Below are 132,673 nucleotides of genomic sequence, written 5' to 3'. Positions count from 1 at the left end.
ACTTCGCAACCGTGATGGCATGTATATTACCAGGGTACCTTCCCGCCCACTGATGATGAAACCCAATAGCTTCGAAACGATCGTCTGGGTGGTGATATCCTCTGAAAATAAATAACAGTAGTCTTCTGTACTAGAAATGCGTTATTTATTTGAAGTAGTGCAATACCGCTATCTCGTGAAGGCAACCACAATTAAAACGATGCCTTCTACACTACTTACGTAGTTCAAATTTATGGGTTAACTATGGTGTATTTATACCGATACTATATAGTTAATTACCAAAACCCATAAGAATTGTGCATTTCATTTTCAAATTCAAATGAATATAGTATACAATAATAGTCATGGGGGGGTTGACTATTTGCAGGCTCCGATTGAAGAGCCCTTCTTCCCAAGACCCATTTGGGGAGCGAGGGAATATGGGCTGCAGCCCCGAGCTCAAGTATAACTATATTGCAGTATACTTATATATTCAAGAAATCCAGGGCCGAAAAATTGTTTCAAACCCCGGGTTCCGAGAATGTTTAAGTCGGCTCTCCCTGATGTTCCGGTTTCTAACGGAATTTGAACTCAGAACTCTGCGAACCAGTGGCAAGTGATCAAGCCATCATTCTACACCCCAACTTACAACACTTGCCACTGCTTTTCTTGGGACCGATGCGATCTTAAACTGAAAATTTGTTTACAAAAATGTACAAATGAAATTTAAGAAAAGGGATACAATGCAATGTATTCGTCAAGGATGTTCCAACAATTTGCGCAGCAACATGTAAATTATCTCATAATACATATATATATATTTCGAATTTAATAAATTTATAATGTAAATAAATAAATTAGCATATTTGTAATGTCAATATATTTTTTTTTAATTTCCCATCAACTATTGTGTTACTGGAGTTATTTAGACAGCAACCATTTCGATATCAACAAAAATTGATCCCCTCTACCTTGCATCCAAGGTCGACAACTTATTGCTAAGGGCTGGATCTACTGCAGTCACATTTTACTAAAACGGTTTGAGACCAAATCAAAATCACTGTAGAAAACTTGCAAAAAAACTCGCTACAAGTCAATATACTGTGTTTGCAAACACTATATATTGACTCAGCGCTTATTTGAAGCAACCCTACCCCACCCTATTTATATCAGTTATTGATCGATAATATCTGCATTTCAAAGTTGAAAACAATTTAGTTTTTTTAAATATAAAATTGAACGGAACTATAATAAAAAAAAATTTTAATTGGAGAATTTAGTTAATTACAAAATTTAGTTTAATTACCGCCAAACATAAATTATTCTTATAATAATCTAAATTCCCTGTAAATACAAACGTACCTTTCACAATGGAAACAGGAAAGCTAAATATGGACGAATTCTTTGTGATTTATATTCTTGCCAATAGGGTGATATTCCATCTGTGGTGTACCATATGTTTTTTAACAGCACCTGTGCATTTTATGTACACCATCTCTGGTGCTTCATGTGATATGAAATGTTGATCCAGTTTTTGTTTTGTTTTGTTTTTTTTTAATTACTGGTTTACTTTGATTATTCTAGATACAACGTGTAATTACAAGCAATTATACGCTGCTCATCACTGAAATTGCCCCACCTAGAAAGAACAGACGGATTTGCTTGAAAATCTTCGTTCATAGCTGTGACGTATATGGACATAAGCGATTAGCATATCAAGCCAATAGGCAGAGTCCTAACTGGGTCATGACGGGTGGGGCAGTGGCCACAGGCGTGTGTGACCAGAGCCAGTATTCATCGTAGGCACTGCATGGAGTTAAAAACTTGGAATAACTAAATTTATAAATTTTTTCTTTAAATATGACAATTATTTTTTCTAAGTCAATAAAACTTTTTTTTTTTTATAAACGTATCATCTCATAGTTAGTAATTTAATAATAATTACTTTTTTACAATTTAAATTCGATGAAATTCATCATAACCTTTTCTAATTGGATTTTCACTTTCAAGCGAAAATCAAATGATTAAAAACTTCTCTCACTCACTCAGAACTTTTGCATTATTTTATGTATGCATAAGCGCATTTATTGGGGGAGGGGGGGAGGGGCAGCTGGTATTGGAGTTCAGGGGATCGAAGTGTGAAAAATGTTGGGAGAAAAGAGGAATAAAAAAAATAAAAAGAAGTTATATTGTCACCCAGAAACCAACTCATCTGGCCATTAGCGTGTTCTCTGGTCGATTTGTCTGTTTTGCTGGAAAAAACCGAGTATCCTGGGGGCGAGGAACTTGCTATCCACACTAACTAACTGAGCCACGAAGTTAAAAAAGCCCATAAAAGTATTCTCGTCATTGAAGAGATTCGAACCCATGCCTTTCTCCCAGCTGGAGAGATTATAATCAGTGGGCAACCCGCACGGACTGGGGGAGAATTAACTCATCTGTCCATGTGTAATACGAGTATATCCATAAATTGCACATGTTCTCGGATCGATTTGCCTGTTTTTCTGGACGAAAAGCCCGAGTTTCAGAGGGGCCATTGCTGTCCATTCTCGAGACCAACTAACTCAGCCACAGATTGAAAAAAAGCCATAAAAGTTCCTTGCGTCATTGATAGGATTCGAACCCGGGCCTTTTCCGTCCTGTGGGGAGATGACAGTGATTATAACCACTGTGTTACCCGTGATTTAGATATTAAATCTGCTTTCGATAATGTCTCAATCAATTCCTTGATGACAATACTTGAAAGGCATTTCAGAATACAGGGAGGCTTATTAAAAGTCATCGTTTCCATTCTCAAACAAAGGCATTTGAGAGTAGAACATAGAACCTTCCAATCGAACCACGTCGTCTACAGAGGAGTACCCCAAGGTGGCGTCCTTTCCGCACTATTTTTTGCTGCCGCTTTGGACCCCTTCCTCTCTACGCATCCTGACTGCAGCTCTTACGCAGATGATATAAAACTCTTCATCTCGTCAAAACAAGGTGACAAATCTGAAGCAATCACCGCCCATGCCACTGCCCTAACAGAAGAACTTGACCATTATCTTGAGAATATTGGCCTATCCATAAATCCGACCAAGTCAGCACAAATGTCTTTCACCAACTTGAAGAAGAAGATGAACATAGACATCTACATCAATGGTATTAGAGTCCAAAAGGTTTCTCATCACACTGATCTAGGGCTCACCTGGGATGGAGGCCTGACCTTCCAACAGCACTTCGCCAACACTAAAGCAAAAACTCTGTCAGCAATGTGGGCGATAAGACAGGAACTTACTGGTGTAAACAACCAAAAACTTGCCACTCACTACATACAAACATGTCTTGTTCCGATTCCCATGTATGCCTCGACGATCTGGTCCTCTGCTTCCCTCACTAACATCAAAAAATTCATGGGTATCGAATACTGGATTTTAAGGTGGTTGAACCGTGTTAATGGCCACCCTTTCACCATCTCGAGATCAGTCATGTATGCTAACCTTGGTTGCACCCCTTGGAATCAGTTGCTCATCACAGGAAATCTGCGTAATCTCTGCCAACTCCTCACCGATCGCTTTGATTCTCCAAATGTCCATAATCTTGTTGCAGGCCCTAGGCTTTCCCGCGCCCTTTGCAATAGTGCTTGGAATCCCCTAAGAAGCTCATTACAGAATTTAACTATGCTTAGACGATGTTTTCCGTCAAACATCCTCGAAACGTACAACACCCTGAAGATTGATCCCCACAAGTTCTGTGATGAGAAAGCGTACAGATCTGAGAAGATACAGGACATGTACCATCACATACAACTGTAGAAGTTTCCTAATTATCTCCTTCAGGATGGAATCTCCCATGAACTCTACTTTACTGATGAATTAATTTGTTTTAAATCATTATGTATTTTGTATGTATATGTATTTGCTGTAAATGCATATATTAGGACGCGTATGTTTTTATATGTCTCTATCTTTTGCTTGTGTCATTGTATATATTTATATCTGCTTTATTTGCTCACTTTAGATGTACGATTTCTATGTTTGCTCTCTAACTTATAATGTATAAATGTATATAGGCACCCTCCTAGCTGAAGGCTGTTCAGGGGTGAAGCATATGTAATAAAATGAATAAATAATAATAATAATAATGAAGAGGGTAAAAAAAAAAAAAGAAAAAAATTAAAATTATTATATTCAGATCACCCGTAATTCATTACATAAACCCATATTTTGTATCTGTAAATTGCGTGTGTTCTCTGGTCTATTTGCCTGTTTTTCTGGACGAAAAAACCTTGCTATCTACACATGAGACCGACTAACTCAGCCACGGAGTGAAAAAGCCCATTAAATTCTTCACGTCATCGACGGGATTCGAACTGGAGCCTTTTCCACCCGGTGTGGGGAGGACGGTAACGATACCACTGTGCTATCGCGCAGACTCTGACGAGGGAAGTGAAGTGATAGTGTATTGATGTCTAGCAGCACCAGGGGTTCCCTCATCTCCGCGTTGCTTTCATTGTGAGTGTACCAGTTCCCTAGGAATGCCAGAGATTTAAAAGCGTGTGGACTTTGTATTTGTGTAATGTCGTGTACTGGTCGTTCATCTAGTCGTTTAGCCGCTGGACCCCTGCTGAGGCCCAACGTTGCCTCACTTTCGTCCCGTGGAGGCAGACCAGAAACCCAGTAGACTTAGTTACTCTGACAGGTCCTGCCGCGTAATTTCCTGAGATTTCGGCGGCTATGAATTAAAAAAAAAAAAAAATTAATTTCTTTTTTAACTAATGCCAGCAAATGTTGCCTAGATTGAGGGGCGTTTGTTGGAATCTGGACCAAGGCGCATCGCACCCACTGCACCCCTTCCCTCGCCAAGGACTTAGGGAGTTAGAGCTCGTCCGAAAACATTTAGTTTTATATAACTGCACTGTCATGTGATGATTCTTGAGAAGGCTACCGATGTGCAACATATAAACCCTCCAAGCAAAATTTCTGGATGCACATGTACTCATTTTCCAATCAATATTTAGAAATTTGCTTTTGTTGTTTTAAGTGTTGTTTTTGACACTTGAAATTATTTGCATTCCCCTTAATTTGCTAATTAAGTTATCTAAATGAATTAAGCTCTAACTATGATAATTTTGAAGAGGGAAGAGTAATATCACCGATGTTACTAACACATTTCGTCTCCCATGATCTTTTACGCGAAATGACGTTACCAGCGGCGACGTCACTTATTTATTTTTATTTAAATATGTAAAAAAAAAAATATTAATAAAACTGTGTTTCAATAAGTAAAAAAACTATTAAAAACAGTTATTTTTGTAGAAAATAATGATGACGTCCGTACATATTGTAATACTGTCTTTTCACATGTCTTCTTTGCTGAATCAACTAAAAGTTGTATCCACTGCCCCCGTGGTTCTATGTACATGCTGTTTTGTATTTAACAATGTATGTTTGAGTTTAACAGCTGTATATATCCATTATCAAGTTTTTATTACGGAACACATTGTCCCTCTACACATTGAGAAAAACCATTGAATTTAAATATGCTAAATGCAAGTAGTATATATACTGGTGTGCAAAATTTAAGGAACAGTCAGGTTTTTACCTGTAGATTCTCATAGGAATGGCCTATGGGAAAAGCATACCAAAGGAACCTCATCATTTCAAAGGAACCTTCATCATTTCTATAATTCGCGAGGTACAGAAATGATGAAGGAAATAACACAAAAACTAAACGGTACAGAGGGTCTTTATTCAAAAATGGCAACATAGTACTGGCCGCCATGATATAGATGCATCATTGCCAAAGATGGAACAAAGGGAAAAGGTGGTCCTCAGTAGGAGATATGGCTACCCCTAATGCCGATGTAGGCTTTGCACCACCTGTCCATACTTAGAACAATGTCGTTGATAAGTTCTTGCGGTAACATCGTCCATTACTCTGTCAGCGCCATCATCAGCTGGTGAACATTTTCTGGTGGGTGTGGACGTGCTGCTAGGCGTCTCCCCAGAGCGTCCCATATGTGTTCGATGGGATTTAGATCGAAAAAGGGGCAGGCCAATCCATACGAACAATGTCCTCACTTTTCAAAAGCATATCAATAGCTGCAATGCAATGGGATGTGGCGTTATCATCCATATAACCCCAGGGGATCATATCTAGTGAGCATGGGCTTGGCACACCCAGGGTTCTGAGCTGGATATCATCATTCTTCTCTTTATTGGTGATTCCTCTCTCTCTCTCAGGGTAACTCGGAAATTTTATTTATTTATTATTATTATTTATTTTTTTTTTTTTGGCTGCTGCAGCATAAGCCTTAGGCTTCCTTGCACCATATGGCTAGTAATAACAATACAGTGGATTCCGCTTATTTGGACCATCTGGGAAGCCGTTTATTTGGGACAAACCTCAGCATTTTAAAGTGAATCCGCCCATGTCAATTATCATGAAAATTGTGTCCATTTTAAAGTGCATATTAATCAGTTTACCTTGCACAAACAGATCAACATGATTTATGCCAGTTAAGACTATTGCAAGGTGCGTTCAAATTATAAGGTCTACAGAAATGATACATCCCGCCTTTGAACCTGTACATATTTTTCAAACCTGTTCTTCAAGGCTGTGACGACCGCGGCAAAGCGTTCTTTGGAGGTACGTTCTGCCCCACTGGTAAATGGCAGAAGAAGCCCCATGCCAGCTAAGGAATCTGCCACGAAGAGCATCCTTCCTTGTTGGGAACAACCAAAAGTCAGCAGGTTCAATTGTCAGGGAAACGGAAAATATATTGTTCAAAAAGGATAGGTGGAATAGGTTTGTTGTTTGTTATTTGGTTTTTAGGAGCATTAGCAACTAAGGCCATATTGCTCCGGGAATATGCGGTGATCATTCCCTGATCTTTCCGCATCCCCGTATTTGGTGGTGACGGGATCGAACCCCGGTCTAATCAAGAAGCGTGCGTTACACACTGCTGCTTCTAGGTGGAATAGGACCCGAGTATGTCTACCAGGGGCACAAGTTGATGACATTGTAGAGAAGATATCTTTTAAGGGCCCAAAAGGTGATATCGTTTTACACATTGGCACTAATGACATTAAGTGTAGGAGTTCTGTGGATATACTTAGCAAGTACAGGTCAATGTTGAAAAAAAGTCGCGAGTTAGGGTTGAATGTAAAAGTGTCTGCAATCCTGCCCAGGCACGATAAGAGGGGGTATATGATGAGAGCCTTGTCAATCAATTCAGCCCTGGAGAGATTGTGCAGGGCCCATAGGGTAGAATTTTTCCCAGAGTGGGCTGTGCTTGTTAACAGGAGAGATTGCTTCTACAGGATTGGGATACACTTAAATAGAAAGGGTGCAAGAATATTTGCTGATTCTATCGAGGCAGTATTCTATTACTCTATGAATCCCCCCAAACTGCTAGCTTGGGGGGATTCACAGACTAATAGAGTAATGGTAGCCACAGGCAGAAGTGAAAGAAAGTGATTCTTGCACTGTTTCTATTGGAATGAGCAGCAGCCTGCAAAGCAAGGTACTGGGGATTTCAAGGGCTGCTGGGAGTCATCATGGAACAAGTAAATACATGGGTTGTGTTAGGGTAACTAAGAGTAAGGACAGGTGTATGCAGTGGTGAGCTGTGAATATTTAAACAATGGGCTCGCACTTTTGCCGACTTTTTTCCCCATCCCTTTTTTGGGGATGGGGGGTACCTACCGAGTAAATCTAATCGGTCACGGAATTGACGTCACCAGCGGCGTCTTTTTGGACTTTTTTTAATAGTATGATGTCACAACCATACGACGTCATATAGTGATGCGAAGGATGTTTCACATAAAACCATCTACCACGCGTGCTCGGCAGACGCGCGACTTTTTTATTCTTTTTTTTACAACTAGGGAAATATAATGGATACATTTTTTTTCATGATAAAATTTTAATATTGCGAATAAAAAATAACAAAAATATTTCCCATATTACAAATAACGAATTATCACAAACATTCTAGAATATAAAAACAAATATTACATAAAAAACAAACTGTTCTAGAAAAGGCACACAAAAATCACAGATTACATGAAAAAAATATTGCACAAATATTCAAGAAAATTTTCTTCTAGAAATCGCCATATGAAATTTACTTCTTTATTAATATTGACATAACGATCCGGATCAAATTGAAGCAATGGTTTTCCATTTAGATGTATGGTCATCATACTCTGCAACGCGTTTAATTTTCAGCATTATTCGTTCATTTATTCATTCATTCACACGATATTATTCATTACGCTGAAAGCTCGCTCAGTTTCAGCACTGCTAATCGCAATGGTTTCAAAGATATTTCCGGCTTTCTTAATTGTAAAGGGAATTTCACTCGATTTTAAAAATAAACTGTCTTCGACAAAATCTCTAAAATCATTAATTTTTATTTCATATTTTATCAGAAAACAAATTTCTTATTCGGTTTTCAGTCTTGCCACCGAGACGAAAGTTCTTTTAAATTCCACGATTTCTGGTAGAATATGTTTAAAAAAATTTTCAATGGTATTATTTTCTTTATTTAATTTAAAATCACCCTGTTGCATAAATAACTTATCCTTTAAGGATAAAACAGGTAATTTTACTGTTCTTACTTTCGCTTTTGATTCCTTCAAATTCTTTCCACTTCAACATGCTCTCAATTTTAGCTTCATATTTTCCTTCAGAATTTTTCAAATTACAAATAGCATTGATAGTTCGAATAATTAATTCATCTGCTTTTGCCATAGTGAATCTGTAAAGCTTCTGAAATGTAAGAGAGCTGCAGGATGTCGATCACTGGTGCTAAATGGTTAAGAAATTCCAGATTTAAAAGTCGCTTTAACAATCCCGAATATTTAACTTCTGATTCAAAATGTTTGCACAAGCAAGATAATTCCCTTAACCCACAATTACCATTCGCAAGCTACAAGCTGCTCTTCGTAGCCCGAACACATGACAGATCTTTGTAGTTTCCACATCAAGTTCTTAGCAATCATCCTTAATTCGCGCTAGTTTTTTGGAAATTGGTAATAGTTTTTTTTTTTTTTAATTATTGCCTGTATGCCATTATATTTTAGAACATTTTCTACACAGTGAAAGGCTCGACAAAGTTTCAAAATCTGCCAACATTTCATCTTCGTAAAGTTTATATAATATCTTAGTTGCCTCAATTACCCCCCACCCCCACCCCACGTTGTTACTATCACTAGTTCTTTGAATACTGTGCGAAATATCGTAATCACTCAGATATTCAGCTACTGTGACCATGATAGACAGGAAAAATTTACTGGAAGGCGTGGATCACTCACTTCTCCGAAAAACATACGCCCGTTTGTTGGAGTAAAGGGGAACCACAACACAGGTTGACCAGAGGCTATTGAATTTTCTTAACTGGCTGTGGAAAGGGCATATTGACTAGCGCGACTTCTCGGAATGTGGCTGCATAAGTTTTACGGGCACCACTAACGTTGTGGAACGGTAATCCCTTTCACCCTTATTTCGCGCTTTCTGATTACCTAAAGGCCAGAGGTGAGAACAATGCATACCCAGTTGTCTCTCCTAATCTGTTCGTTACATGAAAATTATTTTCGTTCTACGGAAACTACTGTATTTTAAATGTAATTACCAAGGGGAATTTAAAAAAATTCGGTATAAAAAAGTTGGTTAAACAGGTCCCACTGTAATTAAATCAAAAATTAAGCAATTTTAAAATACATAACCGATCGATTGCACCATTAAAATGCTGGGAATGGGGCCCCGCTCGCCCCACTGTAGTTTCGGCTCTGGATACTCAATAATTGCATTCAACAATGGCTCGCAAATTAAAAAAATAAATAAATAACAATGGGCTCTCGCGAGCCCACTATAGCTCACCACTGGGTGTATGTATACTTGGATGTACACCAATGCTAGGAGTATAGTAAATAAATTTGATGAATTTGAAGTACTGGTCAAGACATCAAAAGCAAATATTGTTGGGATATCAGAGACATGGTGCCACACGGATATAAGCAGTGCAGAATTGGAATTTGGGGAGTACAATGTGCACAGAAAGGATAGATAGGACAGGAAGGGAGAGGGGGTTATGCTGTTAGTTAAGAAACAAAATCTAAGGAAGTGCATCCAATTTACATTGGTGAACAATGCAATGTTCAGTCAGTGTGGTGTGACATAATAAAATAATAAATAAAATAAATTTTCTGTTTTTACTCCGGGACGACCAAACGGTCAGAGGAGTTCACAAGATAGACAGAATACTAGACATAAGCACTGGGAAAGGTAAAATGAGAGTAGGTGTTATTGGCCCAATGACTTTGATGAATACAATGAACAATTATACAGAGAAATAGTGGGCCAGTAAATCAGTGTTTTATAATGGGGGATTTTAACTTCTCAGATATAGACTGAAATTTGTGGATTGGTCACTCACACACTAGCAAGGCTTTTGTGGATTATTGGATGCTTGTTTTCTACAGCAGCATGTTAGAGAGGCAATAAGAGGAAGTAACACTCTTGATCTGATTATCATCAGTGATTACTTCTTAATGCATGATCATTAAGTGGTAAATTCTTAATGCTCACGCATTAAGAATTTACAGATAAAGGAACCACTAGGTGGCCGTGATCACAGCGTATTGATGTGGGATTTACTTAAAGATGCAACTACCATATCAGGGGTAAAAGGAAGGGTTTTTGCTTTTGTAAAGGCAACTTACAGTGGTCTCAGTGATTGTTTAGGTTCTATACAGTGAGACCAACCGTGATGTTGCCAACAGCAAATTCTAAATGGGAAGTAATTTTGGAAGCCACTAGGCTTTTTGGCTTTTTGTTCTGACTAAGAAATACTGCTCTAAGATTAGGCCCAAATGGATGTCAGATGAACTGATGACATTCGTAGCAGAGAAGAAAAATGCATGGGATGCACACAAATTGTCAAGCGACACAAGCCTAAAGGTAGATACAACCTAGTCTGTAATCATGTCACAAAGGAGGTTAGGCAAGTGATGGCAGATTATGAAAAATCTTTGGCAAAGGATGCAAAGAAAAACAGCAGACTTCTTTACTTATACACTGGTGTGAAAAATCTTAAGGACCAACACTATTTCTAAAATTTCTAAAGGTTACAACTACAAAATCTTTATTTAAGGTACTCTTTACTGATGAGAGTAGATTCAGTCTCAGCAGCGATTCTGCACGTCAGGTAATCTGGCGAGAGGTTTGCACATGGTATCACCCTGCAAACATCACCGAAAGGGATCGATATGGCGGTTGAGTTTTTCTTGTCTGGGGAGGCATTATCTTGGATGGACGTACGCAACTCCAGATACTGGAAGGTGGTACTGTAACCGGTGCATGCTACTGTGCTGAGGTAATCCTTCTCCATGTGCGTCTGTTCCGAGGTGCCATTGGCCCCGAGTTCGTGTTTATGGATGATAACGTTACACCCCATCGCACTGCAGCTGTTAATATGCTTTTGGACATTGTTCGTATGGATTGACCTGCCCGTTCCACCAATCTAAATCCCATCAAACACATGGGATGCTCTGGGGAGATGCCTAGCGGCACACCCACCAGAAAATGTTTACCAGCTAAAGATGGCACTGACAGAGGAATGGATGATGTTACCACAAGAACTTATCAACAACATTGTTCTAAGTATGGACAGGCAGTGCAAAGCCTGCATCAACATTAGGGGTGGTCATATCTTCTATTGAGGACCACCTCTTCCCTTTGTTCCACCTTTGGCAGTGATGTATCTGTATCATGACGGCTAATGCTTTGCCATTTTTGAATAAAGTCCCTCTGTACCGTTTTGTTTCTGTTATCATTTCTGTACCTCATAAGGTTCTGTTGGTATGCTTTTCCCATATCCAGGCCACTCCTATGAGAATCTACAGGTGAATACCTGACTGGTCCTTAATTTTAAAACTCTAAAAATAAGTGGATGAATCAGATTGGCTCACTTGATATCTTCTTTATTAGTGAAGCATTGCTTATTTGAGGTAGTGCAATACATGGTAACTCGTGAAGGATTATCACAATTGAAATGTCTTTACACTACGATTGTAGTTTTTGTTTAAAAGCTATCTACAGTGTACCTACACCTATATTTAATAGTATAATTTTAAGCTCATAGTATGATGCCTTGTAGCATTTATATTTATTATAGTATTATTACGTACACCTTCTGGTATCTCTCATAGTGTGCGATTAACAGCTGGGTTGTCATGATTGCAATACCAGGGTACCTGCCCAGCCACCGATGAAAGGCCAACAAGCCTTGAAATGGTGCTGCCTAGCTGAGAATAAGTAACAATAGTCTTGTCTATTAATGAAGCATTACTTATTCAAGGTGGTGCAATACATGGTACCTCGTTGTGAAGGATGATCACAATATGAGATACAATTGAAATGATACCTTTATACAATTGTAGTTTTCATTTAAAAGCTATCTATGGTATATCTACACCTATTTTTCATAGTATAATTTTAAGCTCTTATAGTATTATGCCTTGTTGCATTTATATTTATTATAATTTTAAAGACAACAGAACACATTGCATAAAAAGAAACCTGCACCTCTAAAATTATTGAGAAATATATTCAGCTACACTGTTTCTAACATGCTGGGATGTTAAAAGTCTTTAAAAAATTCACTAATTACAAATATATATGTATATTTATTTAATTGTAGTGGCCTTTTAAAAGGGACAAACTGCATGTTATAATATAGGATTATGGAGGATATTAATTCAGCACTTCAAACAGATTTTAAGGTATATTAGTGTTAGGTACAGTCACAGAAAACATTCTGTTCACTTCAAAGATTGATGCCAAGAACTTGGAATTAAGTTTGGTCTTATATCCAATTTAGAAACAAATACCATTATCCATAGTTCAGCCTAAGTTTCCAAAATCACATAGCAATCATCCAATAGGCAAATCCACTATGCATTTAAAATTTGTGGCACCACCACTATAATTGTTATGAAGCTTACTGGATTCTCATTAGCCAGCAGATGGCATGTATTTAGCAAACCATTCCATTTTCTTCCACACACCACTCAACTTCACTTAGATGAAATACAATTGTTCATGTTTGGCACAGGCTTACTAACAGAGACCACTCACTGACTGATGAGAAGCCAAATGCATAGTGGATTCACCTAGTGTGTGATGCTAAGCAAATTTAAAGGTATTAGGAACCTAAGCTGAACCACGGATAATGGTATTTGTATCCAAGTTGGACATAGGACCAAGCTTACTGCCAAGTTCTTGGTGTCAGTCTCTGAAGAGAACAGAACATCCCCTGTGATCATACCTAATGCAGTAACGTGTTTTAAAATCTGAAGTTGCATGTTCTTAATATTATATTTTTAGTATGGGAAAAAAAAAAAAAAAAAAGTAAAAAATATTGATTTCCCAAGTGGCATCTTAAACATATTAATGAAAGTAGTCATCTAGTAAGTTTAGAAACAAACTACAGCCAGGCCTCACATAACGTGTTTTTCAGTTACCGCTATTTGAAAAAAATTATACCACTTTTCACTTTTCAAATTCCTAGTTAACGCAATCTCGTTTTTTTTTTTTTTTTTTTAATGCGATAGTTGAAACAGATTTGAATCGCATGTTAACCTTACCGCGTGTTGGACGGGCAACAAACAAACGCTTGCCTGCTGCCCGCCTCAGTGTGTTCCATCAACCATTGGAAGAAGACGTGTTACTTGTTTGTCTCCCTCTAATCAAGTCAATGCAGACTTGCATTTAAAAATTTGAATTTTTAAATGAGTCAGATGAAAATGTTACCGCGAAGGAGATAACGGTAAAAGAACTAGATGAAATCTTTCGTATCACAGAGAACCTTAAACAAAAAGGTGTTTGAGGTTCTCTGTGATATTTATTTCACCAGGGGCCCAGAGAAGATTGTTGTCGGCTATTGGAAATTGATTGATGAAAAGAGAAAGTCAACACTGTTCAAATATTTCCGCAACAGTCATTTCTTCGTGTGTTTTATGTCAGAGGTTCCCAAACTTTCTCAGTTCATGGCACCCTTAGTGTCTCAGTAATTTTTTCACGGCGAACATAGACAAAAGAAATACTTAACAGTTCCGTTTATTAAGTAGTTAGGTCCAAACAACTTAATAAGAAATGTTGAAACTGTGAACTACCTTAAGCTAATAGTTTGCATGGTGTCCTGCAGATGTTGAGTATCACTGTGTTTCCCTTGAAAATTTAAAATATTCCGCGGCACACAGTTTGGGAACCACTGTTTTACGCAATAAACATTTAATTCCATAATTATTTTCATTATCTTTTACATTGTGTACAGTTAAAAAGTTATTTAAAAGGTATTTTTAAAATTCTTTATGGACATTCCAGAAGGTCAAGGACCAATTATAATTTTTCCTATTGATTATTATATTTGATTAACGCGTTTCCCTTTTGCGCGATGCGCTCGCGGGACGAATCAATCGCGTTAATCGAGGCCAACCTGTATTACTAAGTGAATGACTGATACCAGATATATCTATAGCATTCCGTCTGTGAAAAAGGGTAAACTTTTCCTAGAGATGCTTCATATGTCATTTCTGCTATGTCAAAATTTTAGGCAATACTGTTTTGAAGCTATTTTCAATTGTTTCCACACTACTGACCAGTATTTCCTCAATCTTCTACTTCTGGTAATGTCCTTTAATTTGCTTTTATGCAAATTAAAAGACATTACCAGAAGACATGACTATTCCTTTACTTCCTTATTAGTCATGATAAGCTTAGGTATATACTGTTAGTTGCAGTCACAATCACCTATAGATGGTCTTCTGAGCAAAATTGGGTTTTCCTTATTTAACAAGATACAGTTATTCTTAACAATGCCGGAATCATTAATTCAAGTCCTGTAGCAAGGACAATTCCTATTTTTGAAAACTAAGCGCACACAGAAATTATTATAAAATTAATTTTGAGTATTTTTTCCGCTTCACTGATGGCTCTGAATAATTTTTATTCAAAATTAGCTTTGGTATCACTGATCTAAGGTATTCCTTGAGCGATGATATGTGTATGTAAATAAACCGTTGTTTGATTATAATAAAGCACTCAAAACCTACATTAGTATTATTATGTTTATTTCTGAATTTTAATGGGGTCAAACATTGTTTTTTTTCTTACCACTTCTTCAGTGACAGCTCTCTTTGCAATATCACTAAAGAAGTAGTAAAAAAATACCACAAAATGTTTGACCCCATTATGGATATATTTCCAATTCAGAAATAAACAAAATAATAACAAGGTTTTGAGTTTTTTATTATCTTCAAATATCATTCATCTGTTTATTAATAATGGGCTATAATTCCTTGGAAAGGACATTTTGTATTCTACAACTTTATTTTTTTTGAACAGAAGTGATGGAATTTGTGTTCATATTTTGAAAACACATAACTTGCTGATTAGGAATACTTCCCTCCCACTACCATTCCAAATTGTTCTACTATTGTCTATCACAGGAAGATGCTTTAGAAATGTTATGATTTTGAAGAAAATTCTCAAACCATGGTGTGATAAAATTTTATTGAAACAAGAAATAGTTAACTTTTTCAGAATTATTTACAATCTGTATAGAGCTAAGCCAAGGCTTCATTCTTTTTTTTTTTTCTCAATTAAATAGTAATTGTATAAAAATAATCAGTTCCTATATATTTGTATAACACATTTAACTCATTCAAATGTAAACTGTATAGTTTGTACATCAAAGGTAACTCTCTTCCTGCATTATAAAATAGTTGCATAAGTCATATTTGACTTCAAAATATAAAAATCATATAACCAACATTTGGCACTTTTTTAAAATATATATACACATACATATCATGAAAAAAAAATTACTACATACCATTTAATCATTAATATCAATATCAAAACTTCCTGAATATTCATAAAATATGAAATGATCTTATTTTGTATACTGGTCTGAAACCTATAAGAAATGAATAAAAATGTTGACATTAATATATCCTTTCAATAAACATTTACATATATTAACAACCATCTAGAATGAGCATGGAATATTGATACACATGTAAAATAAGAATAGTGCAAGATCATTCTTGTGGTCATTAAACTAGTCGTTAAACATAAAAACATAAATCTAGCAAGTCTAGAATAGTATTTCCCAAAGTGTGGTCTGCTGCCCGATAGTGGTCTTTGTGGTGGTGGTGGTGGTGGGGGGGGGGAGTATATCTGTAATTTTTTTAAAATGTTCCTTCCTTAGAAAATATAAAAATAATCACGATCCCTTTATCACATAACATTCATAAACACAGCAAGTCAACATGCATAATAAATGATTTATAAGATTAAAGAGCAAAAATTTATTCCCACCAAGTTTTTTCATGTGTTTATAATTTTGAGCCTGCAATAAAGGTACATAAAATACCACCAGTTTTCCCAGCTACAGAAATTTTGGGACACCCAGATCTAGAAACTAAGTAAAAAAAAAGGCAACTGATACAAAATAAAAACCTTTAGATTTTCATAGATAACAATATAGCTTATTTTTTCAATTTAAAAATGGAAGATATGCCCAAAACATTATTGAACACATGTTTTAAAGAGAATGCACATACATAATTGTAATTACCTACAACACAAAATAATGAACACAGGTTAACATTAAAAGAACCTTCCAGAAATATTTCAGTTTGGCAAGGAAGCAGTAGCTTAGCTACATTATAAACCATAGTGCTAAACTATTTTATTGCTCAGATAAGGCTATATGAAAGTTGTCAAACAAGCTTTTCAACTTTCTCACACTTTGTAATTGAGATAAGAATATAACTAACTAATATATTATATATTAGTTTAATGCATGGAACTTTTTTTTTCTTAAGTTTGCATAAGATATATACATACATACAGCTGAAATCATTGAGGTAAGCTCATTTACCTTAATTACACAGATGATACATTAAGTACTAAGGACTTTCTATATATTTAAAATAAGGAAAATACAAGCAAATTAAAAATAGCAAACTTTGGAATAAAACAAATTCCAAAAACTGCACATCATATAAAGAAGACTGACATTTGAGATATTTTTAGGCTGACAATTAAGTAAGGTGAACCTGAGCCATCACTCAGCTTTATTCTCATAAATTTGAACTAGCTAATTTTTGTCATTTTCTTGTCTAAATGAACAAGCAAGCCACTTATATTGTTTGTTGAACAATCTTACACATTAATTGAAAAATGAAATTAACTGAAAATAAACATTTTTGCAACAAATAAAAAATCCAAGTCTGACTTTACAGTTACAGAGCTACGGTTTTAATAGTAAAAAAAAAAATTAAAAAATAATAAACCTAGTAAAATGTGCGTTCATTCTAGTTACTGTCTCCTTGTTCTTGTTTATTTTTTTATTAAAAAAAAAAAAAACAAACAGTGCTGTACTGTTGAGAATCTGATACATGTATGTGTGACCTTTTCCACTCGATTTGGTACTTAGAACCATCCCTAGAATTTTGTTGGCATAATTTAGAAATGCCCAGTATATATAACAAAACACTTCATAAGTTTTTATCATTATTATATCATATGGTGCAAGGAAGCCTGAGGCTTATGCTGCACCAGCCAAAAAAAAAATTTCTGAACTACCCAGAGAGAGAGAGAGAGAGAGAGAGAGAGAGAGAGAGAGAGAGAGAGAGAGAGAGAAATAAAAGGGAATCACCAAAGAAGAGAAGAATGATGATACCCAGCTCAGGACCCTGGGTGTGCCAAGCCTATACTCACCAGATGTGAGCCCCAGGAGTTAAATATGCCAAAGAAATATGTCAATCCCACTTGGGAAGCACTGGCTATGCAGTTTACTTGTCTGTGTGTATTTTTGACAAACAAACTATTACAACTCTCTGCCATTTACACACATGTATCTCCTTTGCTGTGTCTTATGTATGTTAACATAGTTTTAGTGTTTTGTGACCATTATGACATTTATTTTTGTCTATAAAACCAATTAGAGGATAATGTTAATGATACTATGTTTTAGAATAATTTAAAATATTGCTTATATTACTGAAATTCAAAATGCATGACATTTGTGATCAAGAGGAGATCACCAATTAAAAAAAAAAAAAAAAAAAAAAAACATGCCCAGCCAAGCTCATGTTCCAAGTCATAAAAAATCTGATCTTGCAGATCCAATTCACTGTCTAAGAAAAAAATATTTTATACTCCAGTAAACAGCAATAATATGAAATCCTTTATGTACTATAATATTATAGATTTGACAAAAAAAAAACAATTAAATATTCATCGAAATATTAAAAGTCAATGAAATATAATAAATGTGCCAAGGTAATGTGATAAAAATACAATGTGACCAAATCTCCTCTATAACTACAAATAAAATGGTCCAGGTCAGAAAAACCATATTATGTTGTCATACTAAGCCTAAATTATTCATCAACATCACATGAGTGGCATGGCCAAACTTAATTAAAATAAATAACCAGAAAGTGGCCTTTTCCACTGTTGTCTCTTTCTCCAATGCGGTGAAAAATCTCTCTCCTGGAATTCAGAAGAGCCATAAAGGCAGTTTTTATTTAGAAACTGGGATCAGTTGGGATCAATTTCAGATCCCAAAAATTATGAGAGAGCAGCCCACCTAAACTAGCTAAGAAGAGGGCATGTGCCCTCTTCACATTCAATTAAACATTTCTTGAAGAGAACATGGTAAGAAAAGAAAATGTGATTAAAATAGTACAAAAAATGTAATTGCAACATAGATGAATTTGTATGGACATGAGCATAGTAAATTTGAAATGTTCAGTCAACAGTCAATATGAAAATAATTTGAAGCCAGTATTATAGTTAAAAGAAATGAGAACAAAGGAAGGATTTAGGAAATCAGATATTCTGTAATCATTATAATATCACAAAAACTGTTTTGAATTTTTCTTTGTTGCTTATTATTCTACATAAAAGTGAATATAAAAATCAAAAGGCATAATGTGAAAAAAAAACTGAGAAACTATAAAAATAAAATTACAATATGCAGAATGTTTTGGACTACAAATTAACCAGTCCACTGAAACCAAAAAGGATAATTTTACATCTGTTAACAACCAATATGTCAAAATATAATTTGCATAAACCCAGAGTGAAATAAAAAAAAATTCATGATGAATAATAAAATAACACAATTCTTCAGCAACTTAAAAAAATCTGCTGCTTATCAAGATCAGTAATTATTAGTACATTACAAAATTTTTCACTGCTTAATCATCTAACACACATTCATTAAATAACCTCTCAATTAACATATCTTCTTAAACTACACTTGTGCAATATATCAAATAGGAACCAGAATATTTTATTAATTCATTAATGAAGCAATAATGAGCAAGTGGTTTAGAATATATTATCAGTCTCATTAAAAATTATGTAAGCATTTAGAAGTTCACAGCACATATTTGTAAATGACTCTTACTTGTAGATTTAGTTGACTAGGTCAGACTAGGACTGATTTTATAACTATACATATAAATCTTAAAACATTTTTGAAAGAGTAAAATGTAAAAATGGTATTCTGTTTAAAATATAACTACAGCATATACATGTGTAATGACTAGTGCTATAAGTTTATATATTTATTTATTTTAAATGATATATTCTGAACTATCTAATTATAATTGATAATGCATATCTAATTAGATTTAACCATTCTAAATCATTGTCTGACTATTGTACCTTAATTTGTGACTAAACTGTGAAATACTATTTTATGCATTAATTATTAATGCTCAAATAATATATTAGAATATTAAATAAAATAGTAAATTTTATTTAATCTGACACCCAAAATTAGATAGCAATAATAAAATTTTTAATATAAAGAAAGATTAATGAATCCGTTGCTTTTTATTCTTTATTCATTACAAAATAGGAACTCAAATGGCTATGTAGTATTTTAATTTATACAGCAAATCTCGCACTATATACCTGCTGTTTCTTCAACCCATTATAGCAATACAATAGGACCAGTTACAAGATGGACACAATCACAATAAGAATTTGCAATATTGTGGATAAGAGAGAGTACTATTTACTTTGTTCTTTGCACATTTTCAGCATCTGCTTGAGAGAAATGCATGAATCTTAGAACCCAGAGTCAAAAATAGCCAAATCATTAATTGCTAATTCTCAATAAAAACTGGTTAGGAGGGCTGGGTTCTCCCTAGTCAGTTTACTTAAATTCCATATAATGAATGTGTCCAATCTGTATCACGCAAACAAATATATCAATATGTTTATTCACTGTGAGAAAGAGAGCACATGCAGTGTAAACAATTGTATCATATTTATGTTTATACTGCTATCCAACCTAATGTTAAAATATCAAGATGATAAAAATTCATTTGGAAACATCTTACCATGTGATCTTTCATGATCAGTTAAACTATATGATTTTACAATACCTAGTTATAAAGTTTTACACAGAAAATGACAAAACTTTGCTCTCTTCTTCACCCACAAATATAGGCATTACCTCCTAATGACAAGTCAACAAAATTTTGGTTCAGTTACTAAATGTCAAACTTAAAAACTGCACAGAGAATTATGAAAAATTATCATGTCCAAATTCCTTAAGTTAACGGCATTTAAAAATCTATACCAGAATTGAGATGCACCTGTCACGTCTCATATAAGTTACTAGCATCAACCACAGAAAGCTACTAGATTAGATGCACTTAGAAAAGAAAAAAAAAGTGAGAGAGAAGTAAATTCTCTGGAAGAAATAAGACAGAGATAAAATAATCTATATACATTTTCATTACAAGAAACTGATTTTCTGCACTGTTAACAAATTAACCTTTGAAAATAAATAAGGGCTTCACCCAAGAGAAGCATTTTTGATGACAATAATTTTCCAAAAATACTTCCTAATATGAAAAACAAAATAAAGGTATGAAATACTGTTTATAAGTAATACACTTATAAACAGTACTTCATACCTTTAAGCCACAAAATTTTCCTAATTTGCTAAAATGTTGGTATATAAACAACTATGGATTTTCCATGTGAATTAGCATTATATTACTTTTTTATATGGGCTGTTTTTTTCAGCACAGTTGACAGTATTTTGAGCTTGCTTGCTATTTAGCTATTTTCTAATTTTATAACAATACACCCACTAATTTGTGATTAAATATATGAGAAATAGATGAAAAAGAAAATATTTGTTATAACTCAGTGTTTTTTGGTTACATTATTCAAGAAAGAAGATGATATAATCAAAGACATATAGATAAATATTCATACTAAAAATTTTGATATGATCTATTGCTATACTTGTAACTAAATTTTCATTTGATATTTTTAAGACAAGTTCCAAATTTAAGTAGTAATCTGTTAATATTAACATAAAATGAATGAGGGTAATTACAATTAATGCATGTAAAGTCAACAAAAACTATGTGAGTGAGAAAAAAAAATAACCTGCAGCAGCAGATAATGTTCATGTTGTGGTTTGAAGATTATTGGAAGTCAGCGCTTTGCCTTAAAAAATAAAGTGTTGAACTTGATAAGGGGGGGGGGGGGGAACACAGGTAGGCCAGATGACATTTTCAAGGATTTTCTTCCTTTTTTCTTTAGTAGCAAGTTTCTAAACACTTAAAAACTGTACACAAACAAGCAGTAGAAGCACATAACTGATATTCAACAGACCTGAATGTGTTTCAACTGTGTTTTTGTGTGTACATCACAATATTATAAGTGTTTTGGAACTTGTCAATGAAAAAAAAAAAAAGATTCTTCGAAATAACCTAGCTTTGGATTTTAATTTTACAGCTCTAAGTGCTGGCTTTCACTATCCTTTATGTTTCACAACCATATGACACTTCTTCCATCATGTATGGAATAAAAACTCATATTTTTACCCATGTAATGTTTTGTGTTGATTTTACTTGAATTAATACTGATACTGATTTATCATCAATGTTATGACATTTCTAAAATATATTTGAAAGGTAATTATTAGATTAAATTATACAAAATAAAATGAACAACAATCTGGCTTTATACTGCTTTAATATACATTTAGTAAAATATAAATTTCCATAAACAGATAACATTTACTTTGCTTTCTACACTCACTAAACCCACAAAATTGTCAACATAGCTTTTCTCCTTCCCAGTCTCAGTCCTGTAATTCTGCTAAGATTGTGATTAATTGCAATTAATCCTGCATATCAGAAGAATTGTTCTGATAAAATTATCAGTTTTTCTAGGTACAATTGTGCCATTTGTAAATATCCTCAACCCACCACATGAAGTTCTTAATAAATTCTTAATAAATAAATTCTTTAGATTTTGATATATTATTGTTTCTATATAAGGCCCAACTAGCCAGTTGTCATTAGGGTCGTGTGTATTGTCACTCAAAATAAAAACAAAATAATTATTTTATTAAACTATGAACAAGATTTCCAAATCTTACAAATATTAACCACATACTTTAAGCAAAAGAAGTGATATTACTTATTTAAAACAAAAGACCAGCAATAGGGGTTACCCTGTCTCAATTATAAATTCCACCATAAAATTTGTCTCCAAAAATAAATTCTCCCTTTGCAATAACACTAAGAATATACAACTAACAAAGCAAGACAGAAAAACATTAATAAAAATAGTTTAAGCTGATTTTTCATACAGTTTTGACTTGTTTGGTTAACTAATGAATTTCTTAACATTAATGTTAATATTAGAAAGTTGGAAATTGTTTCAAACTGGTCAAATTAAAATTTAGTTACAAAAATATAGCTTGGGTCATATTAAGTCTTTCAATATGAATATTCCTCCACATTTAGTGAAATATAGTTTTGATTGTTTTCTTCTTTTTTTTTTCAATGTACTTTTGCATATTCATTGGGAGTACATATTAAAATACTAACTTTATAAAATGATTAATCAATATTAAATAACAGACAAATTTAAGATACTGTCAAACTGTGTTGAAAAATATGTAATAAAAATACTATAACTTAGATCTATTACAAACAAGTTTTTCTGAACAGAAAACTTAGGAAGCAGCATGAACATCTTTTAATGTGAGCAGTTCTAAAAGCAGAGATATCATAATTGTGTTTTTTAGATCATATTTACATAAACTGATATTAGTAAATTAATAAGAGGAGTAAACCTCAATATAGTACGTGGAACACTTCCGTATGATACCCTCCAGAAATTAAAACGGAAAAAACGAAAAAATCGACAACTTACCGGTACATTAAAGTAAAATATAAATAATTAAATAATCAATTTAACACAATTCAAAACAATTAAAATTCAAATTAACGCAATTAAAAGAATCTAACGAAAATATTCAAAACGAAAATCGTTTTGAATATTTTCGTTAGATTCTTTTAATTGCGTTAATTTGAATTTTAATTGTTTTGAATTGATTTTGAATTGTGTTAAATTGATTATTTAATTATTTATATTTTACTTTAATGTACCGGTAAGTTGTCGATTTTTTCGTTTTTTCCGTTTTAATTTCTGGAGGGTATCATACGGAAGTGTTCCACGTACTATATTGAGGTTTACTCCTCTTATTAATTTACTAATATTATTATCAACGTAGAACATATTGAGTATTACAGCTCTGATTCATACTATCTAATAAACTGATATTATATATATATTTTTTTAACCAACTTTCTTTTTTAAGTGGCTAATTTTCTTTTACACATCTAAGTAGAACATATCCAGCTCTGGCAACACAGAAAAGAATCAAGTCATTATTTTACAATCTGCATAAAAAGAAGAGAAAATTATGCTTTTGATGCCTAATTTAAATGTTAAATACTGCCACATATCATGTAAGAAATTACCATGTAAGGAGTTTTACTTACCACAATAATTTTCAATCATTTTCAATTTTCAATCATTAGACATATAATATCTAATAAAGTATTATACTACTACATTTTATCTAATTTATTAGTATAAAAATTAATAGCATAATTATACCAAAGCAAAAAAAAACAAAAAAACAAAACACAACAGTTGCAAATATACCAACAGTTAATTACTTATTTTAAATATAAAACTAAATTTTTTTTTTGAAAATGCTTATCACTAATAGTTAAGTCTTTAATAGTACAGATCATTATGGGTTAGCAATTTTCAGTGAAGAATAAACAAGCTAACTTTTCAACTCTTGCCATTCTACGAAAAATAAATTATTATTTTGAAAGTTTATAAATATGCTTGCATAAGCCAGAGTCAAAGGAACGTCCACTTCGCAACCTACAAAGGAGCTTCAGTTTGCAAGATCCTGTACAAGGCTCTGGAAAGTAGTCACTGTTCTTGTGGTAATACCTGTAAAGAATAGAATTAAACAAAAATATTATAGTGATATTATCATTTAACTAATGAGGAATATACTTTTCCTTTTTTGATACCTAAATGAAAGATAATTTGAGGGAAGACTAATTTTAAATACTTACACTGTTTGCATCCTTACAAAAGCTTAACACTACTAGTCCATGTCACCTCTCATTACTATGCCATTTCATTTCAACTATCATTCTTATTTTGCCAGGTATGCCAATGTTTTAGGTATTATGCAAATATTATTGCCTCTAAACCCATACATAAGTCACCTATGTGGAATGAAAACACAAGATCTTTATTTAGCAACAGTGATAGGGGAGCACAACATGGTTACAGGCAGTAATTGTGAAGTTTACTGGAGACCAGCACATAGCATCTTATAACAAATCATATCATACTTGACAGGAAGGAAAACTGGCTTGCTAGCATAACAAAAAAAATAAAAAATAAAAATTTGTAAAGTTAAGGACACTGTTATACCACATTGAAGAGATAGTTGCAAACTGCAATCAGTAATGCTGAATAGGCACCAACTGAGCGAAAATTTAAAATAAAATTAGAAAATTTCAAAAATAAATAAATAAATAAGCAGAAGCCTATGTTCACTCAAGGAAGCAGAGTGGCACAGTCTCCTGCTTAGAGCATGGTACAACTGTTGCTGGAAATAAGCCAGGAAATCCCCACTCCACTTACCTCAATGTGGTATGCAGGTACCCACTAAAGAAACGAAAAAAAAAAAAAAAAAAAAAAAAAATTTAGGGGTGCCACACACTGACTATTTCTTCAAGAGGCATTGGCTCTATGTTTGGGAATACAAATTCCCAAACAGTTGCATTTCTCTCATAGTTCGCTAACAGCAAAAGAACCATGGATGTCCCAACGTGAGAGATCAAGACAAACAAGAGAAGGGAAAATACACCTTACTAATAATAGTTAAGATGTATTTTCTGAAGAAACAGTCACTATAGTTCCTCTAAACCAGTGGTTTTCAACCAGGGTGCCGCAACAACATTCTTAGGGTGCCGTGTAATTTGGGTTTAAGTTACTTAATTATTATTATTTTGAAATTTATATATTTATTTCATTATAAAAGAGTACATTTTAAATGGTACAGTACAATATCCATTGTACCGTATCGTTCTAATTTTGTGGTTATCTATAATTGATCTTTATTTAGTACCTCTATATAAAGAATAAAATTATTATATAGGTATATATTAAAAGATCGAAAACCACTGTGTTAGGTATTTCTTTTGTCCTAGGGGTGCCGTGAAAAAATTACTGGGACACTAAGGGCGCTGTGAACCGAGAAAGGTTGGGAACCTCTGCTCTAAACAGTCATTTTATGGTTTTCTTTTCTTCTTCTTTAGTGGGTGTCTGTATTTGCCCATCAGGTTAAATGGAGTGGAGTTTCCTAGCCTGTTTCTGGCAGCAGTTGCACAATACTTTAATATGCTTCCCTCAATGCACCCAGGCTCCTGTTTATTTATTCATTTATTTATTTTGATATTTTCTGATTTTTATATTTACTCATATGCAGGTTGGCAACTTTTCAGTATTACTGGCTACAGTTTGCAACTATTCCTTCAGTGTAGTATATTATTTGATCACACCAAGGTTTATTTTCAAAATAAACCTTGGTGTGATCAAATATGCCAAAGAGTGAAATTTTTTTTTTTTTTTTTTTTTCACTAAAAATAGAGAATTTTTAGTGAAAAAAAAGAAAGCATTACTTGTTAACAAAGAATTAGCATGAATAAAAATAAAATCCAGAGTCAGCATTTTTAAGGATCTTTTTCATCAGTGATGAGTTATAAATAGTAAGAAATTCAAATGAATTTTTAGCAATTTGGAATTCAAATTGCTTCAGATTTCCATTTTTATTGCTGTTAATGCCAGTTACATTTTTCTATTGACCTTATCCCTATTCCACTCTTTAACTGTCCATAACTCACTACTGATGAAAAAATGAATATTGAAAACACTGACTGGCTAAGGATTTCATTCAGCATCATACCATTCCTCCTTATCAAGTCTGATGCCATTGACAAATTAGGAAAATTTCATAAATTGTCTCCTAACTACGGTGCATTACATTTCTTCTACACTGATGTGGAATAAAAATCTTGTATTTTCACTGAACATAGTTTTGCTGAATGTTACATGCAATAGTGTTAATAGTATATATTCTCTGTACATAAATAAAAAATATATTAGGAATACCTGTAGAACTGCTGAAATAGACTGTCATCATTTTGAAATGATTTTAAAATATCATCCCAGTCAGCTGGCAGAAGAGATGTCATGTTATAGGCTTGTCGTGCTGTATACATTAGTCTCCATACTGGTTTATCTGTAAGGTTAGCTTCTGTTAAGTTCATGTAATATGTTTCATGATCCAGAACAACCTAGGAGGAAAGAAAACTACATAAGAAAATTACTTCAAAACCTATATTTTATCTTTTGAATTTTTTTTTTTTTTTTATCACACATGGCATCAACATGTTAAAAAAATAAATTTACTATTTAAAATATGATATTTATGACCTGCAAAATTATATCAGGATTCTTGCACTCACTGGATAAATACACAACTATAGAACACTCTTTGGCTTTCGAATTTTATTAATCGCTTAGTAACATTAAATACTGAGGGCTCAAACTAAGACAAAGTTTTGCCTATTTAACAAATAACAAAATCATTACTAACCATATAATTGCAATGTATACTCAATGGGTTTTTTCCTCTTTTTTTTTTAATTTCCATATTAAAGGAATAAGAAAAAATGCCTTTTAATGTAAAAATTTATTTTGTTTCTAATCATAAAATTTTATTTTATTATTTTTTTTTGTGTGTGTGACATTTCAGTTCACAAGTAGGTTTCTAGAATCGGTTAAGCACTTTATTTAGCAACAAAAATCTGATTCATCTTTATCTACTACCATATTTACTAAGGAAAGTTTGTTTGTTAAAGACATGAATCTCACTTTTCTTTTATAATCATATGAGAAAATTTAGTTTATTTTATCAACTTTCCTATTGCAAGATTTAGAATCTGTGTATCTGTATACTTCTCACAATGTCAAATAATTCTGAGGTGTCTTCAATTATGTGCTTACAGCCTATTATACAGTAAATTTCATTTCATTATAAAAAGCTACTTTTACCTTTATGGCAATTCAAGTTCTTAAAAAAATCATTAGCTTATCTTTTCTACACCCAAACATGTTACAGAACATTAAGCTAAATAATTGGGAACGAGAGTAGCCTTGTTCAGGCGAAGTTTTTACTGCTCCGGAAATAGAGAAGTTTTTTCTGTTTTATTAGCTTAAATTGACATATTAACTTATTTTCTAGAGTAGCTTTATTGTTGTTGTTATTTTGGTTTTTAGGAGCATTAGCAACTAAGGCCATATTGCTCCGGGATATGCGGTGGTCATTCCCTGACCTTTCCGCATCCTCCATATTTGGTGGTGACGGGCTCGAACCCCGGTGTAATCAAGAAGCGTGTGCTACGCACTGCTGCTCCTTCCCACCTGGCTACAGAGGCGCCTAGAGTAGCTTTATATTCCTAGTTACAATACTTAGTTTAAAGTTTAACTTACATAGAGATTTTGTAGGTTATTACTTAGTATCGGTAAGGGTATCCACAATCCACGTGTTACAAGTTTTGCAGCTCTGCTGAACGAGAAGTTTTTTTAGCCATATTTAGTCACTTTATTGACCAATTGTTATATTAAATTATTTTCTATAAGTAGCTTATAGACCTAGTCAAGATCCTTGGTTTATTCTGAATTGAGACAGCAAGATTTTGGAAGTTAATTAATACTTAAGTGTCCGTAGATTTACTGTTCGTAACTTGCCGCTATTGTTATACGATACGTTATATCCCAAATGAGATAGCGTTAGCTTAGTATAGTGTAGTATATTATATAATATTGTCAATTAATCAGTAAAATATATTAATCTTGTTAAACTTCGTTGTCAATTAAATTGTACTTTTTAATTAAATACATATAACGACTTAGATTTTACAAACATAACATAATTAATTAATACATAACTTGATACGGAAGTTATATAAATGGAACTCGTAGATAATACTCGATACTGAAAAATATATATAGTGTTATAACTGTGTTGGGATACGTTTAGGGTTATAATTTTGTACTGAAATTGAAATTTTATTGAAATTAAATCGAAATCATGACTCAGACCACAGCAGCAAAGCAAAAGGCTCAAGCTAATGGGAGTGCTCTGGCTCAGGGGAGAACTGAGGGGGGGCAGTTGCCCTCTGAATCACAGCCTTTTAAAATGCAGTGCTTGCTTGATGTTTGGGGAGCAATCAGGTACGGGACATGATATTGCCATGGGGGATGTCTTTGTGTGTACAAGTAAGGAGTGTAAGGAAATCAGGCGACAACTCAGCGTTTTGGGCCTATATGAGAACTTGAAGGACAGGGTGGATTCCCTCGAAGGATCTAAACTGAGGGGGCCCATCAAGCTCTCAGTTGCCCACATCAACGACAGAGCTTGCACTTGATCATCATGCAACACAGCAGAAACCCCCAAGGCAGAATGCGCTGGTCCCACAGGAACTAGTAGTTGTTGATGACTCTATTGTCAGGGAAACGGGGAACATGCTTTGTAAAAAAGGATAGGTGGAACAGGACAGGGTACGTCTGCCAGGGGCAAAGGCTGATGAAGTTGTAGAGCGGTTATCATCTTTTAAGGGCACAAAAGATGATATTGTTGTAAACGTTGGCACTAATGATATTAAGAGTAGGAGACCAGCGGAATTACTTAACAAGTGCAGGTCACCGTTGAAAAAAAAGCCGTGAATTAGGGTTGAATTTGAAAGTATCTTCAATTCTGCCCAGACACAATAGGAGGGAGTATATGACGAGAGCCTTGTCAATCAATTCAGCCCTGGAAAGATTGTGCAAGGCTCAAGGGGTAGAATTTTTTTCAGCCTGGTTTGTACTTGTTAACAGGAGAGACTGCTTCTACAGGGATGGGATACACTTAAATAGAAAGGGTGCAAGAATATTTGCTGATGCTATCAAGGCAATGTTAGGTAGGTCGGAAAACTGCTAGCTAGGGATACAAGGACTAATAGATTAACAGTAGCCACTGGAAGAGGTGAAAGTGATTCTTGCACTGCTTCTACTGGAACGAGCAGGAGCCTGGAAAACAAGATGCAGGGTATCTCAGAGACTGCTGGGAGTCATTGCGGTACAAGTAAACACATGGGTTGTGTTAGGGTAGCTAAGAATAGGAACAGGTGCATGTATAATTGAGTGTACACCAATGCTAGGAGTTTGGTAAATAAATTTGATGAATTTGAAGTATTGTTCAAAACATCAATGGCAGATATCGTTGGGATATCAGAGACGTGGTGTCACACAGATATAAGGAATGTAGAACTGGAATTTGGGAATACAATGTGTACAGAAAGGATAGACAGGATAGGAAGGGAGGAGGGGTTATGCTATTAGTTAAGAAACACACAAAATCTATGGAAGTGAAGCCAGTCAACATCGCTGGACAGTGCAGCGTTGAGTCAGTTTGGTGTGACATAAGCATTGGGAGATCAAAATTGAGAATAGGAGTGTGCAATAGGCCTAATGACTCACATGAGTATAATAAGAAGCTGTACACGGAAATAGAGTGGGCCAGTAAATCAGAGAGTCTTATAATGGGGAATTTAATTTCCCAGATACTGACTGTAATTTGTGGGTTGGTCACTCACACACTAGCAAGGCTTTTGTAGATTTATTGGATGACTGTTTTCTACATCAGCATATTTGGGAGGCAACTAGAGGGAGTAATATTCTTGATCTGATTATCAGTAGTGATTCTTCATGCATCAAGAATCTGCAGATAAAGGAACCACCTAGGTGGCAGTGATCACAGTGTGCTGAAGTGGGATTTACTCAAAGAGGTAACTACAATCAAGGGTAAAGGGAAGGGTTTTTGCTTTCATAAAGGCGACTACGATGGTCTGACACAGTATTTAAATTCTATACAATGGGACCAAACGATGATGTTACCAACAGCAAATTCAAAATGGGAAGCACTGTTTTTTTGTTTTTTTTTTTCAGGAGCATTAGCAACTATGGCCATATTGCTCCGGGATATGCGGTGGTCATTCACTGACCTTTCCGCATCCTCCGTATTTGGTGGTGACGGGCTCGAACCCCGGTCTAATCAAGAAGCGTGTGCTACGCACTGCTGCTGCTCCTTCCCACCTGGCTACGGAGGCGCTCAAAATGGGAAGCATTCAAAGAATTTATCTTGGAAGCTACTAGGCTTTACATACCAACTAAGAAATATTGTTCAAGGTTTAGGCCTAAATGGATGTCAGATGAACTAATGAGACATATTGCAGAGAAAAAAATGCATGGGATACATATAAATTAATGGGTGACATGGAAGCCTATGATAGATATAAGCTGGTCTGTAACCAAGTCACAAAGGAGATTAGGCAGGCAAAGGCAGATTATGAGAAATCCTTGGCAAAGGATGCAAAGAAAAACAGAAAAGAGTTCTTTACTTATGTAAACTCTAGAAGGAAAAGGATGAATCAGATTGGTCCACTGGATATTGATGTTTCAACAGTTGATGATCCTGCTCAGGTAGCTAACAAACTAAATGAATATTTTGCATCTACATTTATTCAGTGAGGGGAATGCCAGAGGTGAAGTAAACTCTGGCAGTGAGCTAGATGATTTTGTAATAACTGAGAGGAAAATGGAGGAGAAATTGTTGAGGATAAACATAAAAAAGGCACCTGGAGTGGATGGGATCTATCCAATTATATTAAAGGAGGCAGCAAAGGAAGTAAGCAAACCCCTAGCCATAATTATGAGAGCTTCTTTGGACTCAGGGGAGATACCATAGACTGGAGATGTGCAAATATGACCCCAATTCACAAAGGAGGATCAAAGGCTGACACAAGTAATTATAGACCTGTGAGTTTAACTTCTGTTCCAGGAAAATTAATGGAGGCACTGGTTAAAGAAGCACTGCAGGATCATCTAGACAAGACTTCAGTTATAACTTGGACACAGCATGGTTTTGTTAAGGGAGTCTTGCCTGACCAATTTCATTGGATACTATGATGCAGTCACAAAAGAACTGGATGCAGGGAATAACTTTGATATTATATATTTGGATCTTAGAAAGGCTTTTGATACTGTTACACATGGAAGACTGCTGCACAAATTTGGGCAGTGTGGCATTGGAGGCAAATTGCTGATCTGGATAAAGGGATGGTTGAAGGGGAGAAGACAGAGAGTGGTAATCAATGGACACTGCTCATCATGGACTAAATGTTATTAGTGGAGTCCCTCAGGGTTCAGTGTCGGGTCCATTGTTGATTTCTATATTTATAAATGATATTGATGATGGTATATCAAGCTTAATGTCCAAGTTTGCAGACGATACAAAGGTTGGCAGGGTTGTTAAGGACACTACTGACAGTATGCTGCTGCAACAGGATCTGGAAAGGTTGAGCAGATGGGCTGAGAGGTGGCAAATGAAGTTTAACATTGACAAATGTAAAGCACTACATATGGGAAACAGTAACCCCAGCGTAATGTATCAACTCTGTGGTACTACACTGACAGTGGTAGAGAATGAAAGGACCTGGGGATAATTGTGCAGGCAGCTATGAAGTTTTCTGAGCAGTGCAGATGGGCTGCAAGAGTAGCTCATGGTGTCTTGTCAATGATATACAGGAATTTTTCTAGCAGGGATAAGGAGGTGATTATTCCCTTGTATAAGGCAATGGTCAGGCCACACCTTGAGTACTGTATACAGGTCTGGAGGCCTCATTTCAAGAAGGATGTAGAGCTGCTGGAATGAGTATAGAGAAGGGCAACAAGATCAGTGAATGGAACAAAGGGTTTCTCTTACGAAGAAAGGCTTAAGTTTTGCAAATTACAGTGTCTGGAGACCAAGCACCGGTGAGGTGATCTGATAGAGGTGTATAAAGCCTTGAATGGTTTGGGTATGCTCAATGCTGATGGAATTTTTCCTCTTGCTCAGAATAATCACCTGAGAGAGCATAAATTCGAATTGAGGAAAGACAGATGTAGGATAGACGTGTGGAAATTTGCCTTTAGCCAGCGGGTAGTTGGTTGGTGGAACAGACTTAAATCCCTTGACGTGGAAGTTGATAGCCTAAATAAATATAAGGCTCAGCTGGATAGGTATTTCAAACGAGGGGTGAAATGGGAGTAAGGTTTTTTTTTGGCTGATACTGCATAAGCTTGCTTTCTTGCATCATATGCCTCTACTAATGCTAATGGAAATGTAAAGTTTCATTTCTATGCTTAAAATATAAAATACCACACATACATATAAGATAGTTACCCTTGAACTTTCTTTATAGTTGCCATCAATAGTGTATATTCTGTATCCTGGATTGATACCCTCATAAGTAGTGACACTAGGTCCCAGGTAGGCTATACTGGTTGGCCGTGAAAGTGTAGCCTCATCATAGAATATTTCAAATTCATCCATATGTGTATGTCCATAAAACTGGGCTGTGATAGTGCTCTCATATCTGCAGGAAATAAAATACGGCAAATTTATAACCTTCATTTTCATTCCATAATGAGCTATTTATAAGTTGTCAAGCAACCTGCTAACTTAGTTTAACAGTTAATGAAAATAAATTGTCATTAACAAATCTAATATTCTATTCATCTGTAATTGTAGTAGCCCTCATTTATTTTTTTATAGTAAGAAAAAATATGCATCAGTAATTGTCTAAAACATGAAAATGACACTACAAAGACATTTTCGCAACTCCTGCAACCCATTATTCTCTGTTAAAATTGAATGCATTGTATACTCTTTTAAATACTTTTCTTGTTTCTGTGCCATATATGATTGTCTAATTTTGTGACGTTTTTAATGAAAACCGCAAAGACGAGAGGTATTAGAATCTATAGTACTTACTTAGTATCATGCATGGGTTGGAGGTTGAGGAGATGAAAGATGATACTTGTTGACATTAGACTTTAATTTCTATAGATTGTAATTTTCTACAATTATGTATGAAGGGAGGTTGTACCAGAAAACAGAAGTTGAATGAAAAAATGAGGAAGAAGAAAAATTGGTTCTGTGAGTTTGAATTGAAGTTGGACAGTAAAAGAATGTCGACTGTTTTTTTTTTATGTAAACCCCAAACACGAGAGGTATTAGAACCTATAGTACTTAGTACTGTGCTTGGGTTGGAAATTGAGAAGATGAAAGAAGATATTTGTTGACATTGGACTTGAACTTCTGTAGACTGTAATTTTCGGGAAATTCGTATGAAGGAAGGTTGTTCCAGAAAACGGCAGTTGAATGAATAAACGAGGAAGATGAAAAGTTGGTTCTGTGAGTTTGGAGTTGGACAGTAAATGGATGTTGGCTGGTGGCAGCACGTGTTCGGACTGTTTTGAAAGAAAGAACGGGAATTATAGAAGCCAATTCAGAAGAACAGTGCCCATGGAAGTATCTGTAGAAGAGGCATGCAGCAGAAACAGTACATCTATGAGACAGCGAGTGGAGAGACTTGGTTAAAGATGAATCATTAATTAACCTAATTGCCCTCTTCTGAATAGAATTGAGAAGCTTGAGACGCATTTTGGGGGCACCACACCAGATGTGGGAACAATATTCCATGGCAGGGCGGATTTGCGATTTATACAGAGTGAGCAGCAGTTTGGAAGAAAAGTAACGCCGAGAGCGAAAGAGAAAACCAAGTTTTTTAGATGCAGAGGAAGCAATATTTGTAATGTGCTTGTGCCAAGAGAGAGAGAGATTAGAAGTCAGGGTAATCCTCAAAAGAGATATATCATTTTGCCTAGAAATCGGAGTGTCACTAAAGATAAGCATAGGAGCAGAAGAATCCTTTTTGCGAGATATAAGACAAGACTGAGTTTTAGAAGGGTGGAAACAAACTAAGTTGTCTTTGCCCCACTAGAGAATTACCTGAAGATCGGCTTTTAAGGAATTGGTAGCAGATTTTCGAGAAGTTGAAGCTGATTGAGCAGCACAAGGTTTCTTAAAATGGAAAGTGGAATGCAATGTGCTATTATCAGCAAAACTATGGATAGGATAGTTCCAGGCAATGGAAGAAGGTCATTAATATACAAGAGGAAAAGAGTGGGGGAAAGAACTGAACCTTGGGGGACACCAGCATTAGTGGAGAAGTTAGAAGACAGAGCCATCTACCATCACCCTCAGTGAGCGATCAGAGAGAAAACTGGATAACCAATTACTAAAAACAGTTGGCAAACCATAAGATGGAAGCTTGTTTAGAAGACCTTTATGCCAAACACAATCAAAAGCCTTTGAGATGTCATGAGCAACTACTCATGTCCATAAATGGGTAACATAAGCCAGAATATCACCAGTGGATAGACACTGACAGAATCCATACTGGCGATCATTGATCAGATGGAAGGTTTCTAGGTAGTTTAAGAGTTGGCGGTTAATTGATTTCTCCATTACTTTAGAAAGAGTAGAAGTAATTGCAATGGGACGATGATTGGATGGGAGGGATTTGTCACCCTTTTTAGGAACTGGCTGGATATGAGTAAATTTCCAAGCAGAAGGAAAAACACCTTTAGAATAAGAAAGTGAAAAAAGGCAGCAAAGAATAGGAGTAAGTTCAGGAGCACAGGTTTTGAGAACAAGTGGAGAAATACCATCAGGACCTGGAGCTTTCTTAGCATCAAGATTCGTCAAATCCTTCTGACATCCTTTTGACGGAAGACCACAGGGGGCATTGAATGGAGCGTGTTGAGAATGGCGGGAATTGTTTTACCAAGATCATTAATACATGAGGTGGAAGAAAAATGGGATGCTAGCAGGTCAGCTTTATTCTTGGCTGAAGTGACAACATAACCATCTGGTTTGGACAGAGGTGGGAGCGGAGACGGGCAAAAGTTGCAACCAATAGCTTTGGCAAGAGACCAGAATGCTCAGCTACCATTAGGGCAAGTTTTCTACTCTTAGCCTGGTCAAACTCTAGTTTTGACTGATTAATAACCGCTTTACAATTGTTGCAAGCTTTGGTGTATGCAGAAAATGAAACTGGAGAATTAGAAACAAGCCAATTATGATATGCAAAATTCTTCTCTTGAACAGCCTTAGCACATTTACTGGAAAACCAAGGTTTAGATAAAGGACGAGTTTTTAAAATGGAGTGTAGGATAAAGGATTCCATTCCTGCAAGAATAATTTCACTGACACGATCTGAGCAATCGTCGACATCAGAAATTTTGAATCAGTAATCCGACCAAGGAAAAGAAGAAAAGAAGTCTCACAGGTTATCCCATTTTGCATTCTTGTAATGCCAAACAACACAAGGTTCAGAATAGCCATGAGATAAAGGTTCCATTGGAGAAGAGACAATCACCATGTTTTGATCTGAAGTGCCTAAAGCACCTCTCACTTCTGTAAGATTAGGATTGTCCAGTATTCTTGTAGGTAAATGAACAATCTGTGTAAGGTCATTAGTAATTGCAAAAGCCTCAGCATCACGACCAGCTGGGTCGGTGTGACTAGAAAACGGAAGCCAGCTGGAGTTGTGAACATTAAAATCACCAAGGAAAATTACCTCACTGGTAGGAAAGTTGGACTGGAGAAAGTCAAGTTGCAAAGAGAGGAAGTCAAAGAGCTCCAAGTGATTAGTGGAGTTGGGAGAACAGTAGAGACAACAGATGAATTTGACACAATAAGGTAGAGAGATTTTAAGCCAGAGAATATCAAAGAGAGGAGATTCCAAATTGCCAAGTCTCTGACAGGGAATATCAGAACAGACATATGCACAAGTACCACCTTTGAGGCGAAAGGAATCATACAGCGAATAATTTGGGCATCTGAGATGAGCAGTAGTTGAGTCAACCGATAACTGAGATTCTGTCAGAAAAAGTACATGGGGTTTGGCAGACTGCAAGTGAAAATGGACAGCGTTGAGATTAGAATTGAGACCACATATATTTGTGAAATGAATTAGGAAGTGCTTGGGAGGTTTAGATCTTTTCGCAGATAAGCTTGCTCTATTAGTTTGACAATTCATTGGGTATTCAATAGTAAGAAAAAGTGGGTGGGACATGCTGCATGAAGTAATGAAATTTTTTATATGGCGTACACATGGTAAGAATATACCCAGATCCTTGACATAACGTGGCCTTGACAATGCTCCCCGCATACACACTACTCGGACTCCCTCCAGTCACTATCTGGCAGAGTAGAGGTAGCAAGATTATACACTACCTGATCCAGAAGCCTCCTAGAGAGTTACCAATAGGTTCGGTCTGGTGTACTAACTAGCGGCCAGCCTGCGAACACTGTTTTAGAGCTGTACCCTCAAAATGTAAGGAATATTGGATCTCGTCACGATGTTCATCATAACCTCAAAAGGCATCAATCATACTGCATGATGGAAGAGATAGGGAAGGGTTGACCGGAACTTAGCTCTAGAGACTAAACATGGGTTCCACCACTTCAAGCCTCCAATAAGCAAAGTGGTGCTATTGCACCGGTTGATGAGAGTCATGTACCACCTAGCACTGCCTGGTAACATAGAGGGGGCGGCATTCCTCCATGTGGTGTGGGCGCCACACCTCGACCCCTACTTACGTTGGTTCACACCTGGGTGGTCACCCACCATGTACTTGTGCATGGAGGTTATACCCAGGATTACTAACAATCCCACCATCATGAAGGTGCAAGCAGAGGATTTGGCTGCCACAGACCATCTGGACTTCGCTGAAATTGGGTCCACTTGACTTGAGTGTCACCCGAATATCAGTTCCATCAGCAAGTACAGGTAGCAAGTACAGCTTGTCTGGCATATCTGAGAGAATATCTGTGACAACCTCAAGGATCAAGGTTTGGAAGAAAGATTGGGAATTATAGAAGCCAATTCAGAAGTGCCCATGGAAATATCTACAGAAAAGGCATGCAGGAGAAACAGAATGTCTATGAGACAAAGAGCAGAGAGTCTTTGTTAGAGATGGGTCATTAATTAACCTAACTGCCCTTTTTTTGAATGGAATCTAGAAGATTGGAAGAGATTTTTGAGGAACAAACCCAGATGTAGGAAAAATATTCCAGTGGGATGGATGCGATTTGCAGAGGGAACAGCTGTTTGGAAGAAAAGTAATGCCGAGAGTGAAAGAGAAAACCCAGTATTTTAGATGCAGAGGAAGCAATATTTGTAATGTGCTTATGCACAAGAGAGATTAGAATTCAGGGTAATCCCCAACAGAGATATATGATCTTGCCTAGTAATCAGAGTGCCATCAAAGATAAAAATAGGAGCAGAAGAATCCTTTTTGCAAGATAAGACATGACAGTTTTAGAAGGATTGAAATCAATTACATTATCTTTGTCCCACCGGAGATCGGCATTTAAGGATTTAGTAGTGGATATTTGAGAAGTTTAGCTGTTTGTGCAGGGCAAGGTTTCTCAAACTGGAAGGTGGAATGCAATGCACTATCATCAGCAAAACTATGGATAAGATTTCCTGTCAGTGGAAAAAGGTCATTAATATATAAGAGGAAAATACGGAGGATGCGGTAAGGTCAGGGAATGACCACCGCATATCCTCGGAGCAATATGGCCTTAGTTGCTAATGTTCCTAAAAACCAAATAACAACAACAACAAGAGGAAAAGAACTGAACTTTGGGAAACACCAGCATTAGGGGAGAAGTTAAAAGACAGAGAGCCATCTACCATTACCTGCAGCGAGCAGTTAGAGAGAAAACTGGATATACAATTACAAAAAACAGTTGGTAAAACCTAAGATGGAAGCTTATTTAGAAGACATTTACGCCAAACATGATCAAAAGCCTTTGAAATGTCAAGAGCAACTGCTTGAGTTTCACCAAAATTTTCCACCGAATTTGTACACAGATGGGTAATATAAGCCAGAATATCACCAGTGGATCGATACTGACTGAATCCATATTGGCGATCATTGATCAGATGGAAGGTTTGTATAGCTAATATTAGCAGAGTTAGCAAAATAAAAAGTACAAAATAAATGCAGTAGCCTCATAATGTTCTCATTGAGCAGCTACTGCATTCAAAAACAAATATTAAATATTCATTGAATGGAGATGTCACCTTTAAAGAAGGATTATGGTACTGCACAGCCAGCACTGTTAAAACTCAATCTGACTAGGGAAAAAAAAAAAGAAAAAAAAAAAGAGGGTTTTTCTAGAATATGATTTTAATTGTACTTATATAGTTATTTATTTTTTTTTTAAGCCAGGACGATCATTTTGAATCACCCTGTATATATATAAATGTATAAATATACAGTAAATCGTAAGTCAAACATCTGTTAATAAATTCTTGACTTTTACGATAAAAATAGTCCAGTACCTATTGATAATCTTGTAATAGTTATGGCTCCATGTTTTAATGCAGTCTGTTATTCCTGGTGGAATATGGCCAATTATATGCACCTAGAAAAATATATTTATTATTAATTTATGCAATTTTATTCCAATGTAAATAATTTATATATATAATTTGATAATGAATAAAACTGCAAATACAAAAATGTAAAAAAAAAAAATTTTAGGCAAAACAATTAATGAATTTTACATTTTACCTATAATATGGTGTTCATTAAAAATGAACACCATATTATAGGTAAAATATAAAAAACAAACAAAAAAAAAAAAAAAAAAAAAAATGGAACAAAAAAAAATTACATAATGCCAAATCAAATTCTCATAGGGTTGTAGTAGTTAATCAATTGATATACACCATCAGTGTTACTGCAATTCCATTTAATTATGTTATACATTATTTAGCTTTGGAAGTAGCGAACGGATGTGACTGTATTTTGGAAATTACACAGAATGATGCAAATGCATTATTCTGTACATACTTCTTGCAAAGTAAAATCATCAATTCTATCAGCTTAATCAGCAATTATGATTCAGTTTTTACCTTCTCTCCTTTCCATTCTGCATCCTGAAGTTCCCTAATAAGCCACTCCAATTGGCTTGCTGGATCTTTTGGATTGATCAGTATCCACCTAATAAAATTATTTCAAGAATGAATAAAGGAACAAACAGTAATATAATTCAATAAAATCATTACTTCAATAGAAAAATTTTAATTATATAAAAATCAGTAAAGTTCATTACTATATCATTGGATAATGTTTTATAAATCGTATTCCCAACTAATAAATGTCTGCTATATATTACTGTACAAGCAACTCATCATATCAAGAGGGATATGATCTTATAATAACCCTAAATAAGTATTTTAAGTACTTACCAATGCATTTATCAGCATTATGCTCTGAAAAAAATAGTTTAAAATTTCTAATCCATTTTCTTTGATCTTTCACATTCATAAACTATATCACAGTAAGCAATGAATAACGTAAATTTATTTATTTGTTTTTAATAATGCAAAAACAGGTGATAAAGTCCTAAAAGTATTAAGAAAGAGAAAGAATGTCCAATAGGACATTAAAGGTAAAGAAGGAAAGTTCCTAAAAAGGGAGGAGATTATGGCAAAGGCACAGGACAGAATATTTGGAAAAAATACTTAGTGGTGAAAAGTGAAGGAAAAGAAAGAAAGAAAGAAAGGCAGTGTTACAGAATGAAAAGGAATAATTTACTAGATGAATGAATGAAGAATGAGGGTATTCTTGATTTTTTTTTTTTTTATTTTATTGAGGAAGATGATATTTTTAGAGAAAAAATTAGTTAGGAATTTTTTGGCATGTCAGCTACTCAGTCAGTAATGCACCAAAATAAGAAACTAGATTCTGCTATAAGTAAAATGTATTTAGCAAGAAAAAGCAAAGAAAATGAAAAATTCATCTTGAAATGTTAAAGTATCACACACATAGTTGGCATTTCATTAGCAACAACCACATAATACCCCCCTGGAGACATCTTTTGCCATACTTGAGGAGTCCATGCCAAGACAATACATGTCTTGGCATGGACTCCTCAAGGTGGTGCAGGGGTGTCCTGTAATTGTGCTACCCCCATTCATCAGTGTCCAACAATGCCCACACATTTTCAGGTAGATGGTTGGTCGTAGCACTGAATATCCTTTTCCAGTAGGTCTCAAACATGCTTAACTGGGGAGCCATGGGAGGACAGAGAATTCATTGTCATGTTCTTGAAACCAGTTAGTAACCTGCTGGGCCTTGTGGCATGACATTTTGCCAATGAAGGATGATCAGAGGACTCAGGGCATGCCACAAAAAGTCCCCAAACCATAACAACAGTGACTCCAGCCTGCTGAACACCAACAGTGCATCCAGGTGTCATGGCCTCGGGTTGCTTTCTCCTTGCAGTGAGCATGCACATTTTCTTGTGTCTTACAGCATGGGTACCCACAATGGTCACTGAGTACCATAGCCTGTATGAGCTAATGTCTCATGCATAGTTCATGTGGATAATAGTCTTTCTATTCCTATGTTGTACTGGGTGGTTAACTGAGCCACTGCTGAATCACTGTTGTGTTACAAGACAGGACACATAATGCTTACTGTAGGCCACACATGGTTGTCCACACCATTATCTTTGGTTGGTCATTTGACAGTTGTTGAGCCAGTCACGGTAGACTCGTGACACCACAGAATGGGAGCACTGAACCATGTTGGCTGTTGTCTAGATACTGGCAACTGCACATCCTGCCTCTGCAATCATTCCACACTGAAAGTCAGAAAGACCAATGCCAAACCATTTTTCCTCAGTCACTCAAAAACTGATTGCATCCTGTGTGAAATATAATATTATATCAGCCATTCCTGACTTTGAGCCTTCACCAGCATCACAGACCAGTCCATTCCTACACAAGAGGGTGATGCTAATGCAAAGTCAACTGTGTGTGTAATTCTAATTAAATCAAAATGCATCTAAAATTAGGCCGCAGAAATAAGAGAAAAATAAATGAAAATAAAAAAGAATAGTGTAGCAGACATCAGTGGTAGCAAAAATGCAAAAAACAACAACATGTTGCTTGTATATAACTGTAATATTATGTTACAATAAAAAGAAATGGAAACATGCCAGTAGCATGGCAAACCAGTAGCGAAGAATTTAACATGCAAAAGTAAGGTTAGAGTAATGTTGGGGAAACATTATTTAGAAAAAATAGAGTCCTAATTAAATGAAAATTTAGCGCCCCCCCCTTTGCTAGGGCACCAGTTTCCAAAACAGGGGAAATATCACATATGTAAATGTAACCTGCCAACAGTACAGAAATTAAGTTTAAATAGCAAAGGAAGGTTAAAATAGAGAAAGGAGTAGAACAACCTATTCAAACCAATTGAATAAGAAAAACTGACCATTATGCCCCAACTCGTCAGTTGGGGCATATGGTGTGGGGAATGTTTTCTTGGCAAATGTTAGGTCCATTAATACCCATAGATTCATGTCTGAATGACACATCGTTGCTGACCAAGTGCACCCATTCGTGTTGTTGACAGTTTATCCTCAGTCAGATGGTTACTTCCAGCAGGATAATGCTGCCGGTGCACAAAGCCAGAATCACTGTGGAATGGTTCCAGGAACATGACAATGAATTTTTCTTTGCTGCAGTGGCCCGCTCAGTCAGTCAGTCTCAATCCTATTGAACATCCTTGGGATGAGCCGGAAAGGACTGTTCGCTGCAGGCCTCCACCTCCATTGAATCTCAAGGAACTGCGTGACACATTCATGTCTGCATGGCACTCCATTCTTGCACAACATTTTCAGCATCTTATTCTATCCATACCTAGACAAATTCAGGCTGTTTTGAAGGCTAAAGGAGGCTCAACACACACTACTAGGTAGGTGTACCTAATAAAGTGGCAGCACAGTGTATATAACAATTTTTATAAATTATTATATTTAAGTGTGTTCCATAGAAACCACTTAAATATAATAATTTAAATGTCAGAGATCATGACTGTCTTGCACAGTAGCAAAGGTAGAGCACGATGGAGGTCTCTATTCAATTTATCTAAAAATTTTTTCCCATAGGATCAGAGGTAAATGTTTAGCAATTATGCCAAATGAAGGCAAAATTTGGTAAACATTTGGTTTAGAAATATACAACTCCTACCCTCAGGTAACACACAATAGTCCTGAGTGTTGAAATAGTCACAGAAAGTTAAAAATACATAAATGAAGGCTATGAAACTTGTATTTGAGTTTTCTGGGAGCATCAACTTGCCACACTCAACAAGGCTCTAATTTTCAGATAGGTTCCTATCTGAAAGTTAGGAAGATTAGTTGCTGATTACAGTTAGAGAAAAATGATTCTCAAAGGCAGGTCCAGTCTACATGAATGTAACTAATAATAAGGCTAGTTCAGTGCAGGGAATGGCAAAGTGTTGCAAATGACATACTGATAATGTGACTCTGAGGACCAGTAAGAGCTGCACTTTGATACACTGCACTGTAAACTTCATAGTAACTTATTTTAAATCTCATGCACATTCAGGCAAACCGGTTATGTACTTTCAAACCTGCTTGTTCTCTACAGTTTGGGGTGATCACTGACTTGATGTTAAGCCACTTCAATCAGATTTCACTTCTGTTAACGGTTTATAAGCTCTCTCACTCTCTCTCTCTCTTGCTTTCTCCCTCTCTCACTCTCGCTGGCCCCCTCTCCCCCTCCCTATCTATCTACCTAATATAAATATTTATGAAACTTTAATAATTTTAAAAATGATTTCCAATTAAATTTATGCAATAAACTATAAAAAGTTTTAGACCACTAAAGCCATTTTAGACCAACTCATTTTAGCAAGGGTAATGATTTTTGTATATTAATTTTTTTTTGAGATAAACTTCAAATGTTTTTCATATTGAGAAAGCCTCAGTTTAAATATCCACTCTAATGGTGGTACATAATCTTATCTGCTGTTATCAATTTTTATATTTTGAAAAGTCCATCAGGAAATAGAAAATATGCATCTCTTTAAGTTGGTTATTGTTACTGATTATATTTATTATTAAACTTCTGTCTACTCTGCTAGTTAAATAACATAAAGACAAGAGTCTTCCAAATGATTCTAAAAAATCTGACACAATTAATTCAATTAAGAAAAAAAAAGTAATTTAGTACATTGCAATTTTCACTTCTTACCAGTTTAAGGAGTTGCAATAATTCATGTTAACTGAGATGATGCGAAAACCAGGATTCACTTGAACTGAGAAGTATGCACCTCTGCAGAAAAAAAAAAAAAAAAAAAATTCTTCACATTTGAATTTTATCATTATCCATTCCTAGTAATAACATACACCAATTTTATCCTTCCTCTCTCTCAAATTACAAACAAGATTTTTTTAAAAAAAGAACAGTCCCTATAAACTCTGAAGTTATTAGTTTATTTGGAGTGAGCATTAAAAATAAGGGGGCTTAGAGGGGAACAGGTATCCTGTGTGTTATTAGACACTCAGCCTAAAACACTGATGGATCCAATATCTCTCTATTACAGAAGATTTAGGAGAAGTTCAGTTGGCCTGCCTCCCTAAAATCCACTCATGCACACCTTCTCGATGGTAAGCCCTATTACATCACTTAGGTGGCAACGAACATGTAGAGTGGTTCTTTTCAAGACGCCTGGTCAGCGTGAAGAGGAAAAGACCAAACCCTCCAGCATATGACAGCACGACAAAACAAATGGCCCTCAGTCCCCAGCAGCTTTCACTCCCCCTCTTATGGCAGCGAGAGGATCAGAGTGGAAGCAGAGGGTGCTAAGAATCTCTGGGTACGACCAGGCTGCCATGCACGGAAATTCAACTTGGCCTGTTATAACGTAAGATCACTCATCAGTGAAGACAGGATATTAGAGCTGGAAAAGGAATTAGAAAATGTGAATTGGAATATCATCGGTTTGGCTGAAAGAAGAAGAAAGGAATCACTTATAAGTTTATCAAATGGAAATCTGCGATACACCAATGGAAACAGTGAAAGGAGTGAAGGTGGAGTTGGGTTTCTGGTCCATAAAGATTTTAAAAACAACATTTTGGAATTCAAAAGTACATCACCAAGGGTGTCAAGACTAATACTAAAGATTTCTAAGAGGTACAAACTAAAGGTTATAATGATTTATGCACCAACATCGAGCCATGATGATGAAGAGGTTGAAGAAATGTACACTGAAATCGAGTCTTCTAGATGAGCAGAAAACCCACTACACTATTATTATGGGGGACATAATGCTAAGGTTGGAAAAAGACAAAACAGCGCAGAAAGGAGAACTATAGGAAATTTGGGAATTGGTGAAAGAAATGAAAGAGGTGAAAGACTTGTGGAATTTGCAGAATCTCAAGGACTATTAGCAATGAACACTTTTTTCAAGAAAAGGGTGAACAGAAAGTGGACATTGAAGAGTCCAAATGGATTAACAACTATTGAAATAGACTTCATCCTCACTTGTGAATGATGTTACCATCCTGAATAAGGTAAATGTTGGACGTGATCACAGAATGGTAAGATGTACACTTGATATAGATGTAGGAAAGGAAAGGAAAAAACTGACTCGAGTAAATAATACAAAGGTCTTTGAGATAACAGAAGAGGAGAAAAAGCAGTATGTACTGGAACTTAAGAACAAGTTTGAGCTTCTGCAGACTGCTCAGGACCAAGATATCAACGAGGAATATTACAACTTTCTGAAAGTGATAATGCCCAAGAAACCTATAGGGAAAAAGAAATCCAAAGAAGAAAAAATTAGTCAAGAAACACTTGTCATGATGAACCGAAGACGACAAATGAAGAGCAAGAAAAACAATGACAAGAAGAAATTTGAGTATACTGAGTTATGCAAAGCCATTAGAAAGAGACTCAGAGAGGACATAAGAAGATTTAACACAAGAAAAGTAGAACAAGCATTAAGGGAAAACAAAGGATTTAAATCAGCAGCCATGAGCAGTAATACAGAAAGACAAATGATACTGAAACTGAAGAATAGCGATGGTGTACTTATAAACAGCAGAGAAGGCATAATTCAAATAGCAGAAGACTACTATAGAGAATTACACAAGGAGTGAGGGAATGATGCCAGCAGTGGGGAAGATGGACTGCAAAGTAGCAACACATACAACATACCGATATTCTTCCTGATGAGGTGGAACATGCATTGAAGAAAATGAAGAATCAGAAAGCCCCGGGGGAAGATGAAGTTACCGTAGAGTTGTTAAAATTTGGAGGAAGAGACATAACACAAAAACTGGCACGGCTCTTCACAAAGTGCATTAGAAAAGGTGTGATGCCTAAGCAGATGGAATAATGTAATCATAGTTTTGCTGCATAAGAAACGAGATAAATCAGAAATTGGAAATTATAGACCAATTACCTTGTTATCCCACATCTACAAGTTGTTCACAAGGGTCATTACTAACAGATTAGAAAGAATACTTGATGAGAATCAACCGAAAGAGCAAGCTGGCTTTAGGACAGGATTCTCAACTATGGATCACTTTCACATAATATCACAGCTAATGGAGAAAGCAAATGAATATAAAACATCATTATGCCTGGCATTTGTGGATTATGAAAAGGCATTTGACTCCATACAGCATAAGGCAATGTTTCAGGCACTGGAAAGACAAGCCATAAATACCCCACATATTATGATTTTGAAGAAAATATATGAGAGTGCTACCTCCTTTATTAGACTAGACAAAGACAGTAGCAAATTTAAAATCGAGAAAGGAGTTTGACAAGGAGACAGTATCTCCAAAGCTGTTTACTGCTGGCCTTGAGGAAGCTTTCAGAAGATTAGACTGGTCGCAGAAAGGATGTGAATGGAGAGTACCTAAACCATTTACGATTTGCAGATGACATTGTGGTCATAAGCCATGATCCCAAAGAATTAGAGGAAAATCTTAATCAGTTATGCACAATTAGTAAGGATTTTGAACTAAAGATTAATATGGCTAAAACAAAAGTAATGATGAACATGTATGCAACAGAAAGGGAAATAATGATTGAAGGAGCAGTAATTGAAAAGGTGGGGTCATATACTTATCTGGGACAAGTTATTAGCTGTAATAATTATAAATGGCTGGAAGTCAAGAGAAGAACAAACTTTGGATGGATAGCATTCAGGAAATATAGTCACATACTGAAGAGCAATATCCCAGTTTGTCTGAAACGTAAAATAATGTATACTCCCCACCATGACTTATGGAAGTGGAACTTGGGCACTCACCAAAAGAATGGAAGAGAAGCTGAGAACTACACAGTAAAGAATGGAACGAGTTATATTGGGAATCAGACTGTTAGATAAGAAGAGAAACACATGGATTAGGCAGTAAACTCAAGTAAAGGACATTCTTATCAAAACTAAAGAACTAAAATGGTCTTGGGCAGGACACATAGCTCAAAGACATGATGACAGATGGACTAAGAAAATAACAGAATGGGAGGAGCTAGAGGAAAACCTGGAAGACAAAGGTGGAGATGGATCGATGAAATTCATGAGTTTGTGGGTAGTAAATGGATGGCCAGTGCTCAAAACAGAAGGAACTGGAAAGTTGCTGGAGAGGCCTTCATCCTGCAGTGGATTGAAAATGGCTGATGATGATGATGATGATTAAAAATACCCAGAAAATCAACAGAAATCAAAGTCTTGTGGTGACTGTCCCAAATATAATTACATTAAAGCTCATCTGGATTTTTAATAAACACATCTTTATCTGTTGTGGAACACACTGAATATGTATACCAATATATAACATTTTTATTTGATTTAAGTGTACAATTGGTTTTTTAGAGTACAGTCAAATAACAGTTACACCTATATGCAGTGTTAGTTGCAAGGCTCTAACACAGCTGAATTCTCTATTAATTCATATAAATAACTCTAATTTTATAATTATTATAATTCTCTAATATTAATTATTTAATATATTAAATAAAGTTATTAAATTATCAAACTAATCATTATCGATAATTTATAATTAATTATAAAGTTAAACATTAAATAATATTTAAAAACAAGAATAACGAATTAAATAATTCGTTGTTCGATTCTTTTGTCTGTCATTTTTTCAGCAAACTGCAAAAACATAAGGTAGAGTGTGCTTAGTGTCAAATGGCACCAGGAGTTTCCCCCATCTCAAACACAAGGTAATGAAAACCTGTCTCACTGCAAAGCAAATGAGCACATTGGAATGTGACTTGGCAGACAACTAGGGAAAGGTCCCCCAGGACAACAGCTGTGTCTGTTTCACAGGTAGCACTTGATGCATAGTGATTGTGTGTGTGTGGGGTCTCATTATTTAATAGCCACACCTTGTATATTCCTGCAATATCAACACAACTTAATAATAATACTCTATTTAACTCTTGCTTACATCATTACAAAACCTGATAGCAGAAAATGGAACTACATATTTATGCCAATTGTGAGCTTGAAAATCACAAGTATGTGTCTCAGAAATTTGCTGCAAATTTCCAGTAGTTAGAGACAGAGCTAGAGCTCTCAACCTAAAAAAAATTCACAACTATTATTTTAAATATAGTATATTTTTAAAGTAATATCTATTATCAAATATGAGTTTAATGATTACTAAAAAAAATTCACTAACTTTTTTAAAGTAAAATCAACATCAGATGGAAGCCATGAGGACCAGGCTTTTACCACTTCATCATAAAGCCAAGATATTGAATATGGTCCTAAAATCTGAGGCATTGGAAAGCTGAAAATAATAATAATAAATAAGTAAATAATATTTAAAGATATTTTATTTCAGTCAATGCTAGACTAATTTATTACAACAAATAATTTGTAAATTGTTATTATGAAGGAAGAGAACTTTCCTTTTTTCTGACATTAAACTATGGGCATCCATATGTTCAGGGATATATATATACACATCTGATATGATGTTGTTCACACTTGTAATACAACTGTTATGTAGTAAAATAAAATGTTACCAAGAATAATGTCTTTTATAGTGTGCATGTGTTTCCATGACTTTGTCTTTTATAGATTTTTCAACAAGGGCTGGGAAGCAGTGATTTCTCAACTTTTGCAGATTCCTCATAGATATGCAATGTGAATTGATGTTTAATGAAAAAAGTGTTTCCCAAGCACTGATGCTGTTGTTGCAATGAAGGAATCATTTCACGATAAAAATCAAAATGCAGCTGAGTAATCACTGAATATATCACTGAGTAATCACAAGAAATATGTACAAAAAATTAGCAGCAGCATGCTTATCAGCTGGAGAGTTAATTCTGGCAATGATGCTCGAAAGATAAAACTTGCTGATATTATGCCTGTCTCCTTTCTCTTTTTGTAATTTTATAATTTTGAAATTTTTGTAATTTTCCCTGCACAAGATAAAAAAAATTGAATAAATAATTCTATTTACATGTTCATCAAACATTTCTTTTTTGCTTCAATGAAATTCAGAGCGCATAGCTGTGAGTGCTGCACAAGCATTTAGTGAAATTCCAACTTGCGTAGAGTTCCGCAGAATGCAACCGTAAGTCAGGGAGTGGCTGTACTTAATAATGGATTGTTTCTGAAAATTGTATTATTACAAAATCTTTCATTAAAAAGATATTTTAGTTTTGTGAACTAGATAATATTACTAACCAGAGGATTAAAAAAACCTGTTAAGAAATTTCCATAAATACCAATGTGCTAATTGGTTATTAAAATTGTGATCTCTTAGACATCACGTGTGCAAGTTACTGGTATATTTAGCCACCTTTCAGATTTTACCTATTATGCTTTAATAACAACTAAGTGAACTCTTCAATGGGTAACATGAGATGGACTGTGCATAAGTAACTTCAATATTTTTCCAGAACCATAACACTAACTATGGCAGCATCATAGCTCATTACAGTACACTAGCTTCCACTCCCCAAACTTTCAGTTTTTTCCAAGGAGAATGTGAAGAATGCAATTACTAATATTATCAGCCCATTAGTTAAGAGAATTCAAGAAGGAGAGCTTGAGAAGAAAACTATCCCTATATACCCACTGATATAAAGTTTTTATATTTTTACATTATAATTAAATTATTCCATAGGAAAAGTGTTTGTTGCTGTATAGAGACCACTTATGTTTTTTGCAAAAAAATTAATAGCTCTTTATTAATTTTATTGCAGTTCTATAGGTCTCAAAAATTTTGAATTTACTTACATCATAAACAAAGTAATGTAACATTTTATTTTTGCTTATTGTTGGCTGGGGATTTTTTAGGGCATCCATCACTAGTCAAAATGCATCCATTCATAGGGTGTATTGTGTCTGTACAAGTGTGCATGTGCACAAGCTGATATGCATGTTGTATACGCTGAAATTCTATTAAAAAAAAGGTTCATGGCATGCAGTTGAGGCTCATTACAGAAAATTCCACTTAATCCTGATAATTTGTTCTGGAAAAACAGAGCGCTAAGTGAGCACCACATTCCCATAAAGTAACATATGTATTTGTGAGTTGCGGTCGGTGCCATAGGATATTTCCTAATCAATAATAAACGGTAGTGAAAAGGTGCACAAATGTCGGTCAAAATATTTAATATTCAAATATTTGTACATATAAAATATTCTGCATTACATACGTATATAATTATGTGGTAACTACTTACGTATCAAAAGTAAACTTAAAATTCCAATTAAAATAAAATGAATTTAATTGAGTTTAATTGATGAATTTAATCATGAAAAATGTGTCGCTTTTGGGTTGAGCATTGGCCCTCTTCCAAATAAACTAAAAGGATTATTAATTTTAAATCCCCACAGCGCTACCACCTAACAATAAAGTCAACCGATCCTTCGCCGTTTTGAAACCTGGCATGTTTTTTCTTCTTTCAATATGAAACTTCTTTTAGGCATTCATTTCCACGAAAGTCCTGCTTCATCTATGTTAAAAACTTAAGTATAACACATAATACCCCTCTTCAATATTTTAACAAGTTCTTTTTTGAAAGTTTCAGCTCCTTGATCTGCACTAGAGGCTTCTCCCTGGATTTTAAATCTATTCAACCAACCCTTACCAGTTTTAAATTGTTACACATTTTTTTTTTTTTTAAGGCAAGTTTTCTTCAGATCATCATATTAGTTAATCTCTCTCTCTCTCTTTTTTTAATACAGTGGATTCCGGTTATTTGGGCCACCGGTTAATCGGGGCAGCCATTTATTTGGGGCAAATCTTAAAAAAACAGAACCCAATCGAGAAAATAGCCAGGATTTACTTCGCTTAATTGGGACAAAATGCCGGTTAATCGGGGCAGAAGACCGCAGCACTGAAGATTACCCTACGATTGTCCCCAACCGTACCACGTAGTTCGGTCAAATTTCTGGAGGTCACAACCATAAAACAATAAAAACAACTAGCAGTCACCTGTTTATTGGGCTTTTGTGTTAGTGAAATCTATCGTAAACTGATAGTAAACTTGATCTTATTAAATTTGCGATAATACCGACAGCTGGAATTCTGTGGGTTATTATGGTGAAATGTGTTTACACTTCTATGGAATCTTCAATCATATAAAAAAAAAATAATTTTCAGGCTCTTCTCTTCATTCCTATTTTTAAAGCTTCGTAATTTGTTACTCCGTTCTCACTTGCGCGTGTTGTGTTACTTGCAATTTGTGTGTGTGCGGTGTTCTTTGTTATGGATTGCTTATCTTTATACTGTTTTAAATTTTAACCCCCACCCACAAATGTCAGTGAACAGAAATGTCAACCAATTAGTATGTACATATTACAGTACGTATTAATTATTCCGATTATCACGTATCATCTAATTTTTTAATTAGTAAGGTAATAAAGGGTAAATTTGTACTTAATATATCTTTATTTTTATAGCCTATGGATAATATTCCTCCTATTTTCGCTAATTAGAATCGCCGTTTAATAGAATTAAAATTCAATTCACAAACGTGATCACAATGACTAGCGCTTATTACACATCGTATAGTGAACGGTACTTTACAATGGTGACTCCATCGTAACGTGATTTGATTGAACAGTGAACCAATTGTAAAGAGGTGGGGGGAGTACATTGTATTTTTAACTATTTACGTGAAACTTCGGATAATTGGGGCAGCCGCTTAATCGGACCAAAATGCACTAGTCCTGATGTGTCCCAAATAACTGGAATCGACTGTATTTAACTTAACTGAATTCTGCATTGGAATATTATCTTCAATAAAATTAGTCTTTCCATTTCAATCCTAATAGTCGGCCTAGTCCTAGTTGCTTGCAGTGGAACAGCTATCTTTCCTGCTGCTAAAATTATTATTATTATTTTTTTTATAATTGTTCTTACAGTTAAAGTTGCAAGTCCTAAATTATGGCACACATCTGCTTGTCGTTGAACGGAATCGATTCGCTTCAAAATGTCTAATTTAATTTTCAAATTTTTTTTTTTTAATATTTATAGTCTTGGTACTGCGCCCAGATGTTGCTGCTTTTTCATTCTTATCAGCCATTATTAGCTCTTCGAAAATGTAACTGCATTGGTTGCATTAATTACGATACGATGTTCAAGTAAACTGTCCGTTACGCACAATGTCTAATACTATACTGAGTGATGACTAGACTTCGGATAAATGCATATAACGCAAATATTACAAACTATGTAACAAGTCACTGTACTGCAATTAAATTAGCATGCGAGAAAATTTCTCAAATCGGCGTGGGAAACGTTTTAATGCTGTTTTGCTAATCTTTTTCAAGCTATCGACTCCATCAGAATAAAACAATTTCGTTAAATATGCCAAAAATGCAATCTGTAAAAGAGAGTTATAGTGATCTGTGACAGCGTTATAGTCAGATACGGGTTATAATATATGAACCGGGTTATAGCAAATCGAGTTATAATGGGGGCCTACCATATAGCCACCTGGTTTGTTACCACCACCAAAAGAAAGCTATGCATGACTCTGGATTTAACACTTAATTTGTTTTAATTGCAACTTGTGGCTTAGTTTTAATTGCAAAAGATAATGCCACATGTTAAAAACCAGTCACGAGTAACGCCACCACTATAGTGATACGTAGCCTGCCACCAAAGGCCTATTTTCTAATGTCAGTCATGAGTAACTTACATTTCAAAGCCAACAAAGTTAAATTAAATTAGTTGGCTGATAAAAGTAACTTAGTTAAAAGCTGCTCTGAGAAAAAAATAGCTTAGTTACTTTCAGAGTGGGTTTTTTTCCCCCCTTACTCCACCCAAGGAACTTTAGGACAAAAAGCCTCATGCTACAAGAACAATAGATGCTTGAAAAAAATTTTGTATGTCACCACTTATCATTCATTTTTAAGAAAAAATAAAGTAGAATATTCAATAGAAAATATAGAATCCAATGAGGTGAGAAAAAAAAATGTGCTACCCAACTATATTGTTGTAAAAATAACTATTTTGAAAACACTTTCTGTTTAATCTCCGATTACTGCTGCTGAAAATTCCAAGGAATTAATATTGCATCTCTTCTCACACTTAAAATATTTACAATCCAGGAAATCAGATAATCTTCCAATATTAACTTTTAATAATTTTTTTTGTTTAGACTTATTTTTTCTTAAGGTCAAAAATTATTTAAAAAAAACAGCAGAGAGGTCAGTTCTGAACTAACTTAATGTTACTGTTAAAATATTCAGAATCCATTATGTTTGCATTTTTCTAACTTACTGTATTATTTGAAAAAAATAAATAAATAATAAATAATAATGAGTAAAGTTAAAAATCAGCCAAAATAAAAACTTAACTGTCAACTTTGTGACGCTTTACTTCTGATGTCTGGTTAAAATGCAATCGATAATTCTGCAATGCTAAAATGATTTATTCCTTAAAGTCATTTTGAATACAGAAATACAATTGTACCACATTTTTATAGCCCACACTGATGTCACGCAACTTTGTTCCTGATGGCAAAAATAAACTTAGCATCTGTAATGGGTTATACCAATCTACTCCACCTACTTAAGTTGGGCTAAATACAACCTCAAATGAAGAAGCCATTAAGCATCATCCAACCTTGGATGGAATTTGAATCCAGACCTCTACAAAAAAGTCATAAACAATGAACCCATTATACTTTGTAATATCAGAGTGGACTTTGTTTAATATACTGATGCAGAGGTTTCCAAACTTTCTTGGTTGATGGTATCCTTAGCATCCTAATAATATTTTCATGGCACCTCTAGGTCAAAAGAAATACCTAACACAGTGGTTTTTGATCTTTTAATATATACTTATAATAATTTTATTCTTTATATAGAGGTACTAAATAAAGATCAATTATAGATCACCACAAAATTAAAAAGATACAGTACAATGGATACCGTACACCTTTTTATAATGAAATAAATATACAAAATTTAAAAAAAAAATAATAATAACTTTAAGTAACTTAAACCCAAATTCCACGGCACCCCGGTTGAAAACCACTATATTAGTATTTCTATAAAACAGTTTTAAACCATTAGCACTTGACTTTGGAGGTTGATGGGAGGGGAGAGTTAAAAACTTTAAATGTTGAAGTACTGTTGTAATGAAATGGCCACCTGGTATGTATTTTAAATAACAGTAATATAACTCTTCTTAAGGAGCAGCGCTTTCATTGAAGCATAAGTGCATAACTAAGGCAACTTTTAGTGACTTGTTTTGCAATTTGAAATTGCAACACTTTGTAGCACATTTGTTTTGCTCTTTGCCACTTATACAAACTTAGGCTTTCATCAGTGTACAGTAATCATTAAGTTAGATTAATATTCTCCTATTCCCATGCAGTAAATCAACTTTATTACATTGAGTTCATAATTTTATCTTCACTATTTTATAGTTATTAATCTTGAACAAAAAAAAATTTTTTTTACTACTACAACCTTCTGCTGGAGAAAATGAGACTTCTGGAGTAAGTTCATACAAATGACACAATCCCCCCCCCCTTCAACTTAAAGCAATGATATGATGAGAAGCCACTAAATTAAAAAAACAGGCTAATTAATAGTCATTATAATTAAACATTTTTGTACACTAAGTAAAAAAATCAAGTAATTTCTTTTTCATATTAAAAACAAGTAAACAGTACTTTTAGAAGTCTTTTAATTTAAAATTTTTTTTGAATACAATTACATTGTTGCATAAATGGATATTACCTAACCTGTTAACTGGAGCACTTTCATGGTTACCTAGTGCTGGAAAAACAGGAATTCCAGGGAAATATTTTTCCATCATTTGTGATGTTGAATGCAGCAAGTGTAACTGCTCGTGTCGAGTTGAGTTCCAAATATCATGAGGTGGAATATCACCAGTCCAAAGTATATAGTCAAACTAAAAACATACAGATAAGTTATATCATATATACTCCAAATTCAGTTAAATAATGCTACTAGTCTGATGGGCAATTTCATTACATCAATGAATACATTTAACTAATAAAAATCAGAACAATAAAAACATTTTTCTTAATTTGTTCTGGTATTTTCTTCCAATGTCTCCGTAATTTCCAATGATGACTTAAACTGAGAACTATTATTAACAAGAAAGCGAGCTCATCCTATGGTTATAGTTGAGCTTATCTTGGTAATTAACAAGAAAGACTTCATTTTCAACAAATCTTTTTTTTTTAATAACTACAAGATAAGCTCAAGAATACTTCTACCCCTAGATGTGTGTTAAGTACCACCATCTGAAACTGTGTCCATACAGTATTATAGATGTTTATAAGCAGAAAACTAAGCATCTCGGGGATACTCATAACTAAGGACTGAGATCAACTAACTCAGAAATGAGATTTTTGTAACAGTAATAGTAGAAATCAAATATACACCTCTACAGTCAGTAGGTCAGGTTAAGAGCAGCACACCAAAACTAATTATGGCTTGAATAATTAGAATTTATATCATTATATGAACCAAATAACTGGTTACAGTTAGGATAAATTCTGTCTCATTCACCAAGGTGAAAAATTGCATGTCATCATTTAATGATGACATGCAGAATGCAATAACAATCATCTTTATCTCTAATAAATTGCTTCAATAAGTCTGCATTACTATTTTTTACATCTTCCTTTTTAATCTGCTTATAAACCCAAGAGTCAAAATCTAGGTAAAATGATCCTAGATATTAACTTACAAAACCACAATTGTGCAGTATGCAAAAATTAATACAGTGGATAAAGCGAGAATAAAAATTTTAGAGCTATGGATCTTAAAATATTTGGAACTTGCTAACGAAGTACAAATACAATTGTTCCCCCCCCCCATGCAACCTTTACTGTCTTTACTTTGTTCATCTGAAAGGTCACAGTGATGAGCACATTTCAGTAGGAGACTAAGAAAAGAGAAGTGTGTATGTGCATATGGAAGTGGAGAGAAGATGTAGTGTCCTTTTTAGCCCTGCAGTTGTGGCATCACTAATTGATACAAAGATGGTGATGCTAGACCTGACAGGTATAAACTTCCTTTTTAATTTCTGATAAATGTTTATGGGCTTTTTGAATTCTGCTCGGAGTATGTATGTCAAGATCTCATTCTTTCTTAATGAACTGCAATACTTACTGCATGCATTTTTTTAAAAGTTTTTAATAAAAAAAAAAAAAATTTTTAAATGCTGTTTTTTTCTTACACCTTTGATTTTCAAAAAATATTAAGTACAGTAGAGCATCAGTTATCCAGAATAATTGATGTCAGACCTCATCCGGAAAGCCAAAATTTCTGGTAAGATTAAATAAATAAATTAATTAATTGTAAGGTAAGACTAAATAAATTTAATCTTACCTTACAATTAAATTAAATAAAAAAAAAAATTATAAACCACTCTTGGGAAGACAGAAACATCCATTCAGGCATTTTTATGATTTTTACACAAAACAGGAAAATATTTTTAAATGCTCTCAGTTCTTTCGACTTACCAATAACTAGCACAGACAATCTGCATGTCCCAGTGGCATTTGCATACACAGCAACTCGCTGTTTTCTCATCTTAAAACTTGGTGCAGGCATTTCTCTTTTAGTGGCTAGGGTTTTTCTCAGTAATGCTTTCCATAATAAGCCCATCTCATTAACGTTATAAACGTTTTCTTTCTTGAAATTTGCTGAAACTGAAGCAAACTTACAAGGACACCACTGCCAATTCATCTGCAGAAAGTTTCTCGCCTTGAATATCTAGTTCATGTACACTGTGTCTCAGTTTAAAGTTTTTCAGCCAACCTGTGCTTGCCTTGAAATCTTCATTACCTATTAATTTTCGATTAAAATCCAATGCTTTTTCACACAACATTGGGCCAGACACTGGTTCACCTAAACTTTACTCTGATGAAAACAAAAAAAAATAAATCGAGTGCACTCTAAAGCAGAATTTTCAGGTCTCGACATGTTTTCCTTCTAGATCCTCCTTCACTATCCATAATCAACACAAATTCTGTTATAGCTTTGGAATTTTTCTTCAAATTGTTGAAGTCCCCACATTAAACTCTTTGGAGAGATTTCCTAAATTTTCACTTTTTCTAATTCTATTAATAATTTCTGTTTTTTGTTGCAATGTTAAAACCATGCGTTTTCTTTCCGTTCACATTTTACCATATTAAAATGAGAAAAATAATAAATCGCACAGTTTCAGGCCAATATTATTCTTACTGAATCTGGAGCTAAACTAATCTGAAATTCACTCATGGTTTCCAAGAAAACCCAGTAGTCTCTGATATTTTTCTAAAGCACCTTTCTGATCATATAGAATTCTAGAGGTCACAACCAAAAAACAATAAAAACAATTTGCAGTTTTTGGTTTGTTGGGCTTTTTGTTTGTACAATCTGTTATAAACAGGTAGTAAACTCGATCTGTCACTTATTATAATCAAAATTCAATTTGCAAATGTGATCACTATAATGAGCTTACTGTACTACCATTACTAAAAAAAAAAAAAAGAAAGATCAGCTTTTCAAATTATTCTGGATAACCAACATTCTACTGTATGTTGAAAATCATTAAAACAACACATTATAGACATCATATATAAAGATGAAGCTATTAGCCCCTTCCATTTTCCAGCAAAATTTAAAAATTGTACATTTTTATATATTACTGCATATAAATGAAGTGAATAATAGCATCTTGTATATATACATTTTTTAAAAAAAATTTTAAAAGACATGTATGAGATGCTATTATTCTCTTCAATTTCAAACCTTTTCAAAATTTATTTGAAATTTATAATGCAGTAAAATATGCAAAATTTGAATATTACGAGTTTATTATCCAAAAATAATAACAAGTATTTCAAATCACTCTTTCAAAAAGATATAATTTATAACTATTAGAAACAATTAATAATTTTAGTCAAGTGGGAGAATTTTATAAATAACTTGAACTAAAAACAAACACATAATTCTAGGCTTTGTAGCATTAGCAGCAGTCAGTTTCCCATGCTAGCATTACTACATGTTCCTTTTCACCATGACTGTACCTGCTTGGTGTAATTCTGGGGAAATGATAAATAAAAATTCCAAAAACCATACACTAAGTAAAAATGTCTATATTTAAGAAAGTAAAAAAAAAAAAAAATAAATAAATAAAAAAAGTAACAATAATAATAATAATAAATAATGAGATTTTTATCTTCAGCCAACAATTAATGCAGGTTCATTATTTTCAAGTTATACCAAACAGGTGTAACTTGAAAACACAGCAAGCCATTCTGGACAGATTGTGATTTTTTGACTATATGAAAACAGGTCTGTTAATTTTGAATTTGGTGAGGTGACTATGCAGTACATACACTTCTACATTCCAATAAACTAAAATTAGTTTTGTGAAAAAGCATTACATGTCACTGATATTTACAATTAAGCATTTAAATAACTCCAAAATTATTGTAACAGATGTTTCAAGTTAATTAAATAAATAGCATTAATAAATAAATAAATAAATTCAAACAAAACTTAAATTTTAAAAGTTCTTTTCCTATTACAATCATAGTCTTACAAAGTACAAGCACATAACTTTGGATATACTAGAAGTAAGGAGTGCATAGTACAATGTGATATACACTGAGTGATCACCCCTATGAAAACTGAATGCGATCCGCTGACCATGTGAGGTACGCGAGTGCGGAGTAAGTCTACCCACGTAGCATATATAAGTTGTCAATTGTTCGGTTAGTAAAATTCTGAGCATGATGGGTAAAAGGAAAGATTTATCGGACTTTCATAAAGGACAGATTGTTAGTGCTCGACGAGCTGGTGCCTCGATTTCTCAAATGGCTGAACTGGTGGGGTGTTCGAGAGCTGCCGTAGTTAAAAGTGTACCAGGACTGGCATCAAAATGGTCAAACAACGACCCGACGGCAAAAGTGCAAAGGACAGCAAAAGGTTGATGTTAGAGGTGAGCGCTGGGTCTGAATGACTCATACAGGTGAACAGGCACAGCACTGTTGAAGGGTTAACTACCGAATGCAGCATGGGCCAAACTGGAACAATATCTGGTAAGACTATGCATCGCACGCTCACAAGTATGGGCTATACCAGCAGATGATCCCTATGGCATCCTCTCCTACCCAATGGTTCATCAGTGTAAAAGGTGTAAAGAGCAAGTCTGACGTTAGAAGACTGGAAGAAGGTGTGCTGGTCGGACATAATTTACTCCACACCATGGATGGTCGTGTGAGGATTTGACGTCAACAACTTGAGGCTCTTCATTTATCATGCATGGTATCAAAAGTGCAGGCCAGTGGAGGCAGTTGTATGGTGTGGGGCATGTTTCACTGGCTTGGACCCCTGGTGCATGTGGAACAACGTATCATTGGTCTCCGCTATCATCAACTGCTTGCTGACTGTGTACACCCCACTATGCGACTTTTTCCTGAATGGCAATAGTGTCTTCCAAGATGACAATGCACCAAGCCATCGGGCACTTTTTTTTGCAGGAATGGTTTGAGGAACACAGTTCTGACTTCCAGCATATCAATTGGCCTCCGAACTCCGACGATATCAATCTCATAGAGCACTTGTGGGACACTATGGAAAGGCATATCAGGCATCTGGATACACCAATCACCTCCATGCATTGCTGACTGCATTACACACAGCTTGGTTGGCCACACCTCCTGAATGCTTCCAACATCTTGTTGAATCAATGCCACGTCGGATAGCTGCTGTACTGAGGGCAAAAGGAGGAACTACGAAGTATTAGGTAGGTGGTCATATTTCAGTGATCACCCAGTGTATACACTCCTGCCTAAAACTTTGGAATCACTTTTCATTTTTTTCTTAATTTTCAAAGTTCTTATTAAAATAAGACCAACTTGTTTACAAATTTTTATTAAAATATTTTCTATTATTTTGTATAAAAATCAAAACCTTAAATAATATTCAAGAAATTTCTAGATATTCCAGAAATGTATAGACCCCTGAATATGATAGAACATTGTAGACAATTCTAGAATATTCTAAAGTAGGAGTATTGTAGATTATTCTAGAATGTTTTGCAATAATATAAATTGAGGAGTAAGAGCTGTAACTTATAAAACTGAACACCTGTAATCCAGAAAAGGTGTTTGGTGTAAGTTGTGTGTCTCGTGATAAACATGGCAAAAAATAAGGAATTGAGTATTGAAAAAAGAAGTGCTATTATAACTCTATATAAAGAAAGTTATTCAATGAGTATTGGCAAAAAACTAGGGGTTTCATTTAAAGGAGTACAAACTACCATTCAAAAATTCAAGGAGAGGCAACTGCACTTAACAATTGAAGTACAAGATAAGACCATAACACATTTCTAAATGCAATTGACAACTTACAGCACCTGAAATCTGGGCTGAGTTCAATAGGAACAGAGAAACTTCTGCATACATTGTAAAACTTTGTCTTAAACAAGCAGGATTTCATGGTCATGTAATGGTCCAAAACTTATTAAAATTGTAAAATAAAAAGAAATGGTTGGCTTGGGTAAGCCATCAACATTGGAAAAATGTACTGTGGATGGATAAATCCTAATTTGAAATTTTTGGATCCAAGAGTAGAGTTTATGTGAGAAGATTCAACTGAAGAAAAAAATGGTTTCAACATGATCTGGGGTTGCTTCTGTTTTTCTGGAGTGGGTAACATCATCAGAATTGAAGAAATTTTAAGAAAAGAAGGTTATAAAAACATTGTTGAACATAATGCAACATCTTCTGACTTCAACTTTGTGGATGAAATTTTATATTACAACAAGGCAATGACCCAAAGCACAGCTCTAAGCTGTGCAGGGACCTTCTAGCAACTAACAATTATGGTGTGGCCAGAACAAACAACAGCGTGACTTAAACTTAGAGCTTTTATGGGATCATCTAGACTGTCAAGTCTGCCCATCTTCACAAAACTTATGGCAAACCTTGCAGATTTCTTGAAATAGTGTTAGTCAAGACACAAAATTAATCACCAAAATGCTACATCTGTGTAAGGCAGTGGTAAAATTTCTGGAGGATATTTTGATGAAAAATCAGCATTGTTGTTGATATTAATCATTTCAATATTTTATTTTGCCGTAAATTTTTCATTCCTTAATAAAAAATCTTAAAATACTATGTAGTGTGTTGCTTTTTTTTTTATATTAAAACTTACATTGTCATAGCTAATTTCAAAAAAATGAACAAAAACTTATCATACACTATGATTCAAAACTTTTAGGTGAGAACACACACACACACACACACACACACACACACACACTATCCTATGATTAATATCCAGCCACCTGCATATCCACAAATAATCTTTATTTACAGAAAAACTAATAGTGTGTGTCGAAATCTGTAGCCTTTACAACAGCCTTTAGTCCCCATGGAACACTCTTCAGTTTTTTTTTTTTTTTTTTGTAAATGTCCCCTTTACTTTCCACCATTCAGCCTTCAAAAACAACAACCAGTTTAGGTCTTTTTTTTTTTCTTTTTTTTTTTTTTTTGTGCAGCCTCTCTCTGCACATGCACCCAACGATCCAATTCATCCCAGAGATTCTCTACATGACTGAAGTCAGGGCTTTTGGACTGGCCAGTCCTAAATTTCGTCACTCATGCCCTCATAACAGGCTGATATGTCTGTCCATCAGAATGCGAGCTGACATAAGGGCATTGTCCTGCTAATGCAGGTTTCCTAGATGTGCTACCACAATATAGCTAATGCATTATTGTTCAGGACATTTAGATAGACCTCAGCATCATGATTTTGTCCAAAACAACCAACCATCCCAGGCCAAGTTGTGAAAAACAGTCCCAGACATCACACTTCAATTAAACTTCACTGTCAAGATAATACAGTCTGACAGGTAGCTTTCTCCAGGCATAACCATCAGTGTCAGACTGATAGACCTTGTACCATGACCCACCACTCCAAAGCATAGCTTTCCATTGGTCTGTGAACAACAGGCCTTACACCAAGCTAGGCAGTGTCTGGCATTAGTTGGGATGAGTAGTGGTGTGTGGAAGGCTGATAACCCACATCATGCAGCATCCTGTGCACAATACTGGTGCTGACACATGAACCAATCATCTTACTGAGAGCCTGGGTGTGTTGTGACAACATAAACCTGTGTTCTGAGAGAACACTTCTTTGCAGGGCTCACCTACCATGTTCCCATCAGCTTTGAAAGTTTTCCAAGCTGTTTTTGTGACAGTCTCAGCACCAGTCTGCTTCCATTTGCAGATCACATCGACAATCATTGACTTAAGTACCACTGAAATGTCACATACAAACCAACTGCTACTGTGGTATTCCTATTATCATTCTGCGCAGGAAGTCTTAACTCCGTTAATTATTGTGGAATCTTGTATTTGCAAACATACTACTGTTTCCTTGAAGGGCATGGGCATATTTATAGTTGTCTGATATGTGGTGCTTGGGTAGGCCACAACTAACTATCAATGGAGGTATGTCTGGATATTAATGATAGGGCAGTGTATATTCTTCTAAATATATAGTTTGAATGCTTTAAATTTTATATTTAAAATTTAATGTTGTGTAGTTGAAATTAATAAAATGAAACTTTTCACCCATGTACTTTTCAGAAAATTAATTTTAGTTTATTGTACCATTCAAGTGCATGTGCCACTTAGGCACTTCACCAAAATTAAAATCCACAGAGCTAGTTTCAGCAAGCCTGACTAAAAATAGGTCTATTCTTTGGGAAAATGTATGAATCAGTGGACAACTTTGTCATCTGCTGCATCACCAAACTTTAAGTGATTCTCATCTTGTAGTACTGATTTTTAATTGTGCCAATCGAGGATAGCACATTTGAGTGACCTGTGTAGGCTTTGTACGATTTCCAAGTTGTTAAATCCATAATTCATTTATTGGCAGGTACTGATGACAGTTTCAATTAGTAGAATTACATAGACTGGAGAGTTCCTTGTCATCTTTTGCACAGTAATCCTGTACCCTGTTCAACTTTAATACGGAAAAATCTACTAACTCCAAGTAACATAAAAAAAAAAAAGAAAACCACATTCCTTGTTGGAACCATAGCAATAAATGTGGTCTCTCCAAACTGTATAATAAAATGGACTTCAAATCAAAGTTAATTTCATTTATCTGAGTGATTTCTCACATTCAGCCTACAAGCTCAGCATTAGTTTCAATAAATTAGCATTCTTTCATTTTGAAATGTGAATACTGTAATAAACTTATCACAAAAATAAAGTAGACCTTCTGCATTCCCAGAAAAATTTGCAACATTGTTCTCTTCCAAATGAAAGGTTCCATATTATGAATTGGGATCTTCCCAACTCTCTTTGAATCCCTTCCCCTCTTTGACTACTATTATGTCTCCCCAGAAACTTCAGCATATTATTTTGACTTTTTTTTCTGTGTTCTATATCAACATGCTAATCTCATTCAAAACCTCACTGATTCCAACAAAGATTTTCTATACTTCTAGCTCAAATCACTTTCATAAGTACCCTGTATTAATACTTAATATCATTACTACTGTATCCCTGTTTCTTATTAATTATTCTTCACACTAACTGCCCTCATTGGTCAAAAAATCAGAAACCTTTATTCAATATCTATTACGGCCATCTTTTCTCAAATTGCAGCCTGTACACAGCAAAATAACACACTGAAGTCTCTGGGGGGGGGGGGGGAAGATATAATTGTAAGGATGACTAAATTCCATCACAAGTATTCAGAGGGTTTTTTTTTTTTTTTTTTAAGGAGCATTAGCAACTAAGACCATATTACTCCGGGGATATGCGGTGGTCATTCCCTGACCTTTCCGCATCCTCTGTATCTGGTGGTCATAGGGTATTCAGAGGTGGGATGAGATTCAGAGAGAGTTGGGAAGATCCAAATAGATAACGCGGAGTCTTTCATTTGGAAGAGAACAACGCTGCCTTTTTTTTGGACAGGAAAGAGTTCTGTTCTCAATCCTGGGAACTCAGAAGTTCCACTTTATTTTTTGGGATGAGACACTAACTGGGATCATTGGTATACAGAGCTGATGGATGTCCTCAAAGAAGAGGACATGAACCTAAGTTCATGAGGCGCTGTAATGGTCGCTAACCTTACTTGTGCAAACTGATCACTGTGCCATCTACCATCCTGTTTTGGTTATGTGTACTGTTTGCGAGTGTTCACTTAGGAAGGTCACTGGAGTTTATCATAGTGATCCAGACTTTATATATATATATAGGACATTCAAAAGTAGCTTCGCACATTTGCCATGAAGAAACATTTCAGAGAGAATATTAATACAAACCCAAAGTTGCAGTGGAAGTAATAATTACAACATTCTGATATTACTTCCAGCAATAATGTGGAACCTATTCCCAGATGAAAATGGTTTGATTATCAGTGGTAGTTTAACATGGCAGTGCAACTGTGTCAACTGCTGCAGTGATCATTCTCTTCCAGTCATTCACATCAATTCATATATTTCGTCCTTAACATGACCCCACAAAAAAGATGTCCAACAATGTGAGGTCTTAGATGAGAAGGCTGGCTACTGAATTGAATGTGTGCATCCCACTCTTTGATTTGGAAAGTGGAGATTCAAACAGCCTCAAACATCCATAAGGAAGGGAGGGAGGGAGTGTGCCATCTTGCTGAAAGATGTCCCCTGTTGCTAGGATCACCCTGAGCAACTTGCAGATAATTTTGCAGCATGTCTCAAATCAATTTCTTCCTCACAGAAAGAACAATTAAATAGTGATTGTTCTTTCTGTGCGGAAAACCACACCATGCATTCTCACATTGCATGTCTGTTCTCCTTGCCTGTGACACAATATGCACTCATCACTAAGCACAAGTGATGAGTTGATATCTGATCTTGTCATCAGCCATAATAGTTTGTACCACCTGCAATTTGTATGGTTTTATATGCAGTTGCTCATACAACACTCTCCATGCTATATTTTGTGGTACACCAATTTCTATGCTGGCTCAATACATTGGTTTTTGGGGACTGTGAATGAAATGCCTTACTTTCTCAATACTTTCCTCACTTATGGTAAGCCTGCCAGTCTTCTTACCATGGCACACAGAACATCCTGTAGCTAAAAAAAGTCTTCTACAAATCATGTCTGCACAGTGGAGTTTAGCTGAATTTTGTATGAAATTTCTGCTTAACACATTTGTTGCCACACACAGAATATTTTATATCTGATCTTGTCATCAGTTTGTACACCATCAGCAACTTGTATGGTTTTATATGCAACTGCTCATGCAACACTCTCCACGCTGTGTTTTGTAGTACACTAATTTCTATGCTGGCCCGATACATTGGTTTTTGGGGACTGTAAAAGAAATGCCTTACTTTCTCGATACTTTCCTCACTTGTGGTAAGCCTTCTACAAATCATGGATCGAATGTCTGCTTTGTGGAGCAGGGCCATCATAAATTACGATCTGTATTTTTGTTTTCTTAATCAAGGCGAGGAAATCGGCATCTATTTTATTCAGAGATGGAAGCATCTGCTTCAGAACAAACCTGTTAGTTAGTGCAAGCTTGTTATGGCGGGCAGTTATGGATCAGAAATGGGGATTGAGGTCCATTTGTATGAAATTTCTGCTTAACACATTCATTGCCACCTAAATATAGAGAAACTGTTCAATGTGATGAAATTTTCAGAATGTTGAAAAATTCATACTTAATGGTTGAAAATTAAGTTTGGAATTAATTTTATTTTTATTTTTTTAATGAAAACCCCAAACACAAAAGATATCAAAACTTATGGCACACCTGGTACCTTGCATGGGTCGAAGGTGATGGGCATGCCGGAAATTTTTCTGTGAAAACTAAACATGGGTTTTCGCCATTTCAAGCCTCCAATAAGCAAAGTAGTGGTATTGCACCAGTTGATAGGCATCATCTACCACCTAAGTGGTGATAGATGCTAATAATTCTAAAAGTGAACACTTACTTCTGTGCTGAGTTGTAAATCAGAACAAATCTTAATTTTATAAAGTTTATTCACATACATAAACTAATATCAACACAAGAAAAGAACAAATAAAATGGCGTGTCAAGTCCATAAACAAAAGCCAAGCAATACTGAAAAACATTCAATCGATGTACCAATACTGAGTAGTTGTTAATTTCATGTGCCTTTATGTTTACAGCACTCATTGGTTGACCACTTGGAATGAATGCTCATATGTGCTACAGCATAGCACTTGAGTGCATTTTGAATGCAGATATACACTGTCGCACATCACTCTAGTGCCAGTTTACACTCATACGGATAAAGGCAGCAAACAATGTTAACTTGCATTTCAGGCTTAATTTCTTCCATCCAAAAATGCATTGTAGTCTTTCTGCAATCAACAAATGAGCACAAAACTCCAACTTTAACTCAAATTTTCAACTATAGTGAACATGTTTACAAACTTTTGGAGTTGTGAAGCTACTTTTGACTCGCCCCATATATATATATTGGATGAGTCAAAGTATTTATATATATATAAGCTATAGTAAAGGAAAAAACTCAGCTGTTGGCAGTCTTTGAGCTTAGATTTATTATACTAAGTTCACTGAATACCTTTAATCTATTTTTTTTCTTCTACATTCTTTTAACTGTTTATGTAATCCTAAGAAAATTTCTCTCCTTAATACAGACAATTATTTAAGAATATCCTTGGGAATTTGCTATTGTTTTTCCAATATTAGATATATAATGACTTAGAAGAAAAAAATTACAAAGTTTATTTAATCTGGTAAAGGCTGGGCTTCCCACTTAATTCCATAAGTAATTTTTATTCTTTCTTTTTTTCCAGAATAGGTTATTTCCAGTTCAAGAAGTGCCAACTAGTTTCATTGGAATTGGCTAAAATAGGCAAAAAAACAAGCAAGGATATTTTCAGAAGCAATATGAAATGTAATATAAACAAACCTTGTGAGTCTGGTTTATATGATCTAACATGTGTTCAATAGTTCTCAGAGGAGTATCACAACCACGGTAGTCACCCCACTTTCCAGCACCATTTGCTACATTTGCTGCAATACCATCTGCAATACGACAACATAAAGGTTCATTGCATTCCGCATTGTATCCTTCTTTGTAATAAGGATCATAATGGGTATCAGAAAGATGGAGCACACGAGTTACTGGAGATCCTGGCTAAAATAATGCATATAAAACATATCTTTCATCAATTAAAGATAAAAATGAAATAAAACAAAATGCTCAATGAATTGTAAATGAATTACAGTATAACATACTAATATTCAACAGTTAGGCAAATAAGCAAAAATACAGTCATTATATTTTAATAATATTTAGAAAGAGAAGTAATTTGATGTGAAATCAACACAGTAAGATGCTATACCAAATTTCATAAAAAATTTATCAAAAAATTTGCATAAAAAATGTCATTTGAATAAATCAGGGTTTCCCAAAGTATGGTCCACAGCCCAGTACCGATCCACGAAAAGAAAATACCGGTCCATGAACAACTTATTTGAAATATACCTACATAAAACTATAAGAAAATTTCCTGAAGAAATGAAAGTGTAATAAAATACCAAATGCCCAGTTAATACTCATTAAATAAATATTTATTTGCCCAAAAACAGACACAAAAATGTAAATTTTATGTAAACTTTTGATAATAAACAAAGAAATGAATTACCTATCTTTTATTTATATTTACTGATGTTAATGAACACCTAATTGCATTATTACTGGTATGTTAAATGTCCTAATGGTAGTGTGATTATTTCCTGAACCTACGAGTATAATTATTGAAAATATATTAATTTATAGCTATAGGTGGGTTGCGAAAAAAAAAAAAAAAAAAATCTGCGAACACCAGTCCACGCTTGAAAAAGTTTGGGAAACCCTGGAATAAATTATACTGTGTGATTTCTTTATGCTAAAAAATATGGATAACAATTAAAGATAAATGCAGTAATCTCTACTCCCAGATAAGAGCAATCATAATTTCATGACATCTTGGAAGCATGGCATGAGGGTACATGGTGGAAGAGCTGCATCCCTTGCATAGTAGAGGTTGCAAGAACCTCCACCATGGGCTTACTGTTAATATATTAAAAAGTAATAAAGTCAATATGCCAAATAATAATAATTAACAAAGAAAAGTAATAAAATTTTATTATTTACATATGCAGGTTATATAAAACTGCTTATTTAATATGAACATAATTATAAATTATTTCTGTTTTCAAAGGACTTTTTTTTTACTGTTCCCTCTCTATCCAGGCATACTGGTCCAACACGCAAGCCCTCTGAATTAAAATATAACCATTAACCTCTCAGAAATCAAACTGAATTACTTAAAAATCAGCATTTAAGAAACTGGTAATGATGGATATCTAAGAATTTGTGGCTGTTTGCACAAAACAGTCTGTCAAACCAGAAGTTTAATGTAGCATACTTTCACCTGCATCTTAATTTCTTTATCAGATCATCACTACAAGAGTTAGACAAAAAGTAAGATGCTACGTCAGATACACCTTTAGCTGAGGGTGCAGCAGAACCACCAGGATGAAAAACAAGTGGAACTATAGATGGACAGAAGTTGTGGTAAATGGCTTTGACAAGAGACCAGAAAGCTTGCCCACTATTTGGGCAAGGAGTTTACTACTTCTGTATTTTTAAAAACTAAGTCTGAATTTATTAACAATTAGTTGTTAACTACTCAAAAATACCAGAGACAAAGCAGGAGATTTTAATGAAAGCCAACTGCAATATGCTTTATTCTTATTCTGATCAGCCTTAGCAAATATGTTGGAAAAACTATGGTTCAAATAAAGAATGAGAGCTTAGTGTGAAATGAGGAATACAGATCTCCAAACCTAAAAAAATAATTTAGTGGCACCAGATGAGCAAGTATCAGAATCAGGAAATTTAAAATGGCAGTCCAACCAAGAAAAAGGTGAATAGAAATTATGCATACCATCCCACTTGGTGTTGTTGTAATGTCAAATGACACAAAGCTGAGAATGTTCGTGGGGGGAGCTTGAGTTTAAAAGAAATTATCACCAAGCTGTGGTCAGAGGTTTGCTAACATTAAGTGTAGAGAGAGCTGTACGCATTTAGAGCTAAAAAATCAATACAATAGTTATGTAAAAGTACATAACTATTGTACAATAGCAAACTAAAATTTGCACATAAAAAGCAACATACCAACAATCTTTTGAAGGGTCATTGGCGAGAAAAAAATGCCACACACAACAATTAGCTGCGTGACACATTCTGGTAAGTAAATGAACAAGTTTTATGAGATCATTAATAGCAAAATAATAACTAGACAAATTACTAGAGGGGATGGACAGGTGATGTAGGAAGTGTTGTCCTCCCCTCTGGCTGATGCTTTATAACCTTGCTTTCTTGCATCATTTGCCACTACTAATACTAATACCATATCCCAAACATCTTTACCATCTGGGATTGTACAACTAGACTACTGAAGCCAGCTAGATTTATGAACATTAAAATAACTAAAGAAAATACTTCAACTGTTAGGAAAGTTAGACTGTAGAAAGTATAATTTCAAAGAAAGGAAGTCAAAATGTTCTCAAGAAATCTGTTGAGTAAGGAGAGCAACAGAGACAGCAACTGAATTTGACAGAATGTTGTAAAGATACTTTCAGTTAAAGAAGATAAAAAAAAAAAAAAAAAAACGAGGTTACAAGTTAGGAAGTCTCTGATAGGAAACACCCAGAGCAAATATGTGCACAAGTACTACTTTTAAAGCAGAATTATGACATGAGGATTTAGGACAAGTGAAGGTGGTGATCAAGGAAACTGATAGTTGATATTTTTTCCGAAAAGTGAGTAGGGTTCAGATGATGACAATTATAAATGGACACTAAGATCAGATGTGACATCATGCATAATTGTGAAATGAAACAGGAAGTTTTTGGTAGGTTTAGTTCTTATTGCAATTAAGTTTTCAATTAGTTCATATACTGTATGATAGAACAGAGTGAAGCACTGATGTTTAGTCTGGAGGCCAAAGAGAAATTTGGCCATTTCAAGCTCCATTATAAAAAGCAGAAATATTGCTGTGATGAGGATCATCTACCACCTGATTAGCAAAAAAGAATGCATATTCTGCCTTTATTACTACATTTATACTTTCATTTTCAAAACATTTTGTATATGAAAATGTTAAAATGTTTTATGTTAAGAGTTTATTGCATTAATATATTTTCACGATTACCTGACAGTGAAAGAGACCAACAATCTTTCAAAATGATTCATTCTAGTATAAGGACTTGCACATTGTGGATAAATTAAAATTTAAAACTTTATATATAAAAACTGCATATTGTCATTTTACATTAATAAATATTAATACTCAGAGAATTATAGTTTAAAAAGCTTCTAGTTATCCAATCGAAAATCACAAATTAGCTATAAAAGTTCCATTCTATAAAGGTAATAGGATGAACAAAAAGAAGTGTGTATTAAAAGCAGTTAAGAGAACAAGAGATGTTAATACTCTGGAAATTATAGTCTAAATGCACACGGGCATCCAAACAATCTAGTGCTAAATGAATACATCAGACTGACAATGTGTTTTTCAAATACCGATTCACACAAATAAGAGGGCTTCTCTGAAACCCTCAATTTGTGTGAATGGGTATTGTGTGAATGGATATTTAAAATGCCTCAATTTTTCTAAGATATCACTGCAGACAGGCATTCCAATTTAAACTGTAAATTAAGTACTTACATTTATTTTTTTCCCACTTAATCACTACCACTTTTCATACATTTTCTCAGCCAATAAACCAGAATCTGTCTATGAGAACGTCTTGATCCACAATAACAGCATTATTGGCAAAGTGTTTCCCATGAAGACCATCCTTCACAGGTCCAAACAAGTGAAAATCTGATAGACAGGGCCTTCTGAGATCCGGGGGGAATAGTGCCTCAACTTGGTCTACTCATCTTTGCTCCTTTTAGCACACAGAAATACAGCTACCTCATGACCCATGAGGGGGCTGTATTATAGGTTTTTGATCCTTGTGTTAAAGGTTCCTTCACTTCTTAATATCAATTTCAAGAACACTAAAAATGAACCATACCAATTTCCGCAAACCATATCTATTGCATCTGTAAACCAACCAGGACTTATCTAACTCAATAAACAAAAACACAGGATGTTTCGATGATATCTGCTTTCTGAATCAAAACCCCACTGCCTTTTTATATTACTTGACTACATATGTATGCAATGCTGTTTGTTTAATTATTAATGTAATAAATAAATATATTGTTTTTTGTGTAGAACGATGAATATAAAAAAAAAATAAAGTAAAATATATATAAAAAAATACCTACATGGCAGAGCAAAAAATAAATTTTTCTAGAGAGGCAATTTACCAACAACAATAATAAGATAATAATAAGACCCAACTTCCATGAACATTACAAAATGATTACTTCAAAGCAATAATTTGTAATTATAAAACATCTACCCTCTGTGAGTGTTCAGATGCCTGTTCAGTCCAGCCTGTTTCCAAGATACATGTGACAATAATTCTGGGGATAGGTGTTGAGCACTTTGGTATAGCCCAGGATGCGCAGAATGTCACTTGGCGAAGACTCTTTTGCTTGCAAAGAGCAAATGCTTCACGAACACCTGTTTTGGACCATACTCACACGGTAGCCGCCATTTTGCAACTGGAATCTGCGGTGAGGCGACAGTACTGCAGTGGCGGTCTTTTTGAATGTTATTAACAAGTCTGTCTGTCCACTGCATTTCATCTCATTCCCTTTCATCATTATTAAGAAAAAAAATTAATATATAAAAAAATATATATATTAAGGGAAAAAAATGTGTTACCTTACTTTTTGGAAACCCCTCTTATATAATATTAGTAATAATAATAAAACATTAACAAAAAACAAACTTTTCATTACTTTTTTCAAGCAGAATTTATGTTATTATAATAATTTTTTAATTTATAAAAATTTTATTAATTTTGGGTGCAACCTTTGTATGGCTATAAAAGTAGTATTTTTTTATACACAAAAACACTTTTTTGATGCCTATTATCTTGTTCATAACAGACATTTATTGATATTTTTAATATAAATTTAGCAGAAGACTATATTCCTGCAGAATGGATTAATGGCATCAATAATAAACAAACAAAATCAAAATGCATATTTATAAATGAATCAATACTATTTACCTTTGGTGGAGGAACAGGCACAACAGGAGGTTTGGGAATTGGGGGTAAATGAACTGTCCAGTTAAAATGAGGATTGGTAATTTCATAACATTCATCTCCAAGTAGAACACCGCATATTTCTTTGGCAGAAAGAGTTGTGTTTAGTAGGACTTCAACCAGTTCACCCTGAAAATGAAAAAAAATAAGGTTGGTCATTAATCCACAGCAGTCTTGTTAGTTTATTGCAATGAAAGGCAGTGCATTTAAATGTTTAGTGAAGTTTACTGCAATGAAATAAAGGGGCATCATTCAAGAAATGAAAAATTAAATTTCATATTTGTTAACAGTAGTTATTAAAAAACAAAATATATTTTAATAATAATTAACTTTAATAAAATTTCAATACTTATTTCTCTTTTTCCCCAGTGAATATTTTTTCCATGTAGGTTCTGGGTTAGCTTGAACTTACTAACTCCTATCTGCATTATTATGTTCTAAATGTCCTAAATGGGTCAACTAAAGTCAAGAGAGAAATTAGCTGAATTTGGATTTAACAAGTTTGTAGAACATCAGCCCTCAGAAAAGAGATGAAAGGCTGTTATCCACCTCATCATAGCAGGATGCTGTCTAATTTATCTATCAAGGTACTACTATCATATAGTAAAGTGTTAGGACACCTTACTATCATACAGTAAGGTGTTATTTATAAACTTGCACAGCAATCTACAAGGCTGGCATAAATAAGAAAGCTGAATTAATTTAGAATGAGATATGTGCATCCTCTGAGAGTGAGAGTGATATTACTAAACCATAATGTTGTGAAAAGAAGCAAATTAAATCAAAGCATGCCTGCCAAAAAAGTAAATTTAATTACATATCATCCACAGTATTTGACTGGTCATAGTAATGTCAAAATTCTGGAACATTACCAAAATTTAGGAATTGTTATAGGAGACAATACACAACTTTTTGAATTAGCAAAGAAAGTAATTATTAGCATTAGCCATACAATGCTAGGAAGCCCCAGGTTTTTGCAATATTAAGCAAAAATAAATAAATAAATATCTGTGTGTTTCACTCCTCAGTTGACTTCTGAATTTCCACAAGCTAACAGCCACAAGCTATTCATGAAGGTAATTTATTCTAGTAACAAGAACTTGTTGATGAAATATTCCATGAATTCTGCCTATAACTCTTCCCTCTTAATTTGAATATATGGGACCTAGTCTAGCATCATTTATAAATGCAAAAATTTTGTCTTCATTCATTTTACTATCTCCTCTCAGAGCCTTATAGATCTCATTCAGACCCCCTGAAAGGTACCTAATTACTAAGCTCTGTAAACCCACATATTCAAAGTCTTACTTCATATGGGAATGCTTTTGCCAATTTTATCAGGCATGCCACTCACCTTTGGACCTTTTCAAGAAGCTTAAGGTCTTATTTTCAGTGTGGCCTGCATATATAGACATAGTATTCTGAGTGCAGTCTCATAATTATTTTCTACAGCAGGATTACAATCTCCCTATCTCCACAAAGGAAACACAGCTGTAAAATAGATGTGCAGAAATTTGCCTTTAGCCAGTGGGTGGTTAATTGCTGGAACAAACTTCCATCTGTCGTTGTGGAAGTTGGTAGCTTAAATAAATTCAAGGAGGAACTGGATAAGTTTTAGAGGGATTGGTTGTGTGATTTTTTTTTTTTTTGGCTGATGCTACATAAGCTCATTCACTTGCTTTCTTGCATCACATGCCTCTATTACTATTACAAGCAAATGTTCAATTTATCATTCACAGGTTACCACAGGCCACTCTTCACTTCCTGTTTACACTGCATGGAGGAGTTCATGTCTAGCAGGATTGCAATCCCCAAATCTTTCTTCCTTTACTGTTTTTAATTCAACTCCTAATGTATAAGTTATTTTGGGGTGGATTAAATCTCAAGTTTGCAGCATTAAAAAAAATTTTGCCACTTATTTGACCATCACCGAAGTTATCCAAGTCATCCTGAAGAAGTGTTGTCATGCAGTGGTCACTTACTATCCTCCTAATATTCACATCATCTGCAAAATTTGATGATATACCTTGCATTTCTTCGCCAAAGTCATTTAAGAAATTCAAAAATAATAGCACTGATCCCTGAGGAACTCCACTTCTAACACTAGCCCAATTTGAAGAGTTACATTAATCACAACCTCCTGCCTCCCATCTTGTAATCCATTTAAAGATCTGTTCCAAACAAGTTTCAGCTTATACAGCAACTTCTTATGTGGGACCGAGTCACGTGCTTTTCTAACGACAAAAATTATTTCTTACATTCAACTCACAAGTAACACTATCAAAGTAACTAACCAGTTCAGTTAAAGAGAATTTTTGCCTTTACAAAACTATGCCAAGTCCCCTTGAGAAAACTATTCCTATCTAGATAACCATTCTTTAATTGTCACTACCTTCCCTACCACTGCAGTCAGACTAACAAGTCTGCAGATGTCCACTTTATTCTCAAGAACTACCTTTTGGGATGGGTTCTAAGAGTGAAGAAGAGAGTAAGTTATTACTAAGTTAGCACTTGCCATCAATCCAAAGGAATCACCAAGTCCACTGACACCATAATAATTAATATTAATGGTTTGATGCTCTCTCTCTCTCTCTCTCTCTCTCTCTCTCTCTCTCTCTCTCTCTCTCTAAAAATTACTGGGTGCTTGATTAAATAAATTCAGTAGGTTCATAATCAAAAAATATAACAGATACAGGTATTGAAAAACACTTGTTGAAGCTTCACTTAAATCTGTAAGAAAAGTAAACTTTTCTGTGAAAAGCATATGATATGGGAAATGTTCTACAGAAATCAGAAAGTCAGTGAGTGTGCAGTTGTAAGTAATAATGTACTAATACACATGTAGCACACAACACTTCCATTTAAATAAAGGGATTATTATAATCAAATAGTTTTAAAGGTAACTTTTTTCCAGGCAAAGTTGAGCAGTCATACCACTCTATAAAACTAAACCAGACTTAATTAGTATTTGTCATATGGCTTTTGTTGCACACCCCCCCCAGCAGATTTCTGCACAGGTGCACGAGGTGCGCGCCTGAGGCCTCTTAAATCGAGGGGGGCCTCAAATCTCAGGTCTCAAAAAAAAAATAAAAAATAAAATTGTTTCATTTTAAATTTTTACACTCATCTTTATTACTGTTACTGAATAAAACTATAATTTAAGATGAGAAGTTAGTAAACTCTTATGCGAATATCCCTACATATTATATGAAATATCTATGCGAACTAAGTGAATCTGAAGTAGAATACATATTATCATTAATGCTTAAATTAAACACTTTCAGTTTTTTCCTAGTGGAGGTAATTCCATGAGTGAAGAATCCTGTGACGATATTGCTCAAGAAACGATATTAGATTTGTTCGCGGAGGCAGTTAAAAATTATTCGCAACTAACTGGGAACCAATAAGCAAGCGCAGTAGTCTTTTAAAGCCTCTGAAATCACTACTGCGCCGGCTCACATGTAACGGAGCATCGTCTTTTTTAATAGCTTTCGGAACTAACATTTCACTCATGAATCTGTTACAAATTATTAGAGTTTGGTGTGGTTGGTGTTTTAGTGTAGGAGTATTTTTGTTTTGTTATCAAGTAAGTATCTGTAATATCTTATGTATTGTTTATGTATTTATCAAAACTGAATTGTTTGATGAGGTGTGACATTTATAGCAAGTGATAATTGGGAATTACTTTTTTTCTCGCGTTATTTGAAAACCATTTTATCAGCCGCATTTCAAAAATGAGTCAAATTTCCACTAGATCCTGTTCTTTGTTTAGAGACTGCATGATATTTTTAATTTTTAATAATGTTTTTACTGTTAGCATAATGTGTTTACTGTGGGCTTAATTATTAATGTGTTTTAATAATGTGTTTACTGTGGGCCTCTCAAGTGCTAAATGTTGTCTACGACAGTGCTTCCCAAACTAGCGGGAAGTGTCTTAGACAGTGCTTCCCAAACCTAATATATTTATATCTACAGTATAAGGAATAGAAAGTTGATAATGTGCCATGCCAAATAATGTGTATGTAGAACACTAACGATGGACTGGGAAATTTAAAGAAATTAATTTGTGTGGGTAAACCAGATGACTACATTTATGTAGTCGATCTGCCAGTTCCCCAGTAGTAATAATTATAAAATCAATAAATTTCTTTTAATTATGCACATGAACATTGGTTTGGAGATTTGTTGTTTTCGTGTATTAATGTTAGATTTGGGAGGGATGGTAGTTGTGTCATTTTTTTCATTCAAACATTAGTTAAAATATGTATGAAAGAAGTGAGCAACCAAAATGATTAAAACCACAACACCAAATCTAGAGCGCATGCTATAGTAAAAACATGTGCGTAGAATGCACACTGTAGTGGTACCGAAAATATTTAGAGGGGAGCCTCAAAATTGAATTGCACCTGGGGCCTCTCAAGTGCTAAATCTGCCACTGCACCCCCCCCCCAAATAAAATAAAACAAGTCACCTATCTGACTCCCTCCTCATGTAGGTACCTACTAAACTGACCTCTGAATCTCCCCAAGGTGTCAGCCTCAACCACCCCTGGAGGTAACATATTCCAGTAACCAACAACTCACTGGCTAAAAGAAAACTTCCTGTAAACCAGTCTAAATATCTTTCCTCATAATGTAAAGTTATGGATCCTAGTCTTAAAATCATTTATAACAGTGAAAATTTCACCTTCATTCATTTTACTTTCTTCCCTCAGAGCCTTATACACCTTAATCAGGGTGTCTTCTAAGAAGGTGACTAGTTACAAAACTGTGCGACCTACATATTCAAAGTCTCCTCACTTAGATGTCTGTCTGCTTATCTCACCAGGCACACTGCACATCTTTGGACCCTTTCAAGAAGTTCCATGTCTTTCTTTAGGTGCAATCTCCATACTTGAACACAGCATTCCAAGTGAAGTCTTACAATTGCCTTATACAGTGGAATTATGACATTCCATTTTCTACAAGCAAATGTAATTATATCACCAATAAGTTGGCATTCTCTTACAAAATGAAAATATTGTGAAATTTTAGCAATTAATTATTTCAAAATAAAATTTTACACCAATATCTTAATTGCCTGTATCCTGTAAGACCTTTAATGTGTTTGGCAGCTAGAAAAAGAAAATAAGTTGTGTTTCTGAAAGCAGGAAGGAACAGAATACAACCAGCCTCCACTTACATGAAGTTAGATGGTCCTCCATGTGATGATCATTTTAAACCTCTCTCTCTCTCTCTCTCTCTCTCTCTCTCTCTCTCAGCCAATGGATGAAAGTAATTCAAAAACAATGGTCATATCTCTGGTGTTCTTTAAGTTCTATATACCTTGATAATCCAAAAAACCTTGTATGCTTATTTGGATGTATCAATTTTAGTTTAATATTCAAGTAGTTCATTTTTTGTTGCTTTCAACATGCCAGATTTCTTTTTTTAATAAAAGGTTTCATACCATATAATTAAAAAAAAAAATTATATTAGTGAAATTTTATATTATTACAATACAGGCAGTTCTCACTTTGAGTTTTTTTCCCCAATTATCAAGTATCAACAAAATCGTATGAACATTAATTGCAAAAAATGAATGTTAAACATTCATAAATACTGCATTACAAATCACGTGCGTAGCTATACAATACAGTGTACCACGCTTTACAATATTAATCAGTTCCAGAGACACCATGGTATCATTAAAATATCGTAATGTGAGCCCAATAACACATTGTTTTTTGGTAATTCGTTTTAATTTGGTAGATCTCGGAAGTTGAAATTTTCGCTGTATAACTAAGCTATTCATCTCTCTAAAATGTCATTTTTAAGGTCACGAGCATGACCTTAAGGCCATATAAAAGGTCTAAGCGTGGTTTCTAAATTGTGTTCCGTTATAAGAATCAATTTTAAATGCTTTTGTAATATTTTTCTAAAGCACATTTCTGGAGGTCATGACCATAAAATAATAAAAACAATTTGCACTTTCCAGTTTCCAGTTTATTGAACTTTTCTGTTACTGCAAGCAATTATAAACAGGTAGTAAACTTGATCTTCTTGCATTTGTGAAAATACTGATAGCTGGAATTGTGTGGTTTTTTACGTTATTATGGTAAAATGTGTTCCCCTTTACTGAAATCTTCAATCATATGAAAACATAAATAAATTTTCAGAATCTTCTCTTCATTCCTTTTTTTTCAAGTTTCGTAAATTTGTTACTCCACACGAATCGTGTTATTTGCAATTTGTGTGTGCCATTAAAAAAATGCTTATGCATGCAATTGTGAAATTTATAATTAAAAGAGAAGATTATGTTGGAAACAAACGCCTCTTGAAACATTTCTGAAGAAGACTACTCCTTGTTCAACAAACTAACGAGTGCCAAGCCAATAATGAGTAATCAACGAGTGTGCATTTAGTCGATGATGATGAATAAACATTCTTTAACATTTGTAAGTCGTAAATAATTTCTCTATTATTTGCTTGATTTTACAGGCTAAGTTTTCATTTCTTTTGATAAATCAATTATTCTTTAAACATAAACTAATTATCTAACTAATTTCATTGTTGAGAATGTAACCCCTAACTTTAACCTTATGTCTATGAGAAATAAATTCCCACTTTACAAGCGCGTGCTAGGAACGAATTAACTCGTAAAGTCGAGAACTACCTGTATTTTTCATAATAAACTAAAACTAAATCTGATTTGATCAGATATTGATCAATATCATGTCCATAATGGCAACTGTTTAATTAATGATGCAAGGAAGCAAGCTTATATAGCAGAGAGAGAGAGAAAATCATCCCAGGATCTCCTGGTTAACTCAATCAGTTTGACGCAATATAATATACTAGAGATTCACCTTTAATGATGCTTATGTGGGTAACTACTGTGTGTGAATACGTGAGCTTCAACTGATTACACAATCTCTTGATAAATATTTCTCCTTCACTAAACTGAAATTAGTCTAATATAATTTGAGGAACAATAACAAATGATTCAGTTTGGAATGAAATTAAAAATGAGATACCTCCCAACTATTTTGAGAAATCTATATTATACATCATGGTAATTCATTCAAACAATTTATACATATTTCAACCTATAAATATGAGTTACCTTGAACAAGTCAACGACACCACTGCAGACACGTTTTGTTTCAATACGGAACAACTTGCAAATAAAGTAAACTGCTTTACCAATTTCAGACTCTCCACCACCCTTTTTGATAATGTATTTAAGGATTGAGGCACCAAATTTACATGATACACATATCATTTTAAGTGGCATTGTGACTCTAAATTTCATCTGCAAAGAAAAAGACAAAAAAAAAAATGCATGAAATGTTTCTGATATACGCTCAAAGTGCTAGGATTTTGCAAATCAATTAGTAGGTTGCTAAGTAAAAGAAAACCATTTTAAGGAGGCAGGCAGCAATAAACTTTTCTTTCTAAGTAGTTATGCTTTTGAAATAGCTCCTTCCCATTATGTTAAAGTACTCAAATTTCTAAGATTTTGACCCTTTGCAATGATGATAGGTCACAAAGTGGAAAAAAAAAAAAAAAAAAACTATATAAAAAAAGTTTTTTTTACTGTAAATCTAATAGGTTTAATATAGTTTCTTTGAGAGATCCCACAACAAAGAGTGCAGAATTTTTCCCAACTATTGCAAGTGCACAAAGATTTTACAAGTTATTAGAGTACTAAGCCTTCACGTGTGAAGTAGCTGCAAAATGCATTTTTTAAAATCTCCCTAGAAGGTAAATTTGTCAACAATAATGTTTGCAATAGTCATTTGTTTGTAGTATTCCATTACTTAACTCTGATGTGGGAACTAGATTTTTATATCATTAGTTTTTCAAAAAAAGCAATAATAATAAAATTTCCAGCCAAGCCATCCAAGTGCTATAAAAAAGTTTCCTATAACAAAATTGTTAATTATTTTTATTTTAATTAATATATCATTTTTGATCACTGTACTCCATTTAAGAAAATTATGGTCAAATACCATAAAAATAAAATATTCTATTTTTACAAGAGCTTTTTTTTAAAAGAAAAAAGCTATTTTATAACATGCCTAAACTTTTCAACAAAAAACGATCCAATGATGTCTAGGATATAGTGTGCTGAAGTTGATAAAAAAAAACCATCCTGACCATCACTTAGGTATGAAAGTTTAAAAAATAGTAATAAATTTCACCATTGTAAATCTGATACAGTATTTTGTAGTGTTCATAGTATTATTTACTAGGAAAGGGGGAGCTAAGAAATTTAAAAATATACAATAAGTTTCTGAACAGTCTGTTGGGTCGTGCAAACAAATCTTTACAAAAATGGATAAGCCATACCAAATAGGTTATATCCTGATGACACTATTAATCAAGTTTCATACTTTATACATATTTACAGAAAACACTTTAAATGAAAAAGTTCAACTGACTGACGTTATCAGCTGCTAAATTTAGTCTATAAATATACCTTACTACAAAAATAAGCTGTTTATAAAATTGACTATACAAAAAAAATAATAAATAAATAAAATAATAAAATAAATGAAAAGCATTTATGTTTTCAGCTTTGTCCAATTGCTAACAGAGTAAGACCTAAACACAAACACTTAACTATTTGGTTGGTTTTTTTTTTTTTTTTTTTTAAATGAAAATCCCAAACACGAGCGGTATTAGAACTTATAGTACTTAGTACTGTGCATGGGTTGGAGGTCGAGAAGATGAAAGAAGATATTTGTTGACATTAGACCTGAACTTTTGTAGACTGTAATTTTCAGGAAATACGTATAAAGTAAAGTTGTTCCAGAAAACGGCAGTTGAATGAATAAATGAGGAAGATGAAAAGCTGGTTCTGTGAGTTTGAAGTTGGACAGTAAATGGATGGTGGCAGCATGTGTTCATACTGTTTTGAAAGATAGAGAGGGAATTATAGAAGGAAGCCAATTCAGAAAAACAGTGCCCTTGAAAGTATCTGTAGAAAAGGCATGCAGCAGAAACAGAACATCTAACAAAGAGGGGAGAGACTCTGTTAGAGATGAGTCATTAATTAACTTAATTGCCCTCTTCTGAATGGCATCTAGAAAGCCTGAAAGAGGATTTGGGGGCACTGTCCCAGATGTGGGAACGATATTCCATGGTAGAGTGAATTTGCAATTTGCACAGAGTGAACAGCTGTTTGAAAGAAAGGTAATGCCAAGAGCAAAAGAGAAAACCAAGTTTTTTAGATGCAGAGAAAGCAATATTTGGAATGTGCCTGTGCCAAGAGAGATTAGAAGTCAGGATAATCCCCAAAAGAGATATATCATCTTGCCTAGAAATTGGAGTGTCACCAAAGATAAGTACAGGAGCAGAAGAATCCTTTTTGCAAGATATAAGACAGGACTGAGTTTTAGAACGATTGAAATCAACTAAGTTGTCATTGCCCCACTGGAGAATTCCTTTGAGATCGGCATTTAAGGAATGGAATTGGTAGCGGATATTTGAGAAGTTGAAGCTGATCGAGCAGGGTGAGGTTTCTCAAACTGGAAAGTGAAATGCAATGTGCTATCATGAACAAAATGATGGATAGGATTTCCGATCAATGGAAGGTCATTAATATACAAGAGGAAAAGAGTGGGGGAAAGAACTGAACCTTGTGGGACACCAACATCAGTGGAGAAGTTAGAAGACAGAGAGCCATCTACCAGCACCCTCAGTGATCGGTCAGAGAGAAAACTGGATAACCAATTACAAAACACAGTTGGCAAACCATAAGATAAAGGTCTTCTAAAAAAAACTTCTATGCTAAACACGATTCAAAGCATTTGAGATGTCAGGAGCAACTTCTTGTGTTTCATCGAACTTTTCCATTGAATTTGTCCATAGATGGGTAACATAAGTCAGAATATCACAAGTGGATCGACACTGACAAAATCTATACTGGTGATCATTGATCAGACGGAAGGTTTCTAGGTAGTTTAAGAGTTGGCGGTTAATTGATTTCTCCATTACTTTAGAAAGAGTAGAAGTAATTGCAATGGGACGATAATTGGATGGGAGGGATTTGTCACCCTTTTTTGGAACTGGCTGGATATGAGCAAATTTCTAAGCAGAAGAAAAAATGCCTTTGGAATAAGAAAGTTAAAAAAGGCAGCAAAGAACAGAAGTAAGTTCAGGAGCACACATTTTGAGAACAAGTGGAGAAATATCATCAGTACCCAGGGCCAAGCAAATCCACCTGTGTTTTAAAAAATTAAAATATTTTAGACAACTTTCCTACTTAATGCTTATCCAACCACTGATCATATAGGATTAATGAAACAGAAAGATAGGAGGTAGTGATAAATAACTATCAGATCTTTTAAAAATCATTAAAGTGTGTCAAATGTGATAAGCAACTCGCCTAGGTTTAAAAATATTTTAAATGTTTAGGCCAACCTCCCTACCTTTGGTCTCACCACTGAATTATGCATAATTAACGAAACAGAAAAGTAAACAGTGATAAGTAATCACAAGGAAAAATGGTGTCTATTCCTGTACAAGAAGGAAGGAAAGCTATATTCAGTTTGCTAACAAACTCTAATCAATTTCCAGATATTTAGCTAAACAGCTCATAAAGTAGACATGTAATTCTCTGCATGAATTGATTTTCCAAACATCTACAAAACAAAAATAACCTACATTTAATTTTATTAGAAAATAACTAAGACAGTAATTATATTTATTAGCTCCAAATAGCAGTATCACATGCTATATATAATTGTCATATACTCTTTAACAATTTAGTGGATATAAAAGTAAATTATGCTTTTTCTGAAAAAAAAAAAAAAAAAAAGGAAAAAAAAATTAAAATGGTACACTTTAAAAATTTTATTCTTAATTCTAACAGCACAGCGTATAATATTCAAAACATCATTAGAAGCAATAGTCTGGTTAGGAAAAAAAAAAAAAAAACGTAAAACCAAAAGCTGCAGCCAAAATAAGGACTCAAACTACATTAAATTACCACAGCAACAGCATTTTTTGACATACATGGTGCCAAAAAAATTTTTCTAAGACTAAACTTTTTGAATTCAAAAATAATTAATGATCGAAACTAAAAGTGAATATCATACTAGTGGAATACTAAAATTTATACTTATGTGAGTCTAACAAATATTTACATTCATAAGTTTTGTTTTTATTGTATCAAATACATCACATGCCAACTAGACAGTTAAAGAGACTATTTAAAAGTTTCTTTCACCTTCATTTGCAATGCTAGAGGAACCTCCATGTTGATAAAATTAACTGTTTTTCAAAATGAAGGACATCTCCTTCACAAAATGAGTGAGATGTCCTTCAAATTAATAGCCATGTCCTTCAGGAAGGACATGACTATCAATGCAGGAACAAATACTATGCAACACAAACATACTATGCTTGGCACAACTGGCAGCTAGGAGATTACAAAACATGGTTGACCCTATGCCTTTCCTTATGATCCAAACATATACATTACTGCTGACCTTCCAACATCTTCAATTTGGGCCTGCGACTCCCACGATTCTAGCACTTTTACAGTCTCTTTGTGTCTAGCAAGATGTAAACATTGGCATTATTCTTTTCTTATAATTTTAATATTTTTTATGTTTTATCCACAGAAGAAAGAACCATAGTGTTTCAAAATGTATGGAATATCTTAATGTAAATTATCTAAATTATGATTGTACAATGCAGTGTAGTAGGTTTATTTGACAAACTATATTGTTTTATTGTACTCTACTGAAGAATACCATTCATTTTTCTGATTATCAACTTATGGCTAAAAAACAAATTATGTATGCACATATATAAATATATATATATATAAAATTGGTCCATAAGTAAGGAAAATATTTTGATTAACTGTTCATTTAAATATGTATACGTTATTTGAAAAAGTTTATTATTAATTTTTTTTTTTTTTTTTTTTCAGAATATTTTGAACATAGGAAAAATACAAAGAGCCTTACAATGAAAGAAAGGACTGAAATTGTAAAGTGGCAGGCAAAATGTGAAAATGCTGCAGAAGTTGTAAGGTAATTCAAAAGGTTTTTGGATACAACCCACTGACAATGAAAGACCATAAAGCAAATTGTGAAGAAGTTTGATAAAGTGGGAAGAGTGCACAATCTACCAAAACTTTGCAGACTGCATATCTCAAAGACACTGGCCAATTTGGAACTTGTAAGAGTGGATATTGAAATAAGTCCAAAATAATCTCAAAGAAAACAAATTTGAAGGTATAATTGAAGATATATCAGGCTTAATGTCTGAGTTTTCAGATGATACAAACATTGATAGGATGGTTAATAACAGTTACTGAAACAAGATCTAAAAAAAAATAAAAATAAAGCAGATGGGCTTTGAAATGACAGGTTGAAGTTTACCATTGACAAACATTAAACTTCATAAGTATTGTATATGGGTAGCAATAATCTCAGACTAACGTACTAACTGTGTGATACTACACTAAGGGTAGTGGAAAATGAAAAAGACCTGGGGATAACTGTGCAATCAAATATGAAGTTCTCAGAGCAATGCAGACAGGCTACCAGGACAGCTCATGGGGTTTTGTCTATGATATACAGTAACTTTGCTAGCAGGGATAAGGAGGTAATTATTCCATTGTATAAGGCAATGGTCAGGCCACACTGAGTACTACATACGGGTCTGGAGGCCTCGTTTTAAGGATGCAGAGCTCTTGGAACAGGTACAGAGAAGGGCAACAAGATGGTTGAGTTGAACAAAGGGGTGCTCTTACTAAAAAAAGTTTCAGTTCTGCAAATTGTAGCAACTGTGAGACTAGGCACCTGTGAGATGATCTGATTAGGGTGTTTAAGGCTTTGAATGGATTGAGCAAGCTCAATGCTGATGGCATTCTTTCCCTTGCTCAGACTCCACACATGAAGGGGCATAAATTCAAATTGGGGAAGGGTGGTTACATGACAGTGTGGAGATTTTTTTTCAGTCAACAGGTGATTGATTGTTAGAACAAACTTCCATCTGTTGTTGTGGAAGTGGACAGTTTGAATAAATTCAAAGAACTAGAGAAATTAATGAGGAGGAGATGACAGGTGATGTGGCAGGTTTTTTTATTTTTGGCTGATGCTTTACAAGCTTGCTTTCTTCATATTCCACTACTACTAATAATAATAATAACAAAAAGTGGAGTTTGGAACTTAAAACAAGCTTAAACAGAATCATAAAGGAACTTAAATAAAATGTTTATCGTCCCATGTTGCTACAAACTTTAAATGAGTATGACCTAGAAAGAACATTGGAAATTGCTGAACCATTTTTGGCCATGAGTATTACAATCATCGACAATATTTTGTAACTGATGAAACCACATTTAAACTAAATGGAACTGTTAGTTGCCATAACCATGTTTATTACTCTCTTAGCAACCCCCATTTATTCTTTAACAAGGATTCAGACACTCCTGGCTTTACAGTCTGGACTGGAATTTGGACAGAAGATGTTCTCAGGCCTTTTTCTTTAGGAAAAAGTGACAAGAGAAAGTTACCAGAAACTGCTAAAAAACAATCCTTCCATTAGTGCAGTCCAAAATCCATTTTTAGCATTTCTTTTTTATGCAGGATGGAGAACTAACTCACCATGCAAAAATTGTCCATGAATTCTTAGATGTAAAGTACCCAGGTAGATAGACTGGATGGTGGGGTTCCATTGAATGGCCACTGCACTCCACAAATTTAACACCATATGGTGAGTTTTTAATGGGGATTCTTAGAGGAAGAAATATTTAAGAATAAACACAGGTCTCTACTGGAGCTTCAGCAGTCAACAGTTATAAAATTTGAGAACTGTTCTTAGAAACTGTACCTTGCTGTGTGTGTCACTGTGCTCAAAAGGTTACAAATGGTGGCAATATTGAGCAGATAGTGACAATATTTTTATTTTTTATTTTTTTAAAACTTTTATATGCCCTTTCTATTGTGCTAGCAGTAATTGAAATATATATATATTTATATTTATATATAAATAAGTAAGGTCACATGTTCTCTTACTTATGAGCACCCTGTACATGTGTCTCGCATGCAAAGTATACAAAACCTGACTAGAAAGTTCCAGGAATGGACATGGAGACTCTGCTTTTATCAAAGACAACAGTTGCAAGTGTATGTTGTTTCTTCATCTAGTATGCGTATCACAGTATTAAATTAATATCAAAAATGTAAAGTGTCTAAAAAATTTATTGGATTAGTGTATGAAACCAAAATTTATAGTCCCATTGAGGAAAAATCCCATACAGAAAGTTGTGCATTGTTACAAGAAGTTTATGAGAAGTCTATAATATCAAAGGGAAGAGGTTCAGTGGCAGAAATGATTTTTTTGAAGGAAAATATCTGTGATGATTCTTGATCTGGCTGTTCCAACAATAGCAAAAACTGATGAAAATTTTGGGGGCAAGTGTTGGAACTTATTTGTACTAATTGAAGAAGAGACATCACAATGACAGTAGAACAACTGGAGATGGATGAAGAGGGAGTTTGCCAAATTTGAATCATTAATTCTGAAATTGCAATTTGTGAAAAAAATTTATCCATCAGATGGAAAATCCTCTCTGCTCTACTTGATTTGGCTCCAACTGACTGCTTGCTATTCCCAAGTATCAGAACTATCTGAAAAGAGCCAATTTGGGAGAAAAAAGTATAAAAGATAAAAGAATTCCAGAAATGTTTCTAATTGTGACTAAGTTTTGGGATCATAATGCAAAAATAAATACATTCTTGCATAAGATGTCAGCAAAGTGTTCTAAACAAAGTGGTATAAAATGTTATCAATAATTCTAATAACAGGTAAAAAAATCTCTACATTCTGTAAAACAGTGGCAGTTCTTTTTCCTGTCATTAATATTTACAGATTATAACATCATTTTATGGATATATTTTAATAATTCTTGCTTTTATCATAATTGCCTTTAAAAATGGCAAAATATTAAGTCTACCTTGTTTTAGAATAGTTTTTCAATAACTTTTAAACTGTTTTTTATTCCTCTAAGTAATAATCCTATCAGAGCTTGAAAATGGAATGAACTGCCAATCGAAATGAAATTAAGAAAAATTTGAAGTTTTTTAATTCCAAAAAAAGATTATCTCAGTAAAGAGGAAAAAATTACTGTTATGATATCTATGTAGTCACACCGACTACTAAAAAAAAAAAACTTTTGTATCCAGATCATTTCTGAGCAGTGCAGACGGGCTGCAAGAGTAGCTCATGGAGTATTGTCAATGATATACAGGAATTTTTCTAGCAGGGATAAGGAGGTGATTATTCCATTGTATAAGGCAAAGGTCAGGCCACACCTAGAGTACTGTATACAGGTCTGGAGGCCTCATTTCAAGAAGGATGTAGAGCTGCTGGAACGAGTACAGAGAAGGGCAACAAGATTAGTGAATGGAACAAAGGGGTGCTCTTACAAAGAAAGGCTTAAGTTTTGCAAATTACAGTGTCTGGAGACTAGGCACCAGCGAGGTGATCTGATAGAGGTGTATAAAGCCTTGAATGGTTTAAGCATGCTCAATGCTGATGGGATTCTTCCTCTAGCTCAGAAAAATCACCTGAGAGGGCATAAATTCAAATTGAGGAAAGACAGATGTAGGATAGACGTGCGGAAATTTGCCTTTAGCCAGCGGGTGGTTGGTTGGTGGAACAGACTTCCATCCCTTGTGGTGGAGGTTGATAGCCTAAATAAGTTTAAGGCTCAGCTGGACAGGTATTTTGAACGAACAGAGGGGTGAAGTGGAAGTGGTTTATTTTATTTTATTTTATTTTTTTTTTTTGGCTGATGCTGCATAAGCTTGCTTTCTTGCATCAAATGCCTCTACTAATGCTAATCTCATATAAGGTAACCATTAAAAAAATGTCAATATGTATATAAAATTATATGCAATTTTATATGCATTAAATATAATATTATGATGTAAACTTTATTGTTATTACATACATTTACATTAAATCTTATAGGAAAAAAAAAAAAAAACTATTTAAATTTGGATTTGTTAATTTAAAAGAGTTATTTAAAATTTATACCTTATTCCTTTATATTTCCACTTAAGAATAAAAGGAGAAAAAAAAAACAACCATTCCACATTTCATAAAATACTATAAATAAGTTTAAATAAGATAAATTCATTTCTTAACAAGTGCAATGATATCCATTTGCAAAGGTCATTCATAGTAACATAAATTTATGAAAAGAAAAAAAAAAAAAAAAAAAAAGATTGAAGAGGTCGACCCTGGGACATGCAAAAGCAATTGACCTACTTACATCAAGTAGAGACAATAGCATACTGAGATAATGATGGTTACAACTGTTGGCAATGTTAACAAAAATGCCATCACGTGCACCATACATAAAATTGAATCAAATATATGTGCAACTTTATCAGTACTTAAACTGATAAACATGACTTCACTTTGTTGAAGAATGCAATTCTACATTAGAGATAAAATTATTAAAATTAAAATATGAAACTTAAAAATAGCTTAGTTATTTCACGAAATAGGACAGATTACAAGAATATATTTAAATAATGGTTGCACTACTAAGCAGTGACAAGCAATGCAAGAAAATAAGCATATACAAACCATCAACCAAAAAATAACAATAAAAAATCCATTTCACCTATCCATCCCATCCAATAGTTTGTCTAGTTCTTTCTTGAATTTATTCAAGCTATCCACTTCCACCTTGATGAATGCTTGTTCCAATGATTACCTGCCTCATGTGCTTTGACTAATTATGCATAAATAAGTGTGTTTAAACATACCCTAAAGAACAAATGTAATAATCAAATATTTTAAACCTTAATGTTCAGAATTAGAAGCATGTTATAGAGGCAACAAGGGGAAGCAATACTCTTCATCTGGTTATCAGCAGTGATTCTTCATGCATCAAGACTTTGCAGGTAAAGGACCCACTGGGTGGCAGTGATCACAGTGTAATAATGTGGAATTTAATTAGACATAACTACTATCAAGGATAAAGGGAAAGGTTTTTGCTTTCATAAGGGTGACTACATTGGTCTCAGACAGTTTTTAAATTCTATACAGCGAGAGCAACTGATGATGCTGGTAACAACATCAGTTGATCCCATTGCATAGAATTTAAAAACTGTCTGACACCACAGTAGGGAAGTAATCACAGCAACTACTAAGCTTTTCATACCAATGAAGAAATACTGTTCAAAGCTTAGACCTAAATGAGTGTTAGATGAACTACTGAGACAAATGGCAGAGAAGAAAAATGCATGGGATGCATATAAATTATCAGGTGATACAGAAGCATATGGTACACATAAATTAGTCTGTAATCAAATCACAAAGGAAGTTAGGGCAAGCTAAGGCATATTATGAGAAGTCCCTGGCAAAAAATGATGGTTACAAATACTGAAAATTGCAACAGCAGAAACTCCTATGTTTATATTAACAGTAGAAGGAAGGAAGAAGTTGAATCATATTGGGCCACTTGATGTCAATGGGTTAACTGACCATGCTCAGGTTGCTGAGGAATTGAATAAGTATTTTGCATACACATGTGAGGAATTCTTTAGGGGAAGGGATCACAGAAGTTTATCAAACTCTAATGTGGAGCTCAATGATTTTGTGATAACTGAAATGAAAGTAGATGAGAAATTGTTGAAGCTAAACATAAAAAAAGTGCCTGGGGTGGAAGGAATCTATCCAATTATATTAAGGGAGGCAGAAAAGGAGGTAAGCAAACCTTTAGCCATAATTATTAAAGCATCCTTGGATTCAGGGGGGGGCCCCCTATGAACTAGCAATATGCGAATATATCCCCAATTTTTTTATGGGATCCCTCTTTATCCCATAAAGAGGGATCAAAAGGTGACATGAGTAATTACAGACCTGTTAGCTTAACATCTGTTCCAGGGAAAATAATGGAATCACTAGATAAAGAAGTAATGCAGGACCATCTAAACAGGAATGTAATTATGTTGCAGTCACAGCATGGATTTGTTAAGGGGCAGTCTTGTCTAACCATCTGACTGGATACTATGATGCAATGACCAAGGAACTGGATGCAAAAATTAAATTTTGATATCATATACTTGGATTTCAGGAAGACTTGATATTGTTAAATATAAAAGACCGCTGTACAAATTGGAGCAGTGTGGGCAAGTTACTGCTCTGGATAAAGGGATGGTTGAGTGGAAGAAGACAGAGTGGCTATCGATGGGCACTGCTCTTTGTGGACTAATGTTATTAGTTGAGTTCCCCAGGGTTCAGTGCTGGGCCTATTGTTGTTTTCAATATTTATTAACGAAGGTATATTCGGCTTAATGTCTACGTCTGCAGATGATACAAAGGTTGGCAGGGTAGTTAATGACAGTGATCAGGGTGAGCTACTGCAACAAAATCTAGGAAAATTAGGTTTATGGGCTGAGAAATGGCAGTTGAAGTTTAACATTGACAAATGCAAGGTACTGCATATGGGTAGCAGTAATTCCAGAGTAACTTTTCCATTACCCTGAGTGTGGTACAACACTCAGGGTAATGGAAAACGAAGACCTGGAGATAATTGTGCAGGCAGATATGTTGTTGTTTTGGGTTTTTTGGCACAAGGGCCTCCTGGGCCATATTGTGCCTTTTCATTATTAACTTATGACTGAGTTATTAATATAATTGTTGTCAGAGGCCATTATATACATTTATGCTCTTCAAGTATCTAAACAGTGCTTCAAAATTTGCATTATTTCCCAGTATGTGTAGTAAATTTAAAGGTTCCAGCAGATTGGATGCAGAATAAAAAGTGGATTTCCGGTTACTTGAATAATTAGGGCATTCTATTAGAATATGTTTGATTGTTAGCTGAGTCTTACAGAATGAACATTGAGGTGGGTTTTCTCCCATAAGCAAGAACAAATGAGTTGTATGTGTGTGTCCAATACGGAGTCTTGCCAAAATCACTTCTTCACGTCTGCTTTTCCTGAAACTAGAAGTCCACAACTGAGGTTCTTTTTTAATCTCAAACAGTTTATTATTCACTTGTGTTTGCCACAGATTAGTCCATTGAAGCCTACATGCTGTTTTAATAGTGGATTTATAATCAATGTGTGGGACTTTCAGATGATAGAGTGATCTATTTGTAGGATGTTTAGCAGCACGATCTGCACTTTCATTACCTGGGATGCCGACATGCCCAGGGATCCAGCAGAAGGTAACCAACTGTTTGGATGTTTGATATTGGTATAATTGAGACCGTATCTGTTTCAGAATGGGATGTTGGGAAGAAGTAGTAGATTGAATGGCAGTGACGGCACTTAAGGAGTCGGTGTATATAAGAGCTTTTTTGATTTGCTGTTTGGTTATATTATCTAGAGCTAGTTTTATTGCATACAGTTCTGAGGTATAGATACTGCATTCTGTAGGAAGAGACACAGCTATTGAAAAAGCAGAAGAAATTGCTGCAGCACCTACAGCTTCATCTGTTTTGGAGCCGTCTGTATATATGTGAAATTTCTCTGCGTTTTCTAAGGCGTGGGCTTTATGCAGCTGCTGGAAGTTGTTGTTTGGCAGGGAGCCTTTTCTCCATCTCAGAAAGAAATTATCACAGAGATGTGAGTAATGAGACGAAGGATGTTCAGAAGGATCTACGTCTTCAAGGATATGCTGGAAGTTAATATTCCAACTGAGCATCAGTTCTTGCAATCTAATACCCGCAGGGCGGTTTTCATTAGGTTTATTACGATATAGCATTTCATACTGAGGGTTAAACAGGTATTCCCAGCAAGGATGAGATGGAATACTTTTTATTTTTGCAGCATAGCTGCATAGTAAGGATTTTCATCTAAGGTGTAATGGTGGTTCATTTGTGTCAATATACAGGCTATGGACTGGAGACGTCCTGAAGGCACCTGTGGCTATCCTTAGGGCACTATGTTGAACAGTATTTAGACGTAGCAAGGAATTGTTTCTTGCAGAGTCATAGACAGGTGACCCGTAATCTAAGCGGGACCGGATAAAACTTTTATAAAGATGTGTGAGGGAGTGTCTATCAGCACCCCAGGATTTAGATGACACAGCTCTTAAGATGTTTAATTTCTTTTGACAGGCCGTTCTAAGGTAGGCTATGTGATTGGAAAAATTATGTTTACTGTCTAGATATAAACCCAATAAACGAAAATTGTTGGTAAGAGGAATCCAATTGTTTTTTAAATATATTTCAGGATCTGGATGTAATTTTCGTATTTTACAGAAATGAATTGCAGTCGATTTATTTTCTACTAATGAATAGTCATTCCGTTGCGCCCACAATTCTATTCTGGCTATGGACATTTGAAGTTGGCAGGCAGATATGAAATTCTCTGAACAGTGTAAACGGTCTACCAGGACAGCTCATGGGGTTTTGTCAATGACACACACAAACTTTACTAGCAGGAATAAGGAAGTGATTATCTCTTTGTACAAGGCCTTGGTTAGGCTGCATCTTGAGTACTGTGTACATGTCTGGAGGCCTAACTTTAGGAAGGATGTAGATCTGCTGGAACGGGTGCAGAGAAAAGCATCCAGATTACAGAAGGGAACAAAAGGGTACTCTTACCAAAAAAAGGCTTCAGTCTGCAAATTGCAGCATCTGGAGATTAGGCACCTGTGGGGAGATCTGATTATGGAGTTTAATGCCTTGAATGGATTGTGTATGCTAAATGTTGATGGCATTCTTCCTCTTTCTGAGACTACATATATGAGGGAGCACAAATTCAAGCAGTGAAACAATAGTTGCACGAAAGATGTGTGGAAGTTAGCTTTCTGCCAGCAGGTGGTTGAATGTTGGAACAGGCTTCATCTGTCGTTGTGGAAGTGGGTGATTTGAATAAATTTAAGGAAGACAAATTATTGGAGGAGATGAACAAGTGATGCAGGATTTTTTTTTTTTTTTTTTTTGACTGATGCTTTACAAACTTGGTTTTTTGCATCACATGCCACTACTAGTCTCCTCCTTAAAATTTCTGGCATTTAATCATGCCTTCTTTATTATATGAAGAAATTTCAATTTCTCTAGGAAAAGAACCAACTACTATGTTAAGCCCTTTGTCAACCACTGAACCAAACTCTTTAACATAAAAACTATTTGAGTAATCTGGTTTTGCATTTTCAATTCCGTACAATTATAGTACACTGCAAAATTTCATATACCCAGCTTTATTTAGGTAAGCACAATACAAGGACATTTTATTTGCATGAAAATCCATTGCTATTCTGAAATTTGTACTAAACTACTTTGATGTGACATGGAATGGCTCTTTACAATACAGAGGCTGACATTTATATTTAAAAAAAAAAAAATGGTGTGAAAAACAGCTTAAATATATAGCTAACAACATTTTACTGGTTGCAAAATGAGAATAGAACAGACCTCCAATATCTTGGAGGACTTTTGTATTAAAGGTATAGAGTAAGGAGGTATCAGGGTATAAAATAAGCAAATGGTGCATAGAATTTTACAGTTCAAATATACAAGGACATAAAAATAATTAAAAATAGGTTAAAATTATTGTAAAAATAAACCCATAACTAAATCTGAGGATATAACAAGGTTTGAAATGGAATGCTTGTTAAGATAACAAAACAGAAATACACTGAACTGACCAAGTCTCTCTCTCTCTCTCTCTACACTGAACTGACCAAGTCTCTCTCTCTCTCTCTCTCTCTCTCTCTCTCTCTCTCTCTCTCTCTCTCTCTCTCTCTCTCTCTCTCTCTCACTCTCACACACACACACACACACACAGCAAATAAATCTATAAGTAGTTATAATTTTAGTTTCATGAAAGAGGCTAAACTAGGTTTCTCTGCTAATATACTCAAAGGAAATCTAATTCCAGACTGCAAGTATTATAAACATTGAGCAACCTGTACAACATTAAGATATAATTTTATTTTTCTTCATATTACCTTTTTATCCATAATCACATCAGATACATGAGTAGAAAATGAATGAAGAATACTCTTATCACTTGTTTTGATGGGAATTTGAGATGGTACTATTTCTACTTCATTCTTTTTTAAGACAGATTCCTTTGAAACCTTCCATGATGAAAATATACTTCTTATTTTATCAACTGCAGCCTTAAAATTGAATGCATAAATATTTTGAATGCAAACAAACAGCAAACATCCAACAAACAACAAACTTGATAATTTCCCCATCCTGGTTTTCTGATCTCTAAACAGGCACTTGGAATTCTGATGCAATCTTTCAGCCTAAAAGAAAAAAAAAAAAAAAAAAAAAGAATTAATTTTCTGTTACTCTTTTCTTTAACATTTTACTAGATACAGTTCCAGAAGCCTACACCATATTTTACCTTCTGTTTTGTGACATTAAATAACCTTAGTGGCATTTATATACTGCTACTCATCATCCAGCTATCAAAAGTTGGAATGCAGCCAATCAGAAATATCACAATAGTGATGTAACCATACCCCAGCCCAAAGCATCACCTATGAGTCATGGTCAAATAATATTTATCAATATTTTTTCATCAATTAAAATAATCTTGATAAGTTGTGATCTCATAACTTGTGATCTCAAATACTAAAAAGAATGAATACTGCAAAAATTTAGGATCCAATATTGCATTACATATCTGATCTACAGCAGCACAAGCTGTATGTGCAATGTAATATAAGATTAAAAAATGATTTAAGACAGAGCTTAGAAGCTCACAAAAGAATAATTTATCAATGGAGACAAGAGTTTGGCTGACATTTCTTATCTTTGTACCAACATCCTAAACAAACAAGATTATTCTTTACCTGTTACCATTTCTTGTGAAATACTGTTGCAAATGAACAGGTGCAATCAACTATCCATAATGAATGCTGTGTTCATATATGCTTTTCCATTCACATACTATAAAATTTAAATAAATTCACTGAGTAGCTAACATGTGTTTAAATGTAATAAATCCTGATGGGTCTTCAAATAAGACTGAGGTGTAAAACAAACTAAAGTTTATATAACAGACAGATAAACAACAAGGTATGTTATACATGCTTAATTTCGGATAATTTATACACAATTATGGAAAAAAAATTATTTCTTAGATTTTGTTGTTGTGCAAAGAGAAAAGGTTATAGGCAAAACTACAAATCTTGATAAATATTACCAATTCATTAATTCATTGAATGCAAACAGAAAAAATTAAGCATGCATAACACACCTCATCATGTTATATTTCATTATAAGATAAATCTGTCTTTGAAGTGCATAGGAATGTCAAGGGTTTATGCTATACAGATGGCATACAAACATGAAATTAAAGCCAGTCAGAAAAAATAGAACATTAAGATAAGACTGATTGTAATTAGTAACTGTGTAATAACTTTTTCGAAAACAATAACTTCCATTCATTTAACTTAGTTCTATCATTAATAATTTGGCTATTTCAATTCAGGATTTCCATTAAAAACTATTAATAAAAATTCATTAATAATTACAGGTGAACCAAAAATCAGAGAACACATTAAAAAAAAAAAAATCTTGAAATATAGTTCATTTTTTTTAATTGAAGTTACTCAATTTTTTTTTTTTTTTTTTATTCCTTTTCACCTTCCCAATTTCACTCAAATATTAAATGTATAAATTTCTTTATTGCATGAAATAAAGTTATTTACATGAATATAATAAATCCCCTATATAATAATAATAAATTCCCTATAATAATAAAGTATCATGAATGAAATAAAGATGGACAAATTTCATCCATGTTATTTTTGTATATCACCCACACCAATACAAATATGTAAAATTTCACTATATAATAAAAAAAAAAAAAAAAAAAAAAATTCTGCCAGGTTTTTTATGCATCAGATCAGCATGTTTGGTGTTGCACAAAACTGGCACGAATAATCTAACCAGATTTAGCTTTCTACAAACAGGGGTCTTCTCTATATACTTCAATGATCTTTAATAAATTATTTGGACATTTTATTAAGAGCATGTTTAATGTTTATATGGTAAGTATGTGTAGGAAGATACAAATCATAATCCACACTCATCTGTTCAGCAAGGACATTTAAGTGATTATTATAGTAGGCTGACTACATAGATGTGAGACAGGGGCAGAAAGTAACAATAAGAAATCAAAAGAATTCTTGAAAATATTGAAGCAGAAACATCCAATATACATGCAATGTTATTAAAATAATATTGCAGGAGTTTACATGATTTCCTTTCTTTTTCATATTAATTCCAATTAATTTTAAACTACAATCAAAAATAAAATGAGCAGAATCACTAAAAATGTATTGCCAATGTAAATCTTTAATTTGTTGTAAAAATTTTGCTCATTTAAAATTGCAACGGTTTTCTTTCTTTCCTTGATCCAAATGTTTCTATATGATCTTTAAAAGAAGATTCAGCATCCCATAATATATTTCACAGGTAGAATAAACTCTGTAAATTGTTTTTAGGAAAAGCTATTACATATGCTGATACTTTCACACAATGTTTAAAATACAGGGTTGTTAAAATTAAAGTATCCCTATGTAGAGGGCTCAGGAGCAATTTCTAAGGCTCGTACTGAAGAGAAATTTGGACATCAGGTACAATAAAGAATGCGCTTGCCATTTATTGGAAAAAAAAAAAAATTAGTTAATTTTTCACTGCATGGCGCATAACTATCTTAGTTACGATTATGCAAATGACTTAGTTATTTGCATAATTGTAAGTTATTTCCACAGTGCCATTACTCAGCTCTACTGTACTATATAAAAGCAAAGCAGTCTCTTCAAAATCATACAGTAGATGTTTGCCTGCTACAGCAGCAATGCCAACAACGTCGCAGGAAAAGGAGCAATTAGTGAAGCTGTACTATCAGAACAGCAACAATGCAGCTGCAGCTATCAGAGAATTCTGGCATCAGAAGCGCATAAGGCGTGAACCTATGACTTGTTCGTGCTGTCCGCAAAATGATTGCAAAATTTGAAGCGACAAGACATCTTGGTGTTCTACCAGGTAGAGGTTGAAAATGAGTGGACGGACTCCTCTCGTGTTGAAGATGTGGCTATGGCTGTTGTGGATTTATCAAATCAATCTCCATGTGGACATGCCATATTCCACTGTAAGGCTAGTAATGCGTCAGGTGTTACAAGATGCACATGCTACAGCAGCTAAAGCATGGCGATGCAGATATCCGTTTCACATACACACTTCAGTTTCTGGTGCGAATGACAGTGGATATCACTTGACCATGGAACATCCTTTAGAGTGATGAAGCCCACTTCTGCTTAAACAGACAAGTGAATACGCACAACTGTTGCATTTGGGCAACAGAAAACCCTCAAGTTATCCAAGAGGTCCCGTTGCATTCCCCAAAGGTGACAGTGTGGTGTGGATTTACAGCCACGTTTTGTTTTTTTTTTAATAGGTAACACCGACTGGACCCCGCACCTGTTGCATCACTGGACAGCGATATTATGAAACGCTGGCAAATTTCACAATACCAGAGCTGCAATAACGTGGGTGCCTTCAGGATACCATTCAAGATGGTGTGAAACTCCACATCCAATGCTGTATCCAAAGATTGCTAAGGCAACACTTTACAGACAAATGGGTCATCAGCCATTGTTTCCAAACATCTTGGCCACCCCAATCACCAGACCTCACCCCATGCAACTTTTGGTTGTGGGTTTTTTTTGAAGAACCAGGTGTATCACTAAAGATGTCAAACTCTGGCAGATCTGAAGGACAGCATTAGACATCATGTACTGGCTATTCCAGTTGACATGTAATGTTCTGCTGTAGAAAATACTGTTCTTCGAATGGAAACTGTTTGTTGACCAAAACGGAGGGCACACTGAACAATTGTAGCACTGTTCAGGTGATTTGTGTAGCCACAGCGCCATATGGCGACAAATTCTGTAACTAATTTTCTTCCCAATAAATGGTGAGTGCAATCTTTATTGTACCTGTTGTCCAAATTTCTCTTCAGTACGAGCCTTAGAAGTCGCTCCAGAGCCCTTTACATAGGGATACTTTAATTTTAACAACCCTGTATAATAAAAAGAACTAAAGTTATTAAAATCTAGTTGGCATATTATTTGCCAACTATGTGCCCACAAACCATAATTACAGAAATTATTATTAAACAAGTAAACACTTCTCAAAAGATGTTTTTAAAATAATGGAAGGTATACAGTATTGACTCAATCTTCTTGTTAATCTTAACACTCATTTCTAATTTACACAAATAAAAATTAACAGTTTTATTCAATTCTAGTTAATAATTCACAAAATTCAATAGGTGTCCAGCTGAAATAGCAAAATAAAGCAACTGTTTATAAACAGGCTGTATATTATTAAAAGTATAATTTTGATTTTTCATTAGATTATTAAATTATCTATTTTATATTAGTAAAAATTAATCAGATTACTAATAAAAATTAAGAACCTCAAAATATTAATTCCTTGGAATTAAGGTTTTGAGGTTCTTAATTTCTCATACATATGAAATACATTACTAACTTTCAAATCCTGTTGAATTTAAAAACAGATATGCAGTTTCCCAGTTTCCTTTATATCTGTTTATCAGAGAAATGAACAAAGTATGACAATAACGTCATCAAATTTATCAGTTTAAGTCTGTGCTTAACTAAACAATTTCAGTTTCTATTTCCATTCTGATAAGCCCCTGAATCAGAAAAGTAAACAGTTGACAGGTTCAAATTTTATTTCTTTTACATGAATATATATAAAGAAGTTATACAAAATTTTAGTATTAGTATTAGTATTAGTAACGGCCGTATGGTGCAAGAAAGCCTATGGCTTATGCTGCACCAGCCAAAAAAAAAAAAAAAAAAAAAAAAATCCGAACAAAACAATGATAAAAACAAAAATTAAATAAATAAATAATAATAATTAATAAATAAATAAAAATAATAAAATGAAATTAAAAATTAAATAAAAAGGAAATTAATCCTATCATCCTATGCGCTTCCCTTACCCGAAAGTACTATCCAGATGACCTTTGAATTTCCCCAAACTGTCGGCCTCTACCACCCATGAAGGCAACTTATTCCAGTAATTTATAACTCGCTGGCTAAAATAAAACTTCCTGCAGTCCAATCTAAACATTTCCCCGCGTAACTTGAATTTATGTCCCCTAGTTCTAGCATCATTTATAATCTTGAAAATTTTGTCCTCATTCATTTTACTGATGCCTCTCAGAGCCTTAAACACCTCAATCAAATCTCCTCTAAGGTGTCTAGTTTCCAAACTCTGCAACCCACATATTCGAAGTCTTTCTTCATAAGGACGCCCTTTTGCCGATTTTATAGGAATATACACAAGACATACTAACAAGATGATTTCCTGTACATATAAAACTGATTATAAAAAATAAAAATAACACAGAAAACTTTATCCCTTTCATCAGTTTGAAAATGAAATTTGCAATAAAAATTACTAAGCATGATTCTTTCAAAAATCTGCCCAAGAAAGATCTCCTGTTAAAACTGATCCACAGTCATCAGTTCTGTTAATAAAGTCAAAATTTTATTATCAAAAACACATATAATAATAATTATTATTAACAAACACATAATAAACACATCATGATTTGTTACAGGTATAAATTTATATACAAAATTTGTATATATATATATATATTTTTTTTTTTTTTTTTTTCTTTAATGCCAGCAAAACCTTTCAGAATGCTTTTCATGTCCTTGAGTCACTATCAGTCTAATCTTAAATATTTTAATTAATACCAGTGTAGAGGAAAAAAAAAAAAAAAAAAAAACTCTTTTGCCACTGCTGCAATCACCGGTTTAGTGGTGGGGGAATATTCTTAATAAAAAAGATATGAAAAAAAAATATATATGCCATTGTTTTCATAAATGTACAGTATTTTAAAATATCTAATATTCTGGATTTTCTACCCTATAACTCCTACATCATGCAGTTAATTTACAGCAAAAATCAACACCAGTTAGATCAGCTGATTTGCCACCACTAAGCTTAAGTTGTAGATCCACACCACAGCCAAATTTATATCAAAATAAGCATCACAACTTAAATATTTTTTCTGGGTCAACACTGCAGCAAGTTGTATATGGATATTTTTCATTGGATCTGCAAATTTATAAATTGACCCTTGATTCAATTAAGCATCAGCATGTAGATTTTTTTGAAATATTAATTTTTCTCTTTTCTGAAATAAAAATGTTGTCTTTCTTACTCCTTCAAATTATTTTTCAATATGGAAGTACTGAATTGGGGGTGGGACACCTCAAATATGAAACCTGTTACCCTTACCCTTATAAAATGTCATGCCTTGACAGTCACCAATCCTTCAAAACCAACTCTGCTTATTACTGCAATTGCACTTATTCTAAGGACCAGTTTGCCTATTTCTAGCATAAGAAATATGAGCTACAGGTAGGTAACTTTGGTTTTTCATCTTTGGAATACACACTATATGACCAAAAATATACAGACAGATACAAGTAGTTGCAAAAAAGGGCTTTTAATTCAAAGCCTAATACATAGTAGACCACCTTTCGTCTGCATAACCAAACCCTCTTGGCCATACACTACCCACTTTGGGTAGATGTCAGCCATAATTAGCATCCATTCCTCCTGCAAAGCAGTTGTAAAAGCCAAAAAGCCAATGTGATAGATGGCTGTTTTTGCTGCACCAAATGAATAACTGCACCCACAGAGCAGACAATTATGCACTCTAAAAGTGATGTGCAACTCAATTGTTGGATATCTGATGCAAGGCAGGAAAGGTGGCTGTGTTTTACATGCTACAAACAGAGATGCATCCAAATATGCAATTTTTAAGCATAGAAGGTGAACAACTATGGAATATTGTTTTCTGTAGACAGTCAAGCATAGAGTTGAACTGTTAAGATGTGATGACAGTCATAATGGCAAAAAATTCATGCAAGGATGATTTCCTACCTGGAACCTGTGGTAACCAATGAAATGCTCATAAAATAATGTCAAGGTGGAGAAGATGATGCAGGCCAACTGCTGTGAAACTGTGGGAGACCACAAGCAGTTTTAACATAAATAGTAATAGAGGCATGTGATGCAAGAAAGCAAGCTTATGTAGCATCAGCCAAAAAAAAACACACATCCATTCCCTCTAAAAGAATGTCCAGTTCCTCCATGAATTTATTCAAGCTATCAACTTCCACAATGACAGAGGGAAGTTTTTTCCAGCAATCAACCACCCACTGGCTAATGGCAAATTTCCACACATCTATTCTACAACTGTCTTTTCTCAATTTGAATTGATGCCCGATTAGGTTCATAATCTGAGCAAGCAGAACAATCCCATCAGAATTCAGCCTACTCAACCCATTCAAGGCCTTATACACCTCAATCAGATCACTTCACAGGTGACTAGTCTCCAGCCGCTGCAATTTGCAGAACTTAAGCCTCTCTTGGTAAGAGAACTCCTTTGTTCCACTCACCAATCTTGTTGACCTTCTCTGTACTTGCTTAAGCAACTCTACATCCTTCCTAAAATGAGACTTCCAGACCTGTACGCAGTATTCAAGGTGTGGCCGACCATTGCCTTATACAAAGGGAAACAGATAATCACCTCCTCTGCCCTACTAGTAAAATTCCTGTATATCATTGACAATACCCCATGACCTGCTCTGGCAGCCTGTTTGCATTGCTTAGGAAACTTCACATCTGACTGCACAATTACTCCCAGGTCTTTTTCATTTTCTACCACCCTAAGTGTAGTACCACACAGTCGGTAAATTCCTCTGGAGTTACTTCTACCCATATGCAGTACTTTGCATTTGTCAATCTTAAACTTCAGTTTCCACTTCTCAGCACATCTGCTCAAATTTTCTAGATCCTGTTGCAGTAGCACACTGTCATTAATAACCCTGCCAAATTTTGTATCATCTGCAAACTTCGACACTAAGCCTGATATATCTTCATCAATATCATTGATAAATATAGAAAACAACAGTGGACCAAACACCGAACCCTGTGGGACTCCACTAATAACAACAGTCCACGAAGAGCAGCGTCCATTGATTACCACTCAGTGTTCTCCCACTCAACCACCCTTTTATATCTATTGTAGCAACTTGCCCTTAATACCATTCTGCTCCAATTTGTAGAGCAGTCTTCTATGAGCAAGTATCAACAGCTTTCCTGAAATCCAAGTATATGATATCAAAATTATTTTTTGCATCCAGTTCCTTTGAAACCACATCGTAGTATCCAATCAAATTTGTCAGACAAGACTTTCCCTTAACAAAACCCATGCTATGTCTGAATTATTGCTGCAGTCTTGTTTAGATAATACTGCAATGCATCTTTAACCAGTGACTCCATTATTTTAGCCGGAACAGAAGTTAAACTAACTGGTCTGTAATTACTCGTTTCAACGTTCGATCCCCCTTTGTGAATTGGGGATATATTTGCACATCTCCTGTCTATGAGTACTTCCCATGAGTCCAAGGATGATCTAATAATTATGGCTAAGGTTCTGTTTAGTTCCTTTGCCACCTTCTTTAGTATAACTGGATAGATCCCATCCACCCTCTGTTGTTTTGTTTATTTATCAATGATATTGATGAAGGTATATCAGGCTTAGTGTCGAAGTTTGCAGATGATACAAAGGATGGCAGGGTTGTTAATGACAGTAATGGCAGTGTGCTACTGCAACAGGATATAGATAATTTGGGCAGATGGGCTAAGAAGTGGCAACTGAAGTTTAACCTTGACAAACGCAAAGTACTGCATATGGGTGGAAGTAACCCCAGAGAAACGTACCAACTGTGTGGTACTACACTTAAGGTGGTAGAAAATGAAAAAGACCTGGGAGTAATTGTGCAGTCAGATATGAAGTTTTCTGAGCAATGCAGACAGGCTGCCAGGGCAGGTCGTGGGGTTTTGTCAATGATACATAGGAATTTTTCTAGCAGGGAAAAGGAGGTGATTGTCCCTCTGTATAAGGCAATGGTCGGGCCATGCCTTGAGTACTGCGTACAGGTCTGGAGGCCTCATTTTAGGAAGGATGTAGATTTGCTTGAGCGTGTACAGAGAAGAGCAACACGATTGGTGAGGGGAATGAAGGGATTCTCTTACCAAGAGAGGCTTAAGTTCTGCAAATTGCAGTGGCTGGAGACTAGGCACCTGCGCTGTGATCTGATTGAGGTCTATAAGGCCTTGAATGGGTTGAGCACGCTGAATTCTGATGGGATCCTTCCACTTGTTCAGATTACCAACCTACGGGGACATAAGTTCAAATTAAGAAAGGACAGATGTAGAATAGATGTGCGGAAATTTGCCTTTAGCCAGCGGGTGGTTAATTGCTGGAACAAACTTCCATCTGTCGTTGTGGAAGTTGATAGGTTAAATAAATTTAAGGAGGAACTGGACAGGCATTTGGAGGGAATGGTGTGATTTTTTTTTTTTTTTTTGCTGATGCTGGATAAGCTCATACACTTGCTTTCTTGCATCACATGCCACTACTACTACCCCAGGTGCTTTTCTTATGTTTAACTTCAACAATTTCTACTCCACTTTGCTCTCAGTTATTGCAAAATCATTAAGCAACCTGTTACAGTTTGATAAACTTCTGGCATTTTCCTCCCTTAATAACTCCTCACGTGCAAATGTAGATGCAAAATACTCATTCAGTTTGTTAGCAATCTGAGCAGGATCATCAAAAGTCGAACCATCAATATCAAGTAGACCAATGTGATTCATCCCCTTCTTTCCATAGAAGTCCTTGCTGTTTTTCCTAGCATTCTTTGCAAAGATTTCTCGTAATCTGCCTAACCTCCTTTGTGAATTGATTACAGACTAGCTTATATCTATCATAGGCTTCTGTGTTGCCTGATAATTTTTTCTTCTCTGCCGCAAGTTTTAGTTCATTTGACAACCATTTAGGCCTAAACCTTGAACAATATTTCTTAATCGGTATGAAAAGCCTAGTAGCTGCTACAATTAATTCCTTGAATGCTTCCCACTTAGAATTTGCTGTTCGTATCATCATCAAGTTGGTCCCACTGTACAAAATTTAAAAACTGTCTGACACCACTCTAGTCACCTTTACGGAAGCAAAAACCCTTCCCTTTACCCCTGCTTGTAATTATATCTTTAAGTGAATCCCACATCAGTACACTATGATCACTGCCACGTAGTGGTTCCTTTATCTGCAAATTTTTAATACACAAATAATCACTGCTGATAACCAGATCAAGAGTATTACCCTCCCTGGTTGCCTCTCGAACATGCTGCAGCAGAAAATAATCACCCAATAAATCCACAAAAGTCTTGTTGTTGTGCGGGTGAGCAACCCACAAGTTCCAGTCAATATCTGGGAAGTTAAAATACCCCATTATAAGACATTCTGATTTACTAGGCCACTATTTCTCTGTACAATTGTTCATTGTACTCACTAGAGTCATTAAGCCTATAACACACTCCTACTGTTATTTTTGCTTTCTCAGTGCTTATGTCACACCAAACTGACTCAACATTGCACTATCCATCTATGTCAACTGGATGCACTTCCTTAGTTTTTATGCCTTTCTTAATTAACAGCATAACCCCTCCTGCTTTCCTATCCTTTCTGTACACATTGTACTCCCCAAATTCCAATTCTGCATTCCTAATATCTGTGTGACACCATGTCTCTGATATCACAACACTATCTGCCTTTGATGTCTTGACCAGCACTTCAAATTCATCAAATTTATTTACTATACTTCTAGCATTGGTGTACATGCAAGTATACATGCACCTATTCTTAGATACCCTAACATAATGATTGCCATCAGTCCCTGAAACCCCAGCACCCCTCACTCCAGGCCACTGCTCATTCTAATAGAACTAGTGCAAGAATCACCTTCACCTGTGCCTGCAGCTACTTTTGACCTTTTAGTCTGTAAATCCTCCCAAGCTAGCAGTTTTCCAACCCAACCCACTAAACGCTGCCTTGATAGCACCAGCAAACACTCTTACACCCTTTCTATTTAAGTGCATCCATCCTTGCAGAAACAATCTCTCCTGTAACAAGCACAGACCACGCTGAAAAAAATTCTACCCCATGAGCTTTGCACAATCCCCCCAGGGCTGAACCGATTGACAAGGCTCTCATCATATACTTCCTCCTATTATGTCTGGGCAGAATTGCAGACACTTTCAAATTTAACCCTAACTCACAACGTTTTTCAACATTGACCTGTACTTGTTAAGTAAATCTGCAGATCTACTCTTAATGTCAATGATGCCAATGTGTACAACAATATCACTCTGTGTGCCCTTAAAAGATGATATCTGCTCTACAACATCATCAACTTTTGTGCCTGGAAGACATACCCTGGTCCTATTCCATCTATCCTTTTTACACAATATATTACTCATTTCCCTGACAACAGTAACCAACAATAACTAATACATACATTTCACTCCTGTGGGACCAGCACATGCTGCCTTGGAGATTGCCGCTATGTTGCCTGATGCACAAGAGTGAGCATCAGGTTGGTATCCACCCAATACTGTGGAACCAACTTTAATATTGGAAAGTGTATAAGTGGCAAAAAATTTAAGCAAGGAACAACAGTGTGTGTTATTCATGTAACGTCTGGTGCACTATTATGAAGAGAGTTAACATTTACTAATAAAACTGTCACAGAAGGTGAATCCCAATCCAGTATGAGCCAAATATACAAGTCAGCAGTGGATGAATATCACCCCACCAACACAAATAGACAAAAGTTTCACTTCATAATCAGTACAGGAGAGGTGACATTAACAATATTTTTTGATCAAAATACAGTAACCTCCTAACTTACAAACGTCATACACTCCTGAAAACTTGTTCATAAAGCAAAAGTTCATAAATTGGTAGCGATTTTCTTATCAAAATAATGATGTTATTAGAGCAGCGATTTCTAAACTGGGAGGTGCGGACTAGTGCAAAAGGAGGTGTGAAAAGTTTAACAGAAACATAATTTTCATAACATAACATATATAAATAAAAAAATATATACATATAAATAAACTTTCATAACATAACATTAAATTTTATAACCTATTTTTTAAAGCATTTACCACCACCTATCTCACTCTAACTTCGATATAAACATGAGATAAATATTTATTTGGAAAAAAAATATATTTTGCTGAAATGGATTGATAAATTATGATTGATATGATGTGATGTAATATATATAATTTAGTGCATACTATGTATGACAAATATAGGTAGATTGCATAGTATAGCATTAGCTGCATTGTTGGAAATATGGTTTCAGCAGTGTGCGATTGTGTTTTTTTTATTGTTTTTGGCATAATTACTTACTGATAATAATCGTTAGTAATTTAGAACTACAACTTCTAAATTACTAACGTAATTTAGAACTACAGATGCTTATTATTTCATGTAGTATTAATAATTTTTGTATTAACATATTAAAAATAAGAAATTGCACAATTATAGATGCTTTACTTCAAGGGAGGCACCTGGAAAATTTTACAGGTCAAGGGAGGCGTGGGCTCAGAAAATTTGAGAACCACTGTATTAGAGGATGTGCTCCAAAAAAAATAAAATGTTCACTTCCAAAAATTCAAATTGGAATAACCATAAGATTTATGTAAAGATATATGTCCTTAGAATAAAATTTAAAACTTTTTAAAATAAGATTTTAAAATAATACCTTTACTGGAATATACAGTATAGGTAGTTGCAACTGAGGAACCACATAATACTACCCAAGAACATTTCTGCTTATTAAAAATCTCTACAGTACTACATTTAAGTATAATTTAATATAATCCAGGTCATGCTTATAGTTAGTTAACTGTCAGCCACCTTCTACATATCAAATTGCAATGAGACAAACCTGATGAGGCTGATCTAACAGGGGATACTGTGAGTAATCAGCACTTTCATCACATGTACTCAATAATACATTTCACCAAAATGTATACTTCAAATACTGTACTACACAGAAAGGACAGATTCGTGGGATGCCTGGTTCCCCGGCAATGCGACACTATCACCCCTCTCACTAGTGGATCCTCGACGCATGGATCGCTCTATCGCAAAGGTGGTACAGAAATTGCACCATCTCCATTTGACAGTATGGAGAGTCTATCGGGAATACACCATTTCCAGAATAACATCATCGTGGTCAGCGCTGCAGGCGGAGAAAGGGGGTGGATGAATGTGGCAGACTACATCTGTCTCGCATTGTTTTAGCCAAACAGAGAGTGACAGTGGCACAAATAACTACCAACTTCAACGAGGGAAGTGCCAGAAATGTCTGCACCAAGACCATCAGGCAATCATTAGCAGCAATAGTTTATGGGAGCTGCTGACCCATCAGAGTCCCATTGCTAACACCACGACACAAGACTCTATACCTCAACTGGGTGAAAGAACATCGGCACTAGACCTTGGATGATTGGAGACAGGTCTCTTGGTCTGATGAGTCCCGTTTCGAGTTACTTCGGGCAGACTGGAGGGTGCAAATCTAGCAGAAACAACAAGATGCCATGCACCCTTCATGTCAACAAGGAACTGTTCAAGCAGGTGGATGGTTGTTAAAGGTCTGGGATGTGTTCAACATGCACACATTGGACCTCTGGTACGTCTAGATGCATCTCTGAACAGTCCAAGTTATGTGCCCATCCTTGCAGAGCATCTGCAGCCCTTCATGGTCATCATGCACCCACAGAGCAATGGACTCTTCCAGCAGGACAATGTGCCTCCCAACAGAGCCGTGGTGTAGACCATGGTCCAAACAGCATTCTGCAGATTTTACCATCATGGAATGGTCTCCCCGTTCTCATCTATGAACCCTGTGGAACATCTTTGGGATGCTGTGGAAAGGTCCATTCGAGCTTTGGATCCTCCACCCATGAATGTGACAGAATTATGGACAGCAGTGCAACAAGAATGAATGGAAATACCTGTGGAACACTTTTGTGAACCAGTGGACTCAATGCCTCGCTGTGTGACTGCCCTTTATCCGGGAGAAAGGTGGGTAGTTACTAGGTAGGGGTGTGTGTTACTTGCGTGACATGCACCATTTAACAATTTATTGCAGTGCCATGCTGAACTGTGTGGTAGAATGATACAATCAGTCCCTCCAGGGGCATCATAAATTTGGTCCTTGAGGCTGTTACAGACATTCTCTCTGGTATGTCAAGCTGAGTTTGCTACATGGGAGTCTAAAATGCTGATGGAACTGATATTCAGGTGACACTCAAGTCAAGTGGCCCTAATTCAGTAAAGTCTGGATGATCTGTAACAGTCAAATTCTCTGCTTGCACCTTCATGATGCTGGGACCGTTAGCTGCACATATTGTATAACTTACACCATGTGCAAGTACCGAAATACAACACTTAGTATACTAAAGGTGACCACGCAGGTGCAAACCAACGTAAGCAGTGGCTGATGTGTGGCACCCACACCACATGGAGGAATGCTACCACTGTGTTACCAGACAATGATAGGTGGTAGATAACTCTCATCAACTGGTGCAATGCCACCACTTTGCCAACTGGTGGCTTGAAGTGGCAGAACCCATGTTTAGTCTTTAGAGCAAAGCTCTGGGAAACCCCCCCCCCCATCTCTTCTATCACGCAGTGTAATTGATGTCTTTTGAGATTATGATCAACAAAATGGCAAGGTCCAATCTTCCTTACATTTCAAGGGTACAGCTCTAAAACAGTGTTTACAGGCCAGCCACTAGATAGCCTACTGTACCAACTATTGGTAACTCTCTTGGAGGCTTCTGGATCAGCTAGTGTATAATCTCGCTGCTGCTACTCTGCCAGATAGTAACAAGGACTGGAGAGTCTGAGTAGTGTGTATGAGGGGGCATTGTCAAGGCCACGTTATGTCAAGGAGCTGGGTATATCCTTGCCATGTGCATGACATATCCTAAAATTTCATTACATCATACGTGTTCTCCCTACTTTTTCTTAATGCTGAATATATCATGACTTGTCAAACTAATATAACTTATCTACAAAAAGATAGATCTAAACCCCCAAATACTTCCTTGTTTGTTTCACAGGGATATGTGGTATGGGTTCCAATCTCAATGATTTTCATTTCCACTTAAAATCTGCCAAACCCCATGTACTTTTTCTGACAATTTTTGCCAATCCCAATTTTTGCTTGATTCAACCACTACTCATTTCACTTGTCCTAATCATTTGCTGTTGATTCCTTTTGCTTCAAAGGTGATACACTTGTGCATATGTCCCCTCTGACATTACCTGTCAGAGACTAATTTGGAATCTCCTCTTTTCGATCCTCTCCAACTTAAAATCTCTGTACCACATTCTGTCAAATTCATCTGTTGCCTCTATCATTCTCCCAGCTCCACTAATCACTTGGTACTCTTCAACTTCCCTTGAAACTTGACTTTCTCAAAACTTTCCTAACAGTGAGGTAATTTTCCTTGGTGATTTTAATGTTCACAACTCCAGCTGGTTCCCATTTTCTAGTCACATGGACCCAGCTGATCTAGATGCTGACGCTTTTGCAATTACTAATCACCTTGCACAGATTATTCACTTACCCACTAGAATACCAGAGAATCCTAACCACATAGCCAACACGTAATCCTTTTTTCACAAACAACCCTTCTAAGTACACAGTTGAGGTGAGTGGTCCTCTAGGCACCTCAGATCACAACTTGGTGATGGTCTCTTCCCCAATGGAGCCTCTCTCACACGGTATTCTCAACCTGGCATTGTTGGATTATTGTTTCCAATCTTCTGATTTCAATGTTTGCTCATATCGTGTCTGTGAAATTATCCTTGTAGGAACGGAATCCTTTATTCCACACTTAAAATCTTGTCCTTTATCTACATCTTGGTTTTCCAATAAATGTGCTTAAGGTTGTTCAAGATAAGAACGTAGCTTACATCCAAACTCCAGGTTCATTTTCTGCCTACACCAAAGATCTCAACAATTGTAAAGCAGTTATTAATCAGTCCAAACTAGATTTTGAACAGTTTAAGAGTAGAAAACTTGTTTCTTGTCTGAATGGTAGTCAAGCATTCTGGTGTCTTGCCAAAGCTACTGGTTGCAACTTTTGACCATCTCTATTCCCACCTTTGAAAAAACCGACTGGTTCTCTTGCGTCTTCAACAAAAGACAAAGATGACCTGCTAACTCTAGTATCAATGACCTCTCTAAACCACCTCCTACCATTCTCAGTACATTCCATTCATTGCTTCCTGTTGTCTTCAGTCAAAAAAGATATCGGAATTTCAAACAGACTTGATGCCAGGTCCTGGTATTTCTCCACTTGTTCTCAAAACCTGTGCTATTGAGCTTACTCCTGTTCTGCGTTGCCTTTTTTTCAGTTTCTTATTTCAAAGAAAGTGTTTTTCCTTCTCATTGGAAATTTGCTTGTATCAAGCCAGATGTTCCTAAAAAGGGCGACAAATCCCTCCTATCCAATTATCATCCCGTTGCGATTACTTCTACTCTTTCTAAAGTAATGCAGAAATCTATTAACCGCCAATTCTTAAAAACTGTCTAAAAAGTTCTACCTGATCAATGATTGCCATTATGAATTCCATCAGTGTCCATCCACTGGTGATATACTGGTTTATGTTATCCACTGATGGACAAATTCAATGAAAAAGTTTGGTGAAACTCAAGCAGCTGCTCTTCACATTTCAAAGACTTTTAAGCATGTTTGGCAAAAATGTCTTATAAATAAGCTTCCATCTGTTTGCCAATTGTTTCTTGTAATTGGGTATCCAGTTCTCTCTCTCTCTGTCATTGCTAAGTGCAGGTGATGGTAGATGGCTCTCAGTTTTCTAACTTCTTCACTAATGCAAGTGTTTCTCCAAAGTTCAGTTCTTTCTCCCACTCTTCTTCTCTTGTATATTAATGAACTCCTTCTATTGGCCAGAAATCCTATACATAGTTTTGCTGAGCTGATGACAGCACATTGCATTCCACCTCCCAGTTTGAGAAACCTTGCTCTGCACAAACAGCTTCAACTTCTCAAATATCCATTGTCAATTCCTTAAATGCTAATTCCCAGGTACTTCTGCAGTGGGCAAAGATATAGATCAACTATAATCCTTCTTAAACTCAGTCCTGTCTTATATCTTGCAAAAAAATGTTTCTTCTGCCCCTATGCTTATCTTCAATGACACTGATTTCTAGACACGGTCACACATCTCTATTGTGGATTACCTTGATTTTTAAACTCTCTTGGCATAAGTACATCACAAATATTGTCCCTCTGCATCTAAAAAACTGGGTTTTCTCTTTCGCTGTTGGTGTTACTTTTCTTCCAAACAGCTGTTCACTCTGTACATACGAATTGCAAATCTGCCTTTCCATGGAATATTGCTCCCACATCTGGGGCAATATTCCCCAAATCTCTCTCGGGCTTCTAAATTCCATTTAAAAGAGGGCATTTAGGTTAATGAATGACTCGTCTCTAACAAAGTCTCTCTACTCTCTATCTCATAGATGTTCTATTTCTGCTGCATGCCTCTTCTATAGATAGTTCCATGGACACTGTTCTCCTGATTCGGCTTCTATAATTGCTGTTCTCTCTTCCAAAACATTCCCAACACATGCAGCAACCAGTCAGCATCCTTTTACTATCCAACTTCAAACTCAGAACCAACTGTTTTTTTCTTCTTCTTCATTTATTCCCTCAACTTCCATTTTCTGGAACACCATCCCATGTTATGTATTTCCTGAAAATTACAATCTACAGAAATTCAAGTCTAATATCAACATGTATCTTCTTTCATCTTATCAACCTTTAACCCATGCACAGTACTAAACGTTGTAATACCTCATGTGCTTGGGGTTATAATAAAAAAAAAAAATCTGGGTTTCTTGTTTTTAATGGCACATCACAGATAAACTTTAAAGATTTGTGTGTAATTTTGTAAGCTAACTGTTTCACTTCTACATATGAAACGGCACAATACCAGCCTCTTTAAGTCTAAGAACTGCAAAAGCATAACCTTTCCAATACTTTTGAAAAGTCCTGAATTGTTTCATCCATGGTGATGACCAATGCTTACATTACATACTGCATTGCTTTATCAATTGGTTACTGCAGATAATCTCATTAGCAAATGTTTTCATATGTCATTGAAACACTTGGGAACCACTTGCATAGATGTTTCTGTAAGCCACTCTGTCACAATAGTGTTTACAAACCAATGACTGATATCCATCTCCCTGTTCACATCAGCTGTTGTACACCAATCTGACCAAACGATGTTGTCTGCCAAGACATTTTCTCCTGTGACAACTGCGTGAATGGAAGAAGAGTACTAGTCACCCCAGGATCTAGAGCTGGCTGGATATCATCATTCTTCTCTTTCTTGGTGATTTGCTTCTGCCTCTCTCTCTCTCTCTCTCTCTCTCTCTCTCTCTCTCTCTCTCTCAGGGTTACTCAGAATTCTTTTGGCTGGTGCAGCATAAGCCTCAGGTTTCCTTGCACCATATGCCTAATAATATATATTATTATTATTATTAACAGTAAAGCATGCAACATCAATGCACAGATGTTTTCAGAGGAAAAACTATTCTCATTGAGGTAAAACATCTGATTAGTCAAAATTTTAATTTATAAATGGTAAAATCTATATGGTTATACTTATTCCATTCTAACATCAAATTCAAAAATTTCAGCCAAAATGTGAAATGAACACATGTGCCTTTGAATTGAAACAACCTGGTATAACATGAAAATTACTTTTAGTGACAATACAGAATCAGTTTTATTTATTTATTTTAAAGAATTCAGGAATATCTTCTGAACATTTTTTCCAGGGGTTGTTTTGAATATTACAGCCCTTCTCAAAATCATTGATTAAAAAGTCCTGTAAGCACAATGTGATGATATTTGAAGGTATATTAAGGGAACTTCTGGAACTGTGTGTGTCTGGTTTTATTTTACAGTAATATAATTGGATACAGTATGTAAAACATAAGTTATATTATATATGACATATAATATGAATGGAGGTGTGCAATTTATCCAATGTAATTGGCCTACAAACTAATCATCTATGGAATAATAGAAACTTATTGGAATTTGCACCAAGAAAACTCAATCAAATGGCATTAGTATGTTTCTGTAAATTGTGCTTGTGAAATGAAAACCTTACCCTTCTGCTTCAGGCAACTACTACTGGCAAAATGCCTCAATCATTTTCTCATGCCAGTAATGAGATTCAAAACCATAACCTTCTAAAATATGTTGTGAGCAAGAAATTAATTCATCTATGGATAATTCTGAATTTCTGTCAAAAGTTTTCTATAAAGTTTGATGGTTTCTGGTTTCTGATGCAAACGCCAAAGTGTCTTCTTTCAAAAGGAAACTTGTGTATTGGTTGGAGTGTGTGGAAAAGGAAGATATTGATTGCTTCCCTCTTACAAAAAGCTTCTTGGACGAAAATAATATCAAGATTCAAGAAAAAATACAGAAAAATATTCAGGTGCATCTCGAAGCATTGAAAGACTCGTTTGAACATTATTTTCAAGAGAAGGTGCTTGATGACTTTAATTGGGTATTGAATGTGTTCGGCGTGAACAAAAAACCACCTAGCTTAAATCCAGCAGATACGAGCCCCTCATAGATTTGACATCTCACAGAGAACTAAAAGTCGGATTGGATGTAATAATTAAATTGGAGGAACTGATTTTATTGTATGGACCTTATTATTGCTTTCACCAATAATGTAAAATCTGTTGTAACGCAAAGGCTTGATTTTTTGAACTTTGGGAGAACTTTTATGTATAGTCAAGTTTTGACAATATCATGTGTAATGGTGGTAGTTAAAAATAAATTGAGATATTATGGCAAATTTCAAAGTTTTTAAAATATATTTTTATTGCATGGATATTGTACAATTGTTTAAATATCTCTTTACTTTACACTCCCTTATTATCTACCCCCCCCCCCGGAACACTACTCTTAAATACCATTAGCTTGAAAAAATAGGGTAAGACTAAGGGGCTCCTCCATAGAAATTGATTCTAAAAAGGGCTCCGCGGGTCAAAAATCTTGGGAATCGCTGCCTTATACAAAGGGATAACCACCTCCTTTTCCCCACTAGCAAAATTCCTGTATATCATTGACAAAACCCCATGACCTGCTCGGACAGCTGTCTGCACTGATCAGAAAATTTCATATCTGACTGCAAAATTCCACCCAGGTCTTTTCATTTTCTACCACCCTAAGTGTAGTAACACACAGTTGGTATATTTCTCTGGGGTTATTTCTACACATATGCAATACTTTGCATTTGTCAATCTTAAACTTCAGCTGCCACTTCTCGGCCCATCTGCCCAAATTTTCTAGATCCTGTTGCAGTAGCACACTCCCATTACTGTCATTAAAAAGCTACCAACCTTTGTATCATCTGCAAACTTCGACATAAAGCCTAATATACCTTCGTGGATATCACTGATAAATACACAAAATAACAATAGGTCCAGCACCAAACCCTGGAGGACTCCACTAATAACATTAGTCCACGAAAAACAGTGTCCATTGATGACCACTCTGTCTTCTCCCACTCAACCACCCTTTTATCTATTGTAGCAACTTACCCTTAATACCATACTGCTCCAGTTTGTAAAGAAGTCTTCCATGCACAACAGTTTCAAAATATTTCCTGAAAGCCAAGTATAGGATATCAAAATTATTTTTTGCATCCAGTTTCTTTGTAACCACATCATAGTATCAAATCAAATTTGTCAAGGAACTCTTTCCCTTAACAAACCCATGCTGTGTCTCAATTATTACTGCAGTCTTGTCTAAATAATCCTGCAATATATCTTTAGTCAGTGCCGCCATTATTTTCCCTCAACAGAAGTTAAACTAACTGGTGTGTAATTAATTGTCACCCTTAGATTCTACCTTCATGAACTGGGGACACATTTGCACATCTGCAGTCAGTGGTAACTTCCCCTGACTTCAAGGATGCTCTCATCATTATGGCTAAGTGTTTGCTTACTTCCTTTTGCTGCTTCCTTCACACATAACTAGACAGCTACCATCCACCCCAGGTGCCTTTCTTATATTAAACTTCAACAATTTCTCCTCCACTTGGCTCTCAGTTATTACAAAATCATTTAGCACCCTCCTAGAGTTTGATGAACTTCTTGCCTTCACCTCCCTGAATAACTCCTGATGTGTGATTGTAGATGCAAATTACTCATTCAGTTTATCAGCTACCAAAGCAGGTTCATCAATAATTGAACCATCAATATCAAGTGAACCAATCTGATTCATTCCTTTTCTTTTAGAGTTTACATAAGTAAAGAAGTTCTTGCTGTTTTTCTTATCATCCAAAGATTTCTCGTAATCAGCCTTCGCTTGCCTAACTTCCTTTCTGACTTGATTACAGACTAGCTTATAACTATCATAGGCTTCTGTGTAGCCTGATAATTTAAACGAATCTCATGCATTTTTCTTCTCTTCCACGAGTCTCATTAGTTCATCCGACATCCATTTAGGCCAAAACCTTGAATAGTATTTCTTAATCGGTATGAAAAGCCTAGTAGCTTCCACAATTCCTTCCTTGAATGCTTTCCATTTAGAATTTGCTGCCGGTTCCATCAGTTGGTCCCACTGTATACAATTAAAAAAAATCTCTGAGACCACTGTAGTCACCGTTACAGAAGCAAAAACCGTTCCCTTTACCTATGATGGTAGTAATATCTTTAAGTAAATCCCACATCAGTACACTGTGATCACTGCCACCCAGTGGTTCCTTTATCTGCAAATTCTTAAGGCACAAATAATCACTGTTGATAAGCAGATCAAGAGTATTACTCTCTCTTGCCGCTCTAATGTGTTGCTGTAGAAAACAGTCTGTGTGACACCATGTCTCAGATATCCCGACAGTATCCGCCTTTGATGTCTTGACTAGCACATCAAATTTATTTGCTATACTCCTAGCATTGGTGTACATGCAAGTATACATGCACCTATTCTTGTTCTTGGTTACCCTAACACAGCCCATGTATTTATTTGTTCCGTGATTATTCCCACCAGTCCCTGAAAACCCCAACACACCACCTTCCAATTTAATAAAAGCAGAGCACAAATCACTTGCACCTCTGCCTGTGGCTTCTGTTAATCATTTAGTCTGTGAATCCCCCCCCAAGCTAGCAGTTTTCCGACCCACCTAACACTGCCTCGATAGCATTAGCAAATATTCTTGCACCACCCCTTCTATTTAAGTGTTCCTTGAGGTTGTCACAGACATTCTCTCAGAAATGCCAGACAAGCTATGCTTACTACCTGGGAAATAAAACGCTAATGGAACTGATATTTGGGTGACACTCAAGTCAAGTGCACCCAATTTCGGCAAAGTCCAGACAGTCTGTTACAGCCAAATCCTCTACTTGCATCTTCACGATGGCGGGACTGTTAGTAACCCTGGGTATAACCCCTATGAGCAAGCAAACTGTGGGTGAACACCCAGGTGTAACCAACATAAGCAGGGACCGAGGTGTGTCGCTCACACCACACAGAGGAATGTCACCCTTTGTGTTACCAGGCAATACTAGGTGGTAGATAACTCTCATCAACAGGTGCAATATCACCACTTTGCTTATTGGAGGCTTGAAGTGGTGGAACCCATGTTTAGACTGCAGAGCTAAGTTCCAGTCAACCATTGCTCATCTTCAAAATGCCTAGTCAGCGTGAAGAGGAAAAGACCAAACCCTCCAGCATATGACAGCACGAGAAAACAAATGGCCATCAGTCCCCAGCAGCTTTCACTCTCCCTCTTACGCCAGCGAAAGGATCAGAGTGGAAGCAGAGGGTGCTAAGAATCTCTGGGTACGACCAGGCTGCCATGCACGGAAACTCAACTTGGCCTGTTATAACGTAAGATCACTCATCGATGAAGACAGGATATTAGAGCTGGAAAAGGAATTAGAAAATGTGAATTGGAATATCATCGGTTTGGCTGAAACAACAAGAAGAAATGAATCACTTATAAATTTATCAAGTGGAAATCTGTGGTACACCAATGGAAACAGTGAAAGGAGTGAAGGTGGAGTTGAGTTTCTGGTCCATAAAGATTTTAAAAACAACATTTTGGAATTCAAAAGTACATCACCAAGGGTGTCAAGACTAATACTCAAGATTTCTAAGAGGTACAAGCTAAAGATTATAATGATATATGCACCAACATCGAGCCATGATGATGGAGAGGTTGAAATGTACACCGAAACTGAGAATCTTCTAGATGAGCAGAAAACCCACTACACTATTATTATGGGGGACTTCAATGCTAAGGTTGGAAAAAGACAAAACAGCACAGAAAGGGGAACTATAGGAAATTTTAGAATTGGTGAAAGACTTATGGAATTTGCAGAATCTCAAGGACTGTCAGTAATGAACACTTTTTTCAAGAAAAGGGTGAACAGAAAGTGGACATGGAAGAGTCCAAATGGATTAACTAATGAAATCGACTTCATCCTCACTAACAGAAGATATACTGTGAATGATGTTACCGTCCTGAATAAGGTAAATGTTGGAAGTGATCACAGAACGGTAAGATGTACACTTGATATAGATGTAAAAAAGGGAAGGAAAAAACTGACTTGAGTAAATAATACAAAGGTCTCTGAGATAACAGAAGAGGAGAAAAAGCAGTATGTACTGGAACTTAACAAGTTTGAGCTTCTGCAGACTGCTCAGTACCAAGATATCAACGAGGAATATAACAACTTTCTGAAAGTGATAATGCCCAAGAAACCTATAGGGAAAAAGAAATCCAAAGAAGAAAAAATTAGTCAAGAAACACTTTTCATGATGAACCGAAGATGACAAATGAAGAGCAAGAAAAACACTGAGAGGGGGAAAATTGAGTATACTGAGTTATGCAAGGCCATTAGAAAGAGACTCAGAGAGGACATAAGATTTAACACAAGAAAAGTAGAACAAGCATTAAGGGAAAACAAAGGATTTAAATCAGCAGCCATGAGCAGTAATACAGAAAGACAAATGACACTGAAACTGAAGAATAGCGATGGTGTACTTATAAACAGCAGAGAAGGCATAATTCAAATAGCAGAAGACTACTATAGAGAATTATACAAGGAGCAGGGGAATGATGCCAGCAGTGGGGAAGATGGATTTCAAAGAAGCAACACATACGACACGATATATACGATAGCACAGAAAGGGGAACTATAGGAAATTTTAGAATTGGTGAAAGACTTATGGAATTTGCAGAATCTCAAGGACTGTCAGTAATGAACACTTTTTTCAAGAAAAGGGTGAACAGAAAGTGGACATGGAAGAGTCCAAATGGATTAACTAATGAAATCGACTTCATCCTCACTAACAGAAGATATACTGTGAATGATGTTACCGTCCTGAATAAGGTAAATGTTGGAAGTGATCACAGAACGGTAAGATGTACACTTGATATAGATGTAAAAAAGGGAAGGAAAAAACTGACTTGAGTAAATAATACAAAGGTCTCTGAGATAACAGAAGAGGAGAAAAAGCAGTATGTACTGGAACTTAACAAGTTTGAGCTTCTGCAGACTGCTCAGTACCAAGATATCAACGAGGAATATAACAACTTTCTGAAAGTGATAATGCCCAAGAAACCTATAGGGAAAAAGAAATCCAAAGAAGAAAAAATTAGTCAAGAAACACTTTTCATGATGAACCGAAGATGACAAATGAAGAGCAAGAAAAACACTGAGAGGGGGAAAATTGAGTATACTGAGTTATGCAAGGCCATTAGAAAGAGACTCAGAGAGGACATAAGATTTAACACAAGAAAAGTAGAACAAGCATTAAGGGAAAACAAAGGATTTAAATCAGCAGCCATGAGCAGTAATACAGAAAGACAAATGACACTGAAACTGAAGAATAGCGATGGTGTACTTATAAACAGCAGAGAAGGCATAATTCAAATAGCAGAAGACTACTATAGAGAATTATACAAGGAGCAGGGGAATGATGCCAGCAGTGGGGAAGATGGATTTCAAAGAAGCAACACATACGACATACCAGATATTCTTCCTGATGAGGTAGAACATGCATTGAAGAAAATGCAGAAACAGAAAGCCCCGGGGGAAGATGAAGTTACTGTAGAGTTGTTAAAATTGGAAGGAAGAGACATAACACAAAGGCTCTTCACAAAGTGCATTAGAAAAGGTGTGACGCCTAAGCAGTGGAATAATGCAATCATAGTTTTGCTGCATAAGAAAGGAGATAAATCAGAAATTGGAAATTATAGACCAATTAGCTTGTTATTCCACATCTACAAGTTGTTCACAAGGGTCATTACTAACAGATTAGAAAGAATACTTGATGAGAATCAACCGAAAGAGCAAGCTGGCTGTAGGACAGGATTCTCAACTATGGATCACCTTCACGTAATATCACAGCTAATGGAGAAAGCAAATGAATATAAAACACCATTATGCCTGGCACTTGTCGATTATGAAAAGGCACTTGACTCCATACAGCATAAGGCAATGTTTCGGGCACTGGAAAGACAAGGCATAGATACCCCATATATTATGATTTTGAAGAAAATATATGAGAGTGCTACCTCCTTAATTAGACTAGACAAAGACGGTAGAAAATTTAAAATCAAGAAAGGAGTTGGACAAGGAGAGACAATATCTCCGAAGCTGTTTAGTGCTGCCCTTGAGGAAGCTTTCAGAAGATTAGACTGGTCGCAGAAAGGAGTCAATGTGAACGGAGAGTACCTAAACCATTTACGATTTGCAGATGACATTGTGGTCATAAGCCTTCACGATCCCAAAGAATTAGAGGTAAATCTTAATCAGTTATGCACAGTTAGTAAGGATTTTGGACTAAAGATGAATATGGCTAAAACAAAAGTAATGATGAAGTATGCCACAGAAAGGGAAATAATGATTGAAGGAGCAGTAATTGAAAAGGTGGAGTCATATACTTATCTAGGACAAGTTATTAGCTGTAATAATGATAAATGGCTGGAAGTCAAGAGAAGAATAATTTTTGGATGGATAGCATTCAGGAAATATAGTCACATACTGAAGAGCAATATCCCAGTTTGTCTGAAACATAAAATAATGAACCAATGTATACTCCCCACCATGACTTATGGAAGTGAAACTTTGGCACTCACCAAAAGAATGGAAGAGAAGCTGAGAACTACACAGCGAAGAATGGAACGAATTATATCGGGAATCAGACTGTTAGATAAGAAGAGAAACACATGGATTAGGCAGTAAACTCAAGTAAAGGACATTCTTATCAAAACTAAAGAACTAAAATGGTCTTGGGCAGGACACATAGCTCGAAGACATGATGACAGATGGACTAAGAAAATAACAGAATGGTATCCAAGAGGAGCTAGAAGAAAACCTGGAAGAAATTCATGAGTTTGTGGGTAGTAAATGGATGGCCAGTGCTCAAAACAGAAGGAACTGGAAAGTTGCTGGAGAGGCCTTCATCCTGCAGTGGATTGAAAATGGCTGATGATGATCCCTAATCTCTTCCATCATGCAGTATGATTGATGTCTTTTGAGTTTATAACGAACACCATGGCGAGATCCAAACTTCTTACATTTCGAGGGTAGAGCTCTAAAACGGTGTTCGCGGTGCGGCCACTAATTAGTACGCTGAACCTATTGGTAACTCTCTAGGAGGCATCCGGATCAGCTATTGTATAATCTTGCTGCCTCTACTCTGCCAAATAGTGACAGGAGGGAGTCCTAGTAGCGTGTATGTGGGGGGCATTGTGAAGACCACATTATGTCAAGGATTAGGGTATAACCCAGGGGCTCACATCTGGTGAGTATGGGCTTGGCAAACCCAGGGTCCTGAGCTGGATATCATCATTCTCTTTCTTGGCGATTCCTTTCTGCTTCTTTCTTTCTTTTTTTTTTTTCTTTCTCTCTCTCTCTCTCAGGGTAACTCAGGATTTTTTTTCTTTGGCTGGTGCGGTATAAGCCTCAGGCTTCCTTGCACAATATGGCTAATAATAATAATAATAATAAAATATTCTCACCATGTGTAAGCCATATCCAAAAATATCATTACTTCCTACAGCATGTACCCACCCACCTATATTTTTACTATTGAATACACCATGAATTTAGATCTTATCTGCGAAAAGATCTAAACCTCCCAAACACTTCCTAGTTCATTTCACAAATATACGTGATCTCAGCTCTAATCACAATGATGTCCATTTCCACTTACAGTCTGCCAAACCCCATGTATTTTTCTGACAGAATCTCAGTTATCAGTTGATTCAACCACTGCTCATCTCAGTTGCCCAAATTATTCGCTGTATGATTCCTTTCACCTCAAAGGGGGTTACTTGTGCATATGTCCATTCCGATATTCCCTGTTGGAGACTTGATAATTTGGAATCTCCTCTTTTCAATCTTCTCTGCCTTAAAATCTCATCTGTTAAAATTCATCTGTTGTCTCTACCGTTCGCCCAACTCCATTAATCACTTCGAACTCTTTGATTTCCTCTCTTTGCAACTTGACTTTCTCCAGTTCAATTTTCCTAACAGTGAGGTAATTTTCCTTGGTGACTTTAATGTTCACAACTCCAGCTGGATTCCGTTTTCTAGTCACACAGACCCAGCTGGTCGAGATGCTGAGGCTTTTGCAATTACTAATGACCTCACACAGATTGTTCATTTACTTACGAGAACACCGGACAATCCTAACCATACAGCAAATATGCGTGATCTTTTACTCACAAAAAACCCTTCTAAGTACATGGTCGAAGTGAGTGGTCCTTTAGGCACCTCAAATCACAACTTGGTGATTGTCTCTTCTCTAATGGAGCCTTTATCTCATGGCTATTCCCAAACTTGTATTGTTTGGCATTACAAGAATGAAAATAGGATGACCTGAGAGATTTTTCTTCTTTTCCTTGGTCGGATTACTGTTTCAAAACTTCTGATGTCAATGTTTGTTCAGATTGTGTCAGTGAAATTGTTCTTCTAGGAATGGAATCCTTCAATTCCACACTCCACTTTAAAATCTCATCCTTTAATCTAAATCTTGGTTTTCCAAAAAATATGCTACGGCTGTTCAAGAGAAGATTGTTGCATATACTAATTGGCTTGTTTCCAATTTTTCAGTTTCATTTTCTGCCTAAACCAAAGCTTGAAACAATTGTAAGGCAGTTATTAATCAGTCCAAACTAGATTCAGAACAGGCCAAGAGTAGAAAACTTGCTTCTTGCCCTAATGGTAGCCAAGTATTCTGGTCTCTTGCCAAAGCTATTGGCCGCAACTTTTGCCTATCTCTACTCCCACCTCTGTCAACAAAACCAGATGGTTCTATTGTCACTTCAGCCCATTTTCTTCCAACTCATGTATTAATGATCTTGATAAAACACCTCCCACCATTCTCAACATACCCCATTCGATGCCTCCTGTGGTCTTCTGTCAAAAGGATGTCAGAAGGATTTTGACGAATCGATGCTAAGAAAGCTCCAAGTCCTGATAGTATTCCTGCACTTGTTCTTGAAACCTGTGCTCCTGAACTTACTCCCGTTCTTTGCTGCCTTTTTTCACTTTCTTATTCCAAAGGTGTTTTTCCTTCTGCTCATATCCAGCCAGTTCCTAAAAAGGGTAACAAACCCCTCCCATCCAATTACTTCTACTCTTTCTAAAGTAATAACCCTAGGGGCTCACATCTGGTGAGTATGGATTTGGCACACCCAGGGTCCTGAGCTGGATATCATCATTCTTCCCTTTATTGGTGATTCCCTTCTACTTCTGACTCTCTCTTGGGGTAATTCAGATTTTTTTTTTTTTTTTTTTTTTTGGCCGGTGCAGCATAAGCCTCAGACTTTCTTGCACCATATGGCTAATAATAATACTAATGGAGAAATCAATTAACTGCCAACTCAAACTAGTTAAAAACCTTCCTTTTGATCAACGATCGCCAGTATGGATTCCATCAGTGTCGATCCACCAGTGATATTCTGGCTTATGTTACCCATCTATAGACAAATTCAATGGAAAAGTTCAGTGAAACACAAGCAGTTGTTCTTGATGTCTCAAAGGCTTTCGATCATGTTTAGCATAAAGGTCTTCTAAACAAGCTTCTATCTTATGGTTTGCCAACTGTTTTTTGTAATTCTTTATCCAGTTTTCTCTCTGATCGCTCACTTAGGGTGAGGGTAGATGGCTCTGTCTTCTAACTTCTCCACTAATGCTGGTGTTTCCCAAGGTTCAGTTCTTTTCCTCTTGTATATTAATGACCTTCTATCGACCGGAAATCCTATCTATCCATAGTTTTGCTGATGATAGCACATTGCATTTCACTTTCCGGTTTGAGAAAACTCTCCCTGCTCAATCAGCTTCAACTTCTCGAATATCCACTACTAATTCCTTAAATGCTAATCTTCAGGTAATTCTCCAGTGGGACAAAGACAACTTAGTTGATTTGAATCCTTCTAAAACTCAGTCCTATCTTATATCTCACAAAAAGGATTCTTCTGCTCCTGTGCTAATCTTTGGTGACACTGCGATTTCTAGGCAAGATGATATATCTCTTTTGGGGATTACCCCGACTTCTAATCTCTCTTGGCACAAGCACATTACAAATATTTCTTCCTGTGCATCTAAAAAACTTGGTTTTCTCTTTCGCTCTCGGCATTAATTTTCTTCCAAACAGCTAATCACTTTGTACAAATCGCCCCCTACCATGGAATATTGTTTCCACATCTGGGGCAGTGCCCCCAAAACCTCTCTCAGGCTTCTAGATTCCATTCAAAAGAGGGCAATTAGGTTAATTAATGACTCACATCTAACAGAGTTTCTCCACTCCGTCTCATAGACATTCTGTTTCTACTGCATCCCTTTTTTACAGATACTTCCATGGGCACTGTTCTTCTGAATTGGCTTCTATAATTCCTGCTCTCCCTTTCAAAACAGTACAAACACGTGCTGCCACCAGCCAACATCCATTTACTGTCCAACTTCAAACTCATAGAACCAACTTTTCATCTTCCTCGTTTATTCATTCAACTGCTGTTTTCTGGAACAACCTTACTTCATACATATTTCCTGAAAATTACAGTCTACAAAAATTCAAGTCTAATGTCAACAAATATCTTCTTTTGTCTTCTCAACCTCCAACCAATGCACAGTACTATAAGTTCTAATACCGCTTGCATTTGGGATTTTCATTAAAAAAAAATAATAATAATAAAAGTAGTGCACAAATCACTTGAACCTCTGTTTGTGGTTACGGTTAATCTTTTAGTCTTTGAACCCCCCAAGCTAGCAATTTTCCAATCCACCTAACACTGCCTCAACAGCATTAGCAAATATTTTTACAACCATTCTATTTAAGAGTATACCCTCCCTGTAGAATCAGGCTCTTCTGTTAACAAGCACAGACCACATTGAGAAAAATTCTACCCCATGATCCTTGCACAATCTCTCCAGGGCCAAATTGATTGACAAGGTAATCTAATTGAGGTATATAGGCGTTTGAATGGTTTGAGCAAGCTCAATGTTGGTGGGATTCTTCCTCTTGCTCAGATTGCACACTTGAGAGGGGATAAATTCAAACTGAGGAATGATTGCAGAATAGATGTGGAAATTTTCCTTTAGTCAGCACGTGGTTGATTGCTGAAACAAACTTCCACCTGTCATTGTGGGAGTTGATAGCTTAAATAGATTCAAGGAAGAACTGGACTAACTTTTGGAGCGAGTGGATAGGTGAAATGGGAAGGTTTTTTTTTAGGTGATGCTGTATATGCTCGCTTTCTTGCATCACATGCCATTTCTAATGCTAAGATGGAATTGAATACTTCTCATATTACACAGGGAACCAGTAGACAAAGATTGCCATTGTAATACTGAATCAGTCTGGTATGACATAAACACTGGGAAAATAAAAATGAAAGTTGGAATCTGTTACACACCAAATGATTGTGATAAGTATAATTAACAACTATACAGATAAATAGAGTGGGCCAGTAATTCAGACTGTTTATCATGGGGGATTTTAACCTTCCATATGTTAATTGGAACTTTTGGGTTAGCAGCAAATATAGTAGCAAAACATTTCTTGATTTATTGGATGACTGCTTTCCAACATATTAGAGAGCAATAAGGGAACGCAGTTTTTCTTGATCTAGTTATTATCAATGATTCATCATATATTGAGATCTTCAAGTTAAGGGACTTTTCGGTGGCAGTGAGCATGCATATTGATATATGATTTATTCAAAAAAAGAACTACAATGAAGGGTAATGGGAAAGGATTTTGTTTTCACAAATGTGTTTATAATGAACTCAAATTTTTTAAACTTTGTTCAGTGGAACTAACTGATGTTAAAATGTAAATGCCAAACGGAAAGTGTTTAGAGAGGTAATCTTAGAGGCTACTGAACATTTTTTACTGATTGAAAGAATGTTCAAGATGGATGTAAAATAAACTGATGAGCTTAGTAGCAGAGAAAAAAAAAAAAAAGCAAAAGCAGCATATGATTATAAACTGTCAAGCGATAGTGCCCTACAATAGGGAAATGCATGGGTGGTCTATTTCCTTTTATTTTATTATTATTTTACTTTTTTTGGCTGGTGCAGCCTTAGGCTTTCTTGCACCATATGGCCATTACTAATACTAAATGTACAAACTAGTGTGCTATCAAATTACTCAGGGGTTTAGGCAGGTTAAGTTATCCCCTAACCATCTTTTGGGCCATGAAGAGAACTTTGCTGTTTGTATGTATATACTTGGCAATAAAGAAATGCATCAAGCAATTCTATGCATATGTTAATACTGGAAAGAAAGGGAACAATCACATTGGTCCACTGGATATTAATGGTATGACTATTGATAACCCTTTAAATATTGCTGACAAACTGAACTAATATTTTGCATCCCACATTCACACATGAATGTTTTCAGAGATGAGGTGAGCAGAAGTCTATCAATTACTGACTTGAAGTTAAATGATTTTGCAGTAACAGAGAGTAAGGTTCTAGAGCAACTGCTGCAGAAAAAGTGAACAAAGGACCCGGGCTAATGGAATCTATCCAATTATATTAGGAGACTGCAAAAGAGGTAGCTACACCTTTGGCCATAATAATGAGAGCGCCCTTAAATTTAGGGGAAGTACCTGTAGACTGGAAATATGCAAATATATCCTAATTCACAAGGGTGGTTCAAAGGGTGAAGTGGGCAGCTATAAACCTGTCAGTTTAATCTCTTTTCCAAGGAAAATAATGGAATCATTAATTAAAATAAGTAATGCAAGATCGTCTTGATAGGGAGTCATAAGGGAATCACAGAATGGGTTTGTTAAATGGAGATCATGACACAAATCTGATTAGCTACTATGAGGTTGTCACAGGAACTGGATGCAGAGAATATTTTATCATTTACTTTGATAGTAAATGTCTTTGGTAGTATACTACACATATGATATTTCTATAAACTGAAGCAATGTGGTATTAAGGGAAAGTTGCTAATGTGGATAAAGGAACAGCTGAATGGTAGTTATAAATGGCTAGCACTTTTCATGGATTAATGTACTGAGTGGAGTTCCACAGGGGTCAGTATTAATTATTGTTTATTACTGACATTGATGTAAGTATTTCAAGTTTGCTGATGATACAAAAGTGGGCATAGGTTAATAACAGTTATCAGGGTATGCTACTTCAAGAGAATCTAGATAAATTAAGCAGATGGACTGTAAAATGGTACTTGAGATAGAATACCCTGATAACTATTTAACCATTTCGGTGGCACTAAGCTCAAAGCAGTGGAGCATAATAAAGCTCTAGGATAATTGTATAGTCTGAACATGAAATTCTCTCTGCAATACAAACAGGCTGCTGGAGCAGCTCATGGAGTTCTGTCAATGATACACAAGAACTCTGCCATCAGATACAATGAGGTGATTATCCCATTTGTATAAAGGAATGGTTAAGCCACATCTGGAATACTGTATATAGATATGGAAACCTCGTTTTAGAAATGTCCTAGATCTGTTCAAAAGGGTGCAGAGGCAAGCAACAAGATTAATTGGGCCTCAAAAGGATATTATTACCAAGAAAGATTGGAGTTCCGTAAATTGCAGTCTCTGGAAACTAGGCATCTAGAGGTTGACCTAATTGAAGTAAATAAGGCTTCATTTATAAAGGTTAAGTAAACCAAATGCTGATGACATCTTTACTCTTTCTGGGATACACAAAGGGACCTAAATTTAAATTGGAAAAGGATGGCTGCAGAATGTGTAGAAATTTACATTCAGCCAACAAGTAATCAATTCTTAGATTTAGACTCCACCTAGTACTGTAGAGGTGGTAGTGTGACTAAATTTAAGGAAGGTTTAGTCAAATTATTGGAAGGAATGGACAAATTAAGTTTTGTTAGCCAGTTCTGTATAATTCTGGTTTCCTTGCACTTTATTGCAAATACTAACACTAAACACTTATCACAACATTTCATATAAAAGAATGAGATATCAAATGGTGCTTGAAATATTAAGCAATCTTTTTAAATAAACATCTTTTTGGGGAGGTGCTTTTTTCTGAAAATAGCTTAATTGATAAGCTATTTTCAGAAAAATTGAATATACACCATTAGGACTCACTAATACATAAAATGTGACTATTTATGGGAAAATTAAAACTTGTCTTTTCACAGCCCATGAACAGTTGTTGTTATTATTACTTATATAAAGCATTAGCATCATTTTGCACTGGCTATATTGTATCTGTACAGGTGTGTAGATATGGGCTGATTAGCATGTTGTGTGACTGAAAACACAGAATAACTCACAGCACCTGAGCTTGGCTGACTAGAGCCCTGACTGAAGAGGCTATTAAGAATTCCAACAGTCTCAAAAGAGATTGAACCCAGACTTCCCCAAATGAATGACACCACTCACACAGGCCCAATCTTCTTAGGATTGGAAGTCCTGTTCGTAGTTTTACTGATCAGGGTGTTAAAAGAGTCAGCATACCCCCCCCCACTCCACATCAAACAGCCTCACTGTGCCCTCCTTTCCCTTGCAGCTACTCTTTTCTGTGTATGGCAGCAGTCCAGGTCCTCTACACTATGTATGTGCCCAGCACAGCTAAGCTGCTTATCCCCCCCCACCACCTTGACTACTGTTGCTGATGCTAGTGGCAACTGAAGTGTTGCCACTAGCATCAACAACATTCCACCTTCCGGTTTCAGAACATATGCTCTTTACAAATGGCTACAATTTTTTAAATATACACCACCAGTTCACTGAATTCCTAACTTTTATTCATCCTATTGTAGAATTACTGAGGTAATTCTACAATAGGATGAATAAAAGTTAGGTGACTTTAATTATAAAAAACTCTGCCCTGTCTTATTTCTCACAAAAAAGCCTGCTGCTCCTATCATCATCATCAGCCATTTTCAATCCACTGCAGGATGAAGGCCTTTCCAGCAACTTTTCCTCTAATTCTTTGGGATTGTGGCTTATGACCACAATGTCATCTGCAAATCGTAAATGGTTTAGGTACTCTCCGTTCACATTGACTCCTTTCTGCGACCAGTCTAATCTTCTGAAAGCTTCCTCAAGGGCAGCAGTAAACAGCTTCGGAGATATTGTCTCCTTGTCGAACTCCTTTCTCGATTTTAAAAATTTTCCTACTGTCTTTGTCTAGTCTAATAAAGGAGGTAGCACTCTCATATATTTTCTTCAAAATCATAACATATGGGGTATCTATGCCTTGTCTTTCCAGTGCCAGAAACATTGCCTTATGCTGTATGGAGTCAAATGCCTTTTCATAATCCACAAATGCCAGGCATAATGGTGTTTTATATTCATTTGCTTTCTCCATTAGCTGTGATATTATGTGAAGGTGATCCATAGTTGAGAATCCTGTCCTAAAGCCAGCTTGTTCTTTCAGTTGATTCTCATCAAGTATTCTTTCTAATCTGTTAGTAATGACCCTTGTGAACAACTTGTAGATGTGGGATAACAAGCTGATTGGTCTATAATTTCCAATTTCTGATTTATCTCCTTTCTTATGCAGCAAAACTATGATTGCATTACTCCACTGCTTAGGGGTCACACCTTTTCTAATGCACTTTTTGAAGAGCCTTGCCAGTTTTTGTGTTATGTCTCTTCCTCCCAATTTTAACAACTCTACAGTAACTTCATCTTCCCCCGGGGCTTTCTGATTCTTCATTTTCTTCAATTCATGTTCTACCTCATCAGGAAGAATATTGGGTATGTCGTATGTGTTGCTACTTTGCAATCCATCTTCCCCACTGCTGGCATCATTCCCTCGCTCCTTGTATAATTCTCTATAGTAGTCTTCTGCTATTTGAATTATGCCTTCTCTGCTGTTTATAAGCACCATCACTATTCTTCAGTTTCAGTATCATTTGTCTTTCTGTATTACTGCTCATGGCTGCTGATTTAAATCCTTTTGTTTTCCCTTAATGCTTGTTCTACTTTTCTTGTGTTAAATCTTCTTATGTCCTCTCTGAGTGTCTTTCTAATGGCTTTGCATAACTCAGTATACTCAATTTTCTCCCTCTCAGTGTTTTTCTTGCTCTTCATTTGTCGTCTTCGGTTCATCATGACAAGTGTTTCTTGACTAATTTTTTCTTCTTTGGATTTCTTTTTCCCTAAGGTTTCTTGGGCTTTATCACTTTCAGAATGTTTCAGTATTCCTCATCGATATCTTGGTCCTGAGCAGTCTGCAGAAGCTCAAACTTGTTAAGTTCCAGTACATACTGCTTTTTCTCCTCTTCTGTTATCTCAAAGACCTTTGTATTATTTACTCGAGTCAGTTTTTTCCTTTCCTTTCCTACATCTATATCAAGTGTACATCTTACCATTCTGTGATCGCGTCCAGCATTTACCTTATTCAGGACGGTAACATCATTCACAATACTAATGCTGCTCCTATATTAATCTTTAATAACACACAAATTTCTAATAAGATCACATAAATTTATTGATGTTCTTTCTAATCTTTCTCACATAAACATCACAAATATTGCATCCTTTGCATTGAAAAACTAGTTTTGTTTTCCTTTCTCTTTCTGCACGTTATTTTTATTGTGAACATCTACCTACTCTGTCTAAATCTCAAATCTGCCCTATCATAAAATATTATTATTGTTAGTAGAAGGGGCAAATAATGCAAGGAAGCAAGCTGCATCAGCCAAAAAAAAAAAAAAAAAAAAAAAACACTAACCATCTAATTTGTCCATCCCTTCTAATAATATGTCTGAATTCTCCTATAAATTTATGTAACACTAAATGGTAATTTGTTCCAACAAACTGCTCACTGGCTGAAAAGAAATTTTCTGCACATCAATCCTGCAGCCATCCTTTTTAAATTTAAATATTGTTCCTTCATCTGAGTTGCTGTCAAAAACCCTTCTGAAGCTCCCAGACTTTATCCAAAAGTGGGAGTCAGATTAGCTGGGATTAGATGTTGATGATCCTGCTCAGATAGCTGACAAACTGAATGAGTATTTTACATCTACATTCGCACATGAAGAATTCTTTAGAAAAGTGAAGGACAGAAGCTTATTAAACTAACAGGGAACTTAATGATTTTGTAATAATTGAGAGCAAACTGGATGAGAAATTGTTGAATTTAAATATAAGAAAGGCGCCTGGGGTCTATCCACTTATATTAAAGGAGGTGGCAAAGGAAGTAAGCAAACCCTTAGCCATAATTATGAGAGCATCCTTGGACTCAGGAGAAGTCTCAGTGGACTGGAGATGTGCAAATGTATCCCCAATTCACAAAGGGTGGCACGAATAATTGCAGACCTGTTAGTTTAATTTCTGTTCCAGGGAAAATAGAGTCACTGCTTAAAGTAGCATTGCAGGATCAGCTAGACAAGACTGCAGTAATAATTCAGACATAGCATGGGTTTGTTAAGCGAAAGTCTTGACTGACAAATTTGACCCAGTTACAAAGGAACTGGGTGCAAAAAATCATTTTAATATCAAATACTTGGATTTCAGGAAAGCTTTTGATACTGTTGCACATGGAAAACTACTGTACAAATTGGAGCAGTATGTATTAAGGGCAAGTTGCTACAATGGATAAAAGGATGGTTGAGTGGAAATCAATGGATGCTGCTCTTCATGGACTAATTTTATCAGTGTAGTCCCCCAGGGTTTAGCGTTGGACCCACTGTTGTTTTGTATATTTATCAATGATATTGATGAAGGTATATCAGGCTTGATGTCCAGTATGCAGATGATACAAAAGTTAGCAGGGTTATTAATGACAATAATAGCAGTGTGCTACTGCAACAGGATCTAGAAAAGTTGGGCAGAGAAGTGGCAATTGAAATTTAACATTGACAAATGCAAAGTACTGCATATGGGTAGAAGTAACCCCAGAGAAAAGTACCAACTGTGTGGTAGTTGGTACTACCACATTTTCTACCATCCTACACTTAGGATGGTAGAAAATGAAAAAGGCCTTGGAGTAATTGTGCAGTCAGACATGAATTTTTCTGAACAGTGCAGACAGGCTGCCAGAACAGGTTTGTCAATGATATACACGAATTTTGCTAGTAGGGAAATGGAGGTGATTATCCCTTTGTATAAGGCAATGGTCAGGCCATTGCCTTGAGTACTGCATACAGATGGTCTGGAGGCCTCATTTTTGGAAGGGTGTAGAGTTTCTTGAGTGATTACAGAATAGAGTGACAAGACTGGTGAGGGGAACGGAGAGGCCCTCTTACCAAGAAAGGCTTAAGTTCTGTAAAACTGCAGCATCTGGAGACTATGAACCTGTGAGGTGATCAGATCGAGGTCTATGACACCTTGAATGGGTTGAGCAGGCTCAATTCTGATGGGATTCTTCTGCTTGCTCAGATTACGAACCTGAGGGGGCATAAATTTAAAGTGAGGAAAGACAGTTTTAGAATAGATGCGAGGAAATTTGTCTTTAGCCAGGGGGTAGTTGATTGCTGGAAGAAACTTCCATCTGTCATTGTGGAAGTTGATAACTTAAATAAATTCAAGGAGGAACTCTACAAACTTTTAGAGAGAATGGATGTATGAAATTTTTATTTTTTTTTGGCTGATGCTACATAAGTTCATACTCTTGCATCACATGCCCCTACTACTACTACTTAAAAAGAAAAAAAAGAGGAAAAGTTATCACTCACTGACAAAAAAAACATGTTCACTGGAAAGATGCAGAGATTAATATATACAAAGAGGGAATATATGCTAATTACACAGTATATATACTGTGTAGATTAATATATACAAAGCCTACCATTATTAAAGTGACTCTGCAATTGGTACTTCCTAATACATACTTGTTATTCTGTTTATTGAATTACTGGGACTAAAATATTTTGGAAATAATTTAAAAGCTTATTTCTATTTAAGTAAGCTTTATTTAAATATTAAAAATATAATTCAACATAACTCATGATAGCACAGTTACAATATTATATTTGTGGTTTACATAGCAGGACCTATACAAGGTTAACACTATGGTTAATGAAATGAATGCAAGAATTTATTGCTCCATTTGCTATTAAAATGTGCATATCTCATAATAAAATTTAATGTTAGCCAAAATCTCTAATATTTGCTGTTTTTATGTAATAAAAGGGGAAGGAATACACAAAAAAGCATTTGGAAGCAATA

General features: G+C 35.3%; 1 protein-coding gene across 1 annotated transcript; it reads right to left on the bottom strand.

Annotated features, from left to right (window-relative positions):
• Window positions 1–24,195: 24,195 nt before the first annotated feature.
• Window positions 24,196–94,037, bottom strand: LOC150075280 (sphingomyelin phosphodiesterase). The gene is made up of 12 exons (XM_090389303.1): window positions 93,951–94,037; window positions 79,123–79,311; window positions 71,983–72,147; window positions 66,704–66,931; window positions 54,498–54,667; window positions 47,954–48,064; window positions 43,500–43,580; window positions 39,342–39,429; window positions 38,766–38,848; window positions 32,744–32,936; window positions 26,587–26,771; window positions 24,196–24,348 (listed from the first exon to the last, which is right to left on the bottom strand). Exons 1-12 carry the CDS (start codon window positions 93,960–93,962, stop codon window positions 24,213–24,215), a joined length of 1,641 nt encoding a protein of 546 aa, XP_090245429.1. The 5' UTR covers window positions 93,963–94,037; the 3' UTR covers window positions 24,196–24,212.
• Between the last annotated feature and the right edge of the window lie 38,636 nt (window positions 94,038–132,673).

This window comes from Mastigoproctus giganteus, chromosome 14 (genome assembly GCF_048544385.1).
Source record: "Mastigoproctus giganteus isolate SK-2022 chromosome 14, ASM4854438v1, whole genome shotgun sequence".
Classification (NCBI taxonomy): domain Eukaryota; kingdom Metazoa; phylum Arthropoda; class Arachnida; order Uropygi; family Thelyphonidae; genus Mastigoproctus; species Mastigoproctus giganteus.
This window is presented reverse-complemented; position numbering and strand designations above follow the sequence as displayed.

Coding starts and splice junctions, on each gene's coding strand:
- LOC150075280 (XM_090389303.1), bottom strand. Junction 72,148..79,122: donor GTGTCGTTGACTTGTTCAAG/GTAACTCATATT, acceptor TTTCATTTTCAG/GGTGAACTGGTTGAAGTCCT. Junction 48,065..54,497: donor GAAAGTGCTCCAGTTAACAG/GTTAGGTAATAT, acceptor TATTATTTTCAG/CTTTCCAATGCCTCAGATTT.